The sequence below is a fragment of the Cryptomeria japonica genome, chromosome 9 (genome assembly GCF_030272615.1).
Source record: "Cryptomeria japonica chromosome 9, Sugi_1.0, whole genome shotgun sequence".
NCBI classification, from domain to species: Eukaryota; Viridiplantae; Streptophyta; class Pinopsida; order Cupressales; family Cupressaceae; genus Cryptomeria; species Cryptomeria japonica.
The window spans coordinates 163385363-163529541 of NC_081413.1; the positions used below are offsets into that span (position 1 = coordinate 163385363).

At 36.1% G+C, this 144179-nt stretch overlaps 1 protein-coding gene across 4 annotated transcripts; it reads right to left on the bottom strand.

Annotated features, from left to right (window-relative positions):
• Nucleotides 1-30668: 30668 nt before the first annotated feature.
• Nucleotides 30669-111001, bottom strand: LOC131037811 (chromatin remodeling protein EBS). 4 transcript variants are annotated; one of them, XR_009104300.2, is made up of 6 exons: nucleotides 110392-111001; nucleotides 109955-110297; nucleotides 109755-109823; nucleotides 53895-54030; nucleotides 31221-31336; nucleotides 30669-31034 (listed from the first exon to the last, which is right to left on the bottom strand). XR_009104300.2 is itself a non-coding variant. In XM_057970030.2 (5 exons), exons 1-5 carry the CDS (start codon nucleotides 110489-110491, stop codon nucleotides 31295-31297), a joined length of 690 nt encoding a protein of 229 aa, XP_057826013.2. In that variant the 5' UTR covers nucleotides 110492-111001; the 3' UTR covers nucleotides 30669-31294. The 4 variants fall into 4 exon arrangements, 2 of the variants coding, with proteins under 2 accessions (XP_057826013.2, XP_057825993.1); XR_009104299.2 differs by lacking the exons at nucleotides 109755-109823; nucleotides 109955-110297; nucleotides 110392-111001 and adding exons at nucleotides 60107-60175; nucleotides 60282-60624; nucleotides 60705-61454; XM_057970030.2 differs by having other exon boundaries at nucleotides 30669-31336.
• Nucleotides 111002-144179: the final 33178 nt, after the last annotated feature.

A 144179-nucleotide genomic window follows, 5' to 3' on the forward strand; every position in this document is an offset into this window, starting at 1 on the left:
TTTGGTCAATTTGGAGAAATGATCATCGTGCGAGTATTTTTCAATAGTTGTTTGGTAACTTCTTGGATGAGTATGTACAATGTGTTGACATGTTTTGTGTTTGATTTTTTTGATGTTTTCTAATGTTTTGGATTTTGTGAGATATTTTTGAATGTTTTTGCTATTTTGATTATTGTTTTGAATGTTTTTGGATTTTGTGAGATAGTTTTGAATGAAGAACCCAATGAATCATAAGAATAATGTATAATCCACTTCCATCAAACTAGATTAAGGGCATTGCCCCCAATTTAGGCATGACTATGAAAAAGCGGGATGCAAGATGCATGGAGTACTTTCTTAATTGTAGATAAATAATGAGTCTTGGTTTTAGACAGATGGATGAATGGATGTAGTGGATGTGATCACAACAAGTCTAAAAGACAATGGAGCCATAGTCGTTACGAGTGGCACCTATTTGCTAGGTTTTCACCATCGTTCTTACCCAAGGTGCCACCAGAGTGGTTGTTCACCGTTTGGATGCATGATTTTTCTTTACTATTTTGATGTTTTTGTATTTTCTCAAGTCATTTATCTGGATGTTTTTGGTATTTTTGCTAGTATAGCTTATGTATAAAACCGTTTGAGGTGCATGTTGTTGATCGGATCTGTTAGCAGTTTTCCTTCTGAAGTAGCCAACTGATATGCCCCGGACCCAAATACAGCAGTGATAACATATGGACCAACCAATTTGATTCAAACTTTCCTTGATGTTCTTGGTTGGGTTGGTTACGAGGATTTTCTCGAAGAACAAGATCACCTACCTCGAATGTACGAGGTCTAACTCGATGATTATAGCTTTTGCTCATGCATTGTTGATAGGCTTTGAGGTGATTGTATGCAGCTTGTCGTTTCTCATCAAGTAGCTCCAAGTCTTGGAGATGGGATACTCTGTATGCTTCATCATCGATGAGATTGTGCAAGGAAACCCGTAGTGATGGTATCTCAACCTCAATAGGTAAAATAGCTTCTACACCATAGACCAATGAGTAGGGAGTTGCACCTATAGGGGTTCGAATGCTAGTTCGATATGCCCATAGTGTTGGATTCAATTGAACGTGCCAATCACGACCGACATCATTGACTATCTTCTTTAGGATCCTCAATATGTTCTTATTTGATGCTTCAGCCTGACCATTGCCTTGTGGGTAATAGGGAGTGGAAAAGCTATATTGGATGTGAAATTTCTCACAGAGTTCACAAACATCCTGATTTTTGAAAGGAAGACCGTTATCTGTGATGATGGACATGGGTACACCATACCGGCAGATGATGTAATTAAGGATGAATGAGGCTTTGCAAAATACCCAAAGGTTAGACTGGAACCTGTAGTCGTATAACACACAAAAATACACAAGAAATAGTTAGTGTTATTCAACCAAGAACTAATCTAAGCAGGCATATCAAAAGAGATACTAAGATCATGCTAACATATTTAACAAATGACACAAATGTAAGAAGACATCTCCAAATGCCTCTTAACATGTTCTTAGCTCCTTCTCCTATGTTCCTCTCCTCTCCAAGTTCCCAAATAGTGTAGCTCTCAGCAGCTTTTTGCACTATGGATGCTTATGGAGATTCAAGATTGTAAATGATCTCAAGCTTATGCTATGCAAGTGTAAAACAAACTAATAAAACATATTATGAAAAAGAACTAAGATTTATTTTGGTCCAAGATGACAATATATGAGTGATTTATGTTAAATGCTCTCTAAAATTCACTATAGATTAAATGCATACAAGTTTTCAAGATTATGATTACGAATGCTAAATGCTTGAGGATTTGAAAATGAGGAATGTGAGCTCTATTTATAGGTAAAATGGAGCAATGGATGGTTGAGATTAAGTAATCTCAACAAGGATCAGGATTAAATGATTTGAGATCCATGTGAGGGCTTTCAACCCAATCCCTGGTTGACAAGTGTTAATGTGAGATAGGTTGAGAGGAGAGGGAATAAGCATTAAATGCTTGACATGACCTGGGAGTTAACTTGGGGGTTAGGGTCAAGGTTAGTTGAATGAATAAATTCTTTATTCAAAGAATAAAGCTTTTATCCAATGGATAAACTTTTGTGTAAAGGCAAAAGGGATAACCATGGTCAAAGCAATAAATGCTTGAGGAGACACATGAGTGTAAGTTGAAATAACCATAAATGGTTATGTAAGAGCCATTAATGGTCATGTAAGAGCCATTAGTGGTTTTGGAAGACTTTGGAGGTTAAATTGTTGAAAACACAAAGCATTAAATGCTTTTCAAAGACTTTGAAGTCTTTGAGAAGTGACTCCAAGTTGCTTAGGAATGTGAGAATAATTAGGGAATGGATTAAGCTAATTAGGAAGGGGTTAGAAGAATCTAGAAGGGGATTAGATTTGCAAGTGGGTTTGGTGGGTGAGGGAAAATAAGATTTTATTAAAGTAAAAATTCATTTATTTCAATAAATGTGTGCAAGTTACATTTGTAGGAAAATGCAAGTGGGGGGGGGAATAAATTATTTAAATAAATGTTTTATTTAATTTACTTAAAAGAGGAATAGGGGATTAAATGAAATAAATATGATTTATTCATTTAATTGATTGTGATTTTGGTTGAATGAATTAATTAAAATAAATTGAATAATTTATTTAATTAATAGGAGAATGTTTGAAGATGAATTAATTAAATATTAATTTAATTAACTGATGGCTAGTGGATTTTTAATTAAATAAATACGAAATATTCATTTAATTAAAATGGACAGATTTATGTGACTACAATACAAAATGGGTATTTAGAAATAAACTGAATGAAGATGGAGTAGTGGTCAGAAATAAAGCTAGACTAGTATGTAAAGGATATGCACAAGAAGAAGGTGAAGACTATGGTGAGACATTTGCACCATTTGCAAGATTGGAAGGAATAAGGACTCTACTTGCATTTGCAGCATACAGAGGATTCAAAATATATCAAATGGATGTTAAGTAGGCATTTCTAAATAGAATATTGGAAGAGGGAGTCTACATTGAACATCTAGATGGTTATGCTTTAATTGTAGAAAAGGACATGGTGTGCAAATTACATTAGGCATTATATGGATTGAAGCAAGCACCTAGAGCATGGTATGAAAGATTGCACTCTCACTTGGTGAAGATAGGTTTTCAAAGAACCAGTGAAGACAATAACATATATCTCAAGACAGAAGGAGACAAGATATTGGTAAGTGAGGTATTTATGGATGATATCATTTTTGGAGGAAATGATGATATGTGTCATGACTTTGCTAATGAAATGAAGAATGAGTTTGAGATGTCACTAGTAGGTGAGATAAAAAATTTCATAGGTTTGCAAATCCAATAGATGAAGGAAGGTATTTTCATCACACAGTCCAAGTATGTGAAAGAAGTGTTGAAGACTTTTGGAATGGGAGACTGTAAACCAATTGGAACACCAATGGTTACAGGTTGTAAATTTTCTAAGGAAGATGATTCTGCATTAGTGGATGAAAAAGAGTACAGGTCAATGATAGATAAAATACATTATGTTGTCCACAATAGACCGGACATTGCTCATGCAGAAGGATTGGTTGCTAGATTTCAGAAAAGTCCGAAGGAGACACACATGGTTGCAACCAAAAGAATTTTCAGATATCTGAAAGGCACAATTGATTATGGATTATGGTATCCATATACAAGATACTTTGATTTAAAAGTATATACAGATGCAGATTGGGCAGGCAATGTTGATGACAGGAAGAGTACAACCGAAGGAGAATATTTTCTTGGAGGCAAACTAGTGTCTTGGAGCAGCAAGAAACAAAGTTGTATCTCTCAATCTACAGCAAAAGTTGAATATGTTGCAACTTATATAAATTGTACCCAAGCAATCTGGATGAAACACATTTTAGAAGGTTTCAAGTTGAAGATATCAGAACTGGTAAGGATTTTCTATGATAACACCTATGCGATTAACATTTCTAAGAACTCGGTGTTGCATGCTAGGACAAAGCATATTGAGCTGAAGTATCATTTCCTAAGAGAGAAAGTGCAAAGTAAAGATGTGTCACTGGAGCATGTATCTACTAAAGAACAGCTAGCAAATATCTTTACTAAACCTCTACCTAAGGCTACATTTGAGTATCTTAGAGGTAAGTTAGGGGTTGTACCCCTACATGAAATAAATTAAGCAGGTGGGGAAGCCATCAATCCTGAAACCTATTGAAAATCTTGAAGCAGGATTGATGAAGAGTGGAGCTACTCCACAAGGGGAGCAGCTAGTTGCAGATCGGTGAAGCATGGAATGGTTAACCTTCAATTTGGCATTGTTGTCAAAGGGGGAGAAGAACTGCATATGATTGATAGCCAGTTAATAGCTAGAGACATGGAGATACAGTTGAAGGAGAGTATATGGGAAAAATGTAAACCAGGATTCATATACCTATGTATATGTTTTACTCTATATCATCACAATCAAAGGGTATTGATATTTGTATTTCCATCAATGCCAAAGGGGGAGATTGTTGGCATTGCATGAAGATTGCATTGATGAAGTATAGTGTTGTCATTTATGTCAATAGTAACCGGTAATGAAGTTGTATTGCAACCGGTAATGATGTTGCAAAGCAACCGGTAGTAAAGCAGTGAAGGCAACCAGTATTGGTATTGTTATTGAAGCAGAGTGATCAACCAGTAACCCTAACCAGTTGATAAGAAGAACCCTAACCGATGGATCTTGGATAATCGAATGTGATGATCTATAACCGAATGATGATCGGAGATGAAGATGCCATGTAAGCATGATGTGTGTGATGACTTTCAAAGTGGATTTGGTGCGTGAAGATAACCATTTATCTTGGGAATGAGCAAATGCATAGCATGAAGTGAAAATGTGTGATGAGCTACAGGATCCAATGTACGGTGATCCAGGAGCAATTGATGTTGTCTAGAACAATGTGTAGTTCATTTCTATGTAATCCAACGGTTATGATTGAACTGATATGTTTGTAATATCTATGAGATTTGTAGGTTTTGTGATGTGTTACCGACCTATTGTATTTGCTTATAAGGTTGATGATTTTTTTCAATATTGAGTTGACAAATATGGTTAAGTGTGGTAGTGTGATTGTTGTCGAACCAGAAGGAGTGTTTGCAGAATGTTGTGAAGGCAGATAGGAGCGATAAAGGATCTGATTAAGCAAGGAAGTGTTATTTACAGATCAGCAAAGAACCTATTGTTCTCTAACCATTACAACAATTAAATCCCTTAACTAGGTTAGCAGGCTTGGTGTTTTTGAAATCCTCTAACCAGGTGATCCATTAGCTTGGATTTGAAATCCTCTATTGAGGTTACCTCTAACAGGGTATTGTAGTTAATCCTTGAACTGGGTGGTCCTTAACTAGATCAATTCTTAATAGGACATTATTGTATAAGATTCTAACAAGGCTTGGCTCCTAATAGGGGGAACTTCAGAAGAGTTCAAAATACTTGTGGGTATTCATCCCCATCGTGGTTTTTCCCATTTGGGTTTCCACGTGAAAAAACATTGTGTCAAATGGTGAATGATTTTGTGGATGTGTTTTTATATGGTTGATATGAATAACTGGTAAAGCTACTTAGATATGTTTAGATAACCGAAAGTGATCTAAAATGAGCTACTACTAATATTAGTGAAGTGGTTTAATGTTTTGGTTAAATGGTATTTAGTTTCAAATCTATTGCATTGTATCATTGATGTTTTCATCAACTGGTAAAGTTTGACACTACAGTTGCAGTTTTTGATAGTGTCTAAACCGGTTAAGTTTAGTGATTGGATTCTGCGTTGGAATTAAGTTTGGTGAAAGTTTAGTTTATTTTTTATCTACTAATTCACCCCCCCCCCCCTCTCAGTAGTTGATCGGATCCTTATAGTTTCATCATATTATCAATTTGTAGTGTCTTAAGGACCTTGTTTAGGTTCCTCATGTTTTGACCCCTCTTCCTATTTTGTCGAACAACTCTATGTTAGTTATGTTTCCTCTAGGAGGGGATTGCCCTTTTCTCGGTCTTATTGTAGCTTCCTCCTCTTTTATGGTTGTTCCTCCCATGGAGGGTCTCCCCTTATCTCATCTTGTAATGGGAGCTTAGATGATTCTATTGATTAGATTGTTGTCCATAGAAGCTCGGGAAAATTCCTTCTACTTCTTTCCACACTCTCCTTCTTATTGATTGTGAGAAACTCTTGATATAGGGTCGATACCCTTGTTTCCCATTGTTTCTCACTCCGATAAAAAACATAGCTAGTTTTTTTTTTGGTTTCTCAATTTCATTGCTTGTAAGAGTCGTCCCTCTTTGCCGCTATGGCTATTTTTCCTACCTCTATGATTTTTAGAGTAACAAGGTTGGGCCCTTCCCAATTTTATCTAATCAAAACACGAAAATATAAGATTGATTATCATATCAAAAAAATACACAATTTTTTTTAAAAAAAAGATGCACTAAAGAAAATATTATATGTCAAGAAAAATAATCTATTTTGGATAAAAGATTAAGACAAAACCTCATTTTATGAAAACGTTTATGTTTTCAATGCAAGAAAAATTAAAATTTTATTTTAAATATATATATATTACTAAAATTGGAGAAAATAAGTTCATGCACTAAACTTTTAAGTGAAAAAAACACAAAAAAAAAATTAAAGGAAACAAATTACTTTATAAAAATCGATGTATTATTTAACTTCATTTTTCAATATCTTATTAGTTAATGTTTATATATATATATATATATATATATATATATATATATATTGTCATAAATTTGTGACCCCTGCAATTTTAACCACATTTGGGGTTCGCACCTTGGTGACAACATCTCCTTCCTTAATCGGGACCTATTTTTGCATTTCTAACCCTTCTCCTTTTCTCCTTTATGTCTTCTGGCTGCTTTGTATCTTGTATGGGGCCCAAAATAGGGTAGGACAGAGGAGTGGCACCCTTGTCCCCCCTAGGATAAGGGTGTGGTGCCCCTGTCCCCCTAGGATAGTGGCGTGGCATCCATGTCCACACCTCCTAGGGTGGTCCTATTTGCAGGTTGCCCAATCTCATATGCACTTCTTGTCTTTGGGATTTTTTATTTTACTTTGTTGGCCTTCAGTGGTTAAAAGTTAATCCTTGAGGCATGTATAAAAGAGAATTCAATATCCTCATTCAAGGGGGACGAAGGACAAGAAGACAATGGATGGATAGCGCATAGATAGATAGAGAGCATAAGGAGAAGATACAAGATTTCAAGGTCATCATCAAGCATTCAAGTCTCTAGGGATCCACTTTTTCCTATTAAGTGGATGGTGTGAGTTCTATTACTTGATGTTATTCCTTGTATAGAATTGTTGGTTATTGGCTTAAGGATTCTCTCTTATACAAGAAGTGTTAATCCTTGACTACAACCTCTTTTACACTTGGTTATGTACATCTATGATAAATCCAACCATCCCTCTAGGGGCTAAACATGAGTCGTCCCTCATCAAGAATCCCTTTCACCTAGAAATAAGAAGAAGGATTCCATTCTTGTTCTTTCCTTTTCTTGTTCTAGAAGATGTTATATTTGTCTAAGACAACACCTCTTGGGGGTAGATGTATTTTTTAACAAATATCTCTTCTTCTCCAAGGATCACCTTTACACTTACAACAAGATATCTCTTTTCAACTATCTTATCCTTGCTTGAATAGTATTCCCTCTCTTGCTTGGATTTATAACATTGTTGCATGGTGGATATCTTCTTTGTGATGAAGGTAGGTATCCTTGTTCTTCTTTCCTTAAGATATCAACATTAAACTATGTTGACATTTTAAGGGAGGGGCACCCACACTACTCCTTTGTACTATACTTCTCTCATGCATTGAACAGTGGGGCATTCTTGGAACCAGAGGGAAACCTCTTAGAGCAAGATGTCGTCACTTTTTGTACAGTGGGTCATTCTTTGAACCAGAGCACGGTCTCTTAGAGCGAGATGTCTTCACTTCTTCTTGTCTTGTACAGTGAGACATTCTTGGAACCAGAGGGAAACCTCTTAGATCAAGATGTCATCACTTTTCTCTTGTACAGTGGGTCATTCTCAGAACCAGAGCACGGTCTCTTAGAGCAAGATGACGCCACTTTTCTCTTATGCGGGGTGATTATTCTCAAAACCAGAGCATGGTCTTTTAGAGCGAGATATCACACCTTTCTTGACATTGGTATTATACATTCTATATAGGTTGTAGCATACTCGGCCATAGACTCCTATGAGGTGCTTCGAACTTCACTTGCACACACGCGCATGAGGTTGAGTGAAACTAACAGAGTTCTCACTCTCTCTCTTTACATTGATCACCTATGCAAGCTCTAGGGGTGAGATTTTCCATGTCCTTCTCTCAATGGATCACCTATTTTTAGGGGCGAGACGTCCATGGTTTCTTTCTTCTTCGCCTTTCTTCTAATGGATCACCAAAGTGCGTATTCATGTTCTCTCTCTTCTTCCTCTCATGAACTCATAGTTTTACTATTGATAGTTCACGAATGATGTCAGCTTTTCTCTTTTATGTGATCGCTCGTGTTTATGTGACGACATTGGTCTTTGTGTCTAGATTAGTTGTTGAGACATCTGAGCTCGAGATCTCTTCGGCTAATTAGTTTGTTGTTTTGTGTCTTGTTCCTGTTGTGTGTCTTTTTGTGCTTTGTCTTTGTTTTGTGTGTCTTGTGTCTTTTTGTTTTGTGTGCTCTTGCATATGTTGGCGTGAGTTAAGACCCTAAGATTGGGGGCTTTTTGCTCCTCAATTTTAGTGTTGTCTTATACTCCTTGTGGTTTTGCTTTGCATCTCTCATCTTCATCTCTCTTTTCTTCTACTTTACCGGCAGTAGTGGCATAAGCCATACTCCCGCTAAAGTGGGGGCTAAATGTAGTGTCATAAAATTGCAACCCCTGCAATTTTAAACACATTTGGGGTCCTTACCTTGGCGACATCATCTCCTTCCTTAACCGAGACCTATTTCTGCATTTCTAACCCTTCTCCTTTTCTCCTTTGTCTTTTGGTTGCTCTGTATCCTAGCTGGAGCCCAAAATAGGATAGGACAGGGGCGTGGCGCCCTTGTCCCCCCTAGGACAGTGACGTGGCGCCCCTGTCCCCCTAGGACAGTGGCGTGGCGCCCCTGTCCCCACCTCCTAGGGTGGTCCTATTTGCGGGTTGCCTGATCTCCTATACACTTCTTGTCTTTGGGGTTTGTTATTCTACTTTGTCGGCCTTCGGTGGTTGAAAGTTAATCCTTGAGGCATGTATAAAAGAGAATTCAATATCCTCATTCAAGGAGGACGGAGGACAAGAAGACAACGGATGGATAAAGCATAGATAGATAGAGAGCATAAGGAGAAGATACAAGATTTCAAGGTCATCATCAAGCATTCAAGTCTTCTTCATTCATCCATTGGAGCAACATTACAACATTCATTTGCAATCATGTGTGTGTGTTAGGGTTTTGTCATGTTATATGCCATTTCATACAACATTTGTGATTACATTCAAGAAGCAAAGAAATCATCATCAACAAGTTGCAAATCTACAAAGTATACATCTCCATTGTTTGCATTCAAGCATTTGCAATTACTTTCTTTCTAGGTTGATTCCTCAACTAGGGTTTGACTAAGGCAAACCCCTATCAACAACCCCTATTTCTTCCCTTTTCTGTGTGTAGGTTGCAGGTGCGCAGCTGTAATTGCAGGTTTGGGCTTCATTTGTAGAGACGAAAGAACCCTTTTCATTTCGCGGATTTTGTGGCAGACCATGTACATTCTCGTCATAGTCCTAATGAATTTTCTCCAAATTTGCAAGGCAGATCCGCATAAGTTTAATTAGCTCAGATCCAAAGTTACAGCGCAATCCTGAACTGGTAACACTTCATTTCACTCATTTCCTCTCTCTTGTCCACATAGTCAACAAGTCAACTTTCTCATTTACAAAAGAGGGTAAATCACACATCAACCACTTGCAATCCACTTAGTATTCAGATCATTGTCTCTCTTGGATTTGGATCTAGTGGATTCAACCCCTCTTTTGAATGTAAAGTTCTTCCCAAGTGAAAATCATCCTAGTTGGCTTCCTTTCTCTCTCTTAGGTGGGGAGTCACTAAGATCCAATTTTCCACTTTACAATATATATATATTCAAATAGCACTTTTATTTTTCTAAAAAACTACAAACATAAAAATCTTTAAAAATATACATTTCATTAGTTTGCATCATTTCAAAATTCAAATCATATATGTCACTTTCTAATGATTTAAGTTAAATGGTTGGATCATTGTTGATCAATTTTTTATAAAAGTGTGACACAACTTTATACTTTTACCTAATTCTAAATAGATATATAAATTAATTAGTATTTGAAAATTTTACTTTAACATTTTATAAGTTGAGATAGTAAATAGTTTATTGAAAGCAATTTTTCTAAATGATAAGGATGGATTAGGTTTATTTAATTCTAGTTCAATGGGCTTGTACTATAAATTATTAAATTGTCATTTAAAATGATTCTCTAGTATTAGATTAGGTCTTATAACAATTCAACATATTCATTTTTTCTTTTATTTAAGTTGAAATTGTGATGCACTATCTACGTTGGTTGTATTGCATGGAAACAGTCTAGGTTGACTATACAAAGTGTAATCAATGTCAATGCATGGAATCAACCTTTAGTACATAAAAACAACTTAAATTTGTAATTTGGAAACTTACTCGCATTCCTTTCTGATATCTCAATTTGCAATGATTAATTGTTTAACACATTTGGGGAACTTGTTATATGAAAGGGTCATGTTTTAAGCGATTTTTTTCAACATCTTCAAAAAAGTGATTCAAGACATAAATATGTATATGTTGATTTGGTAGCAAATGCTTAGATGTCCTTGAAAAATCATGCAAATGTGTGTAAAAAGTAGATGGATAATTCCTTGCTTTGATGATGTTAAAATGAATTAGGGTTTCTCATTTTGTATAATGCCTTCAAATAAAATGTGAATGCTTTGTGCATTGCTAGGTAATAGTTAATTAGATAGGTACAAGTTGACTTAATTTTACTCACGAATCTTTAAAAGGAGGGTAATGATTTTATGTCACAAAATCAAGTCAAGTTTAATTTCATGTCATAGAATCTAACCAAATACATAGATAAATAAATGAATTAATATATACAAAATAAATCAAACTAGATTTAAAGAATATACCAACTTATAATACAGTATAACAATTAATTTCAAATTCAAAATTGATTTTAAAAAAATATAAGGAGCCTCTTTATAATTAAATGGAAATGGCTATCCAATCTTTAGAATGCACCAAATATCTATTATAATGTATTTACAATATATAAAGGATAATGATGTTTTAGTGCAATCTAGAAACTGGATAGGTGTTTTCTAATTAGACTACCATACTTGGATAGCATGGCTCATTTCTCCAACTTCTTTTTATAGGAAAAAATTATTAAATATTTAATTATATTTTAGTCACCTATATTTAGTTCCTTATTTAATGGTCATTTGTCTTATTTTTCATGTTATGAGAACGAGTCGATGGGATTCTTTAAAGTTTGGCAAATTTTTTAATAAAAATTCATGGCCTTCTTTCTGGAATATTTTCCAAATTTTTTTTATTGTTTTTTTATTAAAAAACGAATTTGCTTTTTTGAAGGCTTTTTGAGGGTTTTGAGGGTTTTTGGTTCGTGGGTGAATTTCTTTGTGTCGGGCAGCAGTTCATGTTTTTTTTAGGGTTCTGGAAATTTTTGGGCCTGCAACCTGGAGGTTTTTTTTGCAGATTGAAAATTTTCCTAAGGTTTCTGCAATTTTTTAATAGGGTTTTGACCCTTCAGTTCAAGTCAAAATTTTATTCTGGTTGCCGATTCTTGGTGAGTTTTTGGAGACCTCAATTGGGTCATCATCATATTTTTCTAGGTGCATCGTTTTCCATTCCTCGATTTTTGAGTCGCCAGATCTGCATTTTGATTTCAGATTCTTGATGGATTTTTCGAGAGCTTTTCTGGGTTGGTCTCATATTTTTCTAGGTGCCTCATTTTTCATGCTTCGAATTTTGTGCCAGCGAATTTGCCTTGGAATTCAAAAACAGTCGACGATTTCTGCTAATTTTGTGGATGTCGGGAATTTTGGTGTCTTTTGGGTGCCATTTATGTTGTACACCCGACCTAGGGTTTTTGCCCCTATTTTTTTGCGTCAATATTTTTCCGGTTTTTTAACAAAAAAATCAAAGGTATTTTTTAATTTTTTGCAAAAAAAAAAATTCTAATTATTTTTAGGAAAAATTTCAAGTTTTAAGTTTGTAGAAAATTTTAATTTATGGGTTTCTTCCAAACCTCAAAATTTGCACCTTGGAATTTGTGCCAAAATTCTCCTCCAGGGTTTCAAATTTTTTGTGCAACTGCTTCTATTCTGATTTTTTAATCAGATTCTTTTGTCTCATGCTTTCACTAGGTTGACCTCGTTCAACCTCCATTTTTCGTGATGGCATCTTTGACCAACATCATGTTGGAACACAGTCAAAAGTTCAACAACTGCCACAACACCTGGAAACAGTGCATGTTGACGATATCTGAATATCGTGACCTTTATCAGATTGATTTAGGCCAGACCTCGTCTTACAGGTCCCAGGGTTTTCATGATTTTTTCCAGAAAAATTGTCTGTCGATTTTCTGATTTTTTCCACAAAAAATCATGGGAGGGTTTTCACGATTTTTTCCTCAAAAACTGTTCGCAGGGATTATAATTTTCCCTTAAAAATTATCTCATCTGTAATCCGCGATATTCGTATAAGATTTTAATTATTTGAGTTTTACCGGTTTTTTCCACAAAAACGATGATTTATAACCTTAGATTTCTTGGTTTTTCGATTTTCTCCTCAAAATCGTAAATTCTCTTTTCGAGGGTTCCTATTTCGGGGTTTGACGGTTTTTTCCTCAAAATCGTGTTTTGTTGCAGTTAGTTTGGGTCGCACCTACGAGGGAGAACATCTGCAACCGTGGTATCTTGCACTCAGTTTTGGAGTTGGTACTCTTCTGCAAAAGGGTTTGCCGATTTTTCCTCAAAATCATGGTTTCAGGTTTTAGTTTGGTTACCCAACGTCAAGTTGGATGGATTCTGGTATTCTTGGTCATTAACACTTTTCAGATCCAAGGAGGGTCTCCACCACAACAATGTTCTTTTCATTTGTGATCAAAAGACCTGCAGTGTCTTATGTAGGGTAGTTAGTAGATAGAATGACCATTAAGGGAGGGTATTAGAATATATAATTATATTTTAGTCACTTATATTTAATTCCTTGTTTAATGGTCATTTATCTTATTTTTCAGAAATTATATTAGAAAAAAGTTTGTTAAGATATAATTGTTCATTTGTTTATCTATTTAAGAACACAATGAAAGAATAAGAACTAGAGTTACTATTCATGTTTGTAGTCGGGCAAAAGCAGCACATTTCTTTCACACTGAGACTGAGAATGGGCTTAGAAATAGTAAGGAATCTACCTTGAAACCCATGAGAGTTATCTGTTTAATGACTACTCTGTGAAAATAATGAGGGAGAATTTTATGACTTTCCCTATGCTTTTCACAGTATCATCTCAGGCAATACATTGATTTTACTATCTGCATTCCTCAAATCAGTACAGTAATGTGCTTTGAAATCTCATAAAGGTAAGGAATACAAATAAGTAGACCCAAAATCACACTGTAGTCTCAGAACTATATACTCCACGTTGCATTTTTTGTGATATTGATTATCCTAAGTAGAGTTATTACGCTATGACGTTCTCATACTGATAAACCCAGTCAGTCAGTCATGGTTGGCTAGAGAGATTAAGTAGGTTGGTAGTACTATGGAAAACACACGGGAAAGATAATAATACCATTACTATCAGTGTGCTGCTATTAGTTTACAGTTTAACCTGAAATTGATAGATAAACTTTTACAAGTAATTTTCTGATAAGAACCTGAATACATTATTTCCAACAGCTACAGGTACCTTAACCAGTTTAGGAGCCCTTGCACATTATGGTTAAGGTAGATGTTTTTCAAACACTGAGACAAGGCAGTCCAACCAGAAGAAACCGGCTTAGCGAGTGGTGTAATTTTCAAGTATCTCTAATTCAAACTCTAATAAAGGAAAAAGAAAATTTATCTTCTACAAATTCAAAAGTTTAATTTTTTTTGTTTATATTAAATGCATTATTTGTTTGTACAAACGAGACAAATAAATGGCATGTTGGTAGGACCCCATTGTCTATAAAGCGGTTAACAAATGTTGGAGGGATGGAAGAATTGAATAACGTTAATAGTGATGTTTTTCAATCATACACCTCGCTCTTCCAATTTAAAAGTATAGTGTAGGGAAATATAGCATTCTAGATTAAGTAATAGTTGGTATAAATAATATAAATATAATAAAGAGGGTTAGGATCTGTTTAATTTTATGTACATTTGTAACTGACAGTTAGAGAGATTTTAATTTATGTTGTATTTGATTATTGAAATTAGAATCTTAAAATTAGATTTTTTATTTATTAAAGTATGATGTATTAAGAATTTGAATGTACTTGAAGAAAACTGCATTCATAGTTTAAATTCTTGATGGTTAATGGCTACACAAATCTACTCCTTATTAATGATTTTTTTGTTATTTGCTCACCTTGTATTGGATTCTATTTGAAACAAAAGTAGTTTTGAAAAGTACCTTAGGGGTTTGTTGGGTTCGAAGGGAGAATTTAAAACCTTATTCATAAAACTTCAAATTCTTTGTAAATGCACAACGATTAAAAGCACACCATACATTAATTCAATTGCATAAATGATGATGCAAGAGTGCAAATAATGCTTTGTGATAATGTGTTTCAATAATACATATGATATAACCAATTGACCCTTCCCCGCCACTTTGTGCCTTACCGCTCGTACACCCCCACACATATTACTTGCATTAAACAGTTTCCACCCACCCCACCCCTACCCCTATCCTTCCTCCCCCCCTACTTATCCCCTTCTCTTTGACAATGGGCAATATTAAGTATATGATCAAGAACGCTATGCCCTCTTGAGCAAACCAAAATATACCTCGCCTGTGATCGGTGCCTTTCCTAAGTTGTCCTTTCCTAATCTGGTTGTTTCCTTCCCACACCCTTATTATAGTTGTCATTTCGAGTTGCTTTCGAAGATGGTCGGCCTTAAATGGCTGGCATGTTACATATAGAACCTAGAATCTAGTCTAACCCTATAGTTAGTTCCCACCCACTGCCATGGCATCAACCTGCTAGAATAAGGCATGTTACATATAGAATCTGGAGAAGATTGAAAGCATTATTGGCCTATTATACTTATTGCCTTCCATTGGCCCCTATCTTTCTCCCACCCACCTCTGCAAGGGAATTCTAGTTGTATGGTTCTAACAGGAAACTAAGTATTGTCTTTAATTACAAGATTCATGATACTCTACTCAAAATATTTGGCACATAAATTGATAAATAGCAATTGATAGGTAACTGATTAGTCCACCCTATTGAATCACAACCATTTGGGGTTCAAGGTTTGTCTTTTCTCTCAAGAAATGATGTTGTGATCCTTTGGTGTCTTCCAATTGGGTTGATACAACTTTTGTTTGATCTTCTTCTATTCCTATGACCTCATCAGACAACTTTGGGAGGTCTTGTGATGTTGTTAAGAAGGTTATTCAGATGACCTTGTTGAGGGACTTTGAGAGGCCTTGTATGCTACTAAGTTGATGGAGTTTTAGTCTCCATTGAAAAAAAATTATCCACTTCACATGTTTCTCCCTTGAATATGGTGGTGAGGGAGGACAACATCCCTTCTCCCAAATCTATTGATTTGGATGAAGATGTTTCTTGGACAACCGTCCAAACAAGGGGAGGTCTTCAAAACTTGTTTTACCTTTAATAATAAAAAAATTCCTATAAAGGGTTAGATCTAAGAAAGTAGGAAAAGATGTTTGAATAAAGGGAATGCGGTTGTAGGTAGAATTTTGTCCAAGGGACAAATTCACTTCCACCATCTAATTTATGTTGTACAAATACTTGTGATAAGAATTAAACCACTTGGAGATCAAGCAGACCAATGGAATAGGCTTGTACTTGATGTCAACATATGCATAAAATAATTCATGTTGAACATTAGAACAATATATTATGACAAAGGCCAAAAGTAAGTGTAAAATGAGAGGTGTGAGGTGTGTACAATTGTCCACTACATTTCGACCCAAAATTGACACATGTGAAATGCTTGAATTGTGCATGCTAAAGTAATGGTCACTCAATAATGTAATGAGTAAACAAAATCATGGATAGGTGATACAATGATTCGTCATGTTTTTTCTAAGTTTTGTTAGGGCAACATCTATCAACTTACATGCACAAATCATTAATAGAACCTAAAATAAAAATATGTATTAACATAAAATCATATTCTTCATCAATTTGTATATTAATGAGCATAAAATTTATTTGTGTGAAAAGGCAACAAAATTTGAGGTTTGGCACTAGAAATGTTGTCATGAGGAAGTGAATGAGTTGGCATGCATGAAACCATAAAAATAGCACCAAGAATAAAAAAGTTGTCACATGGTGTATAGGGTTGTCAAGGAGTTGTAATCAATGTAGCTCTCTTAATCTATACAAGCATGAGACCAAAAAGGAGGACATGGTGCATAGGTTTGTATAGGAGTAAAACTGAGGTGGCCCCTTCAATCTATGCAAACATGAGGTGAAAATAGAAATATAATGTGTTCAGTTGTCGAGAATTTGAAATTGTTGTGAAATCCTCAATCTACACAATCATTAAATCATGTAGGAGTTGAAAATGAGTTCACAACTCATAAGGTTGTCAAGGAGTTTGAAGTAGTGTGGCTCCCTACTATATGCATTTATGAACTCATGTAAATTGAAATTGGGTAAAGGCTACAATATAGCCCCCTCAAAGAGAGTGCATGTGAGAGGATAACATATAGTTGCCACGTGTGGCATGTTGGCACTAATGTGTAAATAAAATGATAATAGTGAGAAATATAATGCGATGGGACAAAAACTCCCCTATTTTCTCTTGTCGACGAGGATAAGTGTAAAGAGAAATTCAAAGTAGCCATGTGCAAAGTATCAACATAGAAAAGCAATATGATAAATGGTGTGGAATGTGTGCATTAAGCATATGATAAAAATGGTGTGAGATGTGATCATGATATGATAAAAATGGTGTGAGATGTGATCATGAGATAGCCATGTAATGTGTCATATAAGGTATTTTCATACAAAAATAGCATAATAAGTGTGCATTAAATATACCATTGTGAAATAATCATGTTGACAAGTGTTTAAAAAGAATGTGTCCAATGTTACCTCTAGTTTGAGGACAAATGTGAGTAAAATTGAGATAACTTCATGCCAAGAAGAATCATGTAATTGCAATAAGATAAACATGTCATTTATAAAATGAGCTTGTAAAAATGACATATACATGGAGGCTAAGATAAAACCATGTTGTTGAAGTATGTAGCGGCGGGAGATAAATTCCTTGAGAGGTCGATGTTCATTAAGAATCGTCGCCCACTTTAAATAATGTTTATTTAATTATTAAGAGGACGTGTCTCTTAAGGTTGACTCAAGGAGGAGTCACCTCTATTAAAGAGACGTCTCTCTTCACATTTGAATAGTCCGCCTTGCCTCTATTGGAGGTTGACTATTCAAGAAGAGGTACGATCCACATATTTATACATAAGGTTGGCTCATTCACTTGGATCGAATACACACATTCAGTTCAATACAAGACAAGTAGGTCAATACATAGGCAGATTGAATATATAGTTGAACTACATTATCCAGAAATGTAGTGCTTGGAGGAGACGATAGCAGTATACCGTCTATGGTTGGGAAGGCAACATTGATCTATGTCATTGCCTGTGGTTAAACAATCTCACCCTTCAACATGGTATCAGAGCAAGTTCCAATCCTGGCTTATACAACAATCGAATGGAAGTGTTGATACTCAAAATCGCCATGCTTATACCATTGGAGGTTTCAGTGTTGATTTGCGGTGGTATTGATGAGAATCGCCACCCTGATATTCGCCTTCACTGTTTGTATCAATATCGCCTCCTTCAAATAAAATTCAATCAAAGGTAGGCATATTCAGCTACGTATCACCAAATACCATAAGAGGATTAAATCGCAGAAGTGAGAGGAATATCGGTCTTAAATTTGATCAAATGAAATGATCAATTGGAGTTTACAGTCACTTAAGAAGGTCGATACCTCATCATGGGTGCATAGCAATTTTCGTTAAATGCATTGCACTTGATACCGTCTGCACAATATTATTCAATGTGGTATCGTTGAATGGGAAGTTCAAGAGGGTGATACCTATATGAACCGCCACCAAATGTACTAAAGTATTTCAGACAGGATAAAGTCGAGTTAGGCCGATCTTTCGAGAGTGTCGTAAGTTCACATGATTGGGCTCTTGCAAAAAGTCTAATTCCTTTAGCAGACACCCAGAGGTTGAATGATGCTTTGTGTATCACTTTGGATTCTATCTAGTTTTTATGTACCCAGCAGGAGCTTGTAGGTGTAACAACGTTGATCGAAAATATTATCAGAAGTGGGGCTCATGACTTTACTTGTACAGCTCTTAGAACATCATTCCTTGCTTCCTATGTTTCAGCTTGTCGGAGTCGTACGATGAGCTTGGCAAACAGAGTCACCCTCATGGCCCAAAGGTTGGGAGAGCGCCTTCAGGAGTGCAATGGTGATGAGGTACTGAAGGCTGAGGTTGCTACAAAGCTACAAAGATTTACTGAATGGGCTCTCAAGTGCATTGGTTTCCGTTCTCGTGGTCAAGGGAGTGCTGACAGAGTAACACACAGTTCAGCCATTGAGATCCAACTACAACTATCAACTTTTAAAACATTTTTGGATCTTGGAGGAGTTTCTTTTTTCGTCTAGATGAATTCGCCAATGAATGTGGCTATCACTATTTACAGGCTTGCAGCCATGGGACTGAGTTGGTGGTTGGAGACATCTCTTGAAGATGAAGAACCCTTACAGATTGTCATTACAATCCGTTTCTTCGGAGAGGAGGAAATAGCATTCAATGGGAGTCTGACAAACCAATAGAGGCAACTTTGGACGAGGTCAAGAGGTTGATACTAGTACTTGAAGCCCTTACGGAGAGGGAGGCTTAGCATTGGTGATTTCTTGAGATGTACTTTAATGCATTTTTCTCTGTGAGAGAGAACTTTGAGGTGCAAGCCCTTGTTAATGCATTCTTCTCTGTGAGAGAGAAGTTTGAGGTGCAAGCCCTTGTTAATGCATTCTTCTCTACGAGAGGGAAGTTTGAAGTGAAAGCCCTTGTTCCATCCTCTGGGAGTAGGCATGGTGGATGTCATGTTGAGATTCCATGACAACATCACATTGAGAGACTCCATGACAACATCACGTTGAGAGACTTCATGATGAATTCCTTATACTTGTGTCTATCCACCCTCTGGGAGTAGTCATGGTGGACGTCATGTTGAGAGACTCCATGATGACATCACGTTGAGTGATTTTGTGATGAGCACTTGTGCACTTGTTTTCTTCCACTCATGGGAGTAGCTATGATGGACATCATGTTGAGTGACTCAATGATGATATCTCATTGAGAGACTCCGTGATAAACCTTTTTTTTTTTACTAATGGATGTAGCCATTGTGAATGTCATGTTGAGAGACTCCATGACATGAGTATCTGAGAAGATATCTCCCTAGCTAAGAGGGAGTGTTGAAGTATGTAGCGGCGGGAGATATATTCCTTGAGAGACCAATGCTCATTAAAAATCGCCACCCACTTTAAATAATGTTTATTTAATTATTAAGAGGACGTATTTCTTAAGGCTGACTCAAGGAGGAGTCACCTCTATTAAAGAGACATCTCTCTTCACATTTGAATAGTCGCCGACCGACTATTCAAGAAGGGGTATGATCAACATATTTATATATAAGGCTGGCTCATTCACTTGGATTGAATACACACATTCACTTCAATACAAGACAAGCAAGTCGATACATAGGCAGATTGAATATACAATTAATCTACATTGGCCAGAAATGTAGTGCTCGGGAGAGACAATAGCAATATATCGTCTATGGTTGGGAAGGCTTCAATGATCTATGTCATTGCCTGTGGTTAAATGAGCTCACCCTTAAACACATCTAAGTACCATTAGAAAGATGTCACTAGTAGTGATATCAATATGTAATAGAAATGAAAAATACAAAACATGTAGAGTTTAAGCATATGAAGCATGGAGTAATTATAATGGTCTCTGAAGGGAGGCTTAGAAGATAATGTCTAGATGCCCCCAAGTGGGGTAGGCAAGCAAGGTGGTTTGTGAAAATGGCAATTTCCACATTAAGTGTCAAAGAGACAAAAAACTTGTACTAGCATAGATATATTAAATGCTTGTCTAAAATATTTCAAAATATATCAATCTCAAGGCAACTATATTATTAAGTTTTTATATTGATGTATATACAATGGGTATAATAAGTGTTTGATGTGTAGTTGACTATCAAATTTATATTAAGGGTTTTGTTATTTGTTCTCTCCATTAAAACTCCCCCTTGCGACCATTTATAATGAAGGTGATATAAGATACGTACAAACAACAAGGTGCAAGAAAGGGGCCAAATAATATCATCAATCAAGGGGTAAGAGTAGCACAATTGTGGCTCAATCAAAAAGGCCAAACATGTTGTGCAAAAAGAAAGAGATGATCAATGAGGAGAACAATGGCAACACAAGGAAAAGTCAATCATAAAATCACAAAGTAAAGGAAAAATATTTTCTTGTTAGCATGAATAAAGGTCCATTACAAACATTTCATTATTTTGTGCAATCTCGATTCCATAGAGAAAATGCAAAGAAAAGAAAAATACTTAAAAGGAGGTCATGCAACAAAATAATTATGCGTCATCTACATACTATATATAAACATTAAGGTGAAGAAATAAGAAATAAAAATGAAAACATGTGGAAAATATCATATAAATGAAAGTTGATCAACCCATGTAATGAGTATATCCATCACAATCCAAAAGGTCATCATATTGAGGTGACTGTGCATCATTTGCATACTAGCTATGAACATTAAGGTGAAGAAAGAAAAAAGAAAAGGAAAACATGTGAAAAATATCATATAAATGAAATTCCATCAAATAATATAATGAGTATATCCATCATCATTCAATAGGTCATCATATTCCCTTTATTCACCACAAAATCTACAAAACCAACCACTTGATAACTATTCTTGTAATGGGCTTGAATTATAATGTAAGGTTGGCCCCTTGGTAAATGAAAAACAATTTTGAATTTTGATGTTAGCAGTCATGCTTGTTTTTGTTGTGTTTCTTTTATTACCACATTATGTGCCTCGTCTTGCATTTCAACTGTGGCTTTCCATTGGATTTCTAGTTCCTTGATTATCGCATTAGTAAATTTGGGTATAACTATATATCCTTCTTTTGTTTGCGTCATTTTGATGTTATTTTTAAATATATTCATGTTTGTTAAATCCAAGGTCTTATTTTGTTCCAACTATTCTATTTATCTTGTCGATCTTTTATTGTTTGTGTCATTTCGATGTTATTTTTAAATATATTCATGTTTGTTAAATCCAAGGTCTTATTTTGTTCCAACTATTATACTTATCTTGTCGATCTTTTAAGCATTTGAACACATCGTAAAGAACAACATTTCTCTCATGTAGCAGCTCCTTTGGCTTAGGCATAAATGTGTCAATGGTAAAACTAGCATGCTTCAAGAAGAGGTCATATGCATTCACTGATAATATGTCAACTTTCATCATTGATATATTTTACACTGTATGATGGAAGGATTACTTGATGCTATTCTATCCATGATTGACCAAGAATGATGATAAACCCTACAAAAGTTGGAAGTGTGAACAAGCATGGGTTCTTCATTCAATTATTGGTTTCAAGATGAGACAATCTATAGTGTCTTGCACAATGCTAATAGAGTATTTTAAAGCCACTCTAGAATGTGCATACTTTTCTTATTCCAAATGATGGCTAAACAAATCTCTCTAATTAAAAGATTAAAATAGCATCCTAAATCAACCATAATTCCTTTAATGTGTTGATATGATGCCTCCTTTAACCTATAGTTTTACCAATGGTTTCATAATTAGAAATTTTGTCGTGAAAAAGCATAATGGATTTGGAATAAAGATCATTAAATCAATTGTTAATTACTCCTATAAATGCATAATAAGATGTTAAAGATGTATTATTGAAATCCCTTGTCTCTTTCTCTTCAACAATAGGGCAACGACTATTCTCCATACAAAACACCCGCTCAAAAACACAAATTTGTATAACATGATTGTTTTTCAGCAAATTTTTACCATTTTTACAACATTGAGAAGCAAATTAAGAGGATCAAACTAGTAGAAATTGCATAACAATCCATTGTGATTTGCAGATTTTGTGTTTTTGATCAAGTGTTGTTTTGTATGGAGAATAGATGGCTCCCAACAATAGTACCCACATGATTGTATTGTGGAAAGGGAATTGTTATCCCTTCATTTATCCCTTCCACATATATCACATTATTATCAACCACCTCTTGCATTTTATTCTTCAAAAGAATACAACATTGTGTAGCATGACCATTAACTACAATATTAAAAGAAAAAAAACATTACAATAAAACCTTTACAGTCTTAAGCGTGTACTCTACTAGATTGTTAAGTTATCATGTTTCCTCTTACAAAATTTTAGGATATCAAAACTAGGGGATTGTGAAGCCTTGTTATTTTTTGATACATTTGAGGTTTGATAGTGATGGCATATAAAGGTACTTGCCCATTATTGACATGATTTATATTGGACCTAACAACTTGCTTATAAGGTGAAACTCCACTACCCTTTTTGAAAGAATGTCAATTAATATTTTGAAGGATAAGATAAAGGAGATGAAGTGTTTATATTGGGCCTAACAACTTGCTTATAAGGTGAAACTTTGCTACCCTTTTTGAAAGAATGTCAATTAATATTTTGAAAGATAAGATAAAGGAGGTGAAGTGTTTGATGAGGCATATATTCAAATGTTAGTCTCTAATAATGTTAGAACATAATCCCAAATGCTTACACACAAATTGGAGAATATAGCATAAAGATTGAAAAGAATTAACTTTGATTGCAAGGAGCAAGTTATTAATGAATAAACATCGTGTCCCATCATCTTGACAATTGACAATGCACCTTAGAGAGAAAGGATTGAAATTCTAAAACAAAGTCATTAACCCTTGCATTATTTTGTTGCTTGCATTGAACCAAATATGAAAAAGTAAATTTTAAACCAATGCTCACTTAAAAATAATGGACAAAAGAATCGACTAGTTCAAAAAAAACGATGGATTAGACCATGTGACTATTATAATGTTTTAATGTACACAAGAATAATTTGGCCAGCAATCCATGATTTCAAATTAAGTCCAAACAAGTGGCATTCTATTACAATATTTAATTATATTTTAGTCACCTATATTTAGTTCCTTGTTTAATGGTCATTTAACTTTTTAGTTAATTAGCTTTTAAGCTTTATTTAGCTTTTTCTTTTTAGTTAATTAGATTTTAAGCTTTATTTAGCGTCTAACTTTTTAGTAGTTCACTTTAAATGACTTGTTCTTAATTTAGAATGTTGTCTTGTAATCTCTATATATACGCTTGTATATTGTTGAATAGATTATCCGATTATTGAATCATTCATTCAATTTATTTTTCATGGTATCAGAGCAGGTCGATGAGATTCTTTAAAGTTTGGCAAAAATTTTAATAAAAATTTATGGCCTTCTTTCTGGAATATTTTCTAGATTTTTTTTACTCTTTTTTTATTAAAAAAAAAACGATTTTGCTTTTTTGAAGGCTTTTTGAGGGTTTCGAGGGTTTCTGGTTTGTGAGCGAATTTCTTTGTGCTACACAACAATTCATGTTTTTTTTTTAGAGTTCTAGAGATTTTCAGGTTTCCAGCTTGGAGGTTTTTTTTTGCAGATTGAAAATTTTCCTAGGGTTTCTGCAATTTTCGACTAGAGTTTTAACCCTTCAATTCGAGTCAAAATTTTATTCTGGTTACAAATTCTTGGGTGGGTTTTTCGAGACCTCAACTAGGTCGTCATCAGATTTTTTTTGGGTGCATCGGTTTTTGTGCCTCGATTTTTGAGCCATCAGATCTGCATTAAGATTTCAGATTCTTGGTGGGTTTTCTGAGAGCTTTTTTGGGTTGGTCTCAGATTTTTCTGGGTGCCTCATTTTTTGTGCCTCGAATTTTGTGTCAACGAATTTGCCTTGGAATTTAAAAACAGTCAACGATTTCTGCTAATTCTGTGGATGTCGGGAATTTTGGTGTCTTCTAAGCGTCGTTTATGTTGAACATCCAACCTTGGGGTATTTTTTTATTTTCTGCAAATTATTTTTTATTTTTTTTTTTATTTTCAAGAAAAATTTCAAGTTTTAAGTTTGCAAAAAATTTCAATTTTTGGGTTTCTTCCAAACCTCGAAATTTGCACCTTCGAATTCTCCTCTAGGGTTTCAGTTTTTTCAGTAGCTACTTCTATTCTGAATTTTTTTTTTAAATCAGATTCTTCTGTCTCTTGCTTCCAGTCGATTGACCTCGTTTGACCTCGATTTCTGTGATGGCATCTTTGACCAACATCCTGTTGGAACACGGTCAGAAGTTTAGTAGCCTCAACTACAACACATGGAAACAGTGCATGTTCACGATATCTGAATACCATTACCTTTATCAGATTGATTTAGGCCAGACCTCGTCTTACAGGTCCCAAGGTTTTCACGATTTTTTCCTGAAAATTTGTCTGTCGGTTTTCTGATTTTTTCCACAAAAAATCATGGGAGGGTTTTCACATTTTTTTTCTTCAAAAATTGTTCGCAGGGTTTAGAATTTTTTCCTTAAAAATTATTATCTATCATCTACAAAAAGCTTGCGTGGGTTTTCTGATTTTTCACCATTAAAAACCATGGGAGGGTTTTGGTTGATTTTTTCCTCAAAAATCAAGGTTTTACTATGTGATGTCTGATATTTTACCACATGATGTTGTCTGGTGTTTTTCCACGTGATGTCTGATGTTTTACCGCATGATATTTGGTGTCTTATCACGTGATGTTTTGGGTCTTGCCATGCGAAGTTTCAGGGTTTTGTTTGATTTTTTCCTCAACAATCGATTTAGGGTTTTTTACCATTTTTTCCACAAAAATAATAATTTGTATCTTCAATTTTGGAGGTTTTGCCGATTTTCCTCAAAATCATAGTTTTGGGTTTCAGTTTGGTTACCCAATGTCAAGTTGGATGGATTTTGACATTCTTGGTCATTAACACTTTTCAGATCCAAGGAGGGTCTCCACTATAGCAGAGTGTTCTTTTCATTTGTGATCAAAAGACCTGCAGTGTCTTTTGTAGGGTAGTTAGTAGATTGAATGACCATTAAGGGAAAGTATTAGAATATTTAATTATATTTTAATCACATATATTGAGTTCCTTGTTTAATGGTCATTTAGCTTTTTAGTTAATTAGCTTTTAAGCTTTATTTAGCATTTAGCATTTAGCTTTTTCTTTTTAGTTAATTAGATTTTAAGCTTTATTTAGCGTTTAGCTTTTTAGTAGTTCACTTTAAACAACTTGTTCTTAATTTAGAACATTGTCTTGTAATCTTTATATATACGCTTGTATATTGTTGAATAGATTATCAAATTATTTTTCATGGTATCAATGCGGATCGATGGGATTCTTTAAAGTTTAGCGAATCTTTTAATTAAAATTCATGGCCTTCTTTCTGGAATATTTTCCAGATTTTTTTTATTGCTTTTTTATACAAAAACGATTTTGCTTTTTTGAGGGTTTCGAGGGTTTCTTGTTCGTGGGTGAATTTATTTGTGTTGGGCAGCAATTCATGTTTTTTTTAGGGTTCTGCAGATTTTCGGGCCTGCACCTGGAGGTTTTTTTTTTGCAAATTGAAAATTTTCCTAGGGTTTTTGCAATTTTCGACTAGGGTTTTGATCGTTCATTTCAAGTCGAAATTGTATTTTGGTTGCAAATTCTTGGGTGGGTTTTTCGAGACCTCAACTGGGTCATCGTTAGATTTTTCTAGGTGCATTGTTTTCTGTCCCTCGATTTTTGAGTCGTCAAATCTGCATTCTGATTTCAGATTCATGGTGGGTTTTTCGAAAGTTTTTTTGGGTTGGTCTCAAATTTTTTTGGGTGCCTCGTTTTCCATGCCTCAAATTTTGTGCCAGCGAATTTACCTTGGAATTTTAAAACAATCAGTGATTTCTATTAATTTTGTGGACATCGGGAATTTTGGTGTCTTCTAGGCGCCTTTTATGTTTGTACATCCGACCTAGCGTTTCTGCCCCTATTTTTTTTGTGTTTCATCAATATTTTTCTATTAATTTAACAAAAAAAAATCGGAGTTATATTTTTATTTTTTGCAAATTATTTTTATTTTCTGATTAATTTTTCAAGAAAAAAATCAGGTTTTAAGTTTGCAGAAAATTTCAATTTATGGGTTTCTTCCAAACCTCGAAATTCGTGCCAAAAATCTCCTCCAGGGTTTCAGATTTTTTGTGCAACTGCTTCTATTCTGATTTTTGAATCAGATTCTTCTGTCTTATGCTTTCACTAAGTTGACCTCATTCAACTTCCATTTTTGTGATGGCATCTTTGACCAACAACATGTTGGAACATAGTCAAAAGTTCAACAACTGCCACAACACCTGGAAACAGTGCATGTTCACGATATCTTAATATCGTTACCTTTATCAGATTGATTTAGGCCAGACCTCGTCTTACAGGTCCCAAGGTTTTCACGATTTTTTCCTGAAAATTTGTCTGTCAGTTTTTTGATTTTTTCCACAAAAAAATCATTGGAAGGTTTTCACGATTTTTTCCTCAAAAATTGTTCGCAAGGTTTATAATTTTCCCTTAAAAATTATCTCATCTGTAATCCGTGATATTCGCATAAATTCGCGTAAAATTTTAGTTATCTGAGTTTTAGCATTTTTTTCCACAAAAACGATGATTTGTAACCTCAGATTTCTTGGTTTTTTAAATTTTTCTCCTCAAAATCGTAAATTCTCTTTTCGAGGGTTCCTATTTCAAGGTTTGACGGTTTTTCCCTCAAAAATCGTGCTTTGTTGCAGTTAGTTTGGGTCGCATCTGCCAGGGCAAACATCTGCAATCGTGGTATCTTGTAGTCAGTTTTGGAGTTGGTACTCTTCTGCAAAAAGGTTTGCTGATTTTTCCTCAAAATCATGGTTTCAGCTTTCAATTTGGTTACCCAACGTCAGGTTGGATGGATTCTAACATTCTTGGTCATTAACACTTTTCAAATCCAGGAAGGGTCTCCACCGTAGCAGAGTGTTATTTTCATTTGTGATCAAAAGACCTACAGTGTCTTTTATAGGGTAGTTAGTGGATAGAATGACCATCAAAGGAAGGTATTAGAATATTTAATTATATTTTAGTCACCTACATTTACTTCCTTGTTTAATAGTCATTTAGCTTTTTAGTTAATTAGCTTTTAAGCTTTATTTAGCATTTAGCATTTTCTTTTTAGTTAATTAACTTTTAAGCTTAATTTAGCTTTCACGCTTAATTTAGCGTTTAGCTCTTTAATCTTTTACTTTAACGTTATGTTCTAATTATAGAACATCATCTTGTAACCTCTATATATATGTGTGTATATCGTTCAATGTAATTATCCGATTATTGAATCATTCATTAAATTTATTTTTCATGGTATAAAGGTAACGATATTCAAATATCATGAACATGCATTGTTTCCAGGGGTTGTGGTAGTTGTTGAACTTTTAACCGTGTTCCAACATGACGTTGGTCAAAGATGGCATCACAAAAATGGAGGTTGAACGAGGTCAACCTAGCGAAAGCATGAGACAGAAGCAACGATCCAATGTGATTCATTGGGTCACACTTACCATCATATAATTGAAACCTTGGGGCCACAAAGCCCACAAGAAACAAAGTGCAAAGATGCAAAATATTGGAATTTAAGTTAGTTCACAAGTCAAATCTTGCTTACAGCTCAAAGGAAGAGTATTGAACCTAAGTTGAGTTGTTTCATCAAGCTTTACTCGGAAGGTTGGGAAATGGTGATGTAATGAGTATATGTGTCAATAGATGGTGTGTACAATTGGAATAGAACAATGGAGGAAGAGATGATAGGATCTGGTTTAGAAAAGGTTGTAAAGAAATAATGAGTGTTTGATATATAAAGCAGGGATAACAAGGGTGTGAAATGAATGAGTTGGGAATGACATTGGCGAGGGAGCATTGGAAGTGAGACATTGGATGGGGGAAATTGGTGACTGAAGCTGGAAAGGGAGATTGGGGGAAGAAGCTTGGAAGTTTGAGTGGAGTATGGTAGCCTTGGGAGCATTATATCCTTTGACAATTTGCCCAATATGTTTTAGCACTTCCAAAGAATAAGATTTTGTTAAAGTAAACCATGAATTGCATCTAATAAGGTTCGAGGATAGAATAATTGTCAAGTTCACAATTGTCCTCTCAAAGTTGCAACTTGTTTGTGATGTTTGATTTCTTTTGATTTTTAATATTTAAAAGATGAGCATTGCGGTCAAATGGCTCCTCATCATTGAGGTATAAGGATGTATTTAGAGTATCAACAATAGTTGTCTCAAATCCATACATAGCAATCGATGGGTTGAATCAGGGGAAAAACAACTGGACAAATAATATCTAGGAATGTGATTTCAGCATAAAACCCTAATATATGGCTATCAAATTAGGAAAAATAATAATTAAAGCACACAAAGTTTCCAATCTATGAAGATGGAAAAATCAGAAAATTCATGTATCTAAAGTCACAAAAATGGGAAGCTTAACCTTATAAGAAAGCCCTAGAGGAGATTCAAATGTCTTCGTTTTACTAAAATTTAGGGAAATAAGACACCATACACTAATTTACCGTCTAATTAATGATATAACAATCAATGAGCAATCAAACATAAATTAAGAGTCAGTTGAGACCAATATATGTAATTGTAGTAAGAGTGTGCTTAGCTTTGTCAATTTGTCAATGAGGAGGATTCTATTGTATGTTGTGTTCGACAATCAGATTTGCACTTCCAAAATCCGAACCTGCAAAATAAGTTTGAGCCTAATTTGGACAAATTCACACCCACGGTTTAGTTCTTGGATATTTAATTTCCCTATGGATCTGTCCTTTGTTGATATGAGTTTTGATGCCCACTACGTATATCTAAAACAAAACAGGTGCTAATAGGCACGTTGGAAATTTGTCGTGTTCAAAAGGGGAGTTATCAACTTCTTCGATAACAAGTCAAACACCTTTGATGATGTCCAAAGATCAAAGCCTCATCATACATGAATCCAGGTACCTAGAGGGCTGTCTAGTATCTATAAGCATTAATGTTGTGATGTAACAATGACAATAATGCTATATGATAATGCTTTCATATTATGACCTTATCTATTGATGGATTGAGCTAATCATCTAAGCCTTTGTCTTTATATATAAAATCATAAATTTCAAGCTGAAGTATTTGGCACATAAGATTGATACGTAATGTTAAAAATATGTGATAGTGTCGGCTCAGAAAGGCAGGGAAAAATGTTAGAATAAGAGGATAGGGTTATAAGTGTAGTTTTGTCCAAGGAATAGTGGACAGATCCATACTTGTGATCTAGTCCAATTTATAGAAATGTGCATGATGAGAATTAGTCCAAATCATTTGAAGATAAAATATACTAATGAATAATAAACTTTCAAGCTTTTATCAATTTATATCCAAAATTGAATAAATTAAACATTAACGAGAATCTAATTACCAAGAGTGCATTTTTGGATTCGATTGTGTGTAAGATTTTTGCATCAACATTTCGGATCACTCTGATCCATCATCAGGATGAAGAGTGATGCAAAAATCTTACACAATCAAATCCAGAAATGCACTCTTGATAATTATACGATGGATTGTGGAAATCTCTTCGAACAGAAAATCTAATTTCAAAATATATGTTTAAGGGCTAAAGTGACTGTATAACAAGTGTAATGAGTGTGGTATACATTTTATCCTCTCATCATTGAAATGATGATTATCTTTAGTCATAGCAACGAGCAATGTGAGTTCATGTAATGCTCAGCATTCTATCAAGAGAAATAGGAAAACACGATCTGAAATTCAGAGTGGAATTAAATTAGAGAAGTTGGACAAATTATGCGTGTTAAAAAATATTAGAATCAAGCAAAGGGTAAATTTGCATTGATTTTCAAAAAATAAATATATAAATTATACTATGATACACATGCTCCGTCCATTAGGAAAAATAACTCTTGAATTCACTCTATATCCGAAGCATCTGATCTATATCCTATTATCCTGTTCATTTCCTTTTTCTTGCATATCGCATGCAGCTAGTTGGTGCAAGTTTTATATCATACTAAAAGGCTTGGGTTAGTTGGGTGAAGATTACCATATTGATCAAAACAAGATTATCTACCATTGCCATGGAAACCTGGAAAACTAATACTTTTTTCCTTTCCCACAATTATTTACATGTTCTCTGTCTGACATCAATAAGATGGGCCATTCCACAAAAGATAAAGCAGGAAAGAGAATCCAACTCAACCATAGACTAAGATGTGCACAAAATAAGATCAGGCAGAATTTTCCAAGCAATGTTAAAGTTACAGTATGTGCCTTCACGATGTTCAAATTTAGTGTTCTCAACTGTAGAATGTTCATACTATAAAATCCCAAATGGATGGGAATGCAATCTGCTCCACCATATTTTCAACACAATCTCAATGTTCAGTTGGAGTCTTCTGAATATGGTGATTGACACAGATTGGCCGTCAGCAAAAATCTACGTATCTGATGGCAAATGGCCATCTTAATAAATTAGTTCATGTTTATAGTAAACAAGAAGAAATAATTACTAGAAGTACAATTGTTCCCAAGGTGCACAAGGTAAGGACTTTGTTTTCTTAGCACGTTGTCCATATAGGTAAAAACCCAACTAGATTTTGAAACGATCCAACTTTAGAAATTTGATTGTACCTAAACAAGGTGTGGAAGCTTGACAATTTCCAGTCCAGAGTCCCTTGATTTCTAATGAGCCTCCTGTTAAATAATCACTTGCTACGTTGCAATCTTCGCCGCTTTGGCTCAGGTTCCTAGCATGAAAAATATTATGTTAATAAACAGGTGTTCAGTAATATTGCAGAAAAAACAGGCAAGGTAAGTAATTAGTTGCAATTTCCTCAATCGCTTTCATACACAAATGTCCCAAATATAGATTATTAATAAACAAGTGAAATATTCAAACAAAATGTCGTAGATAACCTTCTGAAAAATTATTCTTACAACTCTAGTCAGATAGGCCCCAATCTTGCCTTTATCTTGTCCTATTAGGAGGATAGTCATAAAAATATTGTGGAGAATACTCATCCCAGAAACTGCAAGATCACATCTCAGAAATGTCAACTCAATTCTGAATGTAAAACTATAGCCCCAGCCGCCCCATGCTGTTACTGATCCTCGAGCACCCATAGCTTAACCAGTTCAACCATTCAAAATTTATGCCCTTAAGAACCATATCTTCTCAAACCATAATTTTTAGACTATATTGTTGAACAACCTTACAATTGTACTGTTCCTATTATAAAAAAAAGTCTCATATATATGAGCTGAACAACTACAAATTCTAGATATCTTCTTTTTGTGGGGAATTTTAACATTGTTCATAAAGTCAGGTTTCGATGACCAATTTCCAGAGTGAAAATTCTACAAAACTATGACCTAAAGATTAAAAGTTCAGAAAATTACCAACAAAATTTTTAAATTCCTTTTCTTCTTGTCGCCAAGAGATTTTATTTCCATTATACCGGTACACTTAGGTTGAGGAAATTTACAACATGCAGATGGAGATAAAAGGGCCCGCCACCATGATAAGGCAATAACAGCAAAGAACATAACTGGGCCAAAAGGCCCTAGGATTTGTCCTCTTTGGATTTTCCTATTTCCTCAAAGTTAAAACTTAAAACCTATTCATAAAACTATAACTTCAACATTTTCTGCATCTTTACTGATGTAAAACTGTATAAAAAAAAAAATTTTTACTCGATCATGCTACTCAAGCATTCTGAAAAAGATGCTAATGTGATTGCTTCTATTAAAATTTCTAGGCATATTGGAGAGGAGAATGCTGGTAGGTCATCTGGGAAGTTTTTGAATCTCTTGCTGTATTGTGGCCTTCAGGTGACAAACAGTGGGGATATATCAAAAGGATTCTCTGCAATTGAACCTGGAGGGCATTCCTCCAAACAAATTGGAATTGGGAAGGGAAAGTTGGTAGTACACTAGTTTTGATATTGCCGCTGCAAACTACTTTGTCAGCTAAAACTGCAATCTCTTTAAGATCGCAAGGCATAGCTACCTTGTAATTAATTGCTATTCGTGATTGAAAGCATGCCGTCAGTGTAATCTCCATGAATTGTGTTGGTGGCTGCACTTAAGAACTCATCCCAGTACATGGAGCTACACAATAAATTTTTCTCCTAACCTTTGTAGTTTTGGCACTGTATCAAAAATTATTCATATGAAATTGTTATTAGCATCCCATCCAACAAGGATGACTCAAAAGGGTCTGTATTGATCATCATCATAGATGGACTACCCGCCAAGTACTCACCGAGTCAAACGTCCAGCAAATTTTCCAGTCATTTACTCACTAAGTTTTTGGCACAAACACCCCGAATTTTTGGCAAGCTTTTACCAAAAAATCGGCAAGTCCATGTTAAAAACTCAACAGCAGCTGGAAAAAAACACCACGCATCAAAAAAAAGCCCATAAAAATAAAAAAGGCCTCTATTTTTTGCTCTACAAGGCAAGAAAACCCTCCCCAATAGTAAGCACAGTATTTACAGCATTTTTTCCATTGAGGAGAGAAGATTGAAAGGGATTCCTTGGCGGATTTTTTTTTCTATAAACATTTTGGCTGCAAAATGTTGCATGTAAGTTAAAAAAATTAATCCTATACTAAAACTAAGTAGTTTTTTTCCATCTAAATTCCAAAAAAAAAGATTCATCACCATTTTTTGTCACTTTTTTCTTATTTTTTCACTTTTTTTTGCATACCCAACTTATTTTTTTATTTTAATCTTTTTTTATTTTGAAAAAAATGTTAAAGAATCTTTAAGTTGGATTAATTTTTAACTGATTTATATTGATTTATATTGATTTAAACTAATCTTAGGCTGACTTCTAGTGATTTATGTATAATTTAGGTTTTTTTTTTGTATTTAAAAATTAATATGTTGTGCTTTCACTTTGTAGGTTTTCTTTTGTATTAGAAAATCAAATAAAGAAGCTTCTGCACCAGGTTTAGCCTCAAGTTCTGCCCAATCAATGCCACCACCGTTTATAGGCACTCATCCTGTAGCAGCTAGAGACCTTGCTTGGAAATATGCCTATCAAGGACCAAATCCTAGGACAATTTTTTGCATTAGATGCACAAGATTATTTCATGGAGGCATAAATCACCTCAAATTGCCATCTTGCAGGCGTTACCCATCATTATGCCAAGTCTTGTCCCAACACCACCAAAGAGATGAAAAACAAGATGAATGCCCTACTTTCAGCCACAAAAGAAAAAAAATTGCAGAAGGAGAGGACAAGGGCAGCCATACCAGCATCCATAGCTGGTGGCCATTGTGTTCAAGTCCATCCAGAATCAAATGAAGATATGGCATGTCAAAGCATAGTGGGCTCTCTTTGTGTTCCAGCATCCAAGGCAAATCCACCTCCACTTTATCTACTTCAAGTAGAATGCCAACAGCAGAGTCTACACCTACACCTACACGCATGCCACATAGTTTTTTTGTGCCCAAAAACACACCTAGAGCACAACCATCATTGGAAGCTATTGAATGGAACATGGAATTGCATGAACATGCAGATATGACATGTTGATTTTTGCTACTTCAACAATGATCCTCTCAATGTGGTGAGCAGTCCTTATTGGGAGAATTTGGTTACTGCATTGACAATTGCAAGAAAAGGCTACAAGGGACCTTCTCGCAAAGACTTGAGTGGGAGGTTAATTATTCTGAATTTTACGCTAAAATTATGTTCTTTAATTTATAGTAATTTATGTTAAATTTAGGCTATTTTTTGTTTTAAAATTAAAATTGTGTACTTTCACTTCGTACTTGTAGATTGCTCATGAATGCAACTGAAAGGGCAAGGCTAGTAGTGGAAGAACAAAAGAAGGAAAGGAAAAAATATGGCTGCACTATTCTTTTAGATGGGTGGATGAATGGAAAAAAACTGCACCATTATTAAATTTTGTATAGCTTCAAAAGGTGAGGTTATTTTTTTGAAATTGGTGGGTGCCTACAACAAACTCAAAAATGCAATCATAACTAATAATGCAGCAAAATGTGGTGGCTAGGAGATTACTCCAAGATAAACATAGAACACTTTTTTGGTCATCTTGTGCAGCACATTGCCTTGACCTCTTTTGGAGGACACTGGCAAACATGATTGGGTGACACCAGTCGTAAATGATGCAATGACCATCACAAAATTTATATGCAATCAACCTTGGGTTCTTAATTTGATGATAGATCACACCCAAGGGAAAGAGTTGGTAAGAGCAGGTGTATCAAGGTTTGAAACAGTTTTCCTAACATTGCAAAGCATTATTGATTCATTGACTACTTTGGAAGTCAAGCATGACTAGACTCATCTTATTCAAAGAAGCCTGAATGAGAGAGGACTGCAAGCAGAGTCTTTGACAACTTTTTTGCACAAAGAGCTACACAGATTATGAAGGTAACTTTAAAATTTTGAATTTGAATTCAAATAGAATTTTTATTTTTTTATTAAGTCTTTCATTATTAATTTGTAATTTTAATCTTTCTGTATTTGTAAATTGTAGGTGTCAAAGCCCTTGGTTAGAGATCTTTGATTGGTAGATAGGGATCAAAATCAAATGGGGTATGTCTATGAGACCATTAGTAGGATCAAAGAGTCCATAAAAAATTATTACAAGGGTGGTAGCCTCAAATTTGATCCCATACGAGACAATACTGATAGATGGTGAAACAATCAACTCCACCAACCCATCCATGTAGCAGGGTACTTCTTCAACCCCTATTTTTTCTATTCAAATACCTTCTCAAATCCGAATGGAGAGGTTATGGAGGGCCTCACGACATGCATTTAGAGGATAACACCCCAAGTTGAGGTGAGAGACCTCATTGTCCAAGAATTGGAAGTTAAAAGCAAGGGGTAGGCTCTTTTCTTCAGAGCTAGCTATTCGAGGAAGAACCACTCAAGCACCAAGTATAAAATTTGTAGTCTTTTAACATGCATCTTACAAGTTACAATTTTCAGATTTACAACTATTAATAATTTGATAAAATATGTTTTGATTTCTAACTCTTCAATATTTTTTTTTTGTAGTCTTGGTAAACAAATTGGGGTGCAAATACCCCAAATCTCCGAAGATTAGCCCTCTGCATTTTGTGCCAACTTTGTAGTACATCTAACTATGAGCGCAACTGGAGCTTGTTTCATACCATCCACATAAAGAAGAGGAACAAATTACCTCAAAAACACCTCAATGACCTTGTCTTTGTGCAATACAACCTTCAATTGGATACAACAAGGGTAGAGGAAAAATCAGATACCATTGATTTGGATGAGATAGACCCTTACAACAATTGCACAAGGCAAGATGAAGAACCTCCATTGTTTACTAAAGATGAGATTCTTGATTTCGAGAGGCATGCATTGGAGGAGGTGGGTGCAGCAAGAGATGTAGGATTTGATGACATTGATGAGACTAAGGAGTCACTGCCATTGGCATCTACTACCAAGATGGAGGTCAAGCCACTACCTTTCATGCCAAGCAAGGAGCCACAGCAGACCGCAACAACTAGACCCTCTAGTTCTAACTCTCCCATAATTTCAATAGATCAAGAAAGAGGAATATGTAAAATGTTATATTTACTTTTACTTTTACTATTTTCATTTCATCAGCTATCTATTGTATCAGGCTATCAACCATCAAGATTTTGCATGAGGATGTGATTTTGTACTCAATTTGCTTTCAAAACAGTCAAATTTATTAGAAAACACTTTTGAACTCATTTATGGACTCATCGGATACATCTTGTCATTGAATTTTGCAACAAAAAAAAAAGTGTTTCTAATGAAATTTAAGCAATTTTTTTAAGTTGCCGAGTCCAAGTTTTCCAGCTATGATCATCATCAGAGGCATAACCATATGGACAACCATTGTACTAGTAAGACTACTGTACTTGGGGGTAACAATGGCATAGGCATAAATGCCACTGTTGGGAATGATATCTTTGGAAATTTGACAAGTGGTAGGTGCATCGTAGGAGCAGATGGAAGACCTAATGCTGCATGAAGGAAATTTTGCATGGATTTCGTTTTGTTTTCTGATGATCCATAGTCCAAGTTGAAACCCAACAAACAACTCTCTAGATGAGGATCTAAATGAAGATTTGTGTGTAGAAGCTTTGTGAGATGTAGTGTAAAGAGAGAGATATAACTGAAACAATAAACGTATTTTATTTATCTATTCGTTTTGTACTTGGCATAATCTTCAGAAAGATGTGTGACGACTATCTTGCAATGCTATCTACCTATCTATCTAGAGATCTTCTACCTAATAATTTATGTTCCAAATATATATAGATTCCATGTTGTGAAGGTTGAGTCATTATGGAAGTTGAACCATTCCTGGAAGTGGAACCATTCCCATATGACTCGTCATCTACAAATGGTTGTGGTGTGGCCAATAGTCACACAATGTGTTGGCACAAGACCTAGCATGACACAAGCCTTTGTAGTGCTCCCTAAATTACTGTAACAACTACATTGTTTGATGTTTGAAATGTGACACTTGGAACAACACGGTGACAAGCAATATGAGTTAGACTTTGAAGTTTGCCTTGGAGGTGTATTGAACCCTACTGAAATGGTGGTATAAAGTGACACAAACCATAGAAGGTTCAGCAAAAGTATGGTTTTCATAGAGCCCAATCTTGTGGAGTGTCCTCCACCATTCCCAAAGTATGTGCAGCATCTACTAGAGATGATCCTTATGTTATTGCAAGCATCTAGAAGGCGCTCTATTATACCATTAACCAGAGTAGTGTTACCACACGTACCACAAGCCTGAGAATGGTCTTGGAGTTGCCACAAGAACCATTGTTGGTAGATCCTCCAAGATTAATCACCCCTACTTGTGAAGTAATAGTCCCAATTGTGTTGAGTCTAGGAAGCAAGTGCAAAGCATTGACTTCTAGTTGTTGCTCAATGAGCTATTTGGCTTGTGTTGTGAGACCTAAACTTTTGGACAACTCTGTAGATCAGCATAGGTTAGTTCTATATAAACATGGTTTCCAAAATCTGATTTGTTTTTTCCACTATGGATCATGTGTGTAGCTTTCTGCAAAAAGTTGAATATGCATAGTTGTATGGCAGAATCTTTGGATTCAATGCAGCATGTGTTGAATATATAATTACTTCAACAATCTAGTATCTATTCCTGCTCACCATACAACTTTGTTGTGAGGATTGGCATTGTAATACATTTGTAATTATGATACAAGGAGTACATTACCAAACTTTATTGGCACCAAATTATAAGCTAAATCCTCTAGAAAATATGTATAGCATGTGAAAAGCGACATTAGAGAGTAAGATGTGTATCTCAAGTGTTGCAAGCATTGAGACATCCCAATAAGTAGGAAATCAAATGAGGCACAGTTAGCAAATTAAATCACTTAATGATTGCAACAAAAATAAAGTTTCTCATGCTACCACCATTGATCAAAAAGTCCAATGGCTACCCTTGCACCCACATCTAGTAATGCAATAGTCACTCCGCTTCAACTTCTAAGGGTGTTGCTTGTGTGATACTGACTAGGATGTTCGGATATGTGTCAATGATTCCATCTAATTTGTTGACATCATCATTCTCTATTAGGCCCACATTAGAAAAAAAAAATAGCATGGCCTTACATTGACCTACTATTGCTTTTGTGTATGTTGCACCATTCACCTATCTTAAGACAATTTGTTCTTGTTTCAAGGCGGTGTTTTCTTTGGTGTTGTGGTTGTTTCCAACCTTGCCATTCTGCTTGAACTCCTCAATGGTTTCTGCATAGCAATAGTCTTCTCCCATTGTCTTGGCTATAACTCACTTTAGTCTAGACTAAATGGATGATCATACACCACTACAATACTTGAGGACTTAATGTTGTTCTCTCTTATGAACCTAACCTTGCATAGAATTCATCGAAGGCATTAATGTAGATTTGGACTATCTAGGCATGTCCTTGCCACAATTGTGACCACTAGATATAGTGATCATCATTGTAGCAGTCATCCTTGAAGGCTTCCAAGATTGATACCAAGTTTGCTCAAATTTTTCACCAATCTAATCTTCCTCCCAAAGCATATAGCCTTGCCACCACTTCTTCATGGGTGAAGAGACTTTCAAAAGTGCAATTGTGATATTCCCTTCATTACAAAAGTCATTCATGTAAAAATATGACTCTAAATTATCTAACCAACTATTTACTGCATCCACATTAAAATCTTCATCAAACAAGGGAATTTCTAGGTTTACTTGAAACCTAGCAGGGATTTGGCCACCAAAAGCTTTACCAAATGATGAAGCTGATGGAACTACTTAATCAAGGACCTCTACAAGCCAACTAAACAAAAAGGCATGTTGTTCTCAAAGAGCCTTTGAAGTCTCATCTTTGATCAACATGTGGACTGAATACTACTCTACAATCTAAATGCATTCAAAACAACTTGGAATGTAATCTGATAGATCTCGTGGATAAATGTTGTCAATCAAAATTCTTGAATCTCATTCAGTAGGACATGAAAGATGAATCACTTTAATACCACTAATTCAAGACCCATGTTAAAACCCAATGGAAACTCTCTATATGAGGATCTAGATGAAGCTATGTGCATATGTAGAAGCTTAATGAGATAGAGTAGTGTAGAGAAAGAGAAAATTGAAAGAATAAATGTGTTTTACGTGTCTATTCAGTTGATACATTGCATACTCTTGAGAAAGGTTAATGACTGCTATCTTCTAATACTATTTGCCTATCTATCTCAATCTTCTATCTGCTAATCAATTTTAGAAATATCTATAGATTATGTGTTATGCAAGCAGAGAGTCATTATGGAAATTGAGTCATTCCTATGGAAGTGGAACCATTTCAATGTGTGACACATCATCTCTTATCAATTGCAATGTACCTTGTATTAGCATGATGTGTTGGTGAATGACTTGGCATAACATGAGCCTCAACAATGCCACTTGAATTATTACAATGAGTACATCGTTTGATGTTTTAAGCATGGTGACAAGCAATGTGAATTAGGCTTTATGGTTTGGCCTGGACATGTACTAGACCTACCAAAGTTGTAGTAAACTACACAAGGTTTGACAAAAATATGATTGCCACAAAGCTTGATCTTGTGTAAAGTGGCTTGTCCCATTGTCAAAGTACATGCAGCATCTGTTGGAGACAGATTGATGATCCTTATTTTATGCAAGCATCTCACAAGGGTTCTTGTGTATTGTAGACCATAGTAGTATTACCACAAGAACCAAAAATCATAAGAATCATCTTCATGTTACTGCAAGAAGCATTTTTGGTAGATCTACCTAGACCATATGACATGTCTTACAAGGCCAAGTGTCCTTATTGTCTAAACAGGATTTCTATCCTCAGTACCAAACTTTCTATTGTGGTCCTCTGCATCACTTTTGCTATGATATGTGGCCCTTGGGATCCGTAACTGAGCAACCAGACTTTAGCAGTACAATAGGATTCTTCCGTTGAATAATATTACTCCTACGTTACTGGCCATAGTTTCAAACTAGTTTTCCATACTCATGTATTAAACAAAATCCCAAACGATCTACCTGTTGTGACCTTTTTCACACATCGCCCCATTGCAAATGGGGACCCTCTCTTTTCCTGCTTTCTAGGGTTTTTGTTAGTGTCTTGTGGCCTTCCGCTTCATTTTTTGCCAAGCCTTGCTCAGTTTTGAACAGTTCAAGTCTTAGAGATTGAAAGCTAGTTTTTGCAAGCCAAGTGATACTAGAGTCCGGATGCCGTCAAAGTGCCTAGAAAGGCCAAAGGACGAAGATCGCAATTGATTTGGACGAATTTGAACAACCTTCTATTTTTAAAAAGTTTGCTTTTCGCTTTTTCCTATTTTTTAGGAAGTTTTGTTTTTGGCATTTTCAGCCCGATCCCCAGTATGGCTATTTTTAAAAAGTTTTTCCAATTTTTTTGGGATGCCTGTTTTTTGCTTTTTCGGGATGCGAACCTAGGGCTTACACTTGCACCACTAACCAGCTTTGACTGGAACTCGAAAATTCCAAGTTTTGACCTAAAAAAGCTAAATCCCTAGATTTTAGGCTTTTTGCTTTTTCGGGATGCAAACCTAGGGTTTACACTTGCACCACTGACCAACTTCGACCGGAACTCGAAAATTCTAAGTTTTGACCTAAAAAGCTAAATCCCTAGATTTTAGGCTTTTTGCTTTTTCAAGATGTGAACCTAGGGTTTATACTTGCACCACTGACCTGCTTCGACCGCGATCCAAAATTTTCAAGTTTTGACCCATAAAGCTAAGTTCCTATGTTTTAGGGGGTCATGGCACATTCAAAGGATAATCAGCTCAAAAAATCATCTCAGCCTGGAATGTCATCCTCAAAATGTCTTGAAAATTGGTTGTCTGGAATGTCATCCTGATCCTGAAATTTGACTAAGTCTGGAAAATTGAAGAATCCTCCAAAAACTAGATTCTGCATTATAACTCCTGGAGGTCTGAAACCACTCTCAAACATCCTGACAATATATATGAAATATAACTTAAAGTATAAGAAAATACCTCTTATACTTAATGTTATATTTCATATATAGTCCGCCCTCTTGAGAGCCTCAAAAAGTCTGCCTTGAAGAGAGAGCTCTAAACTACGCCCCATGATGGAGAGGTGCTCAAAGTCCGCCATGTTGAGAGGGAACACCAAAGTCCGCCCAAGGAGAACACCTTCCAAAACTCCGCCCATGGTGTTGGTCATCCAAAACTTCGCCCAAGGTGTTGCTGAGTGAATGGTCTTGAAACTCTGCCCTATCCTAGCACCTTGGTGGCCAACCCTCCAAAGTCCACCATAGGTTAGGAAGACTAAGGGGAGGGAAGTCTAAACTCCGCCATATCTTTGGTGCCACCTCTAAAGTCTGCCCTACCCTAGCAAAATGATGGAGAGGTCTAGAAGTCCGCCCATGAGGAGAATCCTTAGAAGTCCGCCCTACCCTAGCACCAAGCTAGAGGACTCACCAAAATCCACTCTAGGAAAAGGTAACACCAAAGTCCGCCCTATGACTTATGGAGTGGGGAAAGAAAGTGTGGAAGCCTCATCAAAAGTCCGCCTTAGAAGGAAGGCATGTGAAGTTGAAGACCCTCTAAACTCCGCCTTGAAGAGCAAAGGTCTAGAAGTCCGCCCATGTTGGAGATGTCTAGAAGTCCGCCCATGTTGGAGATGCCTTAGAAGTCCGCCTAGGGGGTGTGTTCCAAAGTCCGCCCTATGCCTTAGCCAAAAATTCGCCTTAATTGAGCTTTGCTCAAAGTCTGCCCTCCATGTTGAAGGGACCCTTCAAAACTCTGCCCAAGGAAGTAGATGCTAAGTATGATGATGAAGAGCCTTATGAAAACTCCGCCCTAGGCCTTCAAATGTTGAAGAGGTAACACCAAAGTCCGCCTTGGTGGAGGTAGCATCAAAACTCCGCCCTATCCAAAAGGATGATGGAAAGCTTCTAGGAGTCCGCCATGCTGGTTGAAGACCAGCAAAAGTCTGCCATGTCTTGGGAAGATGCCCTCAAACTCCGCCTTGACTTAACCATGACTAAGCTAGAGGAATGTCCAAAGTCCGCTATGCTTGAAGGAGAAGTCTTCAAACTTCGCCCAAGATGCTAAGTATGACGTTGAAGAGCCTTCTCAAACTCTGCCATGCCTTGGAGAGGTAAGGAAAGTCCGCCCAAGTTTGAGGAAGATGAAGATAAGCCTCCAAAAGTCCACCTACACATAAAAGTCAAACAAAATCAACGAAAATACAAGTGATGTCATGAAAATCCTTCAAGATTTCGAACTTAAATCCAAAATAGAAAGTTTTCAAAAGGAGAATATTGGAAGATTGATAAGGATTTCGAACTTAAATCCAAAATGGAAAGTTTTTTTAAAGAGAATATTGGAAGATTAATAAATATTTCGAACTTATAGCCAAATTGGAAACTTTTGGAAGATATTTTCTTCGAATTTGGAAACATGACAACACTTTCCAAAAGAATGAAGTTAAAATTGGAAACATGATTTGGAAGATTTTAAGGGTTTCTGATTGAGGATTTAACTTTATTTACAAATACTTCATTGTAAACTTCATTTCTACACCAAGAAGTTCAAAAATATTAAGGAGAGCATAGTAAAATACTTTCAGTTTAGAGTTCATCTGGAGAAAGTTTTGGATATTGCTGAAAGTTGGATAAACTTTTTTTGACAAAAGTTTCAAGATTTTTGGAGAAAGACAACCAGTATAAGGAAGAATTATTGAATCTCTCTTGAATTTTTGAGTTGGATTGTGATCACAGTTATCTTGAAGGTTGGAGAATTTACATGTGAAAATCCCATTCTCATGGCTAAGTATGAAAATGAAGTGAAATTTTCCAAACACTTAGCCGCTCGCAACCTCGATTTTCTTTAATCCAAGATAGATTAATAACTTATTTTCCTTTGGTTTTACAGGTCAGGGTATCGAGAAGGAGGACATGATCACAGCAAATGCCTGAACAGCTTGATCCCATCATTTCATATTTGCAAGGGGTTATCTAGAGCTTTTACCCTACTCCCACGCAACATAAATTGGCAACTGAAGGCAGGATCATCACAAAAAACACAAATGGAGTTTCGAGCCAAATTCAGAATTGAAGACGGGACCATGAGCAAGGTTCATCCGAGTATAGAGAGGGCCAAAATTTGGCTAAGTATGAGAAAAACTTCACGAGGGGATTTCTTCTCCAAATTCGAGGCACTTGAAAGAATCTCAAGGCATCAAGAAAGAAAAGTTCTCAAACTCGGTGAAAATATGGAAAAGTTAGATAAACTTCCAACTTCTTGAAGGATTTCATCGCCTGAAGGAATTAAAAAAGACAAGCTCCCAAGTAGAATCAAATGGCGACAAGAAGGAATCAAATTTCCATACTTAGACGATTTCTTGACACAAATTGGAGAATTCAAGAAAGACATCCAACACATTGAGGTGGCGCCTCGTCATTTTCCAACCAATCAGATCGCTCCAAGTTAGCATGTCCAGGTTCGATGAACCTGACTTATCCAGAAGCTTCTAGAAGGGCACACTTCACAATGCAACAACCTTCTATTTTCATTGATGGTTCATATTTAGCAAGAAGGACAAGTGTCCCAAATGTAATTTTCTCATTGGTCGGGGGTAGTTAGTTTTAGGAAACCCTAATTAGGGTTTGTAGCTTTCAATCTGGGCCCTTGATCATTGTTTGATCTCAGTCGTTCATTTATTTTTTGAAAAACTATATAAGGCTACCTCCTCTCATTTGGAGGGTGTGAGGTTTTTGATGTATTGTTGCTTAAGGTCATTTCCAGATAATATATTGCATGTGCGCTGCTTTGTAATCTCTATTATTTGAATGATTTGCATGGTTTCAATTGCCTCAACACTTAGTTAGAATTAATTTAGATTTGCTTTCATTGTTGTTAATTTGAATGAAGGATTTGATAAGGGTCAATTGATGGTGTATCTCCGCTCATACTTTTGGTAAATGGATGATTTCCATTCTACCGTGCAAAGTTAGTTTGAGCCCATCCCCTGTGCATCCCAACATCTCGATCATAAGCACAACCCATTGAAGATTGCACCGGCCTTGTGTAGTTGTCCCTAGTGTGGCGAAGCAAGGTTTGGTTTCTTGAGAGCACCCAGTTGATACCGTCTCCAAAATTCGTAGGATTAGATTAGCCTTCTCAAACCCTATCCCTTTTTCCCTTTCTTTTGAAAGCTTAAATCCCAAAAAATTCCCAAAAAAAGAAGAGCCTAAAATTGCTAAATCCATCTAAGTCCAGCAGTTCAAGATACTCGTTAAACATAAGTCCCCCTTTAAATTTCAGCATACACTACCCAAGAGGCTATTCCACTAAAGTCGCTTGTTCGCACATATAGACCTTGGAATCAGTAGTGATTTTTCAGGAGAGGATAGAATACCTTCGGGTATCCTATTCTAATGTTTGGTAGATGATAAAACAGACACCAACACTACCCTTTGGGAACTTGATACCAAGGTTAGCAACAAATACTGCTTCCTAATTAATGCTTCATTTTTGCAAGCTTCAATTTAAATTTACAAAATACTGTAATAGTCTTCTGCCTTAATCATAGACATTTCCCAGCTGCCAACATAAGTAACCTGGTGAGACATATTTATTAGTTTGAACATAATGAGTCTTCCTCGCAGTCTGTCCAAAATAGGAGGCAGGCTTGAAACATCATATGTGCAGTCTGTCTAAAGTCCCACCTTCTTGTTTATGGCAATCCCAAAAATAATAGCATAGTTCAGTAACCCTTTCTTTAGAATTAAGAATTATTTGACCCACTCCACTTCCTCCTTGATTTCATTTGGGTAAACCAACAATTTTTACTTGAAAAATGTGTTAAGCTTGTGTTCCCCAATTGACTAAGGAAATCAATACAAATGAAGGCGTCCAATGCACAAGTGACATGCTAAAACCAACTTTCAACAATTGCTATGAACTTCCTTGAAAGGCAGTTTTGTTGAAAGTAGTTATAAGTTAATATCTTTCATTTGATTTAGACTTTAAAATTTCTCTAACTAAAATACCCAATTTACAGGAGGAATCATTACATTCAATGCAGTGATGTGATATTAGATTGATATGGCTGATTTGACCATTTCTACATCAACTCTAGCAGATTGTCTGAGTTGATGACTAGAAGATCCATCCAATTAAAAATTTGAGATGATTGTATATGCTGCAAAAATTCTTAAAACGAGCACAAAGGTCATATCCAACCCATTTTCTGCAGAGATTCCTTTGTCAAAGCTGTGTCTTGCAGAGCAAGCCATTGGAACCTTCCCTGGCGGTTTAGATGTCAAAATTTTATGCTGGAACTTACCTTTAACCGACTGACTTTTTTCAGCTACAATATTTCTTAAGAACTTTCTTTGCAATTTAATTTCCTCTTACTTGACTACCAACATGATATCTCAATATCAGAAGAATAATAAAATATTTGCTGTTAAAAATCCGGTAAGTCGTATCCTTTCAAAATGCAGATGGGGAACAAATATGTTGTAGAATAGCTACATGTTCCATTCCCTTCATTTATAACTACCCTGGGAGAAGAATACAACTGACTTTTTCATGTTGTTCTGGACTGTTCCATATCCATGAACCTGAATAATTTCCTGAACGGGATATCACAGAAGATAAACAGTTAAGGCATTTGTTGTCATGAACCTTCCATGAACTCAACTTTCTGCCCATTTCTTACTTCATGAATAGGTCTATCTTGTAAATTATTCTGCCCTGCTTAATCAGGGCTCTAGATGATGGTCCTTAAAGCACTAAAATGCCTGAAAATTCTGACTTGCTGCATGTACATGTCTCATACAACAATTTTAGAAAGAAACAGAAATAGAACAATTATGATACAATCTCCAAGCAGCTTCACTGCAATTTTTTGGTTGCAATCCCCAACTTGGTTTCCAAGCAACAGCCTTTTAAGCCCTATTGGTGTTCTGTGGACTTCAGGAAAGCCTTTGGTTCTGTAACAAAACATCTTTTGTTTGTAAAACCTTTTGATGCCCTGGCTTATGTTTTACCTGTTGATATCAGTAGGGAATGGAGGAAATATATTCAGGTTTGGATTTCATTCTGTCCTAACCTTATGTTGCCAAAAGGAGACACATCGGAAAACCTACAGACTCAAAACAAGCTTGCCACCAATCTAAGGTCAAGGCCTGCATGAGGAGTAATGGATCACCTATACTCATACTTGAAAGAATTTTTCTAAAGAAATGATTAGGAGAGGTCATTGACCGAATAGATCAAATATCAAAGAGAGTGGAATTGGCATGGTACCTGAAATTTTTTTATGTGTATTTATCAATTACTCAGAAATCAATTACCCATTAAGTTTCTCAGCTATATAAGTTCAGACCTTTCCTGCAAACATACCAAGTAAAACAACCTTTACCAGACTTTATATGGATAAAGCTATAGGTATGAAAAGTTTTTAAACCGACTTCCAAACAGTTATATTGAAGCCACTAGACAAGCCCTCCTCTCCTTGGACGATTTACTGAAATCTGTTCCTTATATGGATGCAGCTTTCTGATCACATAACCAGCAAGAAAAGTCCTGCAGAATTTTCCTTTCAATTTTAGGAAAGAAGGATACAGATGAGCACAATTAAAAAGTCTAAATTGAAGTTTTCAAACTGATCAGTTCACAGAAATTTAAGCAAGACCACCCATTATCTCCTCAATCAACTTAATGAAATCTGTTACTAGGCCAAGTGGATGTCGCTGATTTAGACATAAACAGGTACACATCCTAAAGATATTTTATTTCATTTCACCATGACGAAAGATGTACATGGGCACAACTAAAATGTCTAGATTGAAATTGTGTGACTGAAGTTCGGCCTACAGACCCCACAACTGTGAATAAGTAAGTCAGAAGAAAATATCTAATGATTTTTAACATAAATACAATCCCTTGCATCTTCTTGTAGCACTCATGCACCCCAGTTTTCTGTCCCTAAAAATAGGTCCTTGATAAGGCCCTGCAAGGAACCAAGCTTGTTCACATGCCCATACCTTAACAGTTCCAGCAAAAAAATTGCATTGTGGAAAGGATGGTTACTGTTCTACTGGTAAATCAAAAGACAAGTCTACACAAACCAAGCCTACACAAATTGGTTGTTCTGAATTTGGAAGTCACGCAGACTATTTTTTATCAATTTCTGTTTAAGAAGAGACATTGACATTGTCACTGGCTTAAACCCCATAAATCTTGGTTTGGTAAGAACCTTGACAAATCAGCAAACTTTGATTAATTGGAACAATTTCCATTTGTTGGTCATCTGTGATTCTGTAGTAATGTAGGAATGTGAGATGTGGAGAGGCTCTTTTCGAACAGATCTGAATGGCAGAGGAGGGTCAACAAAACAATCCAGAATGTCCTCTTAAATATTCAGGTTGTCTATAGATTCTGCATTAGAAAGAAGCTGAAATGGTTTAGCAATGCCTTGGATTCTTTGAGTTTCTAGTGAAGCCCTTGCCTGTTGAAAGAGAAAACACATTAGACACAAATGTCATGTATGCATATCCCCGGGAGAGCCCCCTTGCTTGGACAAAGATGGTTAGGGAATGTGCCTGGGGTGCTGGATTTTGTTGTGGTCTACTGATAATAGCGTTTTTTGGAGTTTGGCCTGAGTCCTGATTGAGACACTGAGTATGATTCATCATAGTCAAGTGCCCATATGAATGGAAAAAGACAACAGTTAAATATGATGTCATTGTAAACAAATTGTTGATCCTGTTTACAGCATACAAGCTCCAGAAAAGTCTCTAGAAGAGTGCCTAGTCCATATTCACACATGATGAATGTCCAAGGACACTCATTAGGATTGGCTTTAGGTGAGTGCCCACGCAAATGGAAAAACAAAATAGTGAATATGATGTTATTGTCACCAAATTGTTGTTGTCATTTAAAAACTGGAAGCTCAAGAAAAATGTCTACAAGACGTTTTTAAATATCAACATTCATACCTATTTTTGCATAGTAAAAAACTATAGGCTCTAGAATGATTTCTAGGGTGGCAAAAAATCCATCTACTGAGTTCCTTTTATTTCTGAACTGTTCCTCTACCTTATATTCACTTGGTAAGAAAGGTAGTACAGCCCGCATAGAGATAATAGTCATCAATAATTCAATAGTATTGAATTTAATGGAAGTAGAGGAGATTTCACAAGCACCAATTTATGAGTTTTGATAGAGAAAAAAAACAATGGAAGTGTCTATAGACTGTTTACTTCTCATTTTAATAAATTACATTAAGAGCAGTGTTCCTTCCTGACGCTTGTTGGGTTTGAAATTTTTTTCTAAATCAACTGAAAGGAACACCAGACGGGCAGAAAATCTGCCTGCATTTCCTTTTTTCCCTAATTTATGGATGCTCCAAGGATGCCCCCTCTACATGAGAGACATCTCATGGGAATGCATCCCATTGGAAAAGCCCAAAGGGCTGCTGGGCCATCCCCGACATCCCCCTAATGTCCCAGAGACATCCTAATGATGGCCATAGGTTCATTTTTTTTCTCAGATTATTCGCAAAAACCCTAAACTATTGTGTGGCCCTCCCAAGGTCTTCTAGCACATAAAATACATTATTTTGCAATAGCCCACTATCTTTTCATTTTTTCTATTTGCATTTGCATTTTCTTTATTCTTTACAAACAAGAAGAGAGTTCAATAAATTAAAAGTTGAAGTGAAGCGAAGGAAAACAAAGCACAAGAAGAAAGAAGGGGAAAAGGAGGAAGAATGTATGTAACCCATCCGTCTGTTTTCATCATAAAGTTTGTCTTTCAGTTTTGCTTCTTCAGACCTTCTAATTTATTTTTTAACTTGTTCAACTTTGCAAACCTGCTATTTAGAATTTTTTTTCATATTTTGGCATACAGAGACTAGTTTTTTTGCATGCACAATCTGCTGTTTTTCTTTGGGCTGAGATGTATTTGAAACTATCAAAATAAAAGTCTGTTGTTTTTTCATATTCATATTGATATTTGTGTTGTATTCATTTCCAAAGTCAAGATGGATTCATGTAATGTCAATAATGATCACAATTTGGGCAATGAAATCAATAAGGAATTGGCTGAGAGCAGCCAAACCCCTACCACAAGCACAAATAGCTCAATTGGAAGTGTGCTGCAATCAGATTGCTCTTTAGAGTTGTTGGCGCAATATGCCAAGGCCCGTTTAACAAGAAAAATCCTTTGTGCCAATATGCAACAATGCCTGCCGCAAACATAATAAGCTAATTTAGGGGGAAGTTGGCATTGGAAACAAAACATTTTCCCAAAGGGCTAGCAAGGCAAAATTATGAAAATTAATGCACAGTTTTTATATAACCCTAGTAAAAAGGTTGGGCCTTGTTTGAAACCCAAACTAGAGAAGAGGAATGAGACGATCAAATTATTTCTACGGGACATCAGTACACCAACAGTCTCTTGTACACAACAAGGTTTGAGACTGTTAGGTAGACCACCTTCATTTCCATCATTTGAGGTGAGTGTAGTGGAATCAAGGGGCTTATAGTTTCATGATCTTTCATCGTCACCAAACCAATCAACATATGTTCAATGTGCAAGCAAGGGAGGTTACAAATGAGGATATTTCCCATTTTAGATACTTGGTAAAGGCATTCATTTCAATGTTGTTTGATCTCCTATATAGAAGGATTTACTGATCAATTAGGCAAAGCTGGTCCTAGTTGTGTGTCATAGCAAGACTAAATTGAAAACCAGGCTCTTGGAAAAGAAAAGGTATCTTAAGGATAATCTGTTGATGGAGGAGAGGATGGCCAAATGGATAACACATGGATGGGTGGATAGATATTAGACACCATCCAGTCATCAACATTATAGTGTCAAGCATTGATGAACCTTATTTCTTATGAGCAATTAATTGCTCAAGAAAATGCAAAGATGATGTTCTTGAGAGAAGCCATTGAGGTTAGTTATCAATATTTAGTTAAGTGATTACTAATGCAACATATGTTTGCAAGGTAGCAAGTAGATTGATTCAACCTACATATAATCACATCTATTGGGCCCTTCGTGTGCATCCATGAAATATTCACTCAAAGACATTGCAAAGATAGATTGGGTGAAACAACTAATGATGGAATGGATACAAGGGAGTTCCAAATGTTCATTTGCAACCACCACGCCTTATCAGCATCTTTTCAAACCTTTGCAAAGAAAGAATTCCTCAAACCAATTACAACTTATTTGATTCATCTTTCATTCTATTGGAGAGGATGATAGAACCACAGCAGCTTATGATTGTGACACAAAATCAAACTCAGTGGAAGCAGTCAAAGATTGAGCAAGGGAGTGAAGAAGATATGATTAATGATATTTTTTGGTCAGACATGAAATGTCATCTTTTATACAACTTGTTTTCAATGTCATCAAATGTGAGAATTCTGATAATCCTAGTTTTGTCAGATATACACATGCATTAGTAGCATGCTTGGCCAAATGAAGGTCACACCATTCATGAGAGGAACCCAACCCATTGGTTGTATAATGAGGACATTAACCCATCATTGAAAGGTGGGAGGATTTAAACAACTCCCAACACATGGTTGCATGTGCTTTGAATCCAAATGGTATGTCAAAATGCTTGTAAATTATTCCCATTAGCAACCACACGGTGAGGAATGGACTCAGGAAGGTCTTCAAAACACTGCATACTCTAGAGGAAGATAAACTAATTAGAGTTGAGTGGATTAAGTTTACAAAACTAGAAAGCTAGAAGACTTTGGCAAGGATTGGGAGGTACACTTTAGCACGGGCCAAGATAGTTGATGGACATTCTATGGGCCTCCAAGGCCACCGCATACACTTGCCATTCATTTTCTGTCATAGTTTCTATTCCCTCTATTGCTATGAGGAACAAGCACACATAGTTTTATCCGCTCTCTAAATAAAAACTAATTTACATCTGCAAGAGAAGAAAAGCTTGTTGCAATGCAAAGTGCATTTCATCTAATTGATCACAAGGCACCTATTTATAGGCAAGGCCCAAAAATATGGTAGGATGTAGAGCTCGGGGATCTACAAAAAGTTGATGACAACCAATATGAACAAATGGGATTGGATAATAAAATTCCTTCCAGTTGTTCCAATGTCGAGGCATTTCCTAAATATGCAATTGAAAATTATGAGGACTCTAATTTTTTAGCTTCTTGCTCAAACAAAAACAGCTATGGATGTCTTTTTTGGCAATTTAGGTTTGTCATTTTGATGCTTGTCACTAGTAGACTCTAGTGTGAACTTTCAACTCATTGTATTCATTGATATTCAAATTAATACCTTTTGTAATTTTATTGTTTCAATGGTGAGTTATGAGCATGTCCCATCAAACTAAATTGTACAATATTGTACCTTTTGAGTTAGTATCAATGGTTTCCATGAAAACCTTTCCATTCAGTTTGCCACTTCCTGGGAGAATCATAGGGTTAGAATTGGGGGTATTTCCTTTGAGGTCAACACAGATGTCATAGCCAAGGCTACAAGTCTTCCCAATAAGGGGAGGAATTGGAAGAAGCAGAGCCGTGTTGCAAACAACAACAGCCGTGTTCAAGGAAGAAGAAAATCTGGTGAAGCTACATGGTGGATTTGACCATGAGGAGCTCCCTTCTCCTTGGAACTAGGTATGCTTAATGATCATGAAATTTTTCACTCTCAAAGGAAAATTTAAGGTCTATTATTTTTACCACTTCCCCTTACTAAACCAATTCCACCATAATGCTTTAAATTGCTTTCACTACATTTTGCTTAACTCACTTGATAATTCCACAGGGAAGCCCTCAAAGTTGCTAAAAACTCTAATAAGAATCATGTTCTGCTTCATCAAGGCCTCATCTTTAGGCTTTACTAGTTTCACATTGCCCTTTGTCCTTCCAAGCCCATTATGGTCATGGACACCCCTATGCACTCTGAATCCCCACATCCTGTGACCATTTTGGACTCTACTAGCAAAAGTAAAAAGAAACGCCTTAGAATTCCTTACAAAAACCCCCTACTCTACTCCGCCAAATTCAAGGCCGGCTACCCCTAAGGTGTCTAAAACCACTCCTACTACTTCTAGCCTTGTCATTGCTAGTCTATATGAGCTAAAACACCTTACTACTCCCTTGAGCTCTAATAAAAAATGCAAAACTATCCCCCCCCTCGGCCAACAAGGCTAAACTCCAAGCTTAGCCTTGCATTGAGGAAATCGACAATGAGGGAGATAAAAAGGGTGCAAGAAACACTAATTGTCGCAGGTCTGATAGACTAAAGAGCAAGTCCATGAAGAAAGGGAAGGAGGCCACGCATGCGTATGAGGATGATCCTAAGAAGGTGGAGGAGACGGAGGACGAGGAGGATGTGAACTACTCAGAGAAGACGGCCGATACCCACTCGAAGAGTACCTCGGAGCCCTTGGACCTAATGGAAGCTGCCCACTTGCCAAAGGATGAGCTCCTAGCTGAGAAGACCTGCCCTACCAAGGCGATGATACCTATGAAAAATGCAATGCTACTGCTGTGGACCTGGAGGCTTGGAAGGTGAAGGTGGTGGACTTGGAGAAAAAACAAGTGCATTTTTCCAGGTTTAGCTCCAAAGTCATGCATAGCTCAGCTACTGCTCTATGCCTGTTGTAGAAGGTGGTCTTGGGAAAAGATGCTGAAGATGAAGGCAATTACAAAGATCTTTTCAAATACCTTATTAAGATTGGGGCAAACTGTTTGCCTAACCACCTTGGGGCTGCTCTTTTTATTAGTTTTAGTTTACGTATTTTATACATGGATACTATTATGAACTCGTTTTACCATAAGGCTTAAATATGTTTTTGATAGTTTTTGGTTGGACTTTTGGATGCTATTAATGGCTTGTTAATGGATTGTTAATGCTGCCTTTGGGCTGTTTGTAAATAGAGAGAGCAACCTTCTTTTGCTGCTTTAGTTATCAAAAACATTATACTTTGCATAGATCTCTTTTATAAATTGAAGTTTAAAGCTTAATAGGGTTTTCTTTTAATTTATCCACTAGTTGAGCCACACAATGTTATGGAAATGTTCAAGTCCCAATAAAATGGAGTCAGATTGATGATGGAAAAGATCCCATTAACAAAAGTACCCTTAAAGTCAGTCGTGTTTAAGAGGTGATATTTCGAGATTTTGTGGACTTCGTCAAACTTCCAATCATATTCTAAACATCATCATTGACAAAGAGGTGTGTATGGTTAAGTTTATCCGCTTTTTTCCAGCATCACAATTTCTTTAATCTGTTCATTATCTCTTCTTTCCCATAAGTCACATATCAGTGAAGGTGAAGGATGAGCCACTCAAGATTAAATGCAGGTTTCTCGACATTTTTCAATTACTTTCTACAGAATACATAACCATTGCTTTGTAGCCTTACACTCACCTCTTCGTGTGAAGAACTTTCAGTTACCTAAATTTATTTTCCAGTAAAATACTTCAACACAACAAAGGTTATCTAGATTCTTGACACAATTCCTTAATAAACAGCATGAAACTCTTTCTCACAAATTATAAGAGAATCACTAAATATCTAGCCTTTTATCTAAGGACTATTGCAAAACTTTGTGCAAAACATACTGACATTGCTAAACCAACATGCTAACTATTAAGCATAGTGCCATCCAGTCAAACAAAAATAAAATTTGACAAAAGTAATAGTTTAATGAAAATTTGTTACCCTACATAATAACTTGATGCCAAAAATACACAGAAGAGATACCACCTTTTGCTCGATACGGTGTAAATCTTTCACAGAATTAAGTGGCTTCTTGTCACCATCCTCTCTACAATCTGAGCAAAAGAAATGATCCATCTTTTTAACTTGTTCTGCAGTTAGATTCATACATGGAGGATGGAACCTGCAAGTACACAGGCAAAGTCACAAAACAAATTTCAAGAAAGAAAAAATAAGAGCTTCCAGTAACTTAGCCAGCACAATTAGTAATGACAGACACTTAAACGGAGAATTTATTTTGAAAAACAAGAAATGCTAAACATATCAAAAATTTCTGCAGTAACTCATTTTGAGTATTTGAAATACACACGCACGTAGCTATTAGATGCAGTAAAACCCAGTATTGAACAGGATGATGCTATTAAGTTTGATGGACACACTCATAAAACTATCAGATGCAGTGAAACTCAGTGTGAACAAGATTGTACGACTTAGTTTGATGGGACACACTCATAACTATCGGATGGAGAGAAACCCAATGTTGAACAAGGTGATACAATTTAGTGTGATGATCTATTGGGTCTTAGAGAATCCTCCTACAAGAACTATACAAGCATTCATGGAAGAGATGCAGATCCAAAAGAAAACTGAACATGTTTTAGTCCAACAGTCAATAGTTACCCCAGGAAATTATTTAATCACTATATTTTCAATTTTGTTAAGGGTATTCATTTTACGCAAACCGATGGAGGCAAACGTAAGGTGAAGGGTATCTCCAGTGCTAATTATGAAAGCCCGGTGAACTAAAACCCATATTTCATGACAATATACTAAAAGTTTCAAACTTGCAACAAAAAATTTAATCATAAAAGTTGAATAAAGAATATTATATGGAAGGTTACCCCACTTCAACTTAAAGAATATTTAAAAGAACAAAAATTCAAAAAACACCAAATGCCCTCAGTACTAGGAGTCAAATTAAATGTTAGCAGATGAGGAGAGCCAATATTTCAATGGTGCAGCTATAATAGCTATAGTGAAAAACCTCCATTGCTATACTTAGAATAAATGACAAATAGATTCCATCTACATCTAGTTAAGGAGGTCTCCTTATTGCATATCAAATTAGTTTCAATTTCTGATATTGTATCAGAGGCCTCTGAAAATTTTGGATTGTGTAGGTTATATGTGAACAATATAGGCATCGGGAGTTGCAGAAGGTTCTTTAATCATGTCAGACAGTTTACTGAGCAACAGTTTCCTGCTGGTATTTGCATGTAGAGCTTTTGGTGTATGCGTAGTAGGCTGCATGGGTGTGCAATAGCAGAAGGATTTGTTACACTCGAGGAGTGGAGTGGGCTGCTAAGCAGACTTCCGTAGCAGCAAATGTGCTTTAAAAATAAATAAAAATCTACCAGCGCTGTGCTAGTTGGGGTGTGATGCACCAGCATTTCAGTGGCAACATGGCCATTAAAAAGGCATAAATAATGTCATGATCTTCATAAAACGCATAAAGAAGGTTTTATGTTCCTGAACATGAAGAGCGTTTGAAGACAGCAATAAATCTTTAGAAAAAGAGGATGTTCAAAGTCCCTTTGGTTTACATGTTTACTGTTAGACATTTTTTTAGCACACCAGAGTGAGTTTACTTGATGTGACTTCTTTATATTTGTATTTTGAAGTATAAAAGATATTAAGTCAAGGTTAATTTTATGATAAAAAAATGAATATCATTATTTTGTGGTGTATTTGTGGAGTTTAATTTACAAGCTTCAGATTTGTGTTAGGCTATTTATTGGCTTGGTTTTTTTATATTTTTTCTTTGAAAGTTGTTAATATTTAATTATGACTTTATATGAGCATCATATGGTGTCAGAAAAAATCAAATGGAACAAACTATGCAACCTGGAAAGCAGAGAAAATATTAATTTTATTAATGGAAAAATTATTGAACCTTGCAACACAAGAGAGACCGAATGATTCTGATTAACTTGTTAAATAGGAACCTAAGGATGTGAATATCCATGCAACTATTTTATGACAAACTGACGTTGGAACCAGGCCATATGTTCAAAGTCTTAAAAATAAAAATAAAATTTGGGAGTATTAATAGAAAATATATGAAAGGACAAGCAAAACAAGAATCATGGATCTCAAAAGATAATTGACTCATCTAAAAGGAGATAAAATGCATGATCACATTGTCAAATCAATGAGTGATATAACATAGTATATAGAGGCAGGCTACTAATAGATACACTCAACAAAATGGAGTGACTAGAAAAAAATAGAACTTTGGTTCAAATGGTTGGGTTTATGATTCACTCAATAGAACTTTGGTGGAAATGGCTGGGCGTATAATTCAATCAAAGAGTTTGCAATTATTTGTTTGGAAAATAGTAGTAACACACAAGCACATATTATAAAAAGATCTCCTACAATATGCCTAGATAATCACTTCTAAGGAAGTATGGAGTGCAAGGAAAGGTGATGTTAAATACTTTTAACATGTTTGAATGTGAAGCCTATGACCATGTAGCAAATGACGTCAGAATTAGGTAGTTCAATGGAAAAGATATCAAATGCATTTTTGTTGGGTGCAATGATAAAAAGAAAGGATATAGTTTATAAAATCCACTTGATATGCATGAGTTCATTAGCTGTGAAATTTAATGAATGGATTCAAGAAAACAATTCTTGTCCTCACCAAATTTCCATTGATGCTATAAAACACATTTGAGAGTCCAAGGGATAATCCTAGAGATGATGAAGAAAGTCCTCCAAAAAAATTGAAAAGCCTTGAAGAAACTTATCTTAATTATGGATTAATGACCAATGTTCTGAAGTCCAATAATCCTCAAACATATGAGGAATCTCAAGGACACCCATAATAGAAAGATGCAATCTAGGATGAGTACAACTCCTCAATTAAGAGCCAAACTTGGGAAATGATAGAGTTGCCTAAAGAAAAAAAAGTTGCTAGCAACAATTGAGTCTACAAGACTAATTTTCAGTCTGATGGGAGTATCGAAAAAACATAAGGGAAAGCTAGTAGCTAAGGGTCATTGAATTTGGTAAAACAAAATATTTCTAATTGCTAAAATCAATAGAATTGGAAGTCTTAGCAATTGTAGCGCACTATATCTGTAAAAGTTGTCAAATGGATATTAAATATATTTTTATTAATGGTGAGATTCTAAAGGAAATCTACATGAACAAGCAAAAACATTTATGAAAAGAATACAAAATCACATGGTGTGCAAGTTAAAAGATTATTTTATGGACTAAAGCAAGCTCCAATGGCAAGTATACAAAAATTGCTAAGTTACCGGTTTGGGTTCGGATTCAAGTACGGATTCGCGGGTTCAGCAATTTTTTTTTTCTTGGCTATGGGTACGGGTTCGTCCGTACATATATACATATATTAATTATAAATTTATATATATACACATATATTATATATATTTTCAATATATACAATCCATACAAAAATAATTTTTTATTGTTTTTTGACCCATGGGCCCCGTTTTTGGGAACCCACGGGCCTGGGTTCACCCGGGTCCTCCTGGATTCACCCGGGTCCTCCTGGGTTCGACCTGGGTTCCACCCGGGTCCTTCCCAGGTGGTCGAGTTCCCTGTGGCTCGTGCGTCGCAGGACCCACAGGGAACCCGGCCACCTGGGAAGGACCCAGGTCGAACCCGGGCCGGACCAGGACTGGGCACGAACCAAGACCCGAACCCAAGCCAAAACCACAAGAACCGGTAACTTAGAAAAATTCATGATTAACTTAAAATTTGAGGGTTTTGAAAATAGCGTTCATGATCCTAATTTATATGTATAAGATTCAAAGGTGGAGGAGTTATAATTATTACACTTATACGAATGACATACTATCACAAGAGAAAATGAGCAATATCATTCACATAAACTTAAAGAACATGTTTGAAATGATATATTTAGGTTTTTTTCATTACTTTCTTGATTTTTAGATATTGCCAAAATAAGATGGCATTTTTCTACCACAAACTAAGTATTCTAAAGACTTGTTGGTCAAATTCAAGATGGAGGACCCTACAAGTTTCACAACTCCAATATCCACAAGAACAAAATTGACCAGAAACATGGATGGTGGTGATGCTTATATATTTGACTCATAGAGAACCAAATATCTCTTATGCAATCAAAATTGTCAATAGACTTACGATTTCTCTCAAGGTTCCAAATAAAAAAGTTGCAAAGACGATATTGATGCATATTCATGGTACGTTGTATATGGGCACCAGCTATTCATCTTTTGAAATTTGGCATTTAGTGGATATTCTGATGTATAATGGACAGGTTATGTAGATGACAAGAAATACACTGCCGGATATGTTTTTTCATTTGATTCAAAGAAAAAAATTTTGGCAACAAGAAGCAGAAAACTATTGTGTTCTCCACCACAAGGGCAAAATATAGCTACTAATAAAGCAGCCAAAGAGATCAAATGGTTGGCATTTAATCTCTCTCAGTTACAGCAGCCTCTTACGGGGACTACTTTATTCTATTGTAACAATCAGAGAACCAGTCAGCTTGTTAAAAATCTAATGTTCATCATTATATCAGACAACTTATGCAACAATAGGTGCTTCAACTTGAATAATATAAGATTAAAGCTCAACTGACAGATATCTTCACTAAGATCTTAAATGAGGCCATGCTTATTTATCTTAGAGGTATTTTAGATTTCAGCGAGCTCATATCAACTTTTTAAGGCTGTCATTAAAGAGATCGTTGTGAATGTCAATCACCATGTACTTGGAAAGCCTCCGTTACTTTAATTGGAGCACGTGGACAATCTGCATCTGTATAAGAAAATACAATATTGTAAATCTAACCTAATTCCATTTTCTTATTCATCAATCACCCAACTTAACGGCATCCAAGAAAATCCGAAAAACTAGAGATTTCAACATAAAGGAAAACTTTAACAGACCCTAAAGGCAAAAAAGATAGCTTAAAAAAGTAATTTTGCACGATACTCGCACTCACAGGTTTAGTAACACTAATTTTACTTTAACTTCAAACAGTATCATCTATTTGCCTTAAATCAGTTGATGATTTAACTACATTTAATTGCATATTACTAGCAATTCTTAGTTTGAAGGATAATAAAAGGAAAATTTATATTTCTTTTCAATACAGATAGGTGAGGCAATATCAATACAGTAAAATAGCCTGTGTTTAGTAGTAACTGCCACAGTTAGAGACGACTCTACAATTCAGTCGGAGCAGTGAAGAATTTCAAAATTGCCCAAACCTTGACCTATGAGCATTGTATACCCAAGTTCTTATATCAAGACGGTAGCTATATATACTACCATTTAGATGTTGAACTTGTTCAAATGAATTCCCTTAAAAGCATATTTACTTGGAAAAGAGAAAATAGTTTGATTTATATGGTGAACATGAAATTTAAAAATATTTTATTACTACTGATGACCGTATAACAGCAAGGCATATTTTCTCTAAACTGAAATGTAAAATCGCTGAAAGTACACTTGTTTTTATCTTATTTGGAACAAGTTGACACAGACTGTGAAACGAGAATATTTATTGAAAGAAATACAGCTGGACTATAATTGACCTATTAAGCCATTATTACTAACTGCCTTCAGAATTTCAAGCATAAAAATAATAGCAAACTAAAGCAGCTATCGCAAAGCCAGACGCATACGATAAAGCTAATTGATAACTGCATGTGAGAGGATGGTATGTTAGGTGTCAGTTGTACAAAAGTTTCCACAGTTGTAGAATGATTAAAAACCTCCATACTGAAAACAGTCAGCAATGACTAACAGCTTATAAACTTCACTTCATGAACAAACGTACTTAAAATACATTTTATGTCAAAAGACTTAAAAATATGCTGTGTGAAATGCTTGAGAAACTTGACAGCTAAACAAGAGATTCTGCCATTAACACACTAATAGCGTGACGTTGTTTGGCTACTTGTGCTCCCCTGGAGGATTTTCGAAGTACACGTTATGCAGCATATTTACGAAAGTTCGCACCGTAACAGTGTCAGACGAACGTCGCAGCTACCAATGGTTTTCTAAGCATAGTGAACACGGTAAATGCACGCGAAAACTGTGTCCAGTACTAACGCCGAACATATGGAAACAGACACTTGACGCTTTAACTGGTCTTCGATATGGAGTTTTATCAAGAGGAATAAAAATTAGGCAACAAAATATCAGCATTTACAAAAAGAACTGACCAATCCTTGCATTCTTCGCACTGTGCCATCAAGACATCCGGGTTATATGGCAATTCGCATTTACAGTATCTGCACCAAAAGAATAGCCGCTCCGCATAAGATAATCACAAAGAAAGGACGAGGGTCAAGATCGAATTCAAGTAAAATATATATAGAGGAAACGTTAGCAACTCACACCGCCACCCTATCCGGCATAAACCCTCCGGTCGCAGCTTTGTATTCGAAGCGACAGAAATAATCTTGGGCGCCCACGCTATCAAGCTTGATGTAGCTTTTAAAGGTATGTACAGTACATTTGCCCTCAATTGTATCGGCGCTCTGCTCGTCGAAATGATCGGAGAGAAAAACCTCCTTGGAGCCGTGAAACTGCCTTCGCCCTCCGATCGATTCCTCCGGGCGATAATACCACCGCACGCGTACGATGGCATGCTTCCGGCTATCTGATTCGATCTTTTCCACCTTCGCAATATATGGCGGCTTCCCGGGTTCTGGCGCTCGCATAATCACACAGTCTCCGGCTTCAAAGCCAAGGTAAAACTAAATACATGAGATCTGGTGTTCAAAGCGAACGAGCAGAAGATGCAAATTATTTACATACCTTTGACGACGCTGTTGGTGCCCTTGATCGTGTACGAATCCAAAACTTTTCTACTTGGCTTGGACTTCTTCATCCCGGCGCCGGATCGACCACTAGACATCCCGCAGTGAAAAATAGAAGCTTTTAGGGTTCCAACTGCAAACTATATTCGTCTCCTGCCTATAACAGAAATACACATAACTACGTGTCCGTCTCCTCCATCGTTGAGAGCTGGGCTAGTCTACGAATATCTGTCTGCGACGTTTGTATTTAATTATTCTACGGGCCGCCCGGAACGAGGCGACCGACAGACTATTTCAACCGTAAACTACCGCTAGATCACCACTTCGAAACTCGCTGCGAAAAGAGACGCCAAGCATTTATCGTTCCTCTATTTTCATTTTCTTCTCTCGATCAAGCCCTAAACGGAATGAACAAGCCCTCCGCGGATCGATCCGTCGCCAATGAAAAGATGAGCAAAGGATTTTTTTCAGCGGCAGCAGACGGAGAAACACGGCACGTGAAGAAGGGTAAGGAAAACTGCGTTGCTAAAGTACGGCGATTAACGGAGATAGAGATAGAGGTGAACAGCGAACGAATGAATGGATGGCTGACTGGCACGATGACGAGAAGATTTCTGAGCGATTACGATAAAAGGTAAGAGAAGGCCGGACTTGCCCACATTTTCTATGTTATCGTTTTCAATCGCTAGTTTCCACTCCCCAACTCTAAAGTCAAATCTCTATTCGTTCTTAATCACTCGATCTGACATTGGTAAATCGCCTCAACCTTCACATTAAACCGCCTTTAATATATTTTTAAAGCCCTGATTCTCCACTATCGCACCGAATATTACGACCCACCATCCATCCTTTCGATAGACACGTGGCAATTTCTGATAATGAAAGTTACACTACACATGTTTGAGCCTCTGGGCATGTCAGGTGTACTTAGTGTGAATCCAGCTGTGTGAGTTTATTATGAAACACTAAGTACAAAATTAAAATGAATTTTATAAACGATAACACAATTCCCTTAAAAATGTAGGAGTAAAATTAAAATTTAGAATCTTAAAGATTGAATACTGTTAAAAAAATCGATGTTCAGTGGTCGTGTCCTACAGAGTTTTTTACGGGTAAAATCTGCAGCAGAAGTAAGTGTTTCCAGTCTAAAAAGTTAGCAGGATGTCAGTAACTAAAATATAGATTACCTGTATATGTTTAATGAATTAAAAAATGAAGCATTTATGAAAATATTTATGAAAATATAGATTTAGAATAAATGTTATTTAGGATATGAAATTTTTAGTTGATAATATAATTTTGATATTATTTCTGAAATTGATTATACAAGTTTTTTTCTTCATCAAAATTTTGGATAATAATCTATGATCCCTCATCAAGATGGAATAGTTAAAAAAGAGAAATGGTAGATCATAAAATATAATCTAAAAATTTGATTAAAAAATTTAAATAAACAAAGCTCAAAATGTTATCTAAAAAATTATTATAATGATTATAAAAATAATTGCTTTCCAAAATGTATTCAAAAGAAAAATTAAAATTATCAATTTTTTTCAGTTCAATGCTAGAAACTGAATATCCATCCTCTTAAATCAAATTAATTCACAGCGTACTATATTTTAAATTCTAATTTTAATTTAGGAAACCTGCAACTGTATATTTTTTACTGGAACATTGCTATTATTGGACATGTAAACGTAAACAGCTTTAAGACAACTTTACTTCCAACTATGAAAATTACAGCAAAAATCAAGAATTCTCCAATTTACACCACCACCTTTGGTGCCTGATTGTTCAACTAAGACAACGACAATGTCGAGGAGCACCAGCAAAAGCCTTTTCTCTGTGGACGATTCACTAGACTTAATACTCTTCACAACCAATTCTAAAAATATTTTCTTGTAAATGTTTACGATGGATCTGCACCGTGCCATAATTACCATAGTGGAATGTCTATGAGACAAAAATCCCTCACGTCTTTCTGTTGCCACTCAATATATTATCATACCTGTCAAAACTAATATTTCAATACAATTTCAGCCTTTATAGATATAAAAAGATGGACACAGCTCGGAATATCCTCTACCTACCAACTTGTATGAGTAATTCTCGCTATTGATATTATTGTTTTCTTATTATAGAAATGCATCTGGATTTTATTTTATTTTATTTTTATTGCATTACATCTGGGTTTTATAACATTATTTGTTTTCCTGTAATGTATATTGAAGAGGAACGGTCAAATACTATAATTTAGCTCAGAGATTACTAATATGATAAAGACAAAAAACAACTAAGAAAGATTTATTAAAAAATCTATAGTTGTATCATGAGCAGCAGCTAGAGGTAAACAATTTTCGATCTATTGAGAAAACACTGGTAATAATAATAACAAAAGAGAGTAAATCACAAGAGGCCTTCACTTAATCAACCAACAAATACATATTAAGCACTTTCTGTGTCCTTAGAATGGAAATTATTGATGAACTTTCACAAAGTTTCTTTGACTTATAATGGATTCTATAAATCCTACGTTTTGAATTGTTCTTGGTTTTGTAATGGTCATTTTCAATTAATTAGTATTTATGGTTTTTATTGTTCCACGATCCGACTGCCAGCAGCGGCTATACTGTAAGCTGTGAGTTTCAACTTAATTTTAATAATAGTTTTTATGTATAAAAAATAAAATTTATCAATTCATTTGTACAGATAATAGAATAAATATGTCTAGATATATCTTATAATAGAAGAGAATCATGTGTAAAATAAATGTTTTTCTAAAATACTAAACATCAAGAAAAAAAATCCATTAAACTCTTACATGCAAAAAGCTGTGAATCTAGCTGGAGACATTTATGCTTATAATTATTTAAGTGTATATTTAAATAAAAATGAAATTATAATTCAAAAATATTAGTATTACCTAGATCATTTCAATTTATTATTTTACTACTCTTTATAATAATTATCAGATCTTTCAATTGTTTAATGAAAAAAGTATTAGTTTAAGATTACAATCATAATTTTAATTATATTATAAATATCAAATCTTAATATATAGGTAATAATAATTACTCATGACTAAAACTTACTAACCAAATAAACAAAATATATTTTTTTCTTCTTATTAAATATAATTTAATTAAAGTTGTTGCAAATTATTTGATAGAAATTAGAAAATTAAAAATTAAAGTAAAGGAATTTGGTTGACTTTGACTTGGATAGATGAAAAGAAGAATCACAAAATCTAAACTAGAGCATTGTTAGAATTTGGCAAAAATCAAACACATGGGTATAGAAATAAACATAATCAAATCTATGCACACAATCAAACTTTGACTTATGGAAATGACCATATGACCTATACATGTTTTGTAGATACAAACAAAAATTTGGTTTGATATTTCAACCTACAAAAAAGTTTTGGGATGAAAACAAACACCTTTGGGAGATTACTAAGCAATAATCTTCTTGTTATCACAAGCTGGGTTACATTTGATTTATCAATTTTAGAAAGAGTTGGCAAAAATCAAGAAACAATGCAAGTGATGTTTACATGACCATGACAGCATTAAGTATAACTTGCAATTTTATGTAAATGGAATATAATGCAATGAATATTAGAATAACCTCTAGTGCAAGGTCTAAGATTTCACCATGTGTCTTGATGCAAGTATTTGTGAAAAAATGAATAACAACTAATTAATGATGCTTTGTGACAGATAGATCAATGGAGTTGTCCTAATGATGAAGGATCTTGGATGTTTTTTGGATTATGGATGATTTTAATTTTGAACATTGAAACGATCGAATTCAAACTGCAAACATAGCCTTGATCATTTCTATATACACAAATTCTACCTAAGAATGAGAATTGATAAATTAAGAGCTAGGAAATGTTAGACAAGGGGTCAAATTTTGTTTTTGAAATTCAATTTGACATTTTGGATAAAGGGGAAATTAATGAAAATCATACACTAGGACCAAAAACTTAGGACACCCAAAGGACATAAAATGAATGGTAATAAGTGTATATAGTGAATGGCAAAATGCATGGTACGTGTGCTTTTTACCATTACAAAAAATAAGATTTTTAAATTTTATTTCAAAATTAATCATTCCTTTTATTTACAACTCAAATAGAAATTAGAAAGCTTATATTGTCAAGCATATATGTCTTTCTAATAGGTAATGTAAATTGAAAGGTTCAATCTTAATTAGAGTCATAAATACAATAATTAGCTTACATGGGGTATATTCAAGTGTAAATCCATCTTATCCTAATCCCTTTTATCATTGATCCCTAAAGTCGCATTCCTAATTTTCAAGTTCACCATGCAACACCCTAGACCAAATCTACGTGTGCAATTTTCACCTAAGTTAGCTTTGCAATCACAAATTAGACCTATTCCTTTTTAAAAGTAAGTATTCAAATTTAGTTGTGATCAATCATTTCACTACTCATTATGAGCTAACTTGGCACATATTTAATTAACCTACAAACTTGTTTATTGTATTTAAAGACGTCTCCTCGGTCATTTGAAATCATCTATGAGTTATAAAAAGGAGCACACTGGGGTTTGATTTATACTAGACATATAAAAGCATAACAACAAAATTATTAGAGCAAGTGTGTCATCATATGCACGTTCCACACTTGTTGTTTTGGAAGTCTATCCATCTAGGAGTTCTATCGAAAACTTGACCCTTATGATTTGGTACACATCATCTAACATCAAAGATTGACGTGAGCAAGTTTAACAATCTATGAAATGACACATAATATTTTTAAGTTGATTAAGAGCACTTCTCTCTAGAAAATTAGAGACATCCACAATCACAGGTCCAATCTCAGATGGTACACCTGTGGATTTTCAAGACAATGACAAAGAATAAAAATTCAAAGTATTTTAAAATGGATCTCTAGCATCTACGCATACACTCTTACATCAAAATCAAAGCTAGCTACCCACAAATTTTATTTTATTTAATTCTCGTTTTAATTTACACACTTACTTTATACCCATGACAATGATTGACCCCAACTCTAATTAATCTAGGTTGATTGTTTCTATTGTGTTTTTATGATTAGCCTATATTTATACAAAAGAGATTTTATTCTCATATGTTTTTGTGCGCCTAACATTCCTATAGGACCTAGGGTTTTTGCGTTAGGTTTTCTTTTCCTTCTATTAGGATTTTTAACTTAAACTTTCTTATTTCATATCAAATTTGAGTAGGGTTTTGATCCACCCATGTTTATGTTTTATTATCATAACTCAATTAGGCTTTGGACCTATAAAGGAGCACTATATACATATTTGATCCAATATGTCCATCATAAGTTTACCCACATGGAACCACATAGATCATGTTCTCTTGTTGATTTACTTGCATATATTTTTAATTTTGACATGTTCCCATGTTTTGTTGCTTCTAATCCTATTCTTAATTCACTCAAAGACCCTTTATGTTTTAGATGAGGATGTGTTTTCTATAGAGGTGTCATTTTCTCATATAACTTTATGCTTTCCTCTTCTTCGTAGAATTGGTTAGCACTTATCCTTTTCTTATAGGCACATTCATCTCACTCATTCATAAATCCCATCTCTTACTAATTCCCCTTTGGATAGTGCTAATGATACACATATGATATTTATGTAGTAATATTACATCCCCTTTATATGAATTTTGAGGACTTATGATACCACTCTTTCTATATTTATATGATATATGATACTATGGTATAATGTGAGGATATAATGAGCACGAGATATTAATGAATCTTATATTTTTTTGTTTAATAAGTTTTAAAAGTGCAATAATCTCAATTGTAGTAATAGTAGATGAAATAGAAATTGGAGCTAAAAAATGTCTCAAGATATCTCATGTGTCTTACATAATTGTTTGAAATCTTAAAGGGATATTTTAGTAGGGTGTCATATGTTGATCAAGTACATCATAACCATTAGTTATTTTTTGATATCTGCGTGTAATAGTGGGATAATCCCTAGACAAAGATGTCTTAATGTAAAAGGTAAAGACATGAGGGTGAAGAAATCATATATAAATAATAAGATAATTCTAACATAAATGCTTTCCACATTTATAGTAAATACTTAAGATGTTAATAGAGTCAATCCTACTAAATTATAAAAATTTGAAGTTACCATCAAAGCATTTAGTAATAGAGTTTGAGAATCTCTTGGTTTTCATACTTTGACCATCACTTTGGGGCTTGTAGCAATTAATACTATAATTCATATGATGTATGTTGCTTCATTATTTCAAAGTTCTTTTAATTCGTTCATGGATTCATGCCATGGATGTTGTACCCTCTAAACTTTGCTAAAATTTGAAGTCAAAATAATTAAAGGTATATGATTATGACTAATGATGATTGATTCTATGATATAAATTTAATTATCCCTTCTTTATATATGGATCCTAATACATATGATAGATTGCATTTGCCTCTTCATGTGCTCAATATTCAAAATGCAAGTGTTGTGACTCATAAACCTAAGATTAGTATTCATTCTAATTGTCACTCAAATTAACCAAGCAACATGATGAAGAATTATCCATCTTGCAAAATTTTGGGTATAACAACAATTAAAGCAACATCTTCAAACCTATCTAATGTGTTGGCTCTCAAACATGTATTCTAACAAATCCTAAAGATTCAATCTGAAACTTGAGGCCACATATTATGTCAACAAAGGTAATGGTAAGACTTATTATTAGAAAATGACATGGATGGACCAATGCACATGAGAGTGTGTAATCTCTCCTTCACTTCGATCTCAACAAGACCCAAAAGGATGTTCTTAGAGGTTTCATTAACAAGCCAACTAAAGCATAATAATAAAACAATACAAAAAGATTCATCAACTACACCTAATATATGATGGGCACTAAAATTTTGTCACTACATCGCTTGCACATTAGTTGCTCGTAAGACCTCTTCTTAAGTTAATATAGCATTCTTATAAATGTACCCAAAGATAATGAATATGTGTGCTCTTATAGATGGATTTCCTTTTGTCACAAGGGCTTCACTTAATGAAACTGGGTTATATCACGTGTGTTCATGGCATACTAAAGAATCCCCCTATTTTCAAAAAATATTGCCCTAAACTCCTTTTTTGTCACCCCATCCCAATACACAACTTGAATTAAAAGCTCCCCTATTATCACCAAATATTGTACTTTTTTCATAGGCCAAATTAAAAACCCCCTTTTCATCGATAGGTAATATATTGTACCCTCATTTTTGGGATATTAAACCCCCCAATATGAATGCATGTGATATAATATTGCCTAGCCAGTGAAGCCTCCATCCCTTTTGTTGTGGGTGGAAATATGGGTGTTCACAAGTTTAGCTATGTAAACAAGGAACCAACCCACTTGCAATTACTATTACATGAAGGGGGAGTGAAATCAATAGAGGCAACCCCAAATTATTTTAAAAAGGTTGAACGTTGATTTAATTCCACTCCCTCGTTGATTGAGTTGAAAATGAACTATAAAAAGATGTTATTTGAATGTAACCTCTAAGGTTGGAGATATGAAATAGACCAGAATTAACATGTTCAAGTAGTCTCATATCAAAAATGAAAGCACAATATATAGATCTGGAGATAGGAAGAAGAAATGAACTTGTGTCTGAAATCTAGACTCGAAAATGTTGGACAATGTCACTTGGGGTGACCTTGTCGAGGAGCTCAGATGCAAACAACATATGTCATTTCAGAATTAGGATGTTGTTCTGAGTGTTTCGCTGAAGTTTTTCCCAGAAAAGAGTTAGAAAATGTCGCTTGGGGATGACCTTGTCCTCCAAATTTTGCCTTTATAAAAGTTGAATCTATGTATCTCTATATGCTCTTCCCAAATTTGTAATTGTCGTCTCTAGATCGTGTCACCTACACATACAAAGGAGGGAAATGGTGTTGTTGATAAGGGTTTGCCTAGGTAAAACCCCAAGTGTGGAATTAACCCTATTATTGAATTAAAATTGAAAGGAAAGCTCTAAAGTAAGATGTTGAATTTTATACCTCGAGCTTGTTGAAGTTGATAATGGTTGATGATGCAACGCTCTTTAAATATGGTCACAAGTGTTGGTACAACATGACATCACATGACATGAAAATACATAAATGAATCAATCATAAACACATGCTTGCATGAAGATTGTTGTAACATGTTGCTCCACAATGCTTAGATCTAAAGAACGCTTGAAGTATCTAGTGCAATGAAATGTCGCCTTGATGTTTGATGGATGTGAGTGGATGATAACAAATGTGGATGGATGAAAATGAATGGAAACAATGCTCTTATATAGGGTTCTCAAGGTATTAAATCGTAAATTAGGCCGACCTCCAACAATCATATTAAGGCATTGTGATCAAGAACCAATTTGTGGGAACTAGGCACCAATATATTCAAAATTGGTCCCAATTTTAGGAACAAGGACACCCTAAGTGCCCTTGTCTAGGACAAGGGCGCCCATGGGGGCTTCACTGGCTAGGCAATATTATATCACGTGCTTTCACATTGGGGGGTTTAATATCCCAAAAATGAGGGTGCAATATATTGCCTATTGGCGAAAATGGGGGGGGGGGCGGGGGGAGGGTTTATTTTGGCTAAAAAAAATACAATATTTGGTGAAAATAAAGGGGGCTTTTAATTCGGCCTGTGTATTCTGAGGTGCTAACAAAATAGGAGTTTAGGGCAATATTTTTTTTAAATAGGGGTATTCTTTAGTATGCCATGAACGCACGTGCTATAACCCAAGCTTACTAAGTGAAACCCTTGTGAGGGCACCCCAAATACCTTTGTGCACCTAAAATAGGGTGAATAAGTTATGGTAACGTGCACTTAGTTCAGGGGAAAGGTTTGGATCACTATGCAGACATGTGACATCAGTTTTGTAATATAAAGGCCATAAATAAGCTTGGATAAGAGCCAAGACAAAACACACTAAGGCAAGTGCACAAAAGTAGTATAAAATTTTATAGGGTTACAATCTTCAACGCTACACCTTTAAGCCAATTATACACATGTAATAGAATGCTACCATACTAATAAGCACTTCCAATGGTTTGCAAATTTTAGCTTGCATGTAATGTGACATAAATTACATTAATGAAACATATGAACATGATGGATCCTAGTCTTAACTTAGACTAATGAGGGCAAAGGGTATTTAAGGTAAAAGTACAAACTTAAGTCACACATTTATTAAGGAATCAACCAACACAATTTAAAAAAATAACTTTAACTGGATAAAAGTGCTCTTTATGTTTTGAATTTCAAAATAATGTAAACTAATGAAATGCATATCTTTTAATAAAGTTTATGCTTGTAATTTTTAAAATTTTAAAGAAATTAGTTCGATATGTTTTTATTATTTTAAAAGAAGAATTTGAAATGCCGAAAATTTTGAAAAAATGTGAGGGCAAGTTAACACTGCCAAAAAAAAATATTTTCTTATTTATTTAGTCTCAAATAAATAACTTCAATATCTAATGCATGAAAAAAATTGAATATATTTCTCATAATAATGTGTTAAATTCAAACTCAATAGAATTCCATAGTTTTCATACAATATCAACTTTTGTCTCCTTTTTTTTTCAAAAAATATATACCCTTCTAGATAGGATTCCTCCTATAGTGCACCATATATAATTTTCCAAAAATTTGATTGTTTTAATATTTTTTAAATTTCTAATCAACCTCATCTTTCATTTTAAAAACCTACTCACAATATTTGAAAAAAAATCAATGAATTGTAGACTTTGAGCTCTGCAAAAGGGTATTTTTAAATTTGCAAGAAAGTTGCCCTAGTTGGAGAAATTGAGTTAAAATTTTGATTTTTTTTTCTGAATTTACCCCAAAAGAGGGGTTTACCTGCCACATGGGTGGCCAAAAACAATTTTGATTGAAAGAGTTTCAACCTAAACACTTTCAATCAAGACCCTTTCCCCAAAACTTAACATGCAAATTATATTGTAATTCAAAATTTCAAAATAAAAATTTTAAGTTTTACAATTTTGGGCAAAACTCTAGTGCTTTGCACATGCCACATGCCACATGGTTTCGAGAAAAATCTTTTTACCCAAAACCATTTTGATCAAAACTATTTCACTAGAAATTGTTTAGTTGGTTGACAATGTGACACAATTTTGTGCTTTTATCTATTATGAAGAAAATATATTTTATAATTCACCATTCAAGACCAATTGCTAGTCTTATGGGTAATAGAATCATAGCCTACAATGAGAAAAAGAGCATACATGCAAATCACACCTAGAACTCTAAAGACTTATATACACAAATCAATGATAAACTTTATACAACCAGCCATTATTAGGAGTCTATCTCAAAGCTACAATAATCCATATGAAATGAAAGGATAACCATTACAAATAATTACAATGCTTTAAAATATCGACAAACATACATCTAGTTCTCATTATGCTCATACCATCAAATGTCAAAAAAGAAAACACAAATCTAAGTTCAAAGATTTACTTGAACCATTACAATTTTTCATGGAGACATTTAATCAAATACAATGCAAACATTTATTTTGCCAATACATTTTCTATGACTTGCAATCACTTGTAAGGCTTAGCCCCTAGTCCCAATCACCCTAATGGATGTAAAATACAGCAGATAATGCAAACACCATCAACAAACATCATCATAAACATGCAACCACCAATCCTACTGCTCTACTCCTCCCATGCAACTCTATCAACCTCCTCGCTCAGATCCACCACACACAAGGTGACACCACCAATATTTCCATTAGAATAGTGCTTAGATCCCCTTCTTCATTACCAAAGGAGCAATTTTTTTAAAGCCATAATTTTTTTGCCAAAGTATCAATTTGTTAACTTCTTATAAACATTCAAAAACTAGTTTCGAGCACTTCATGATGGTTCAAGTTTTTTTTCTAAGTTTTGTTGCAAGTGTTTAATATTACTAATTATATTTTAGATCACCATTAGGCTTCTAAGCTCATAGCATTCTCTCAAATTCTTCAATTTTTGAAATTGAATAAGCGTACGAAAGGCATTGACAAGATATTATCAACTATCCATGCACTTTTTCATATTCATCCACAAGTATCTCTTATTCAATTTGTCACTTATATGTTTGACTTGATTACTTAGATATTTTGGCACATGAAAAAAAAAAAAATGAGTCTTGGCCAAATGAAATCATGTCATATGATTACTTTGTTCCCATGTTGATTATGACACTATGTGTTACTTCATACTTTGATTGTCCACACACACTTTGGACCAAAATTTGGGAGATGTATGAAGACCATTACATGTCACTATTTCCAAATGATCTTATCATGGATTACCTCATGGCCCTTGATGATATAGATCTTATACACAAGTTTGATGGTGTAGATCATATACCCTTAGATGATGATACGCCAAAGAAGCTTAAATGCATTAAAAGCATTAAATGTAAAGATGATAGGAATAATTCTCCTCCTATCAAGATCACATTTCCCTCTCATATTACTCATAATGAGAATAGCATTTCTACATCCATGACTCCTGAACATTCAATGCAATAGGACATTTGTCATTTTTTATAATTTTCGTCTATTAGATATTTCGTCCTTCTTTGTGAGGTCTTGCATTTTTTACTTGTAGTCATTGGAGGACATCCATTTCCTCTTTAATGACAATTATGGCCCAACTATTATCTCTTCAACTTTACCTTTGGAGATTGTTCTTTATGAATCTTCACAAGATTTTGGATTGGTTACACCTATTTACATTGTGATATTTTTTATTTCAATATGTGAACAATTCCATTTTCAAAGGTACATATCACGAGACTTCTTCCCTTAATTATTTTGCTTATAGCATTGCATATGTTCTTTGCAAATGGAGGAATGTTATTTGTAAGCGTGAGATTAGTTTTTCCCTTGAGTATTTATTAATTGCACAAGGGCTACTTCTTTATGGGGCAAAAATATAGTCTCAGTCTTTCTCTCTTGCGATAAGTTATTGATTATATATTTCTAAAGAATGTAGTACTTGTGGTTCATATTTAGCCCTTCTTCTGTCACTTCCTTCATGCTTTTTTATATTTTGGAGAGGGTTTTTTCCTACAAGTTTTAATCATTTACTATATTTGTGAGAGATGTTTTGCACATGGATGTTGCAAGGTTGATTAGAATGAGCTACCTATGTGTTGTCACTGATGTCAACACGCTTTGATTGTTATTAGTGACTGGTTGGTATAAGTGATGTTGAGTTTTTTGTGGAGTTGTGTTGAGAGATTTATTCTAAATATGTTCTATGTTGTATATCTATTCATGCAGTTTTGATATGTTGTTAAGCTATGTTTAGAGATGTTATAAGTTACCCTCCTCATTTTCCTGAGGCATTTTTGTTCTCACGTTATTTAAAATAAGGAGTGTTTATTTATTATAGGCTTATGTAATTCTCGATTTTTGTCTTGTTAAATTTTTTCTTGAACTGAACCTCTCAGTTGAGCCTCATCTAAGTTCAAGGTTCAAGTTCAAGCGGAGTATGTGGTGTCGCAGCTTTTTTTTTAAAAAAGAGTTAAAGGTTGTGACTATTGTCATTGAACTTGAACTATTGAACCTTTTCGAGACATTCAAGGTTCAAGTTCAAAGTTAAGAAAGTCGAGTCTTGTCTGAGTCCTGTCCTTGTAACACGTAAGCTGCAACATTTTGGTGTCTTTGTCTTGGTTTGTCCTTGTTTTGTTCTTTTGAACTTTAACTTTTCAACTACTTCTAGGAGTGTTCAAAGAACAAAGTTCAAGGATTGTTAGCTTTGGACATAAAAGTGGCGGACAAAAGTGGTGAAGCATCAACATGGAGAGAATATTCTGGATTTAAAAGGTGAACCTCTAGGGAATGAGTCGCGATGAAGAGCCGTACTTGAGAATAATTATTTCAGGGAAGGATATGTAGGGAAAAGACTTGTAATTAATGAATTGTTAGAATTAAGTCTTTTTGGAGTAATTTGGCACGGATAAGCATGCAGTTACAATCATATCAAATCGTGTGACCGATTTTTAAGCCTGTTCTCAAGATGTGCTTTATTTTTTGTAATTAATGAATTGTTAGAATTAAGTCTTTTTGGAGTAATTTGGCACGGGTAAGTAAGGGATTTGCACAGGCGATATTTTTTGTTCTTGTCTCTTTGGATTTCGAGTTTTGCGTGAAAGGTGAGTTCAAAATCTTCTTCTCATCCCTGTGATTTCTTAAATTGGAAGCTTTGCTTGGAATTTTAGTTGGTTCAGTTTGTCTCCCTTGCTGTGTTTTCTTTCTATTGGTAAATTAAAAATGAGACCTAAATTGCCCAAGATAGACCAAAAATCTTGGTTAGTTTGTACCTTGCCTAAGTTAGGGGACAGTTTTCTGTCATCAGTAGACCTAAACGAATTCCATGAAAGGACATGGAATCCCACTGGTTCTCCCTTAATGCAGAGGATTATGGATAGTCGGTTAGTGGAAGCGGCAACTTTCCCTCTAGCGGTGTCATGTCCTCAGTTGGTTCTAGAATGCATGAATAGATATGACCATGTATAGAGATGTGTAAGAGGCGCAAATGGTGAGGTTCTACTTAGGGTTAGTCAGGAGGTTGTTGTTGTCGTTATGAAAATACCTGAGAAGGAGCAATATGAGGATTGGACAGTGTGTAAGTCACAAGGACTTTTCTCAGAAAAGAAATCATTCTATAGGAATGACAATGCCAGAAACTGGTTGTTAAAGTTTCGAAGAGGAGGTTCTCGACTGCCAAGTCCATTGACTCGAGAACATCCAATCAAAGAAGTCAGGGACATAGTCATTATGTTACATAGAGTGAGGGGGAACCAAATTGCCTTTTATTGGGAAGATTGGATGTACTTCTTCATACAGGTCATTTTTGGTGAGAAAAGATATATTGATTGGGCAGAGTTGATTGCAGATAAGCTGCATGAAGGTTTGAGTTGCTTCGGTAACAAAAATTTCTATGCCATCATATCTTCTGTATTGCTTGGCATGTATTAGGTTGTGGCCTAGTTTGTATCATGAAGCCTGGGTGCATAACATGAAAATATTTGAATATCACCCACATCTACAGTAGTAAAGGTCCTGTGAAAATTATCGTACATTGCATGACATATTCCTAAGCAGAATGGTGTACGAACTGAAGGGAAACATTCATAAAAGTTTGTCGAATGAAGCTATGCAATTTATTAGTACTTATGGTGGCTTCTTCATACAGTTTCCCAAGTTTACTTACCTAAGGGTGAGGGGTTTTGAAGGAGAACCGTGCAAGTTGCCTAGATATGCATTTGATAGGCAGATTTTAATGAAGATATGCAAGCAGCTGGCCCATATTGATACAAAGTACAGAGCTAGACATCAGTCAGGTGTCTCATTTCCAATTGAATTAACTTATTTTATTTGTAGTAGTGTCTTTGATGCCTTGAATTTGGAACTACAATTTAAGAAATTAAATTTTCAATTATATGGTCCACGAGCAAATTTTGATGCCAGGGGGATTCGTCACCGCCCATCTAGCATTGAGAAAGGACTTTATCCATGTGCCAAATATACAATATTTTTGGGCTGATTGTTGCGATGAGTTTGAAGTTAGGAAGAGGACACATCAAAGGTTCACCCTACAATAGGTCATGGCCTTTGAGTTGAAAATGAATATTGCCAATGTTAAAGATGATGAAAGTGAATTGATGGATCCTCAGTTTGTGGATGATAGGCAGAAGGGAGTCATTCCAGAGGTGAAATGGGAAAAAGATGAGGAGGACCAGATTCAAAAAAGGACATTCCTAGTTATTAGAAGAACTGAAAGATGGCTAAGAGAGAGAAGAATGGGAAAGGGCTCTAAGAAAGGTTCAACCGTGTCCTCTAAAGTCCCATTGGCTAACCTTCGTGTTACATCTTGTGTTGCAGGATCATCCAAAACACAAGCTAAAGTTAATCAGAGTGTTAGGCCGGTGGAAATGAAAAAGGAACCAGTTCCTACCAGGATCACCAGGGCCAGAACTAGAAGCGGAACTAAGAAATCTCCAATGTATTCAGTGGTAGTTGATTTGGAAGCCTCTCCTGATATGGACGATCCTTCAACTCATCCTGGCTTGGAGGTGCTAAATGTTGATGATGCAAACGACGCTCAACAAGTGGATAATTTGGCAAACACTATTACCACATTGGTAGTTGTACTGTCCTAAAATTGCGACACTTGCAATTTCGACTGCATTTCGGTCTTCACGATGGCGATGCAACACGCAACCTGAATGGAGACCCTGAAACTTGCTCACGACACTGAAAACTGCATTTTTCAAGCACCTTGGCCTGAACCTCCTTGCACCCTGCTGTCCCGGGAGGTGGGACCAGAGCGCCCAGCGCCCTAGTCCTTCAGGACCATGGCGCCCAGCGCCCTGGTCCCTGGGTCCTATTTTGGGCCTGGTCTCCTAAGGGGTCTCGGGTCTTTTTGTTTGCAATTTGGAAATTAACTTTCCTGGTCGGCCTAAGGTCGGGAAAATCAGTCTATCAGCCCTAATTGACAAGTATATAAACTACATTTTTCTCTCTCATTTGGGATGAAGGGGATATGTATGCAAGCGTGGAAACTATACTCAAGCATTCAAGCATTCAAGCATTCAAGCATTCAAGCATTCCTTCAAGCAATTGATCATTTCAAGTCTCCATTCAAGGCTAAGTGTTGCATTCAAGACAAGGATTCAACCATTGAAGAGGAGATCATATACTACATGTTACATACAACATACAACATACAACATCTATACCTTCGCACATAAGGATACAAACATCCTTAGAACAAGGTATTAGTACTTGTTTTACAGTCATTTACATTTATAGCACTTGCTCATTTCTTGGTTAATTCCAAAACCGGGGTTTGACCTAAAGGCAAACCCCTAATCCCTAACCCCCCAATCGTCTTCGCTTTTCTATGTGTAGGTTGCAGGTACCCGGCTGAAATTGAAGATCTGGAATCCTTGTGCAGAGACGAACAGATCCCCCTTCGTTTCGCGGATTTTTCGGAGGACCGTGGCGCCGGGCGCCATCATCTCGACAACTTTTGCTCAAATTTGCAGGACAGCGCCGTATCGACATTTTACTGCTAATTCCAGGTCCGCAGCTTCATACTGTATTCCTATCTCAGTTTATAAGCGAATCTTTATCACTTTCTATGCATGCTTAGCTTAATTCTCCTATCAACATTCTTTACGAAAGAGGGTAGCCTTGCTGTCTTAACCCTTGAAACACATTTAGCATCCAATCTTGCATTGCGTGGGATTGGATCTTGTGGGTTTCAACCCCTCTTTTGAATGTAAAGTCTCTCCCCTAAGTGAAAACCATCGAATCCTAGCGAACCTCCCTTCTCTCTCCTCGGAGTTGGAAGAGGGGAGAACAACTAGGGTTCGATCGCGATTTTCCGCTTTACATTTTGGTGAACCCAACGTGAACATCCTTTCTGATTTTTCATGCTTAGCTCTGAAAAAATTGATTACATTTTCATGTTTGATCTTTTGCAAAATTTTAGAGGTGATTGCATAAAAACCCTAAATTTTCTTTTTAGTAATTGAACCTGCGAAATGTCTAAATGTTAATGCCTGTTTCAGATCTGCCCTTCTATTACAAATTTTCAATTCATATTTGTGCTTTAATTCTGAAAATTAAGTGGTTAAATGTCAAAACCCTAATTTTTGAAACCCTCTTGATTCAACCTTTGTCCGACAATTTCACTGATCAAAACATCTCCAAATCAGCTGTAACTTTGGATTCCGCAATAAAATCACAATATCTTTCATCCCTGAAAATTTGCAAAAAAGTTGCGAGGACCGTGGCGCCGAGCGCCATCGTCCCCGACATTTTTTCCGAAATTTCGGGAGCGAGATCTTACTATGTTTTTCTGCTAAAATTCAGAATTTTGGCTGATTTTATCAATTATAACACCTTCAAAAGTACAGTCAAAGTTGGTCTTGTGATTGCTTGGATTAAGGCTTCTAAACATTTAAAAATCATTGAAATTGAAATTTTGTGTCAAATTTGTGTTCTTACTGTCCTAAATCTGAAAAGTGTGTTATCATTCATTAAAAATTTCAGTGCTTTATTCAAATTCTTGCAATTTGTGACTTTTGAAATTAAGTGCTTAATTACAACAACTTTGATTTCCGCTTTCAAAATTGAATTTTGCGTGAAATTGAGTCAATTTTCAAATTTCAAAATTTGCATTGCTCTTGACATTCCCTCTAAAATCATAAAATTCAAAATTTCAGTTTCCCTCTCTTTTTCAAAATTCAAATTTTGCATTTTTCGACAATCTTGGTAGGGTTCAATTTCGAGATTGCAACTTTAATTTGGCCTATCTACAGATCGTAAAATCACTCAATTTTTTCAGATTAGCTCTAAAATCATCATACCTTTCATCCCTGCAAATTTCGAAAAAAGTTGCAAGGACCGTGTTGCACTCCGGGCGCCACGGTCCCGGGCATTTTTTCCGAAATTTCGGGAGACTGTTGTGATTGCATTTAACAGCTTAAATCCAGAAGATTGGCTAATTTTACTGAAAATTGCTACCTCTAAATTCAAAATCTTCTCTCTCTTTCTAGTGCATGAGTTTTACAACAATAAGCCCTACTTACGCTATTCCCGTTAGACGAAGCCGTAGAATTAAGTCTTTCCAAGGTTTAACTACTGAGGAGATGGAACCTAATTTGAATAGCCTTTTTAACGAGGACATGGGTAATTCCTCTAATCCTCCTAATGATGAAGAAGCTCTCCATGAGGTTTCTGAAGAACAACTTTCGAAATTGGATAACCAATTTGACGATTTTCGACAATGGATGTCTCAAGAATACCCTGATAGTCAAGCTCTTCCTTTAATTGAGGGTCTAAAACGTATGCTTCAAAGTGATAAGAATGGGATTGATATTTTGCGTGGTATTGCACACATTGTGGATTCGAATGTGATGCCTATGAAGAGTTGTGCTAAAAATTTAGGTTATACACAACCTCCTACTCAAGTCAATCATTCTATTCCTTTGACAACTCCTATTGCTAGTATACCTACCTTTACATCAAACATCATGGCTACTTCTATACAAGACATTCCTCCCATGATTACTAGTCATGGGGGCAACCCTTCTTCTTCAATTAACCCTCTTCCTTCATTCAATCCGACTTCTTCATTCATTCCTTCAATGAGTGTCCCTATTATATCTCCACAAATGAACATGACGCAAGGGGGCAATTCATTTAACCATTCCATCCCTCCTTGTAGTATTCCTCCTGTCCAATCATCTCCTATGACTAATTATCATAGAGTCCCACCACCTTACTCTTTACCTTCTTTCAATAACATAACACCTCCATCTCAATCTAACACATCTAATATGAACTCTTCGACCGAAGCGACCATTAACAATCTTGCACAAACTGTCTCTTCTTTACAGCAACAAATTGCCTCTATGAATCAATCTAAGTTTAGTGTGCCCACATTTGATGTTGCGAGCCCACTTTCTCTTGACATTGTTCGAGCTATCCCTCCTAAACATGTTGAAATCCCGCATTTGGAACTTTATAATGGTAAAGGAGATCCTCTAACACATGTTAAGACTTTTCAAACAATATGTACCGATTTTGCTTATGACCAAAGGTTGCTTGCAAAACTATTCACTAGAACATTAAGAGACAAAGCCCTACAATGGTATTGCTCGTTGCCTTCCTATTCTATTACTTCTTTCGAACAACTTGCAAATGCTTTCATTCAACAATTTCAAAACAATATAAGTCCTAAAGTTACTTTCATTGATTTAATGCATTGTAAACAAGGTGTTAAAGAAAAAGTGATTGATTTCATTGGTAGATATAAGTATTTGTATGCTCAAATTTATTTTCCAGTACCTGACAATGATATTCAAAGAATCTTTATTTCTAATTTACAAAAGGATATTCGAGACAAACTTTTGTTTTCTGAGTTTACTTCTTTCCAACAGTTGTGCGCCACTCTTCACAATTATCAACTGACTGTGAGTCAAATGGAACAATCACATCCTATGGCTCCGAGTGATAAGGGTGATAGCAGTCAACAACCATTTGGGAAGTTTAAACCGAATAGAGATTCCATCAAATTCAATGAAAACATCATCAACAACAATGTGAATGCAGCATCAGGTGTGCCTCCTATTTCTAAATTTTTCAAGAAAGAAAGAAAGTATACTCCTTTGAATGAATCATTGCATAGTATTATGAATAAGTTATTGGAACAAAATGTGCTTACTCTTCCTCCTATAAGACAAATTGATCCTGCAAAGATTACTTCACCTTATTTTGATAACAAAGCTTTTTGTCAATTTCACCGTCAGCCTGGGCATGATACTGAAAAATGTTTTTCTTTAAAGGGTAAAATTCAAGATTTAATTGATAATAATACTATCTCTGTTTCTGGAGTGAATGATAAAGGCAACACATCTGTAGCTCCTCCTAACCAAAATCTTCAGATTTTTACTGATCCATTACCTTCTCATACCTCTAATGCAATTGAGACTAATGATTCCTCTCTTTCATCTGATGGTCTTGTGTCTATGACTCCGAATGTGATTAACTTTGTAGAGCAGCAAGAAATCCCTAAAGAACCTTCCATCACATTTGATTCCAGTGAAACCATTAGGGCACCTGATGGTCCTTTATACATAGTTGCAAAAGTTAAGAATACACCTTGCCGTGGAGTGCTTATTGATCCTTCGTGCATGATTAATGTTATTACTGAAGAATTTCTTTTTACTTTGCAATTGAATCAAGTGATATATGACAAAACAGATGTGATTGTGAAACTATTTGATGCATTTTCTTCTCCTGCAATTGGTTCTATTACATTGCCTATTGAGGTCCATAACAAATCTCTTGATGTGAACTTTGCTATTATTCCATCTTCCGAACAATTTCGTGTGAAGCTTGGCTATCCTTGGCTGTCTTCCATGAAAGCTATCACTTCTCCTATTCATAAGTGTTTGAAATTTCCCCATAATGGTGAAGTTGTTACTGTCAATCATAGTCTCTTTAAACCAGCTGAAAGAACTTCTAGCGTTCCTCTTGATTACTTTTGGCCTAAACAATTCCAATCTCTTCCTCCGCGAAGTGATCATCTTTTCAAATCTTATCAAAAGTGGAAAACAGATATGATCCTATCTCTAAGTGAACCTAGAGCACCTAAACTTGATATTCCTATCATTCTTGAGAAGGAAGTTCTTTCGTTGAAAGATAAAACTAATGTCTTTCCTCAAGAAGATTCTCAACCCATCCCTATGGATGTGACTATGTCTATACCTAATAAACTTCCTAAGAGTAGACCTATACCTCCTCGTCATGATGGACTTGGTCTTCTCCCTAAACCAAAAATTCCTCCTTTATATGGAGCAGTTCCTCCTCCTTCTTTTTATAGAGAGAAGAGACCTTCTTCTTCTCCTATTATCCAGCCTAAGAGACCACAACCTAAACACCCAAGTGCTAAGGATGAGAACATTCCTCCTCCTCAATCTTCTCAACTTCCTACTAAGACTAGATGAAATCGTTCTGCACGTGAACGCCGACGAAAGCGTCGTCTTAGAGCTCAGGCAGCTACTTCTCAAACTTTGCAATCTCCAAAAACACCTTCAACAAGCATTATTCCATTTTCTCCTCAGCCGGAAATTGAGCCGAAATCTCCTAAACATAAGATGCATGATGGTCTTGATCCGGTGCGAGTTAAAGATCCTATTTTTATAAATCTTGATGATGATATAGATGAAATTGTTATTCATGATGAAAATGTTACTCTTCTTGCTTCTGATAGTGAATATGAACTTGTTGATGTTGATAACCATTTATCTAATGAATTTTCTAAAGCACTTATCCTAGCTCCTAGACAAGAACAATGTGGCTCGGAACATGAACATAGCCCTTGTTTGGATCTTGTGATAGCTCCATCTGCTGTGTTGGATGTTCCTCCTCTAGCATGTTCCCTGCCTTCCCGAAACATTGATCAGCAAGATCGGGGGGTAGATGACATGCTAGACTAGTTACATTAGCATAGCAGATTCTCTCCTCCTCTCTTTTGTTACTTCTTCTATATGTTATTCTCATTCTTCTATTTGTTGTCCTTGGTGTTGTCTACTTGAGGACGATGCAAAGCATTGAGATCTCTCGGTCTCTCTCATGTTGACTCAAAAGACACATGTGCTCCCTTCTTCTAGGTGACCTTCCTTGATTGGGGAATGAAGAACAATTATGCATACGTACATATGATATATATACATGAATTATCATACAGCATACTGACCCCGAGGAAAGCGAAGTCACCTCGTGCTTTATGTTTTGTGTCTATTATCCCTGGGTTTATCTCACACTTGGGGGCTAAATCCTTGCGATAACGTGCTCCTTTCCTTTCTCATTTCTTATGTGTATCACTACGTTAAAACAATCACCCCCGGTGAGGCGTGTGCGATCGCTTTAACGTAGGGGGGCATACATCCCATTCATATCTTTTCAAGATACTTGAAAATTTCTTGGCAAATTTAGCCTTGCCTTGAAAATTTTTGATATCTTTCTTGCATGACTCATAGTGAGGGAGCCTTACTACTGACAGTCATGGTTCTCCCTCGTGATCTTCCCTTTTACTTTGTCAATCGAAGTCGTAAGATCCTTAGTCCACTGGGGGCTTGGTGTATCTTGCCTCCTTGACGTGGTGAAAGTCTTTCAATGTTGTTTCCTTTTACTTTACCGGAAGTATGAGCATACATACTCCCGCTAAAGTGGGGGCTAAATGTAGCGTCCTAAAATTGCGACACTTGCAATTTCGACTGCATTTCGGTCTTCACGATGGCGATGCAACACGCAACCTGAATGGAGACCCTGAAACTTGCTCACGACACTGAAAACTGCATTTTTCAAGCACCTTGGCCTGAACCTCCTTGCACCCTGCTGTCCCGGGAGGTGGGACCAAAGCGCCCAGCGCCCTGGTCCCTGGGTCCTATTTTGGGCCCGGTCTCCTAAGGGGTCTCGGGTCTTTTTGTTTGCAATTTGGAAATTAACTTTCCTGGTCGGCCTAAGGTCGGGAAAATCAGTCTATCAGCCCTAATTGACAAGTATATAAACTACATTTTTCTCTCTCATTTGGGATGAAGGGGATATGTATGCAAGCGTGGAAACTATACTCAAGCATTCAAGCATTCAAGCATTCAAGCATTCCTTCAAGCAATTGATCATTTCAAGTCTCCATTCAAGGCTAAGTGTTGCATTCAAGACAAGGATTCAACCATTGAAGAGGAGATCATATACTACATGTTACATACAACATACAACATACAACATCTATACCTTCACACATAAGGATACAAACATCCTTAGAACAAGGTATTAGTACTTGTTTTACAGTCATTTACATTTACAGCACTTGCTCATTTCTTGGTTAATTCCAAAACCGGGGTTTGACCTAAAGGCAAACCCCTAATCCCTAACCCCCAATCGTCTTCGCTTTTCTGTGTGTAGGTTGCAGGTACGCGGCTGAAATTGAAGATCTGGAATCCTTGTGCAGAGACGAACAGATCCCCCTTCGTTTCGCGGATTTTTCGGAGGACCGTGGCACCGGGCGCCATCGTCCCAACAACTTTTGCTCAAATTTGCAGGACAGCGCCGTATCGACATTTTACTGCTAATTCCAGGTCCGCAGCTTCATACTATATTCCTATCTCAGTTTATAAGCGAATCTTTATCACTTTCTATGCATGCTTAGCTTAATTCTCCTATCAACATTCTTTACGAAAGAGGGTAGCCTTGCTGTCTTAACCCTTGAAACACATTTAGCATCCAATCTTGCATTGCGTGGGATTGGATCTTGTGGGTTTCAACCCCTCTTTTGAATGTAAAGTCTCTCCCCTAAGTGAAAACCATCAAATCCTAGCGAACCTCCCTTCTCTCTCCTCGGAGTTGGAAGAGGGGAGAACAACTAGGGTTCGATCGCGATTTTCCGCTTTACAGTAGTAAGGAGTGAAAAAGAAAGTGCAGCTGGCTCTGATGAAACTTCTATGTGCACTGAGCCTCTATGGTTAGAAAATACCCTGAATAGTAAGAAAAGGAATGCAGTTCTAGTTTCGGTCCCACTGGAAGATATGGTGAGCAAGTGCTTGGGGAAATCTCTCAAAGTGATGAAGCTGAAAACTATTTCAAAGATTGTTTTTGATGTCAACAGTGGGAATTGGACTGTAGAGATAGCATGCCCATTAACAGATGAGAAAACAGAGGACCTTATAGCCCGACATCTTTTTGTTGAAAAGGTGAATATTGGTACTACTTCTCGGGCCACAAATATTCTTCATCTTGAAGCTTCGATGAAAAAGATAATAACCAGGACCTAGAAGGATGAAAAAGACGAAAAGGAACTGAAAGAAGCCTTAAAACAAATGGTGGAATACATTGACGCAATCCATGGACCAGATCCCTAGCCACTGTCTACACAACCGGTACTCTTCGATCCTAAATCCCCTAGCAATCAGAAGTTGCTTGCAGAAGTACAAAGGAAAAAAAGGTGCATGAGGTGTTCCTTGAATGGTTGGATACGATCAGGAAAGAGGGAAATGAACACATTGGGCACTAAAGTAAGGTGTATGATGATGGTTTCTAAAGTTATCTGAGAGATGGGAAAGGAAAACACAACCTCAAAGAACAAAGAAGCCAAATGTGCCTGAACAGTAGCTCACATGGAAGAAGTTCAAAGGCATGGCGTAATGAACTTCCTTGCAGAAAAGCCTTTATAGGGATTTGATGACTATGTTCAATACATCTACAAAAAGAACATTGAATGGAGAAATTCAGTAATAAAACAGGGCTATGAAGAATTCGTTAAACTTGGGCGAGAATTGTCTGAATTGGTACAAAACATGCTTAATAATCTGAAATGCATTGGAATAAAATATATGAAGTAGGATGGACAAATTGTTGACACTGCTGACGCTATACGCAAATCTTTTGAAGTGCAAATTGATATGGTTAGGAGTGCAACGGTGGTCACCAAGAAAGATTTCTCCATCGTTGCTAAAATTGAATCCTTACTGTTTTTATGCATAGATCATTTGAACAATCATGTGGATAAACTAAAACAGGTGCGCTGTGATAAGAAGGTTTGGCAATAGTGGATTTTACACGTAGGCATTTCGAATGAACCTGTCATCCAGCAATTCACGGAGGCATTCACGAACTAGAAGAAGGATCAAACTGGTCGCGTGTTGCCATGAATTGGATAATTGTTTTCGTGTTTTCTTTACTTTCTGTTGTGTTTAGACAAGAAACGGTTTTATAAGTTAGTTTTCAAAACAAATTGTTTAACTTACCCTCAGGCAGAGGTGGTGTAACTTTGTGGTTACCGAGTGGTTAGGGTGAGAAGTTTAGCTATATATATTTCTAGCAAAAGACTTAAAAAAGGTCCGAGAAATTTTGAATTAGATTAGCAGAATTTGTTTTAGATATTATGGATTTTCAATGAAAGCATTTTATCAATGAATAAAATTAGACATTTTCAGCAACTTTCAAATCTGTGTATTTGAATGCAGAAAGAAGAATCTATGTTGGGATATATTTGTTTGTGTACAATCTGTTGCTTCTTTGATTATTCCACTTTTCATATGTCTGGGATGAATTTGATAAGTAATCCTTTCGTTAACCTAGTGTGGATGTTCTGATTCCCCTTGTCATGTGAGACACAAGAGAAACTCAATCAAAATCCATGATTTTATTGTTTCTTTAAATAAAATTCTGAGAATTGAAGTTATTTTGATTGTAAATCTGTGGGTTTACATGTAGAATATTTATCTTTCTCGCATTCATGTGGTGTTGACTAATGAATATGAAATGTTTTTTCTCGCTTTCTGGTTAAAAGTGAAGTTAATATTTGTGTATGTTTAAAAATTCATTGAACATCATACGGGAAGTTGCACCCTTATGTAAAGGGTAAAGTATTCATTGGATTACCCATTTGTTGGTTCCATTTGTTTGTCACAGCTAAGGGCATACATGAGTCATTTATCATAAAATTAAGAAAGGCTAAATCTATTAACCAACATATTTTTGGCGACTCTACTGGGGAGTTGGATAAGAAGACTGGAGGCTGAATCATAAGATAAATAAGGTTGTCTATTTGAAGTGAGTACCGCATTATAAACAGGCTGGAGTCAAGAAGATGTACGAGGTCTCAAAGGCATGAAGGGGTGATTGATTATGTTTTTCAGGAACTTGAAGACTCCAATTTCTTAACCTCCTTTACACCTAGAAGAAGAGCCAAGAGTAGACCTCCAGCTCCCTCTTCTGTATCCCCTGTATCTCCTACCTGTCAAGCCCTAACATTACATGGTGTTGCTTTCCGTAGTGTAATCAAGCCTATACCTTTAAATATCATTCTACCCATGGCTGTCAAAAATCCCTGTGGCCCTATTGTAGGACCACTTGCACTTGGTGCCAATCTTAATCCTTTGCCCAAAGGAGAAAGAGATCATATGCCTAAATTCAATGGTGATGGAAAGGTCTCAACAGGCGAGCATTTGAATGCATTTAATGTTGCTTGTGGTGTTCTAGCTGTTCAGCATGAAGATGTGGCTGTGAGATTGTTTGTACAAACATTAACTGAGGTGGCAACAAATTGGTTTTATCATTTACCAAATGGTGCAATTACTAATTGGCAAGATCTTAAAACTAGGTTTGAGGCTACGTTCAAATTAGCCGAAGATGAACATTCTCTTCTAGCCCAATTAGCCCAGTTAAAGAAAGAAATTCTTGAGTCCATGAGAGATTTTTTGGCTAAGTTTGATAAATTTGTTCATAAGCCAACAAACCAAAGGCCTTCTAATGATAATCTGAAATGCTTTTTCATTAATTATGTGCCCTTTGAGATTGGTTTCCTGATCCGTAGGAAAAGAGTAGCAGCTCTAGTTGATGTGAAAACATTGGCAGTAGAATTAGAGGATGATTTGATCATTGCAGGAAAGTGGAAGAGGGAAGTTCAAATTTCCACGACACAAGCATCAACTTCATCTGATCTTGTGATTCAGCAACTAATGAGTGACATGATAACCTTGAAGAGGCAACTACCCAAAAGGAATACTTCTTATCCGTAGCCTTACTAGGATATTTCAAGGAAGGTCCCTAATCAGTCAACAGGAGCCGAAAGTAGAGTTTTACAATTGCCCCCTACGCAACAAAGACTAGCAATTGAGGCACCCCCATCTAAAGCCAACATGTGTATCTTTCATCTTACTGATGATCATGATGGAAATTCTTGCCCGGAAATGGTACGTTATGCTCAATTAGTTGGTTCAAAGAAGACACTGTTGGAGTCAAGTGAAGAAGAATCCCCCAGGCAGCTTGGCAACTCTGGAATCCACTTCCTAGAGTATGAATTTGATTCAAAAAGAGGAAGTGATATTTTGGTTACCTTGGAGGATCCTTCTTGTGTTGTACTGACCAGAAATCAATAGAATGTCAAACCTCAAGGTGCTCCTTCATCTTTTGTTGTGAACCCCAAAGGTAAGGAGATCATTTCTCGGTTTCATAATAATGATTTCAGACCTCAAGAACCTCAGTTATTGAAGTTTGTAGAGACTGAGGGTTTGTTTGATAGTGTTGAATTTTGTAAATCCTCTCGGATTCAAATTACGTCAACTGAATACCTTAAATTAAACCCAAAAGAACTTGATAGGTTGGTTAAGTTTGTGAAAGGAAATAATGCATATGTGCAAGCCGATATGATACAGCAATCAGCTAATGCTACTTTGTCCTCCCAATGAGATGTGTCAACTTGTCTTGCTACTCAAGAAGTCTCCCCTGAAATAGTTTCCCATCGAGTTGATGACATGTTGTCTGTCCTTGAGTCAAAACCTGAGTCTTTTTATATATCCATGTTCATAAATGGTCATAAACTGAATAATTGTATTATAGACTCTGGTGCCTCAAATAACATCATGTCATTTGTTGTAGCCAAGGCCTTGGGATTGTCCTTAACAAAAACCTTTGGTAGATGTTACTCCATGGACTCTAAACAAATACCCTTGTTAGGACAGATTAAAGATGCTCAAGTGGTCCTTGTTGCTCATCCTGATAAAAGAGTTAGGTTAACTATTTTGATAGTTGATATTCCTGCAAGTTATGGCATGTTACGGAGTCGTACATTTTGTAGAGACCTAGGAGGTGAGATTAAAATGAACTGGTCTCAGGCCATTATTCCCATAGGGAAATAGCAAGTTATTTTACAACCAGAGGCCAAATCTAAGTTCATTGTTTCTCCTTCTGATGATCCAAAGGCACAAATATTATACCATGAATGTGAATTTGGGAATTATATGATCTTATCTGATAATGAAGTTGTAGGAAATTTGTCTCAGCCTAAGGCACTTGAGGAGCTATGGATAATGGAGTTCGATAGAAGTTGTTCAGCATATGGTGCTGGAGCCGGAGTAGTTCTTATTCCTCCTTTTGGCAAACATATTCCTTTCTCCTTCAAGTTGGAGTTAAATACAAATAATACTGCTGAGTATGAGGCCCTATTATTGGGAATAGCTGAAGCAAAGAAATTGGGAGTGAAACTGTTATGGGTAAAAGGAGATGTTGAGTTGATTGTAAAACAAGTAAGAGGGCTATTCACTGTAAAGAGTGAAAGATTAAAGCACTACAGGAACAGGGTATGGGATGAAATTGAAGGTTTTGATGCTTTTTCTATTGAAGCCATCCCATGTGAATTTAATTCTAAAGTTGATTCTTTTGTAGTGTTGGCTTCTCTCTTGATTCCTCATCCTGAATTCACAATAGATACTTATCGAGTGGAGTTGATATATAGGCCTAGTGTCCCTGATAACTCAGAATTTTGGCAGGTCCTTGAAAATGATAAGCACATTAAAAACTTTCTACATTGTGCTGAAATGTTCATGATTACATTCTTTGAAGGATCTGAAACTAAATGTAAGAAATTCTCCCCAGATCCAGGAGAAGAACCAGGAGATTAAATTATCCAATTGAAAGGAAATAAAATTCCTAGAGGGTTAGTGTCTTTAGAACACCTTTTTGACCGTCAAGATGCTTTCATCAAGAGGAAGGATGAACGATTACCAGCAACTCATGATTTAAGTGATTATGAGAGGATTAATATTGGTGATGACAAGGATCCTAAATTCGTCAATTTGGAAAAGTGTTGTACCCCTGAAGAGAAGAGAAGATTCGTTAATATGTTAATGGAATACAAAGATGTGTTTGTCTGGTGCTATGATGATTTGAAAATTTTCAGAGATGGGTAGTTTCAACACCATATTCCTATGAAACCAAGAACAAGTTCATTCAAGGAGAAATTGAGAAATTTTAATCGCAATGTTGCAGAGGCCATCTTTAAGGAGGTGGATAAAATGTTAAAGGCAAAAATTATATATCCTATTCATCATTCCACCTAGATAGCTAATATAGTTCTAGTTCGTAAAAAGAATGGGGAAATAAGGATTTGTGTGGATTTTACAAATTCAAATCAAGCTAGTCTGAAGTTAATTATCTGTTGCCTGCTATGGATCATATTTTGCAAACAGTCTCGGGTTCTGAGATGATGTCGATGGTAGACAAGTTCTTAGGCTATAATCAAATTAGTGTCTCAGAAAAGGATTAGCATAAAACAACTTTTATAACTCCTTGGGGTACCTTTGCATATAACAGGATGTTGTTTGGTCTGATAAATGTTGGAGCAACCTTCCAGAGGGCTATGGACTTGTCTTTTGATCACTTGAAAGATAAAATAATTATTGTGTACCTTGATGATTTAACTGTTTTCTTGAAAAGGAGAAAGCCTCATTTGAGAGATTTAAGGAAAGTTTTGCAGAGGTGCAGAGAGCATGGAGTGTCTTTGAATCCGAAGAAGTCAGTGTTTGGTATTACTAAAGGTAAACTGCTTGGTCACTTCATTGCCATAGAAGGCGTCAAGGTAGATCCGGAGAGGGTGAAGGCAATCCAGCAACTAAGTTTACCATCAAATAGAAATGGAGTTAGATCCTTCTTTGGTCAGGTGAATTTTTTGAGAATGTTTGTCCCTGATTTTGTAGAGATTACCTAATACATAGTGAATTTGATGAGTGAAAAACAGGTGTTCAGATGGAATAACGAAGGGAAAAAAGCATTTGAGACAATAAAAGAAGCTATGGCGCAGGCTCCTGTGCTCATCAATCCAAATTTTAAGAAGGATTTCATCATCTACTGTTATGCCTCTCAACATACTATGTTAGGAATTTTATTGCAAAAAAATTAGGAAAATGAACAAGTGCTAATTGCCTTCATGACTGTACCACTCAAGAGACATGAACTGAAATATTCATTGATGGAGAAGCAAGCATTTATAGTGGTAAAAGTTGTTAAACATTTCAAGTATTACATTCTTCATTCTCACACAGTAGTGTATGTGCCACATTTGGTTGTTAAAAGTGTTTTGACACAGCAAGATATTGGAATGAATAGCAAAGCTACATGGGTATCAAAAATACATGAGTTCAATCTGGATATTAAACCAACTAAACTGGTGAAGGGACAGGGCTTATGTAAATTGATTGCAAAGAGTAAGAATGAAGTGCATGAAGAGTTACCTCTAGTTCCGTTTGTGGGTCTTCAAGATTCTTGGTTTGCAAATGTTGCATTTTACTTAACCTATGGAGAATGTCCTGAGCATTTATCACCTAAGGAGAAACGCAATTTGAGATTGAAAGCTGCTAAGTATGTCATCTTTGGTGATGTTTTGTACAAGAAGGGATTGGACGACACTTTCTTACGTTGTGTGGATAAAGAACATCAGGAGGCTCTTCTAAAAACATTTCACAATGAAGCTTGCGACAGACATTTTTATTCGACGGTAACTGCTTCTAAAATTTTGAGAAATTGTTACTATTGGCCAGGCATGTTCAAAGATGCTTACACCTGAGTAGCAAATTGTGAAAAATGTAAGTTGTTCACAGGAAAGCCACAGCTTGTGGCATTACCCCTTAGACCTGTTGTTATTGATGGACCATTTAAGCAGTGGGGGTTGGATTTCATAGGTCCACTGTCACCCGTTTCAAGTGTTGGACATACACATATACTTACTGCAACATATTATTTTACCAAATGGGTGGAAGTTGTCCCTGTACGAAAGACTACATCTGAAGTGGTTTGTGATTTCTTAAAAGAAAACATTCTGGTTCGCTTTGGAGTTCCTCAGAAGATAGTGACTGATAAAGCTATGAATTTTTCCTCTACAGAAATCTCTATGTTTTGTTATGATCATGGAATTTCTCTTGCTCACTCATCAGATTACTATATGCAAGGCAATGGTCAAGCGGAGTCCAACAATAAGAATTTTATAAACATTATGAAAAAGTTGGTAAGTGAGAATTCAAAGGACTGGCACAAGAAGTTGTATGAGGCTCTCTAGGCGGATAGGACGTCTCCTAAAAGGGCAATAGGGATGTCTCCTTTTGAATTGGTGTATGGTGTGGGTGTATAGTTATCTTTGCCTCTAGAACTGGTAGCTTCAAAATTACAAATAGTTGTTGAGGATGCATATTTTCAAGATTCCTTAGAGAAAAGAATCATGCATTTGATGAAGATAGAAGAGGAAAGGGATAAACTCGTTGATCAGATCACTGAACATCAGCTACGCGTCAAGAAATTTTTTGACAAAAGAGCCAGACCTAGAAAATTTATGCAGGGAGATCAGGTCTTACTTTGGGATAGAAGAAGAGAACCTAAATGGGCACATGGTAAATTTGAATCAATGTAGAAAGGTTTGTTTTTTATTCATGAGGCTAAAGGGCCTAGTTATTTCAAGCTTGCCTATATTGATCATACCTTTCTTCCCCTGTCTTATAATGGAAAGGATGTTAAGCTTTAAAAGTTGTAAGCAGAAGTCCCCTGTGTGTTTTGTAGGTTAGTTTTGTTTTCTTTTTGGTTGTGTTGGTTTTGATGTGTTCGTTTTGTTGGTCTCAGTCTTATTTTCCGTCTTTTGTGCGAAACCAGAGATTCAGAATTCCTCCCTAGTCCTTTACAGTCCTGGTCCCCAGTCAAAGCCGATGTTACCATCCTCATTTTCCTTAGGCATTTTTGTTCTCACATTATTTAAAATAAGGAGTGTTTATTTAGTCTGGGCTTATGTAATTCTCAGTTTTTGTCTTGTTAATTTTTTTCTTGAACTGAACCTCTTAGTTGAACTCATCTAACTTCAAGGTTCAAGTTCAAGTGGAGTATGTTGTGTCGTAGCTTTGTTCTTTAAAGAGTTAAAGGTCTTTGTAAATATTGCCATTGAACTTGAACTATTGAACCTTTTCAAGAAGTTCAAGGTTCAAGTTCAAAGTTGAGAAAGACGAGTCTTGTTCGAGTCTTGTCCCTGTAACACGTAAGCCACGACATTTTGGTGTCTTTGTCTTGGTTTGTCCTTTTTATGTTATTTTGAAATTGAACTTTTCAACTACTTTTCAGAGTGTTCAAAGTTCAAAGTTCAAGGATTGTTACCTTTGGACATAAAACTAGCGGACAAAAGTGGCAGAGCATTAGCATGGACGGAACATTTTGGATTTAAAAGGTGAACCTCGAGGGAATGAGTCGCAATGAAGAGCGGTACTTGAGAATAATTATTTAAGGGAAAGATATGGAGGGAAAAGACTTGTAATTAATGAATTGTCAGAATTAAGTATTTTCGGAGTAATTAGGCACGGATAAGCATGCAGTTACAATCATATAAAATCGTGTGACTGATTTTTAAGCCTGTTCTCAAGATGTGCTTTATTTTTAAAAACAAAATACTTGCCTTCTTCATTTGCCTAATTTGGTAAGTAAGGGATTTGCACAAGCGATATTTTATGTTCTTGTCTATTTGGATTTTGAGTTTTGCATGAAAGGTGAGTTCAAAATCTTCTTCTCGTCCCTGTGATTTCTTAAATTGGAAGCTTTGCTTGCTATTTCAGTTGGTTCAGTTCGTGTCCCTTGCTATGTTTTCTGTATATTGGCAAATTCAAAATGAGACCTAAATTGCCCAAGATAGACCAAAAGTCTTGGTTAGTTTGTACCTTGCCTAAGTCAGGAGACACTTTTCTAGCATCAATGGACCTAGATGAATTTCATGAAAGGGCACTGAATCCCATTGGTTCTCCCTTAATGCAGAGGATTCTAGATAGTGGCTTTGAAGCGGCAATGTTCCCTCCAGTAGTGTCATGTTGTCCCGAGCTGGTTCTAGAATGCTCGAATAGATATGACCCTGTTCAGAGATGTGTAAGAGGCGCAGATGGTGATGTTCTGCTTAGGGTTAGTCGGGAGGTTGTTATTGTCGTTATGAAAACACCTAAGAAGAAGCAATATGAGGATTGGACTGTGTGTAAATCACAAGGACTTTTCTCAGAAAAGAAATCATTCTACAGGAATGTCATTGCCAGAAACTGGTTGTTAAACTTTCAAAGAGGAGGTTCTCGACTGCCAAGTCAATTGACCTGGGAACATCTAATCAAAGAAGTCAGGGACATAGTCATTCTATCACATAGAGTGAGGGGGAACCAAATTGCCTTTTATTGGGAAGATTGGATGTACTTCTTTATACAGGTCATTTTTTATGAGAAAAGATATATTGATTCGGCACAATTGATTGCAGATAGGCTACATGAAGGTTTGAGTTGCTTCGGTAACAAAAATTTCTATATGTCATGATATCTTCTGTGTTGCTTGGCATGTATTAGGTCGTGGTCTAGTTTGTATCATGAAGCCTGGGTGGATAACATGAAAATATTTGAATATCACCAACATCTACAACAACAAAGGTCTTGTAAAAATTATCGGAAATTGCATGACATATTCCAAGGCAGAATGGTGTACGAATTGAAGGGAAACATTCATAAAAGGTTGTCAGATGAAGCTATGTAATTGATTGGTACTTATGGCAGCTACTTCATACAGTTTCCCAAGTTTACTTACCTAAGGGTAGGGGGTTTTGAAGGAGAACCGTACAAGCTGCCTAGATATGCATTTGACAGGCAAATTTTAATATAGATATGCAGGCAGCTAGCCTATATTGATACAAAGTACAGAGCTAGACATCAATCAAGTGTCTCATTTCCAATTGAATTAACTTATTTTATTTGTAGTAGTGTCTCTGATGCCTTGAATTTGTAATTAGAATTTAAGAAAATAAATTTTCAATTATATGGTCCACAAGCAAATTTTGATGCCAAGGGATTTGTCGTCGCCCATCTGACACTAAGAAATGATTTTATCCATATGCCAAATATACATGATTTTTGGGCTAATTGTTGCGATGACTTTGAAGTTAGGAAGATGGTGCAGGAGCACCCTTCAAAGGGCTCCCACCATTTGCTTTTGATTGTGTTCTTGCTTCTTTAAGAAGCCATTGTATATAAAATAAGAGCCATGTGCTCATTGGTTCTAGTTAGGGTCCTAGTGGAGGTCCTAGGGTCATAAGTCAAAGTTGAGTTTTTCTTGAAAATAGAGGGCATGTGTGCCTTTGTGGTGTTTAGGGTCCTTCTTAGCATGGAGGTGTCCTTAGGATAGCCCAATGTGGGCCTAGGAGTCAAGAAAAGCAACATTGAGAAAGTTGCTCAAAAGTTGCAAAAGTTGCATGACAACTTTTCAAAGTTGTCAAGCAACTTTTCCACCTAGTGGTCAAAATCTTTAGTGTAGCATGGACAACCCTAATATGGGCACAGAGACCGAGGAAAGGGTAGTATATGTAGTTGCAAACCCTAAGATAATGGGTTGGATGTCAGTTGTTGTACGGCCCAAGCAAAGTGACTTGACTGTGACTGCAATTTTTAGTTACCAGTCGGCACAAATGGAGTAAGACAAGATCATTAATGGATTGATTCTCGAGCAAAACTGTGTTGTGTGTCTTGTATGGTGTATTTACTTCCACTGTGAGCATTTAGAATAGGTTCTGTTTTGCAGGTTGTGTGTGTTTGTAAATATTTGTAAACTTGCTTCTCACTATCCAGTTTTGGACTGGTTTGTGTTAATGGGTTCATAACTCCATTCCCCATTGTGGAATCACCATGAAACCATGGGGAATGAGAGTGCAGACCCTGTACAATACTTCAAAGCAAGCAGGGCCCTTGAAGATGCAGGGAGGCCTTCTAAAGACCCACTCCTAGGTGAGACTGGACAGTGCCTAGCTAGGAAGGGTTAAGTTGCAGAGGTCTTGGAGAGCAAGGAAGGATAGAGGAGGAGGCACCCTTTGGAGGAGTTGTAGAGGGGTGAGTGGAGTACCATTGGTGAGAAGGAGGAGCTTCCACTAATCCAGACAAGGTGGCAAGAACATCAAACCTACACTCTGACCCTGCCAGGCCTAAAAACCCTCTTTAAAACCCTTAAAAACTTTAAAATCCACCTAGGGCAGTGTACGGACACTTGGAGGCCCAAAACCAGAAAAATCCTTGAGCCCTTGCCAAATGAATAGCAGGTCTTTTGGGAAGTTTCACAAGCATGTGCATCGTTTGCAAGAGGGAGCCCTAAAAGTCCGGATAGGAGGCCTAATTGGTCACAATCCTTGTAGCCCTATTTTGTAGGTAAAAGACAAAATAGTGAAATCGGTAAGGAGTTAGAAGTTGAAAACCTCTTGGGGGCACATGAATGCATGGATAACCATGTCCAAGACCTATCCTATCCTTGCTAGGACCTAAGAAGGTGTGGAACAAGCCAAACCCTTATTAGCCTAAGCAAGGGTTCTTTGAGTCTCATGAGTAGGTGAGACCTTAGGAGAGAAAACTCAATTGTTCGTGGGTGGATTGGGCAAGGTCAGGGGATTCCACAAGTAGAGGAAGTCCTAGAGACCCTAGGGTGTGGTTAGAACACTTGGTGATCCAAGGAAAGGATCCAAGAGCATAGACTAGGCTAGTCTATCCCAAACCCCATCCCATCAGATTGGTATCAGAGCAAGTTAAAGATTTGGTGGACCGTGTATGTCTGTGTACTCTGGTGAATCAGTAGGGGAAAGCACAATGGTCACTAATGCAGAGCTGGCTAGGGAGGTAGAAGAGCAAAAGGAGAAGAATAGACTCCTTGAAGAAGCTATGAGTGAGATAAGGGACAAACTGCAAGAAGTGGTGGATCAGAGGACACAAGGACCTTGGGGGGAAGACACCAAGGATAAAGGCAAGAAAACTATAGACATAGATGACATTATACCTGAACCAGATCCCTTGTTCAATGAACAACCTTTTGTAAAGGCTATTAAGGCTTTGAACACCAAAGCTTTTGAAGGATTGCCACATTTCAGTGGGAGGATGAACATTGATACTGTCATGGAATGGATTGAGGGTATGGAGAACCACTTTGAGAGTGAGGGAGTGACAGAAGCTCAAAAGGTTAAGGTTGCCAAATCAAGACTAAGGGGAGCAGCCTTGACATGGTGGAAGTATCTGCAAGAAGAGAGAGTTAGCATGGGGAAGCTACCTATTGCCAATTGGAAGGCCATGGTGAGTAAGATCAAGGAGAACTACTTACCAGAGGATTATGAAGTCCAACTTCATAAGAAGAGACAGGGATTGAAGCAAAAAAACCTTGATGTGACCTCCTACACTGAAGAATTTCAAAAGCTTTGTCTTAGATCCAAAGTCCAAGAAGATGAATCCATCAAGGTGGCTAGGTATCTAAGCGGCCTAAAGTGGAACATTCAAGAGGAAATAAGCTTAGGGACTCCTACCATTGTCCAAAAATGTCATCAGCTTGCTGCCAAGGTGGAAGAGAGGAACAAAAGGAAAGGAGACTCTCATAACAGGGGTAGAGGCAGAGGTAGAGAACAAATGAATCACCGAGGTGGTTACCAAAGCAAGGCAAATGAGCAAAGGAACCAAGGGGAAGCCAAGTTGACTGAGCATAGCAGTGAAGCCAATCTCAGAGGGGGCCATTCTAGAGGAAGAGGTGCATAAGGTGGTCCAAGTAGGGGTAGAGGTACCGGTAGGGGTAACTCCTACTTTGCAACTATGAAATGTTACAATTGTGGTCAATTGGGACACTCGGCCTATAGATGCCCTGACAAGCCTACATCATCAAACAATGGAAAGAGGGTTGCTTATGCACATGAAGACTCTTCAAGCAGCAAGACACCTGAGGTGGACCATATTGAATCAGAGATTGGAGAAAATCTGATGTTCAATAGGGTCTTGATAAGACAGCCAGTTAAGAATGAACCTAAGCATAGGAGAGCATTGTTTAGGGTGAGATGCAAGATCCTTGGTAAAGTTTGCAAGGTGATAGTTGATTCAGGGTCAACTGATAACATAATATCAGAGGAGGCAACCAAGAAGTTGAAACTCACAAGGATACCCCACACTAACCCTTACAAGGTGACATGGTTGAATCAAGAGCAGAGTGTGCTAGTCAATGAATAGACTTGGGTAGAGTTTTCTATTGGAGGATACAAGGATAAGATCCTTTGTGATGTGTTACCCATGGATGCCTGTCACCTATTACTAGGTAGACCCTGGCAATTTGATAGGAAGGTGATCTATGATGGAGAGGAGAACTCCATTTCCTTCAAGAAGGATAGCAAGACCTTTAAGATTCAGTCTTTGACAGAGAATGAAGAGGGAACCTCAAGAACACCTAGCGTCTTATTGGCTACTGGTAAAGAGTTCTTACACTTGCTACATGAGGAGGAAACAATGAGGTGTGCCATCTTTGTGAAGCCAAATGAGGAGGAAGACAAGTTGCAAGCAGAGGTACCCAAGGAGGTGAAGCAAATATTGCAAGAGTATAAGGACATAGTGAGTGATGGAGCACCTACAACCCTCCCACCAAGAAGGTCTATAAGCCATCAACTAGACTTTGTTCCCGATGCATCCCTACCTAACAAAGCTGCATATAAGCTCACACCTGACCAAAACAAGGAGGTGGCAAGGCAAGTGCAGGAGTTATTGGAACAAGGACTGATCAAGAAGAGCATCAGCCCATGTGCAGTCCCGGTAGTGCTAGCATCAAAGAAGGGAGGCAAGTGGAGACTTTGCACTGATTCAAGGGCAATCTACAGGATCACCATAAGGTATAGGTTTCCTATTCCTAGAATAGAGGATTTGATGGACTGTCTAGGGGGTGCTATGTATTTTACCAAATTGGACCTTAAAAGTGGTTATCACCGAATTAGAATTAAGGAGGGTTATGAGTGGAAGACTGCTTTCAAGACCACAGAAGGGTTGTATGAATGGCTTGTGATGCCATTTGGACTCACCAATGCCCCAAGCACCTTCATGAGGTTGATGAATGAGGTGTTAAAAGAATTCACAAGCAAGTTTGTGGTGGTGTACCTAGATGACATTCTCATCTATAGCAGAACCAAAGAGGAGCACCTTGAGCATTTGAGGTTAGTCTTAGAGAGGTTGCATGAAGAAAAGTTATCAATCAATCTAGAGAAGTGTGACTTCTTGAAGCAAGAGCTGGTCTACTTAGGATTTGTGATGTCTAAGGGAACCTTGAAGATGGATCCAAGCAAAGTGGAGGCAATCTTGAATTGGCCTGCCCCTAGAACAGGGACTGAAGTTGGGAGTTTCCATGGTTTAGCTCAATTCTATAGAAAGTTTGTGAGGAACTTCAGTGGCATATGTGCACCAGTCCTTGACACCATAAAAAGAGGCCTTAAAACTAAGTTCAAATGGACTGAGCAGGCTGATAAAGCATTCCAATTATTGAAGCAAGAAGTAGCCACAAAACCTATCCTACTCCTACCTACTTTTGACAAGCTATTCACATTGGAGTGTGATGTAAGTGGAATTGCAGTAGGGGGTGTATTGAGTCAAGAGGAAAGACCTATGGAATTTTTCAGTGAGAAGCTCAATGAAGAAAAGAAGAAGTACTCAGCCTATGACCTAGAGTTGTATGCATTAGTTCAGTCTCTCAAAAAGTGTAGACATTACCTACTCCCTAAGGAATTTGTGGTGTTCACAGACAACCAGGCTTTGAGTTACATTAACACTCAAGAGAAGCTTAGCAATAGACATTTGAAATGGATGGAATACCTCCAATCCTTCACCTTCACCATCAAGCATAAAAAGGGGCAACTCAACAAGGTGGCAGATGGTGGAATTTGATAGACATAAGAATCATCCTTGACAGTGGAGACTTTCAAAAATATACAAACCTGATACAAATGGCATATTGGATTGAGGCCCAAACATGGAGGAAACAAGAAAAGGACAAAAATATTGAACCATTAGAAAGCTTGCAGGAACAAATGAAAAAATTAATTCTACAACAAGAGACCAGGTAATCTAAACCACAAAGAATATGGTTCATGTAGTACAAAAGAGAGGGGCATATCTAGAATGACTATCATAAAGAAAGGGCAAAAAAGTCACTTGTGGCCGCCAGCTTAGTTAAGCAAAATACAATGTATTGCGCATATTGTCAATATTGGGACCTACACCTCACTAAAGATTGTCTAAAACATAGACCTCCAATATGAGGTAGAGGAATTGAATGTTGTTCAAACCAGAGTTGTAGTCAGGAAGACAAGGACGATGTTGGCTATTAGATACCTGCATGGTAGGATAACCGAAACGTATATGCAAGACAAAGCAATCAAGGTTATCAAGATGACGAAGAAGAGGCCAAGGTAACAGAAGAAGAAACAATGTCACATGTTTCAATTGTGGGAAGATAGGACATTACACTGCAGAATGTCGGGGTCAGAAAAGGCTTAATTGCACTTTTTGTGAAGGCCAAGACCACATGATGTTCAACTCCAAAAAATCCAAGAAATTCTATAAGAATGTAGAGAAACCTTCCCAAAGTGATGAACTGCGAGATAGTGGTCAAGTGTTGGAATGGATGATGCAAAAACTAAATTGGGTGGCCCTTAGCCAAACAACCTCTTATCCATGTTCAATGGGTAGCCAATCCTAAAGAAAAGCGTAGTATTCTCAAGCATCTAGAAGGCTATGGCATCAATCATTATATGCGAGATTTAGAAAGAGAGAAAGAGGAGTTTTCTCTAAGGGGGGAGATCAACTAATAGCGTCATTAGTTACTTGATTTGGTCATCAAAGAAGTTGTCAACAACACAACCTCAAACCAAAGTCTCAAGAAGAGTTCATTCTAACCATGGGACAAACAACTCAAATAGTGGTGGTTTGGTCTCTCTATCCCCCATGGGTTAATTCCTCAACCAATCTAAGATAGTGTGAAGTGGAGAAAAGTAAATTTTGATGGGGTTTCCAGAGGAAATTCGAGGCCCTCAAGAGTTGGGTGCATTCTAAGAGATCAACAAGGCTACACCTTAGCAATGGAGGCTCGGAAGCTAACAGAAGGGACAAACAACGAAGCTAAGCTACAAGCGGCTTGGTCGGGGTCAATCTACGCACACATTTGGTCTTTAAGCGACTGCACCTAGAGGGAGATTCGCTAAGCACTATCGTTGTCACTCAACATTGAGACATTTCCAATTAGAAACTTAAGAAGCTCCTCCCACAAACATGCGAAAGCATTGACCATTTGGAAGATTTGAAATTGACATATGCATCTTCTAACAAGACAATACAAAGGCAGACAAGTTGTCCAAGGTGGCAAATGTAATCCAAGGTGGTGAATGTAATGATTGTCAATCACGACAAGATAGATTTGGTGGATTTAGATCCACTTCCAGCTACAGTTGTGGGGAGTGATGGGACTTGGGAGGACAAAGGCATTAATACATAGTCAAGCAAAATTAATGCACAAAGTGATCATGGCAACAAAGGGACTTTATCATGTTGTATTGCCAAAAGATTAGCATTGTGAAATATGGAGTCTACCATAAGTCTCAACTCCAAAGAGAGGTAGATGGAGTTCAAATGCAAAGTAACAGACCATCGTTTGAGAGAGATCTTTAATGTTACGAAGGTGGAGACGTTAGAAGTTGTAAAGGTAATTTTTGGTGTTGAATATTTGTCCTCCACCTACCGTTAGTGAGTAAATAGTGAAATCTCCTAGTTGTTTATGACATGGTTGCTCTAGGCAAGGGAGGAGAAAGTGGTAGTAAAGTGGTTGATGCAAAAATTGGTAAAGGTAAGGTGGCAGGAGGAGATGATGAGATACTTGGACATTGCAGTCGTGAGTTTTGGGCTACACCTAACCAAAGGTGTGCGGCCCCAACTCACTCTACACTAAAATGGACAATGGGTTTCATTCTTGATTTGAGGTATGAGATAGAACATGGATGCGTGTAGGATAGAGGTCTCCGGGCACATCACCCTACTGATGGAGATTGCGGGCACTATTGGACCTGTGGGACAACCCTCGATGCTTGATCTCCCCCAAGTGCTTAGCGAGACTACAGAACCAATGATGATGGAAGACAAAGAGGTGAAACAATAGGAAAAAGTCTACTCAAATAAAGAACCATTCTTTTCTTTTTTTTTTAAATCTCTTAAAAATTGCCTCAAGATTTCATTCAAATTAGGCTTGGGAATCCAAAACCTACCTTTTTCTATGCAAATCACAAGCTAAGATCTATTCAGACTTTCCTCAACTTCACCTTTGATGTTGTACAGCCTGAGTTGGCCTAGTTGTGGAGAACTTGTGCTCTTGCAAGAGAGGTCACAAGTTCAAATCCCACAAGGGGGTAAGGTATGTACGCCTCGTTTGTAGTGCAGTTAGGTACCTCTCGCAATGAGTATGAGGTAGTCCCATAGGGCTCTAACCCATCTATAGACCCATGCATAGATGGTTGGCATCATGGACTATAAAAGACCCTTTCCTTTCCTTTCCTTTCCTTTTTTAACCTAGCTTTGACAAAACAAAAAGAATGTATCCAAAAACATCTTGAGAGTCTAAAATAAAATGTATGTATCATTATAATTTTAATAGTTAACTATTACTAATTTTCTATACATAATGTCTAAATTCCTAATAGATATAAATATTGAAAATGTTCATAAATTTCAAGTCATTGGTTCTTTCAAATCCAAAAGATGCATCACTCTAGGCTTCATTGGCCACAAATTTTTAAATTGAATTTCAAATTTTTTTATTGAAGTTGACCAAATTTTTTATTTTTTTTATCGGTAACAGGTACTACAATTTCAGCTGCTCTGCAACGTTCCACTAACTTAAGACAATATGGGGTCTCGCCCCTACAATATAGTTGCTTTTGACTGGAGCTTGGAACCAATGGGGTCTCATGCAGCATATCGATCCTTCATATCCATAATACTCCTTATATCTCCCTTCTCCTTATCTCTCCACAATACTCCTTATATCTCCCTTCTTCTTATCTCTCCAGATGCCTTATATCTCTCGCTCCTTATCTCTCCACACTCCACCTTATCACTCCATATCAACTACTTATCCCTCCACTTGAACACCTTATCACTCCAGCTAGGAGCGGGTTCACACAAGTCGTGGTAGGGGCATCCACACAACTGCACCGAGGAAGTAATGCAATGGACGACAACCATCCAACAATCACGGGTCAAGTTAGCTTGGAAGTCATCACCGAAGTCACCAGCGAACATACAGGGGCATTAACGCCTTTAGCAGGAGAAGCACCAATCGCAAGGAGAGGAGGCAGTATGGCGGTCCAAGCACACACCAAGGCATGAACAGGGGGACACCAGCGCGAGGGATATCACTCAGGCAAAGATTCAAACCAACAACCCACTGTCAACAGTGGGATGCAACTTGTCGTTGCACTGCGGGGTTAACCCCTACCAAAAAATGTTTTAATGTTTATAAAAACTTGCAATAAAATTCACAAATAATTGTTATTTACAAAAAATCATAAAAATATGCACCATGTCCATGCTCATCTATTCATTACTTACATCCAAATATTTAAAAAATATGTTTTTTTTTGCAAATACTTAGGTTGATCAAAATACGATTGAATTTTTATTTTCAAAAATTTAAAACTATTTTACTAAAATATCCAAATTCAACATACATTTAATAACAATCCATCAAGTACATTTGATTTCTTATAACTTTTATTACTATTTTTTAAGATTGTGTAGATAACACATTCAATATTTCTCACAATATTATTTAGGCCTACTTTTTAATATTTTCACAACTTTATAAATATTGGTTAGGCCATCATAAGGGAGAGGACCAAGTAGTTGTGCGCCCTAACTTCGAGCTTCTCAAAATCCTACATGGAAGTTTCAAATCACTCCCAATTTTTTACAACTTACTTGGTGAGTCTCTTGCTTAGAACTACGGTTTTAGGGCCACATCATCAAGTATGGTGCCATTTCAGCATGCTTTTTTGCCAAGGTGTCCAAAACAACCCAAAAAATAAGTGAGACCAATAGGCATGTAAAAGAGGCCTCTATACTTGTGCAGTTGATGTGGCATCACATGATTGGTTGCTTTTTACAACTAATGGTACATTTCGTAGCAATAACAATTTTAAAGTCACAACTATTGGTACAATGTATTGTAATTATTAATATATAAACACACAAAATTGATATTTTATGTTTGAAACAATAATTTTTATTTGTACTATTATTGGAGCAAAAAGTATCAACAACCCTCACAACAATTCATACATGCTCAACTACTGGTGCTCTTCCCCTAATCTCACACTTACCAATTTAATCATCTTTTATTCATGCTTATGATTTTTAAATTAAGTCAATTAAAAAAACACATCTAATAAACAATTTTTATATTTAAAATTAAATATGATATACAAGAACTTGCTGAAAAATAATATTGAAAATAACAAACTTAAAATTTAAATTATAAAAAAGACTAAATACTAAATAAAAATCTATAAAAAAAATAAAAAAAAATTAAATCATATAACTTTTATTGAAAATAATAAAATATTAAATTCATCATAATAAAATTAAATACCAACAAATAATCATAACCATCATCAAGGAAATAAGAACCAAGTGCTAAGATAATACGTGGATAATACTTACCAAAATCCCTCAAAATTTCATACAAAGAATAGTAAAAAGGCGGATTCAACGAAGTTAATCAAGATTCTAACAAGTTTAATCCTAAGTACTTTTGATAGTCCATGTTTTTCATAATTGTAAATGTCCAATTCCTTTATATTAATTTTTGGATCCTTTAAACATACACCATCAATCTATCTAACCTAGGCACAATCTTTATATTGACTTATTCTTTCTACAATTTATCCTATATTTTCCTGACCCGAAACTCAAGCTAATACATGTCCTCAAGAATGGCAATGTCTACCCAACCCCTACGATGCACCGACATGCCGGCATGCAGTTATATATATATATGTAACATGTAATGTATGGGTAACATGTATTGTATGCATAAGATGTGGTAGACGTTGCCATGCAGTTATATGTATGTGTAACATGTAATGTATGTATAACACATATTGTAATGCATAAGATGTCGGTGCATCAGAGGGGTTGGGTAGACGTTGCCCTCAAGAATAGCCAACGTGTTCTTTGTACTTTAAGAAAATCGTTTACCTTTTGTTTATACAGTGATCATATGTGTGTTTTTTTTTTAAATTAATATTTAGGTGGATTGATTATTGCACGTAGCTTTCAAAATGCAATCAATTGGACCTTCTCCCAAATCGAACTTAGTAGTTGCACACTTCATATGGATTTGTTAATATTCCAATAAGAGCCTTTCTTAAAATCTGATTCTCTACATTCCATTAGTCTCATTCAAGTGAGCACATTCATTAAAAAGTCATTTAAGTTGTGACTCATTCATCAACCTTTGAACTAAAGAGTGGATGATCATCCATCGACTATCTACTCTTTGGCATTACTTTTAAAAGAACACTTTCCTTAACCTAGTCTGGAATATCTACCAAGAGCCTTCTTAAACATTGGTAAAACCTTTGTCTCATAATTCTTAAAAAAGTTACATGTACAGGTACAAGTAAGTTGAAACAATAAATAAAACATATCATTATAATATGAGATCAAATCAATTGTAATCAATTTTAGAATATTTTATCTAAATTAATGTAAAAATATTTTTAATTGCAGTTTATTTAAAGTGATTATTTTAACATTTGTTATAATTTTATATGTTTTTATCATATCTCAAATTAATATCATTTAATATTTATTAATTGTATACAATTACTTTTATATATTTTGTAAACATTTTAGATTTATATCAAAGATGAAGTTTATAATCTTACCCAATTTTCATGCAATAATAATTTTATGTATCAATTAATATACAAAAAACTTAGATATGTATTATATACTTAACTAATGCAAATAGTTAAAAATCTTACATTTTATTCTTACATAATATTACGACAAGCATATAATAACAATAGTTGGTAGGTGAAAGATAAATAATACACCACATTTTATTTAATATTGTAGAGGGTAAAAGTATAAACCTTGTAGATTTTTTGATTTGTTTTCCGACATTTCTCATAGATATAGTTAATGTATGGTCTTAACATTTAATTTGTCTATATTAGAGTAATAGTTGACACTAATCCTAAACTTTCACTCTTATATTCTAAAATACATCACTTGAGATTAGCACTGGCTCATTTCTTGTTTCTATAAACTAGGTTACAACAACAATTATATTCTTCAATTTTGAAATTCCAAATGTCTCAATTAATGTATTATAGGAATTATATTTAAGGGCATCATACTAGATCATTTATTTCATCACAAATCAACAATTAGTAGAATCTTCCATTCATATTTACTTGCAATAGTATTAGTCTTGTCTCAATCTCAATCTACTCAATGACATCAACATATTACATTATTTGTTATCTCTATTTCAATTTTATCAAATCAACCAAAGGGTATGACTATTATCAAAGAAGTCAATAGGATTTCCCTATGTCTATAAAAGACTCCTAAAGACACTTTTCACCACCACCAATTCTTAAATGCAAATAAAAACATGTGAAAACAATTTCTACAAGTCTCAAAAATAAATTCAATAGTAGATAATTGCACTAGAAAAAAGTATTCATAAACCAGATCATGAACTCATTATAACCCTAAACACTAGAAATATTGATCATCTTTGTATCAAAACTCCTAATCACAAATCTAAAACTAATTTCTGATTCTAAAACAATATTACAACTAATTAAAAGAAATCAAATAAATTCTATTTTATCTCGATTCACCATTCTTATCTTATGTATCCAACATATTAAATATATATTTAAATGACAAAACCAGTTCTAAATTTACAATTATTCTCAACTCCCTTAAAGAAATCTAAGATTGAATTCATCTAACCTTTTACATGAGAGGCAATTAGTCGTACCCAAACTAGCCTTTTCCTTGATAAGATATTTTGAAGATTTTGGCATGGTTGAAAAAGAGTTTCTAACATCAGGGAAGGTCTTAAATGTCGAGCAAATTGCTTCTAAATGATGATCATTGATTATAGGCTGCCGAAAATTGTCGATAGTCTCGCGAATCTTTGGTAAGCACGCTACTTCAACGCTCTGGATTGACCACACAAAGGGAAGCTCAAACAAGCGTTGTGTAACACAAACCAAAGTTCAATTAATTAAGTCAGCGTGGTAGTGGCCACTTAAGCGAATAAATCGGAATCTTATTGTCATATTCGTAACGTATCAGAACTGAACCGCAACAGTCATTTAACGCTTTGGCTGGTCTCAGAGATCTGTTTGCGTGTTTATCGCGGTGTTGTCTTCCAAAAGTAGAACATTCAAAATAAATTGGGTAAGAAAGAAAAATTACCAGCCAATCCTTGTGAGATTGGCATGGTGCCGTCAGGGTTGTAGGAGATTTCGCGACCTCAAACCTCCACAGATCAACTCTCTGGAAAACTATAAGCGAAAAAAAAAAAAGTAGATCTGGCCGATTTACATGGCTACCGTGTCATGAGTTAAACCTCGGTTTATTTGAAGTGACGGAAAGAGTGTTGGGAGCCTTTGCTATCGAGTTCCGATTTCCTTCTCTTTACCTTTGGATAGCTAATACTCACGCACGCGTAATCTCGCATATTGTGCTTGCAAATCTGCCACAATTTTTTCCACTCATACGTCCACACAGTAGGTATATACGGCACCGTCAATCGCATCGCCTCATGGTCTTCAGCCTCCACTCCAGCTACGAGACAAACGTAAAAATAAATATACGCCCACGCGTGCTGGACCGCCGTCGAAATGCACAAGAAGAAAATACGAATTCTTTTTACTTTGGCTAGATGACGGTCCCCCCACTTTTTGGTCGAGTAGAATCCAGTTGGTCCCCTAAAAATTCAAGACCTCTAGCGGTTTTTAAAAAAAATCATCCCCCAGCAGTTTCGAACTCGACACAGAGTTATAGCTGCTGGATATTCAGCTGCTTATATAAGAATATTTGGGTACGCCATTTACGTATACAATTGGGAACCCCTCCATCGAAACGTGTATCTTAAACACTTTAATGTATGTCTGTTTGCGAAACTGAGGCGAGAGAACCGACAGCCTTAGAAGTAAGCCGTGCCAAGATCAAAGTTGGAAACTCGCAACAGAGATAAAAAACAAAACAGCGAGCAAGGACTGGATCGACGCAAGCAAACTCCCAGCGTATTCATCAATGGCCGATGGGATTAAAAACAGGAGTCTTACCAAGGACAGAATGACATAAAGTAGTCAGGCGGGCAGCCTGTAATGGCAAGGAAAGGTTTTTTAAAAGTACGGTAATGACGGAATACCTCACCTATAGTGAGAGAGGATGTACCAATCGATGCAGAGCTGCCAGAAAGATGACGAATTTTTCAGGCTAGAAGTACCACAATTGTCAATTTTTTCTTTTTAAGAATTTCCATAGCTAGAACGGCCTTTTTTAAATAAAAAGCAACCTATGTTTAACCCCCCTTTCGTGACCATTTGACGAGATGTCACCATCATCCTAACCCATCCTGTTTGGTGAATTGACACGTGGCAAAATATGCTGCAAAGTTCTGTCAATTAAGAACTTAATTACACCCATGGTAGAGTTGCATTACCCAATTAAATTATTATCTCAGCAAATCAATGTTACTTTAAGCATGAGCTGCCGTTGCTTATAACCATGCAAAATATAATAGTATCTCAGCAAATCAATGTTACTTTTAGCATGAGCTACAGTTGCTTCTAACCATGCAAAATATAATAAGAGATTTGGACAGAAATTAATCCGACATTTGCATCTAATCGTTGGACATATTTACTTAGGGAATGATAGGATCGGTGGTGCATGAAGGAGCGCCTGTGTCCTATCGTCCGTTTGATCGTCACAAAAGTAGAATTGCAGAGAAACTGTCTTTCATTTCAAAACAGAAAGCTTAAGATGGAAGATGGCTACTGAATGTTTCTAAATTTAATTGTGCAATATAAAAAATATTATACAATTAAATTTTTAAAAATATTCATTATTAATCTTATGAACAGTTAATAGAATAAGAAGTGTTTCTTTAATTGCCTAATATTTGATTTATTTAAATTTCTATTATATTATTAATAAAACAAAAAATGTTTCTTTAATCTGTAAGTTATATTTTTCCAATTAACTAAATAAAAATCAATTCAATATTAATTAAATTTAATTAGTTTCACATACACAGTAGAGTTGATTAGATCATTGCAGTCGAAATTCACAGATTACAAAGTTAGTTTTTTGTCAACAAATTCGCCAGGTTTGTGCCCCCCCCAAAAATATCAACTGTTAACATGCAATAATGTATATAGAGTATCAGTCAATTAAACTTGTATGTAATGTCTCTTCATCCAACAGCTCAGAAAGTATAACGTGTTCGGACTTTTTTGGATTTTATGGAATTCGGATTGAAGAATATAATCATAAAAAAAAATTGATCAAACCCATCTAACTGAAATCAAAATGACATCTAGCCTAAGGTAGTCAAAAAGAAAATAATTTAAAAAGAACCACACAGGATGAATTTGTGTCATTTGAAAACATCAATTTACTCGTACATATAATTCGCCAACCAAACAACACAGCGAAATGTCTCTAACAGCCCACTTGAAAATTTGATAGATGCCTAATTCAACTAATAGTATAGCAGCATCAAAAACGTAGAAAAAATAACAGTATGGGAGGAAATACAATATAAAAAGATTAAAAGTTGACTAATTTTTAAAAATTAATTGCTATCTTTTCAACAGCTTATCCACATAATTATTACATAAATTTGTCTGGGTTAAATAGGTTTAGACTCTATATTTTTTAAAAATATCAAGAAATTGTGTAGATTTGTTATTCACAAGTATCTTTTACGGTAAAATCTACGTGATAAATGGAGCCAACCAAGTACTACCACCTCTGTGGAAATTACGTAGCAGTTATATAAACGCGGGAAATCATTCCAAATTGTATGGAAGCAAGCGTAAAAAGCAAATGCTTGATAAGGCATGATTTTTTCAAAAGGAAATTACAAGAGAAACAAAATCCTATGATTAAAATTTCTACCTTAACAGAGAAACAATGGGGGCAACTTGGTACAAATCTTGGGCAGACAGGAGAGAAGCTGACATGAAAATGCTGGATAAAAATACTTTTTAACTACTTACGACCTAATAATAGATGCCTCGACATAGTCGTATGGTTGGTATTCATTTTCCTTAAACAAGAAGGGTTAATCACACCAGGCGATAATCACAGTCTACTCCTGGCAAAGACTTTAGTTGCTTGGCATGGATGAAACTTTTGATCAAGTTGGTTAGCTTTTAACATCATTACAGTTGGATTATCTGGCGAAAGTTTTCAACATCAGGCATGTAGAATGCATTTTCGTTAAAAAGTAAGGCGTGTTGCGCACGTCGCAGATGAGGATCGATAGTGGTCATTAGTTTTCTTAATTCAAGCAAGTTAAATAAAGGCGAATACGCCGAAAGCGTATTGTCATATTCCTAATATATAAAGGAAACAAGAACGGCCAGTTCCGTCACTTCCATTACTATTTCCGTATTTATCGTGAAATATGATTCCGTCAAAGTAGAAACTGTTGAAAAATTAAAATACCGGTAAAACAAAGCTTTAGTGAGGTAAAAATACCAACCAATCCTTGCATGACTCGCACTGCGCCATCAAAACATCCGGATTGTACGGCATTTCGCACTTACAGTATCTGCAGCAAACGGAAAAACGTTCTGTTAACCACAACGGAGGTCGAGGGATCGAACCGCTGGAAGTAGAAACCAAAATATATACATGTAAAATTAATAAACGAAAATATCGTAGCAGATCTGAAAAACTTACACAGCCACCCTATCAGGCGTGAAACCACCAGTTGCGGCTTTATATTCAAAGCGACAGAAATAATCTTCGGATCCTACACTATCGAGCTTGGTGTAGGACTTAAAGCTATGCACAGTGCATTTTCCCTCAATTGTATCGGCGCTCTGCTCATCAAAATGATCGGAGAAAAAAACCTCCTTGGAACCGTGGAACTGCCTTCGCCCTCCGATCGATTCCTCCGGCCGGTAATACCACCGCACCCGTACCCTAGCATGGTTGCGGTTGTCTGACTCGATCTTTTCAATCTTTGCTATATACGGCGGCTTCCCGGGCTCTTGTGCTCGCATCACCACGCAATCACCGGCTACAAAGCAAAGGTAAAAATAAAGAAATCAATACATCCAGATGCAAAGGTCCAGCGATCGAAAAGCGGAGACGAAATGCTCTATTATCCTTACCCTTGACGATTTTGTTCGTTCCCTTAATCGTGTAAGAATCCAAAAATTTTCTCGTCGGTTTAGACTTCTTCATTCCCGCAGCGGATTGCACACGAGACATTCAGGAATATAGAGACTAAAGCTTCTAGACTTCGAACCAGTAGATATTCACCTGTGCGTGTAAAAACACTTACATATGGATTCCCTTTCTACCGCAAGCCGTTGAGCCATCGAAACCCTAGTAAAGCAAATACCTATAAAAAGAAATCGAAGAATATCTGTCTGCGAGGATTCTGTCTTTATATTGTACGGGCTCCAAGAAAGGCAGACTTTATCAACACTAAGACATCATGAGTTCGAGACTGGCAGTGGAAAAAGAAAAATATTTTCTCTTCACCTTGTTTTCTCTCACCAAATCCGTGCGAGTCTCAAAATCGACCCCAACGGATTCGATCCCTGGCCGATGGGAAACACCGAAACAATTCCTTTCAGCGGCACCAGACGGAGAAAGTTTGGAATGTGAAGAAAGGAAAACAATCTTCAAAAGTACGACAATTGACGGAGTAGTAAACGGTAGAGGCAGACAGCAAATGCAGCAGGACAGAAAGCCAAAAAAGGCAAATAAGGAGGAGGACGATAAGTTTTAATGTGAAAACTAATAATAATGTTAGAAAAGGGCGGGAGTCGCCAAAATCTTCTTTTTAATGATTTCAATCACCATCCTCTTCATTTTTAAATTAAATCATCTTTTATGTTAAACCGTCTTTTTGTGTATAAATTCATAACCTGATTCTGCGCTATGCAATAGCATGTTATGATCCACCATAAATTTGGAGGACACGTGTCAAGGTCCTTTGGTCTTGATTATTTTGATTAGAGATAATTAAGTTTGACACATGCGGTGGATGAAAACACTCCGCATTTTTCAACTTGGTCAAAAGTGAAAAATCTTGTAATCGGACGGAGGAAAATAATGAGGCACTCTCCCTTACCATTCAAGTAGCCATCACCATTGATTTTTCATTACTGTGAAGTTGACAATATTGATGACCCCTATTGAACTTTGAAACTCGAGAACACCTTATGTGACTTTGTTTGATTTTCAGGATATTATTAAAAAATCATTTCATATTTTTTAAATAAATAGGTGATGATGATGTTGATTAAGAAGGTTGATTTCTAAAGCTTTTAGTTTAAATTTAAAAGAATAAAATATATAAATGTCATTAATTGAGTGATAGTTTAAATATGAAAAGTTATATAATTAAATGTGGGAAATTAAATAATTATTTGAAAAGATATTGGAACAAAAAAAAATTGTGTAGTTTGTATTAAAAATGTATTCGTCAATATTTTGGTTTTTGTATTTTGTTAAATAATCTATAAATTTAACTATTATCTTTTATTTGGGTTCAAATTTGCATGAACAAATTATATATTTATGTGTGCAAAACTAAACTTGCTTGCAAATTTGTTTTTGGCAAAATGAAGACTCTCAAGATCTATGATTGCCTTGATTTCTTATGTCTACTTTATGTAAAGGCGGGTGGGCTTTCATACTCATCTTTCAAGATTCTATTGAATTATGAGGGATCATGTTCTCCTTGGTTAGACTCTTAGTAAATTGACTTTAAAACTCTATGTGAATGTTCGAAGATAGTAAGTGTGTAAAGGAGCCAGGATGTTGTGTTTGAATAATTTTTTGATAAATGCTACTAAAATATTTTATAAATCTTATATTGATAAAACCCTATCGTGCCCCTAGATGTTCTCCAACATCCTTTCAAAGTATTGAACAAGTGGATTTAAATACAATTCAACTAAGCACACAATGTTGAATTTTGCAACACAAGCCTACAAGATCAAACAACAAAAAATAATACCTTCCACAAACAAGAGTAGCAAGAAAAATATGCCATATTCCTCAAAAGAAAAGATTACAAGATGAAATTGCAATGCATAATGATGTGCTTATATAGAGAGCACAAGGATGACCTAAACTGAATTTAGGAGTGTATACACCTAAAAATGGTCTAAAGATAGTTAATTAAATACGCAGTTATTTGATTAATTCCCCTTCCCAATTAATTGAATTCACAAGCAATTTAATTAATTTCTCTATTCATCTACTAGTAAATAAATCTACATGATTTATTTATATAGTTCATTTCATGTCCCCTTTGATTAATTAATTCTAAATTAATTAATGTCTCCCCCATATAAATCAATTCTTATAATCCCTAATTAAGATTAACAAACTCAATTTTGTTAAGATTAATTACCATTTTCCAATTATTTGAATTTCTAAATTCAAATGAGCACATGGCTCCTAATTTTTAACCACCTAACCTAACCATCCCCTAACCTAATCCATTCCACCTAATCCTGGGTCTAACTAACCCTATCCTATCTTGCACATTCTAACCTCCTTATCCTAACCTCCCATGGTGTGGATATTCCCTCCTTGAGACACATGGCACTTTTGCCACATGTCTCCTCCCATGGACACTTGCCCTCTCATGAGCAAGGGTCCTTGACACTTGTCACCATAGAGATGACAAGTGTCCCTTCCTCCATCTTCTTCTCCAACTTCCTCAATCTTGGCCCTTGATATATTCAAATCAGATATGGACCGTCGATTCCTGCCACCTCAGCTTTGGCCTTGGAATTCCTATAAATATCCCCCATTTTGGAGCAATAAGGATCCCTTGCATTCATAGCTTTAGCATCATTACTATAGGCAATTTGCATTTCAATTATCTAGTAATTAGCTTTTGGATTAATCATAGCATGTTAATCTAGGTTCTTAAATCATGCATTTCGTATCATCTCCATAGTCAATCATGATCAAGTAGCTACTCAACTCTTGAGTTGCCACTTTGGAGGTCATTGCTCCACTGAGAGCCCATCAATCCAACACCTTCAAGGTCCTCAAGAATAGAGGAAAATGGGACATTTCAAAGAAGGCTTATGGTTTGCATTTCTAATATAGTTTTTAATTAAGTTTTTCAATTACATTTTATTGTCTCATTATATGTGTATGCCTCCTATATACCACATTTTTAGCATCACATTAATTGGCGCCCATCGTGGGGCTTAGCCCCTTTGATCTTTAACAAGTTTTCTTGCAGGAAATTTCATTGACAGGTTGATTAGCTCTTTCAGAGTGCAGATTAGCTCTCTTGGGCTCCCGAAACACGTTCTTAGCTTCTTTTGTAGTGTTCTGACACCTCAAATGGCATTTTTGGGAGACTTCTCAACTCTGTTTTCATATTTTTCTATACTTTAACGCTTTCAGTTTGTACTTTAGCATTTTTGGTATGTATTGTGGCATTTTTGGCACATTTGTCAACATTTTTTGTCTATTTGATAGCATTTCTGGTTTGCAGAGTAGCGTTTCTAGTGTGCAGAGTAGCGTTTTGGGTCTATTTGGTAGCGTTCTTGGAACATATGATGGCGTTCTTGGTCAATTTGATGGCATTTTCAATTTTTTATTGATTTTGCAAATATTGTATGTTGTGTTCCTCATTTCTGCTTTTGGACTATCACTTTCCCAAACCTAATTTGCAGATTGTTGGTTTTGCAAGTACTTATTTCGCTGTGAAAGACCGTAGTCATAAACTATTTCGTCGTCAAAGAATGCAATATAAACTACTAACTTTGTTTGCAGCCATGGGATTTTGCACTTATTTTTTATAAATTAGGCACATAGACTAATTACAATGGAAATGAACAAACATGTTTTATGTGTTTTGATGATAGGGGAGTATTCTCTCACCTTTCTTAGGTGATCAAAAAGCCAGACTCATCCTTTGCTTCAATAGTGCATATCTTTAGTGGCCCTGCCCTCTCGAGGAGCTAATAACTCTAAGCCACTAAGGTCGGTGAGAGGGGAATGACCCAAGTGGGAACGGCTAACGCCAAGTACTCCAAACCACTATAAAATAAACGTGATTTGATGAAAATCAAGTCAATGTCAGTGCTTGGGAATAGCTCTCCTTCGTACCTTCGGGTATATCAAACCTTGGTTTTCAAGGCTAGGAGACCTCTTAATTGATTTTATACCCCGATGCGCTGAACGGATCCCTTACTAGTTCCAATTAAATTAGAAGCTACCCGGTTTACCTCCGAACATTATTAAATTCTTAGTGCATGGAGGGCGAAGAATCTCTCCTTAAGATACTCACCATATGTCCCTCTTGAGTGTATGTGTGAACTCTCCTTTTGAGACCTTATTGCTAGGCTCATAATGGGAGTCCACTAGCTCTCACAAAGGAAAAAACACAGGCGCCCTTTAGGGGGTGACAAGGCTGTGTGAGCTGACAAGGTACCAAGTTGTGGGCTAAGAACTAATAATGAAGCCAATCTCCTTAGGATAGACTGATTGATGTATTTTCAATTGTTCAAAACCAGTGAAAAATTGGGCTTTCTTTAAAGCTTCTTGAACATACACTTTATGTGTCCTTTGGGACAAAAATACAATCTGATTTCTGTGTTTGTAAGTCAAGTCAAGATCTCATCCATTGAAACACAACAAACATTGAAAACTCAAACTTCAAATTATCAAATGCACAAGTTTCACAACAGATTAGCTCTTTCAGTCCAAACAATCGCATTCACAGTCCAAACATTAGCTCTTTTGGTCCAAACATTAGCTTTGTCAATCCAAACAGTCGCATTCATAGTCCAAACATTAGCTCTTTTGGTCCAAATATTAGCTCTTTCAATCCAAACAGTCGCATCTACAGTCCAAACAGTCGCATTTTCAGTCCAAACGTCAACTCTCTTGGTGTGAATGTTAACTTTCTCATATTTCAACATTAACTCTCCAAGGTTGAGCACATTAGAGTTCCTGGTCTAAACAATAGAGTTCTTGGTCTAAACAGCAAAGTTCTTAGTCTAAACAATAGCTCTCTTGGTCTAAAGGTCAGCTCCCTTGGTCTAATCAACAACTCTTGTGAGTTGCATGCTAGCCCCTCTGTTAAGCTTAAGAGTTTGACTGAACATTTTGCAAAAGAGTTTGAAACTCTTCAACATATATCAAACTGGCAATTGATACAGATATCCAATGCAGCTAGGAAAGTCACCTGTGACAATATGATCATATCAGAGAAGGTCAAGATGACAAAGCAACTTACAAAGATTGAGGAGGCTCTTAACTAGTGCAGTTGTATATATAGGTCTTGTAATAACACCTACAAACTTATTGCTAACCTGGAAGTGAAAACAAAAGCGACAAAGGCCCTATTGGAACATCTGGTTAATAATTTTGATGGTACTAAGTCATTGACCAGTGCCATTGATGGTCAAATTTTGGTTACAAAGTCTGAGATATTAGCCTTTGAGAAAGATATGGATAGATTAATCCGGTGAGCTAGGCAATTGAGAGGATTGGTAAGTCCCCAGTTGAACACTTTATTACTTCATAAGTGGGAAAGTCTAGAATTGATGAATAAACCCACACCGACAGATCTAACAGAAGAAAAACTACATGCATACATTATTAATGGGTTTGTATCTATTTTGGGAACTTTGAAAACTGGTTATGATACTTAGGATTTTTTAAGGGTGCTTACATGGATATATTCAAGTACATCTAGATCCGGTAAACACATTTTGATTTCATTTTTTCATTCTTTTTCCTCACCTTTCATTGATGTCAAAGGGGGAGTGGGTTGTGAAAAATGTTGAGGGACATAAGAAGTAATGTATAGCTCAGGGGGAGCAGGGTCAGTTTTGGTTATTAGTTTTTTGGAGGAACCGATAAAGCACTTCAACGATTCATTTTTCACATGAGTGTTGCCATCAATGCCAAAGGGGGAGATTGTTGGTAATTGACACCCATCCAGTTTAGTTGTGTTCTCATTGATGGCAACACATATCATTTTACATTGGACACTTAATCGATACTCACTGATATTCATGATTCGACAACCGACATTCAAGAAAACCGACAAACTAGGAACTTGTATATGAGGTTGACATAGAAGATTGATCTGGCAAGTCTACATAGTAGCAATCAATAGCATCAGTCATGAAGTTTAATGAATTTACTTTTGTCTAGGCCGACATGTAAATAAATTATAATATAATTGTAAGCCGACATAAGGCATTTATGTTTATCTTTGGGAAGGGTATTTAAGTTAGTTCGGTTAAGATATTTTATATATGATATTGAGAGATATACATATGATGTGAGATATAGTGATGTAATATTGTGCGAACAATATTGATCGACTATATGTGAATATAATATTTTATAGTCGGTCTTGGCTATTGGTTTAAAGGTTTGGGAGGCAAAGAAAGTTACCAATAAAGAAGGACACAATGGAAACCTTCTGCATATGATTACAACATTATTCGCACACAGATCATCCAAACCTTCTGCATATGATTACAACATCATTCGCACACAGATCATCCCATAATCTTTTCCTATCAACCCATGATCCACAAAGAGATCTTACATCATAATTATAACAACCTGGGACCAAAACAATTAGGTCGACTACCTAAAAGATAATACAATAAGTTTGAAACATAAAATCACAATCCAATGATCAACCAAGTTGGCTTAGGCCCAAAACAATGTAAATCAATGATTAAATCCTTCCGACAACACATCAGGAACATCCTCCAACACGCTACAGAAACCGATCCACAACCTAGATAACACCAGACCCAAAATAGGTCGCCATAAACCAAATCCAACACCACTAATGAACTGGAACATGAACATGATAACCAACCACATCCTAAAAGCCATCTAGAATTCGTACCAACACCACTTATCACGTGCATCAAAAGATCTTCAACAAAGCTATGCCAGTAAAACCCTTATCGGTGACCAAAAGGCTTACTAGAACAAATGATAGCTCCAGACTCATCAAATCTTGAACCAATTGATCGTGATACACATCTGAATAGCATGAATGACAGATCCAAACCAATTCCACAAATCAAAGCATACCAGATCGTACCGGATCAATATCATAATCAACCACTCTACTGGAACCAACTGGAAACTGGTAAACAACCAAAACAACCGGTGTTGCCATCAATGACAAAACATCAATGCAACACATAATCAATTTCTCCAAATTGCCAACAATCTCCCCCTTTGGCATTGACGACAACACTAGATGTGAAAAACATCCAAGTGCCAAGAAATGCCAAACAAGTCTCCCCCAATGGAAGACAACCAACAATTTCCCACAAAATGATATAGCAATGAAGTTCTAAACTAAACTCTTCCTTTGACTGATATTCTATTAAGCTATGTTTTTCACATATATATCTCCCCCTTTGACATCAATGCTATAAATCTGACATAAAGTGTGTATGCTAAAATTCATCATTAATTCAACTAGAAATAGAGGGAAATCACAAATCCCTATCTAATCAAAGAATTATAAACAAAACCAATGAAATGATACAATCAAACAATAGGAATGTAAAATATTCAATAAAATCTTCCTATTTTATGACTGCATGTACATTCCATTGTTCCTCTCCTCTTTGTGGTATGATGGCTCTCAGATATCATGCTGGCAACCTGTAAATGACACAAAGATTCTAAGTTCGTGATTGTTGAAAATGGAGATTGAATGCTCAATTTATAGCTTATTGGATGAGATTGATTGAGAGGTGAAACAAATTGATCAAGAGGTGGTTCTCAGGTGAGCTCTCACATGTTGATTAATAGTTGAATTGTTGATTTGGAGGTCGAACATAATTGATTGAATAGATAAAATGAGTTAACTGGTTGAGAAAAAAGTTGATTGAAAGATGAAAAAGAATGATTGGAGGATAATTGATTGATGACAAAGAAAGCTTTATTTAGAAAAATCTAACTTGAAGATAGAAAATGAATGATTGGAGAGAATTAAAGAAACTGAAATAGTTAACTAATTGAAAGTTTTTTGAGAGCTTTTTGTAAAAAAGCAAAGTGGAAGATAGAAATAGGAATTGGAAAGATAATGATGTAATTAATTAATTTAACATGTTCTTGCACTTTGACTTTGATTTTCAATTTAATCTTTGCATGAGATTTAATTCAAATATTGAATTTATTTTAATTTAATTTGTTATCTGAATATATTTAGAACTTGATTTTGATTTTCAATTCAATTTTTGAAATCATGCACATGTATTTGAAATTAGAAGAAATAGAAGAATTAGAAATTTGAATGATTTAATGAAATTAGAAGAATTAGAGGAAATAAAGGAAATTACAATTTGGGGATTTGGAAATAGAATTAGAAGAATTAATTAGTTAATTAAATTTAAAGAAACTATTTAATTATTTAGGAACTTTTAAAGAAACTATTTAATTATTTAGAAACTGAATTTATTAAATAATAAAGATTATTTAAACTAAAGGAATTAAAATCATAATTAATTGAATAGTTTAATTAATATTTTTATATTAAAAATAGGTAGATCAAATTCAAAAACATCCAACGATAGTATCAAAAAAGAGGCCCAGCCTCACCACGAATTCAGAGTATCATGTAAACAGACTAAAGAAGAAGCTAAAGGACATCTAGTGTAAGACATCATAATGGGTATCAACCCAAGCAGTCCAACCAAGAGGACCCTCCATCCAAACTATGATGTTACGCTCCCGGATTTGCGTAAGCATGAATATCTCATTTTTCCTTGAATTAATATTCTTCCTGATCTCTTGGTTCAGCCTTTTGCAAGTTTGTTCAAACATTTGAAGGTCATTGAAGTTCCTCCTCCACTCGTGACCATGCTTCAGCTCATAGATGAAAATAGTGGCGTGCCCATCTTTCAAGAATCTCCTCAGCTTGTCTTTCTCCATCATCATTGTTGTGTGGACCTGTAGAAAGATTTTGAAAAAAGTGAGTTTTTGAAAAAACTCAGTAAGAACTCTAGGGTTGCTTTGATACCTTTCCTTGTTCCTGCACTTCCAAATCTGCCAAAGGATGTTAAGAGACAACATATTCCAAAATAAATTAGCATCCTTTTTAAGCCCATCAATATGACCATTAACAATTTCCAGAGTGTTCACATTTAAAGGATAAAAAATACCAAACATATTCCATATTTCTTTAGCAAAGATGCAATCAAAGAGGATATGTCTACCCATTTCAGGAAGCCTACAGAGACTGCATATGTCAGTAGTGTGACCATCTTGTCTAATAGGGAGTCTGTTAAGCATAATCAGCCACCTAAAACATCTGATTTTAGGCTCAATAGGGCCTTTCCAGAGAATATCAAAATACTTTTTCCAAGACACAGCATCAAGAGAAGAGTACCAAACAGTATTGATATGATTAATAATATTTTCATTATGATCAATGATTTTATAGATATTCTTGGCTTTGAGATTAACCATGATAACCCCATCTGGCCATTTGCACTTTAAGTATCTATGAGAGTCCACATGACAGTTAGAGGGCAGGTCCTTAGTAGCCTTGACAATCATATTATAAGTCTTCTTTTGGGAGTTCGGAATATTGAATCTGTTCCTGAGCTCATCCCAATTGATGAGTTTATCATTTTCAAAAAGATCAGCAAGCTGGGAGATCCCCAGTTTAGCCCACAACCTAGCAGAGCATCCTTGGGAAAGGGCCAGAGGTTTACCAGCCCGGCGCAAGTTCCACCAAATGGATCTTTCACCATATAGATGCTTAACATCATGGAAATCCTTATTGGTGATAAAATTCCTGACATGGTCCCAGGTTCTCCAGATGGATCTAAAAATAGCAGAGCCTTGGACATTGACTGGGAAGTTGCCAACAATTAAATCACAAAATGGGAGATTCCTCCAAGATCTAGCTTTTTTAGGAAAGCCTCTTACAATATTATGCCTAACCAGCACCTTCCATGGATCGTTCCCATCCATAGAATGAAAGATCCATTTGGCGGATAAAACAATACCTTGAGTTTTAAGGTCTTTAAGCCCCAGCCCCCCAAGGAGTTTGTCAGTATGACACTAGTCCCATTTGACCACATGCCATTTTCTATTGCCTTTACCATCAGACCAGAGGAAGCTCCTAATGGCCTTTTGAATTTCCAAAATTTGGTAGTTACTGAATATCCAAGCAGAGGAGTAGTATATGCTATATGAAGACAACATTTTTTGACAAACCTGAATTCTGCTAGCAAGAGATAAAGATCTGTTATGCCACTTATTCAGCTTCTTATCAATTTTTTCCTTAATCCAAGACCACATGTCTTTGAGGGAAGGCTCAACAGAGAAGGGGATACCTAAATACTTAACAATCTTATGAGGTCCACCCCATTGGAAGTTATACTAATTGAACCAAATAGGAGGTTGCTCTTCCCACCCCAGGCAGATGGATTTGGATTGGGAAATACGAGCACCAGAGATAGAGCAGAACAAAGTAAGTTTGGTTTGCAAGGCTGCAAATTTATTGTTGGAAAGCTCAAAAAATAAGGTAGTATCATCAACAAACTGACAATTTATAAGCTCATCATTGTTAGGGAGATAAAGACCTCTAACATCAGGGGAAAGCGTATTGTCCCTGAGGATATAGTAAAGGGCTTCTGAAGCTATGACAAACAGAGCAGGGGCAAGGGGACATCCTTGTCTAATAGACCTACCAAGGGGAAAGGGATTGGAGAGGGAACCATTGACCTCCACCTGGGCAGAGGCATCATTAAGTAAAACCCAAACCGAGTTATAGAAGAAGGCCGAGAAACCAAATGCTTCAAGCATCATAACGATAAAGTTCCATTCAACCCTATCATAGGCTTTTTCAAAATCTAGGAGTAACATCACAGAGTTCTGATGAGAACACTTCGCCCAATCCATGGCTTTCCAGCTAGTAATTAAGTTTTCCAAAATATATCTTCCTTTGATAAAACCATTCTGGGTAGCACAAACAAACTTAGGAAGGATATGAGCAAGTCTGAGGACTAGGATCTTGGCCAAAATTTTATAGGAGACATTGAGGAGGGTGATAGGCCTCCAATTTTTTATAAGAGCTTTGTCCCCATCTTTGGGAAGAAGTTTAATGATGCCACTGTTAATCTCAGGGCCAAGGGAACCATTAGGAATGGCCTCCACATAAATGTCATGTAAATCCTTACAGATCCAACTGATATTGGCCTTATAAAATTCAAAAGGGAGCCCATCAGGGCCGGGGGCCTTATCATTATTGAGAGAGTTGATAGCTTTTTCAACCTCATCCAAAGAGATGTCCTTAGATAAGATAGTAATATCATCATTATTCAGCATATTGGGGATAAGAGGTTTACACTTATTCCTAAGAACAACAACCTCCATAGATTCTTCAGAGGTGAAGAGATTCCTATAGTAATTGGCAAAGGCTTGGTTAATGATAATAGGATCCGAGATATCCTGGTTGTCAATAAGGAGTCTATTAATAGACTCCTTGGTTTGTTTTTGTTTTAAAAGGTTAAAAAAGAATTTGGAACCACGGTCTCCGTTCTAGATCCAATGAGCGCGAGATCTGATTTTAGCACCACAGATTCTAAATTATTGATGCTTCCTCAGGGCATCCTTAGCAGATATCACCTGGGAGACAAGGTCAATATTGGAGGAATCATTCTAGACATTGCTCTCAACCTCTTGGAGATCAGAGGAAAGATGTTTTTCAACGAATCTGTAATCCTTAGCATTCTTTTGACCAATGGTTTTGAGGAGACATTGCCAAGCTGGGAGATTGACCTTCCATCTGTTAGTCATGGAGAAGTTAGGGAAATTGACCTGATTGATATTGCGAATAATTTGGATAACAGCAAGGATATCTTCATCAAGAAGGAGACTGGTATTCAAAATGAACTTGGGATTAGTTGTCCTAGGGTGAACAGTGGCGAAATTGAGGCTGATACAGGTAAAAATGGGATGATGATCAGAGAGAGTGGTGGCCGTAACAAGGACAATGTTATTCTGGTTGTCAGGAAGGAAGGAGAAAACATTCTTGTTGCCATAGAAATGGTCAAGTCTGGAATAGATTCGAGAGTGGCCCTGTTGGAAGTTGCACCAAGTGTGCCAAATCCCAGGGTTAGAGGCCTTATTGCTAGCTAAAGGGTCAAACAGAGTCTTAGAATTAATTAACTTGTTCCAATGAATCTTTTCATTATCTTTCCAAATGAAGGGATTACCTCCAGATTTATCTTGATGGAACTCAACCATATTAAAATCTTCGCCGACCAGCCAGGGGATATCAGGGAGGGTAGTCATCCATTTCCAAAGATTAGCCCTCTCCTTAGAGTCATTGGGGGCATAGACAGAGCAAATGCCAAAGATATTATTATTATGATTAATGATAATCCAGGCAACTCTCTAGCAGGGAGAGGTGCCATTGGCAGTAATATAGTTCCCCCATTTGGGGCTGGTGAGGAGAGAAATTCCACCTCTGCCTCTATTGTGATTAGTGAAAAACTTGATCGCATTATTCCATATAATGTTAAGTTTGGTTTCAAGCATGAAACCGATGGCTTTAACTTCTTGCAACATAAGAAAATCCATAAAATTAAAAGAACTAAGAAAATGCTTAATAACAAATTTCCTATCCGGGGATTCAAGACCCCTCACATTCCAAGATAAACAATTCATGAGCAAACATTAGAGGGAGTAGGGCACACAACACCAACTTCATCAGCTGAGGGTAAAGACTTAGTAGAACTAGCCCCCATTTTCTTACCAGAGGTTTTATTCTTAGATCCTAGAGGTCTTCCCCTGTGTTTTGAAGCAAGGGTGTCAGATTTAGGATCATCTTCATTTTCGGATTGGGAATCCACTTCCATCGAAGGCATACCGGGGAGATTGTTAATAGCATGGATGATTTCAATAGAACAATCATCACTTAGTTCCTTAAAAACTTTTTGCCGGAACTTCCGAGATGCTCCTAGAGAGATATTTAGGTCAGAATTGTTGGAACAAATAGTAGGGGAGCAAGGAGGGTTGTCGCTGCTAAATTCAACCACAGGAGGGATAACAAGAGGAGTTTGGGGAAGGAGATTTCCCGAGGAGGCAGGATTCGAAGTTTTAGGATGATTAATGTTATTACCCTTGCGCCTTCTTTTTTTGTTGACGGTTTGGAAGCCATCGTCAGTGTTTGCTTCATCAACAGCCATGTCTGAAAAAGGGAAAGAGATTTGAGCGATACGGGAAACAGGAGAGGCTGAGTCAAGAGTAGGAGGAGGTTTGGAGGCAGTTTCCTCTTGAGTGTTTTTGTTAACCGAAGGAGGCAGATTAGGGTTAGCGGGTTGAGGGAATTTAGCAGGGTTCTGATTCTTTTAATAATGGGGCAATTCTTTCTAAGGTGGCCCTCTTTCCGACATAAGAAACAAGCATTTAGACCTCCCAATATTTCAATAGGGCACACAAAAGTTTCTTCCATGATGTTAACAAAGATGTCAGCAGGGATTTCCTTCCCTAGTTGCAAAGAAATAAGGACTCTGGCGTCCATATGCGGTACCAGCCTAACAGTATCATCCATTCAGATGGTTTTGCCCAACGGTTCAAGCAATTAAGGCAAGAATCACCATAAAAAGGGGGGGACATTTTTAACCATTATCTATCTAGGGGCCGAAAGGGCAAGAACTTCTTCGTGCACAGCCTCAGGAGTCCAAGCCAAAGCATGGAAAGAAGTGGATCCAACGGTCCAATATTTCTTTTTAAGGACTTCAACTTGAGATTCATGATTAACAAAGAATATCACAAATAAACCCTTTTTGATTTGCCGACAAAAAGAAATGTGAAAGCCCATTTTGAGATTCCAAAAATTATGAAACTAGTCGTCAAGAAATTTCCGAGGAGGACACTTATCAAGTTCAACAGCAGAAAAGAAAATCGCAGTATTCTTTAACCTATTCTTCTCCTTAATAATCTCAGTAAGCATTTCAGGATTAGGAGTGATGGAGAAAGGGGCCAAAGGAGCCGTAGAGCACTTACCGGGAACGGCGGCATCACGGGCACTGGCACCTGCAAGGTTAAACTTGGCTTTCTCATCGACAACACTAGTTGTATTGGCCACTGCTTCAGAAAATGTTTTGGGTAGGGTTAGGGGTATTAATAGAGATGCCATTAATGTCAGTGTCCTTCGGCACAGTGGGAGAGGAGTTAGGGGGTATGGGCTTTGTCGAACGGTAGAGCAAGGGAGATTGAGAACCAAGTAAATCAACCATATTAATGGAAGGGTTGGAGAGGACTACACCTAGACTGACATTGCGATCAGGGACCTCTAGCTCTCTCTCGTCGCTCTATTCAAACCTGTCGGGGATCACCACCTTAAAGCAGCCTACGCTTTACTCCAAATTCGCAGAGTTTGCCCTCGCTATCTTAAAAATAAAAAAAAATAAAAAAAAGGGTTGATGATTAATTGATTAGATATAGAAATTGAAAATGAATTTATTTAAATTAAAGGATAAAAAATCACAATTAATTAAATAATAAATAATTTATTAATATTTTAGAAAATAGTTGAATGATTAAACAATGATAGAGATGAAATTGAAAATTAATTTATTTAAATAATAAAGATTATTTAAATAGAGGAATTAATCATAATTAATTAAATAATAAATATTTAATTAACATTAGAAAATGGTTAGATGATTAAATGATGATAGAATTGAAGTTGGAATAATTAATTATAGAAGAAATATGAAACTTAGAAGAATACAATTAACCAGCTTAATTAAATAATTAATGAATTATTTAATTAATTAGACGAATAATTAGTACATGATCAATGAGACAATTTTATGTATCTACATTTTCCCCTCTTTGAGACAATGTCAAAACGATGTTGTTTCAAAGAAAATGAAAAAATGTCATGCCCGACGTTGTATAGTGTAAATATGCCCCCTCGAAAAAAGCGGTCGAAAAATTCAAAAATTGGGACCATATTTTTTATATCATTATAGTGAGAAATCATGTGAAGTTTCGTGCAATTTCGAGATCGTTTGAGTAGCCTACAAGTTCATTGAAGTTCAAGGGGACCATGAGTGTCGGAGTTAAAAAACCCTAATTTTGAGCTATAAATAGTAATTTTGCATCCCTGCGAGTATTTGATCATCATGGCTGGCTATAGGGCATGAGTGCACTTGTCCGAGTGAGTACATTCTTATCAAAGACCTCCGGGGACTGGCGACACGGTATGTTTCCAAATTTTTGCTTAATTTTTTGCATGTTGTTGTCATTTTTTCCAAATTTTCTCTAGAACCCTAATTTTTAATCATCACGCACATGCCTTTCGATTTTATGCATACGCTTTAAGTGTCACACAAATGCCTTAAGTGTATCGCAATAGTGTAAGTGCCACGCATAAGTTCTTAGTGTTATGCATTCCTTTGTCTGTTTACGCATTAGCTTTAATTGTTACACATCAGCTTTAGTTGTTACACAAAAGCTTAAATGTATTGCATAAGTGTTTAATGTTACACATAAGTGTTAAACATTACACATTCATTGTAAATTGAAGTTTTTTGTGATGTGTTTGATCAAATTTTTATCGCGTCATCCAATATCTGACATTTTCAATATTTTTTCCGTGCAGGAGAATATTGGAGTGTTATACTATCGACAGAGTAGACCTAGTGGTCTTGATCTTCGAGCCGATTTACTGGATGAGGAGATTGCGCATATTCGACATCTGAGATTATATCATGTTTTACATTTGCTAGAGATTACGACCAATAGGGCCTTGATTACCGTGTTAGTGGAGTGATGGCATTCCAAGATATGAACTTCCATCTTCCTACTGGTGAGGCATCTATTACCTTAGAGGATGTTTGGCGTATACTGCATATTCCCATCCATGGTGCGAGAGTTGTATATGATCACAACGATGGCGTCACTGGACTGTGTGCCCTTTTTTAGTGTGAGGAGCAGGATTTACAGATCAGTGGTCATTATGATATCCCTTGGGCTCGCTTGGACTATGATGATATTACTATAGTATTGTGCAATATCATAGGTGGTTTGTTGATTCTTGACAAACGAGGCCATGGCTTTCCAGTTGGATGGGGTAGAGTGCTGCATGATATGATTGTTCATCGTTGAGTATATGATTGGGGTCTGTGTCTATTAGCCATGGTTTATTATCAGATGCACAACATTGTGTGACATTGCTCCAAACTTGGGCTTGGGAGCACATTTCTATCTCGAGGCTAGTTATTCATGTTGACTTGCAGCCTGAGGAGCCATATGCATACAGATATGCACCTGGGATTAGACATAGGGGTTCAGGTAACACCTTGTATTAGAGACATCAACTTGATATCTTGCAGCATTTCATTTGGAGACCTTATTTAGATTGCCCTAGTTGGGCAGATGATGCTCAACACTTGCCAATCTATAGACAACAAAGATATCTTATTGGGAGGATTGTTGAGATGCAAAGGGTCATTGAGATTTACCTTCTAGGATGGGTACTTAGATAGTTTGGAGAGGTACACGTGACACCTATTGTTATAGCTTACTTTGCTCATGTTTCTCGTGAGGTTTCTGATTGGGGTGTGTGAATACAACCACATGTGGCTGCTGCCAAGTTAGATTCTCTTCAGGCATTACAATGGTGTTGGAGTGCAGGTACAACAGATCTAGGGACTACACTCGAGTATGATGCATGGTGGGCTAGACATAGGCCTATTCCACTGATTGATCTGATTGTTCCAATCATAGCTCAGTAGATAAGACATCCTAGACAATGGTTGAGGATTGACATGGGGGAGAGTAGGGGAGATGATAAAGGAGAGGAGGGTAGAGGGGGAAAGGAGGACCAAGGAGGAGATGAGGGGGAAGAGGAGGAGGATATAGACATTAGTGGAGACACTGAGTCTATGAGTAGCAATGATGACGATGATTCCTCAGAGTCATTGAGCAGTGCAGATGGGGATGATGATGACATGTTGGAGTTAGAGGATGTTCTTGCTCTAGAGGGGGGAGGAAATGGAGGATAGGGTGTTGATGGAGATGATGATGATCTACAGATTCTTAGAGCACGGATTCAAAGTCTAGAGGATGAGGTGCCATACTTAGGCAGCAATGAGATGCTAAGCGGGAGGTATTCCACAGAGACTACGATGCATTAGAGACTGAGAGGGATTGTCTCCAGAGGGAGAGAAATGATGCAATTAGATGGATGGAGATGGTTCAGGCCACTTATGATCATTTTTTTTCTCCAGGTACCGATGCACGCAGACAGTCTGATAGACTCTACTATGTTGCATAGGAGGCCTTTTATTACCGACATTTCTACCATGATGTTGTACCTGAGGAATAAAGAGCTCTAAGCTTCAGTGAGGTTAGAGGCCATTCTAGTTCTAGTAGGACTTCTACCAGTAGTGGTGGTGTTATGGGTCCACCTCAGCATCCTAGGACAGGATCTAGCAGGCATGATCCACCTAGAGATAGAGGCAGTGTGGGTTGAGACATTGAGATCATGTTATCTGAGCCTTTGGGTCTGTTTTATGATTATTGTATTCTGACACATTACCATTTTTGAGTTATATATATAATATGCAATTTTCATGGTGATCTATTATGCTTTGTTTTCCATGTATTTTGTATGATGCTATGTGTTATGTGATGCATGCCTATATGATTTATAAATGTTTTTTTATGAATGCAATGATTTCTATTTGATTTGTGATGTCATGATTAGTTTAATGCAATCTTATATGATACTCAAATGAATGCAATTAACACTATATGAATGCAATTTAAAACTATATGGATGCAATTTACACTATATGGATGAAACTTAAAACTATATGGGTACAACTTTGTTTTTGTATGATAATGCCAGAATATTATTTTAACTCAGATGTACCTTAAAGAAATGTTAGTAAGATGAAAGAAAGAAGAGATTGATGAAAAAATAATGTTAAATGATAGAAAAAGAGATGAGAAATCAACAAACTATCAATAAGCAGATGAGATGAAAATGAGAATGATTGATTCACAAACTTATGTCATTATTTATTGTGCAATATATATTCATCACCGAGCCTTATTATGGAACAATGGAACTTAACACATCAGGGTATAAGTAACCAAGATGTAAAGATATCTCATTAAAGAAACAAAAACGTAGCAGACAAGGAGTGAAACCCTCCATTCTAGGAAATACACTAGGGGTCGAGGTATGTGTGGCATTCACAAGCTGAATGCTCCTATCATAGACACCCACTAGAGAAATTTCCTTAGAACTTCATTGGTTCACACCACAAACAACAAACAAAGAAAAATATAATGCCCATCATGGCTCCTCTAGTCACTTGGGGACATCCTTGGGTAGCATAGGAACACAATCTGTCGCCAAATGATAAAATATAAAGATTGACCTGGACAAAATCCAACAACTATACCGACCTTGTGCCTTCATTCTCAGTTGCTTGATGTGATAGTTGATAATGTCTGATCTCAGAAAGTTGCAGACCCTGTTTAAGATTGACCTGTCTGATTTCGAGTGTATCCTCTTCTGTTTAAGATAAGATAATGATCACTTGATATGGATATGATATGATTGATAAGATAGTTTGATCAGTTGAGTGTAGATGTTTGACTGGATAGTCGTATCCCTTATTAACTTTGTGTGAAGCATTTGCTAGATATCTGCTAGGGTGTTTGATTCTTGCGAGACAATTTATTGCAAGTTTTTTGATTGATTGATATTTGAATGTTTTTGGATTTTGTGGATTGATATTTGAATGTTTTTGGTTGATTTTTTTAGGATCGTATATGGATGTTTTTGATTGATTTTCTGCTTTGGATTTGATGAAACGTGACTTATCATCAATTGATAAAGATAAGACTAACTTACACAAAATCTAGCAGTCATATTGATCTATGTCATTGTTTTGATCATTTGATGATTGATAGGAATGTCTGGTTTGAGAGAGTGAATACCCCGCGTATGACCAATCTATCTGGTTTCGAGTGTACCTTTCCCTGTATAAGACATGTTGATGTTTGATAGAGTTTGATCAATAAATTGATTAACAAGATATGTGATCAGTTTGATTGTAGACTTTGAGAGTTTGTATGTTGTTGATTTCATTTGATGGACGGTCTATGCTTTCTTGCATTGTTTTTTCATTTTTTTGATTTTTCGATTTTTAAGGCTTTTTTCAGGAAATTTTATGGTTTTTTTTTGGATTTTTTTTTTCCAAAATGTTTTTGGTATTGATTTTTTTGTTTTTGAATGCTTTTGAATTTTATGTTTATCAGTGTTTTTTGGATTTTTTCAAGACCTTTTCTGTTTTTTTAGGATTTTTTCAGGACTTTTTAGGATTTTTAGGATTTTGTGTTTTCCCAATGTTTTGGGTATTTTTTCAAGACATTATTTGATTTTTTAGGATTTTTTTCAGTGATGCCCCTAGTATGTAGACCTATATGATGTGATCATTCACAAAATGTATGTGAAGACAATGAATTTTTGACATGACCTATGTTAATGCAATATGCATGATGAATATGCATTTCCTATTCGAACAAGGATGATTGTGTTTGTTTATGATTTTGTAATACACCAATTAAATTGGAGGTACAAAACAATTCATAGATAAGCGATCAATTGATCCTTAAGGTCCCTTGAAATATCCAAATTAAAACACTTAGTGACTAGGATTTACAAATGGAGATGCAAAAAACTTCCCCATTGGTTCTTGAAACTTTGATCTTCTTTTTCCCATGTGTGTGCAAATGAGTTAATTTATGCTCTTGTATTCACTAAAGATCCTTAGCATCCTATATGACTAGCTACATGGATTATTCTAACTTCAAAAGCATCTCGAATAGAGCCTCACTACCAGCAAGCTTTTAGAGCTCCGATGAGGTTATAGACTGTAATTTCTTAAATATTGCTCCATTACTAGTAGACGTTCATAGCCCCGATGGAGTTACTTGCATGTTCCCATAGTCAAGCTTTTTGTCGCACTTGTATGCGTAATATTTCAGTTATATATCATTTCTTTTGCCTTGAGATGAATATTTGGCATAACACTTTTTCTTTTTTGTTGTCTTGCCTTGACTTGTAAGTAATGAAACCTACTTGGATGTGACAATTACAATGGTGCTAAAGTAGAATTTTTGGTTTTTCACTAGTCATATGATCAACTAGGTGTCTACAATGAATTAGAGATTTTGTTAATGTGTTTGAGATATAGCAATTGATAGATTTTGGGTTAACAAGTCTCAAATAGTGAAATCACTACCCAACCATAAGTAAAGCATCGTCATGGGGTAATGTTGAAAATGTATGATCTTAGGACCGCAAAGATTTCATGTCCAAATATCTAAGAAATGAGACGACCCTTGTTTCTCTTGAATGCAAATAGATGATAAACTTGGATAGTTGCCTTGTTTTGTTGACGCTGCTATATGTCAATGCAGAAACTTTGTTAATGCGATTCATTTGAAAAAGGAACTATATGTGTTGTAGTGCTTTGAATAAAATGAGATGCAATACGGAAAGTAAAACCTAAACTAACTCAACCCTTAGCTATAGTATCGTTTAAGGCGCATGTTGTTCAGAGGGTCAAGGAGTTTTGTGTAGGTAGTTTATTGGTCTTTGTTTGAAGAGCCAAATAAATATGTCTTTTCCAATAGGATATAAGGACTCAACTAAGTGTACATGTTCAACATCTCCAATGTTGATTTTATTAGTTTTTGGATTTTGTGGATCATCGAAGGGAAATCCAGCTTTGGCACCCATGAATTCAGCTATAGCCTTATAATTTTTAAAGAAATCCAACAATGGTAGGTCCTCTTGCCCCCAGTCTATCAAGTGTGGGTGTATGAGGCAAATAGATTCTAGTTCTGAAGTTATGACATGAGCAGGTTCTATGCCTATTTCTATTGATGCACTTGAAGAGGATGATAAAGTCAACTGGGTGTTGATCTCATTTGTTGGTGTTATGTTTGTTTTTGTCACTACTTTGGCATTTGATGATGGCACGCATATAATTATTGACAAGTTTCTCTTTGTAGGATGATCAGGATTGGTGATTTCATTGATAAGGGGTTCATGAACAACTTGTGTAGAGGGATTGGGATCATGAGGGAGACTAGGCAAAATGGTAAGTTCATTTGAGAGGGAATCTTGTGAGGAACATGGAGGATTATGACATAAAGATGAAGGGATGGAGGGATCTTGATCAGGATCTAGAGAAATAATGGGATCTTGCTTAGGACATGAAGGTGAAGGAATACTTTGATCTTGACTTGGAAAGGGATTATTATGAATGGGATAGAAAAGAGCGAGGGGATCATCATAAGATTCTTGGTTGGTGGGATCTTGATAAAAAATTGGGTAGGATGGAAGGGTTTTTTCTTGATCTTTATTTGTTTTAGGACTCATTTCTTCTGATTTTGGATCATCCTCTTGACACGGGGAAGGAGTTTGGATATGCATTGGATATTCTTGTAATGTTTCAACATTTTGGCTTGATGAGAAAGGATTTTGAATGAGACTTTTTGAAGTGGGTTTTCTTGGAAATGGAAAATATGATGGCATTGGATCTTGAATTTATAAAGCATGGAAAGGAATACTATCATGACTTGGATTAGATTGGATTTGTATAATGGATAGCCCTTGGGAGGTTGAGTTATTGGATAGAGATTATGTGGGCTGCTCTTGTGTGACTTCAGGGTATGTGTAAATGGTGGAAGATATGGAGGCTACTTGAGGCGCAAAGTCTTGATGGGAAGAGTTGCTACTAAACATGGGTATATGACCTTGTTGCATGATAGGTGACACATTGACCATGTTCAATTGATGTCAAAAGGGTGACATGTTTGTAAATGATGGTATGATGAAAGAACAAGGATTTGATCAACTACTGAGAGAGGGGGGGTGAATCAGTAGATAGAAAAATTGATAATAACTTCACCAATCTCAAAACCAATCTCTCAAAGTAAACTTAGAACTATCAATGCAATATCACTATCAAGATTAAGCTTGTCAAGACAAACCGGTTGAATGTTACAACAAATAATAGTAAACAACTTGAAACTTCACAAACATCCAAATACTTTTACAAACATAAGTAAAACCTTCATTTCATATTGTTGCCAATTATCATGACTTATCAAAGTGGATTAAGTAGTTAAGAAAATCAACCATAGAAAACATAACCACAAAAAAATTCACCACTTGACACAATATTTTGACGTGGAAACCCAAATGGGAAAAACCATGGTGAGATGAGATTCACAAGATAACTATCTAAACTCTTCTAAAGTTCGCCTTGTTAGGAGCCAAGCTTGTTAAAGCTTTACAAAAAGTCTTGTTAAGAATAGATCTTGTTAGGGGCCACCCGATTAAGGGATTGACTATAATACCTTGTTAGAAGCAATACCTTGTGAGGAGTAACCTCGATAGAGGATTTGAAATCCAAGCTAATGGATCACCTTGTTAGAGGATTTGAATAAAACCAAGCTTGTTAGAGCTTACCCAGTTAGGGGATTTTACTTATGTAATTGTTAGAAAACAACAAGAGTTTTCTTATCTATTTGAATAGCACTTCACTTATTTGTTCAGATCCTTTTCATACTCCTATCTGCCTTTACTCAAACTGCAGATACATCATCCAGTTAAACAACCACACACTCAACTAAAACTTTACCAACTCTGAAACTAAACAACTCATCGACCTTATAAACAAATCAATTAGATTGGTAACACACAAAAAACCTAATTCTCTCATAGAGATTACAAACAAGTTGGTTCAAGTATGACCATTGGATTACATAACAGTCTCTACACACCATTCAAGAAAGCCTCGACCACTCCTTGATCACCACTTCATCAAACTCAGTAACTCATAATGCGCTTTGCATTACATGCAATATACTTGCTCATTCCCTAGACAAAAACCGTTACCTCAATGCACCAAAATCACTTTGAAACTCTCTTCATACAATATGCATATGTGTCATAATCATTACCACTCATCATCAGATCATAAACCAATATAACCAATTCACCAAACTTAATCGGTCAGGGTTTATCAAAAAAACAAGCAGGGTTTACCAGTTCAACTCTCCAATACTTAGCAATACCTGTTCACTCCACAAACTTACCTATCGGTTACAGTTCCCTTTCACTAGCTCTTCCTACTGGTTACAAAACAACATTACAACAATATCATTACCGGTTAATTGATATCAATGACAACATAACATATCATTAATGCAATCTTCATGCAAATGCCAATACTAAATACACTTGAATTTGTTTGGGACACCCTTGGTGGTGTATTTGAAGCCATAGGAGGATATTCATAGACATGTGATGTGACTAAAGGCAAAATTGATTGTGTGATTGTGTGTGACTTTGGTAGTGGTTGACTTGTTTGCACAATTTGTGGTGCTCAGAGTTGTGTCATTTGTTGTATTGGTTGTTGGACTTGCATTGTTGGATGTGTTTGTTGTTGATATTGGTTTATCATGTTTATTTGTGTGAGAATAGATGGTATGTTTGATTTCATAATAAGAGCTCGCACATAAACTTGCTCTAGGTTTGTAATGGGATCTCTAAATTTTTTAAATAGTTTGAACATCTAGGATCTAATCTCTTCACATTTTTTAATGTTTTGTTCCAAGATATTTATTTCTCGAGCTAGTTTCTCTTCAAGTGATGGAGAAATAGGTATGACACTTGTTTGTTCCTGATAAGTTTTATGCACATTTTGCCATGAAAGTTGGAAGTTTGATAAGGGTAATGTTGTCTCCTAGAAGTTTGAGAGCTTGTTTCAACCATTGCACTATATGCCATTTTTTTGGATTTTTGAAGTTTAGGGATGAAATACAATGCAACTAAGGGATGAAAGTGCAACCCTATTTTTTTTTGGATTTTGAGAATTTTGAAAATGGACAAATGCAACCTATGTTTTTTTTTTTTTTTGACAATTTGGATCAAGGAATGACAAGATGAAATCCTAAAGAATCACTAGTACATTCCGAGCTAATTTCTAATGACCGATTGTTGGATTTGCGACTAATTTTCGTTGGAGTACCGACAAAAGTAGCCGTCAAAAACTCATCGTTCAATTGTTCGACAATGCCCTGACCGTCGAAAATATGAAAATCCCACGGACTCTACCTACGGTGGGCATGATCGCTCTTCTGGTCAAAAAAGTCATCGGACATGCAACATCCCCATCGGATGCTTTAGTAGATTTCGTCGCAAAGCCGATGACAATTTGGAACTTTGCACCGACGGTGATGCTGTTTGTCTAATGCTTGTGTTGTTGGTCCATTCGGAGGCATCGACGACCATCCGACTACGAAGTTCAATCGCACGTACAATATCCTCATCAGATATTTGTGTGGTTTGAGTCGAAAGTGCGACGAATCCAGAACATTTCACCAAAGAGAACATTGTATGTCCGTCGATTTCATCGTTGGTGGAAAGCTTGGTATTTGTCATAATTCCAACAATGATAATATTTTTATTAATTTTTTTTTATTATTATCCAGTCATTGATATGTACAACGAATGATATTCTATCCCCACCACCTACCAGTAGGGGGCATAGGTTTGAGGCTAATATGAGGTGTATGGTTTCAGGCTAATATGATCAGGCGCACCATGGTTGAGATGGTCCAACTCCCTAGTCTCACTCTATGACTAAGCTCATGCCATATCTAAATGAAAGACACCTCAAATACATCGTCGGTGGAAAGCTGTAAAATGCCATTTTCATACATAAGCAAGACATACACAATTGGGCACAATCACCAAGAGAACGGTAAAAAGTGTGTTTGAGATCACTGTCCTAATTGTGGTGTGGTCACGAATAAGGAAAGGTTAAAAAATTTACGGTGATCTCTTCATGACCACACCACAATTAGGACAATGATCTCAAACACACTTTTTACCGTTCTCTTGGTGATTGTGCCCAATTGTGTATGTCTTGCTTATGTATGAAAATGGCATTTTGTAGCTTTCCACCGATGATGTATTTGAGATGTCTTTCATTTAGATATGGCATGAGGTTAGTCCTAGAGTGAGAATAGGGAGTTGGACCACCTCAACCATGGTGCGCCTGCATATGTATATAGTTTTGTGTATTCATTAAAGATTTTCATTTAATTTTGAGCATTTTCATTAGCAAATCAGGGGTGCACTTTACATTCTTGTTTTTATCCAATTCACTTACTTTAGCTCTGTTTCTTTCTTCAGATTTGGGGTCTAGAGATCCTCCCTACGTAGAGATTGTTGGTTTTGTCTCCCCTACTTTAGCTGGAGAGTTTCTTGCCATCTCTGGTAGTTTGCCCTCAGAATTCAGCTTCTCTATTGGCTGAATTGTTATTTTCCCTACCTTCTTCTCCAAGTGCTCCTCCTCTTGTTTCCAAGATTTTTCCTTTGCCTTCTACTCAATGGCCCTTGGTTGTGCCTTCATGCCATCTTAATGTCTTCATTGGGTTCCTATTTCCATTAAATGATGCCTTCTCTATGTTATGAAATATCCATCTTGGATCTTGCAACATCAAATTCTGGCATGGTTGATGTTGATGTGAGTGATTGGACAATTGTTTTTTATCACATTTTTTCTTTGAGTAAGAAGATACTTCTCAAGCAGTTTGGTGTTGTCAAAAGATAAATAAGTTGTCAAGAAAGGTGAAGGCTAAAAAGAATATTTAGATTAATGTTTCTGACTGTGTTGGTTATTGTTGATGTGGTTTTTCATTGATTTTCTTCAGTTATTCTTCACCAATAGCCTATTTATAACAACTTTATCTATTTGGAAGTGGGTCCTCTCTAGAACCTACAACCAATCTATCAAAAGAAAATACATATTGGAACATGCCATCACAAAAACATGTCATTTTTATATGTAAAACTAGAATGTTCAGGTTTTCTTGAAAACAATCAAATTGAAATTCTCATCTTGGTCTTACAAGTATTAGGGTTCTTACCTAGCAGGATGCTCCTCACAAGGACGATTGTATTTTGTCCAGACTGGCTCACCCTGGAAAAGCCTCAAGATCTGTGATAAAAGTCAAAGAAACAATAATAATATCCTCTAGTTCATATAAGAAATGATTTATAGTGAGTGTCCTTGAGATAAAAGAGCATTTACATTAATGTAGTTGTTTGTGTCGAGGGTAAATTGATGATAGATTCCTCTTGGGAGGACAATCATATCCCCCTTCTTAACCCATCTTCGTATCCATCGATCCTCTTTATCCCTTACATCAAAGGAGCCTATAACAAAAGAAACATAAAACTCAAGCGTCAGTATATGTCATTGACAACTCCTGTTTTATGAATTCTTTCAAATTTGTCTTTGCTAGAGTGAGCTTGCTAATAGGCTATTGCTATATACTAAGAATTAAATTGCTGAAATTCCATGACTTCGACCATAAAGACACATAGACTGGGTTCAAGTAATGTATATGAGAATTAAAGGACAATGGAAACTTTTCCATTGTCTGTAATAGATAGCAAGAAGGAAAGACTATTATCTATGTAACATCTATTTGACAATTTTGGATTCATAACTTTACGTATAAACATATACAACCATGGTATATTGCAAAATGATATAAAAAATCCATTTCATGTAATCAATAATTTTGTCCAAAGGGGAGGATGCTAATCATGTCACCCTAATTATTCACAAACATGTATTGAAGGAATGCTGACAATAAATATGATAAAATAAAGCTTGGTTTAGAGGATATAGCTAATTCACCCCTCAATTTAAAGAAATATCAGGTAAAATTTAGTACTTCTTTTAAGTTGATCACATTATGATGTAGCACATTAATCAATACTACAACACTGCCATTGGAAAAAGGTAGCAATCTATCAAAAAGAAATAGTGATAAATGATAGGGATATAAACTGTGCTGAAATGGTTTTATAATATTTAGCTCTTTTAATATGAATCCAACTTTTATTTAGCAAAAAAATATATTGATGAGTAAAATGGTTAAAAAAATAGAGTTTTTTCTGTATATTGAACATGGAAGTTTCAATGATGGTGTTTTGAGATGGATAATTGGAATCCCACTATTTTCCCTAGATTGTTTTAACCAAAATTTTGCACATGATTCCATTTTAGTTTGTACTTCATGGTTCACAGGTTATTAGGATTAATGGTTATGTTTCCATGGTGTTTGGATCCAAGCAAAACAAGTTCAATGAATCAATAAATGTAGTTTACTCAATACAAAATGTTTGTATATAGATATGGTATACGACATACATGGTGCATGGCAGATCACAAGTTCATTGATGATTGATTGACAAGAAATGACAGATCTACTAACAAGTTTTTTCATGTTCTTAATGGTCCACAAGTTTACTGTTTGCAAATTATGTTTCATAGTCATAGGTTGATGGATCACATAGATCATTAATTATAGATTATTTCAAGTTGCTCATGGTTTATTGTCACCTAGTTTCTTACCTAATTTTGCATTGTTTTCTACTTTATTTCCTACCATTCATCTGCACTTGAGTCATTCCTGTGTTGCTTCAGATATGTTGTTCATGATTTATCCTCAGCTTCCATGGTTAGTACCGATTTTGCATTTGACTCAACATAATTCCTAGTTGTGTATTGTACTTCACACATCACACAAAAAGGGTTATTTTAGGAATTTGGATATGATATAGTATTTTACAGTCCTAATATCTAGGTCATTAAACTTTCACATATTGATGTATCACAGTTAGTTATTTTATAATTCAATGTGTGCTTAATGTACCTAGTTTATGGAGTGATTACATGTTTGTTTGATTGGAGAAAATTAACCAGTCCAATTTGTAGGCTAGGGTTGTTATATTGTTGGTAATAGGGTTTGGTACATACATTGAATTAGAAACATCTTTTATTGATTAATATAGATTATAAAGATATTATTTTATGAATTCTGGTGTCTTATTTAAAAAATCATACCAAGGAGTATGTATTGGAGCCAGTGTTCCACAAGGACATTTCCTCCCCCAAAACTATTTGTTTTTGAAATGGGGACACCTTCAGAATACAGGGACTTGGATGGGACGTCCCCCTGCTGCCCCAGTGCAATCTAATGCCATCATCTTTGAGACATCTCTAAGACATCCTTGAGATGTTTGAGGGACTGCCAAGATCCTCCTAACCATCCCAACAGCCCATAAGTGATTTAAAAAAAATCAAAACTTTTTTTCAAACTCCATGCCCAAGGTCAAATCGTCACAACCTATGGGCCCCACCCAAACCACACCAAATTTATAAAACTGCCTCCTATTTTTGTTTCAACTCACAAAAACAAAGAGCAAGAAGCTAACAACTGTGAATGTGAGAGTGAGAGTTGTAGGTGCTAGGTGAAAAAGTGAGAATGCAGAGCAAGAGGGTTGAGGAGAAGTAAGAAGAGAAGTGATGCCAAGTTGCCAATTTGTAATGGTCTACCCCTATTTTGAAACCAACTTCTTTTGCACCTTTTCAACTATGCTTCTTGACAAACAGTTTACTTGAATGCTCTACTGCTAATTTTCAGTTTGTCTTTCTTGACTTTGTGAATGCAATGTTTGTTTGTTGATACTTTTGAGATGGCATTTTGGCAAACAACGTGCATGCACTGAAAGGGTTTCAATTTGGAATTGATAGTGCAAATATCATTATAATAATCAAGATTTGTATTCATTGAAATGATTTTAATCAACTAAAGAGCAATATTCATGACTTACAAGTAATTAAAAAACTTACAAGGATGAGGCATATTCATGACTTACAAGTAGTAAAAAAACTTACAAGGATGAGGCATATTCATAACTTTTGCAGTCCCACCTTGGATATCAACACTAGAAGCAAATCATATTGTTCATGTACAAACAAGACAATATGGGAGTTCATTATACCCAACAACTTGTGGTGTTGTTGTTCGTGTTGGCTCTGTTGGACCTTGCAATTAAGATTCAATATACATTATTCAATAAGATTAACTATGCAACATAATGAAATATTGAAAAGTGTGTTATCTTGTTGAGCTTCGCTTGGTTTTGAGAATAGTTTAATATTATCTACTTAACAGGGCCAACCACGTGAAGGTGGAAGCTCATTTGGCCCCTCCCCCCCCTAACATCACTCTAAATTCCCCGTTAACATCTTATAACATTCATTCATTCTTTCTACCATTAATAAAATATAGCATTCATTCATTAATATCACATAACGTTCATTAACACATAACATTGATTAACATTAATCAACACACAACATTCATCAATATTAATTAACACATATCATCCATAATGATTAATTAGCACATAATTACATTCACTAACACATAAAAATTAGTCATTATCAAATAAGTTAGATTACAATCATTTCTTTTTTTGTTTTTTCTTTGAAGCTATGAAAAGACTAAGTGGAACATTGGCTTGTTCATCATTTCCCCCCTCTGCAGATGTTTCGCCAACTGCTCATGATCTCGATGTATGCCTAGTCCTATACTGAGGACAAGGACACTAAAGCGAAGGGGGGTCCTCTGCAATAACAAAGAAATGGGTTAAATTCAAAAAAATAAAATATTATTGTTACAAGTATTTCATTAATTTAGAGAACATAATTGTTGTGCTCTTTACCTAATGGGGCCACATCATTTTGTGTAGCCTCAACCTCAACATGCTGAATACCCTCTAGATCATCTAGAGTTGAAATACTAAAGGTTACATTAATGCTGAACACCAATTGTAATTATATTTGTTTAAAGCAATAACAATGGTCCTCTTTACTTGAGTGGGGAACATCACGTTCCTGATGTTGTGTACCTAGATCATGCTCCACTTGCTCACCACCAACTACATGCTCTAAAATATTAACAAAAAAGTTTACATTAATTACTACTGTAATTACAAATTAAGATGTTTAATTATATTAATAGCTAAATAAATAAATTTGAATAGAAAATGAATACCTCCTCTACTGGGATGCACATCTGGACCTTCATGTGTAGGTGGTGTTTCACGATTAGTAGGTTGCATTCCAATGACATGCACATTGTTATCATTGCTTGCTTATTTAAAACAAATATAGTCACTTTATGTTGGAACTGAACATCAATTAGATTATTGGTAAAGTATTCAATTTGAAACAATTTTCATTTAGCATATTTACCTATGTGATGGATGCACTCGAATGTTGTGTATGCCCACTCAATTCTCGTAGCCGATCAACCACGACTGAATAGCCTTGCTGGTAGGCAATTCTTTTGTCATCTTTTGTGGGCACTCTATTGAATTCAGATCCTTGCATTTTTGCTTGGTACTGTGAATGTTGCTTGCATTGTTTGATAAAAAAAAATGTTTGCAATTGATTAATATTTTGATGCAATATTTCGTTTACATGAGATACTTACAATTCATGCAACAAGTTTCATGTAACCACCAGAGCTGAGTTTGTGTTGCCCATTGTTTTCTTGCCTTGCCTTCATTGCCTTTGACATTTCACTTAGTTTATAAATTTTTTGAAATATGTTAGATTATATAATTATAAAGAGTAATTAATTAGTACATAATTACATTCTTAATAGTATCTCATACCTTCTTCTGGCGTCTAGTGGTGTATTTCCTTTTTCCCTTTCAATTCTCTCCTTGGCATCCAAAATCATGTCCTTCCACTCCCTCTCTGGAATCATGGGGGGATGCTCGTACTTTAGGTTCCTCTCTAAATGGGTCCTATATTGGTCCCTCACATACTTTAGATATGTGCCATCTTTTTCAAGGAGCTTGGTTTTGTCAAAGGTGTCATTTCCAAACCACTCAACCATTTGGTTTGTCAATTCATCTTTTAACCTTTTTTCTTGGTCATTCCACCTTTTAAAGAAAAAACAAACCTATTAGATTCGGAAATGAACTGAAGCTACATTTATTACACTTCAGGAAATGGATCAAAGGAAAACTATTCTAGCAATGGTATGAAATCAAAATAGTGGATTAGGGTTAGTTCACATATGATGTACCACCTTTTATGTATGGTGGGCCCAAATATCTACAATGCAATGTCACTAAGATGTTTATAGAAAATATCATTGCTTGCAAAAAATTCATGGGATCATTAGTCCAAAACAAGTGATCATAAAGTAAATTACAATTAGAGTATATATAATAATAATTTTAAAGTACTTGGAACATTTTGTATCTTTAAGGGAATCATTTCTTCGTCGCTCACCACCAATGTGGCCTGCAACGTTCCCGTACTAGCAATACGAGAAGATCCAGGAAATGATGGTATGTTATCAACAGTAGTCGCCTCTGGCACATTCTCATGTGCATCTCCTCCTACAAAAAATGAATCCACTATGAAATGGCATTAGAATTCAAGAAAGAATGCTTGAAGGGAAATAAACACATGACAAAAGATAGAGCAAAAGAGGGATCTACCAATAGTGGGTGGGCCAATATGACGTGTAGTAGAGGATGCCTGCATGCTACATGTTGCCAATATTGCAGTCAGCAATACAGGTGAGGGTAACCTCTTATGAGACGGCGGTGACATTTGCAGAGTAACATTGATAGCACCTAAAGAATAATACATTAAATATATCAAACATTAAATATATGAAAAGTGCAAGAATTGTAAACAAGGATGAACCTTTATTTTGAAAATTGACAGTATCAAGTATGATGTGTTTTGGGTACTCAGAGTGATAAGCCAAACAAGTGATAATATAAGAAAATCATCATCACCTGAAGATCCTGCAACACCCTGATCATGGGAATGACTTTCATGAGGGCGGATAAATTGCTGTAAAAATAATACGTACATATTTTAGTTAATGACATAAAAGAGAATAAAATATAAACCATTATTGAACTTTTCTTATAATTAAAGCTTTCATTACTGCTTACTTGCAAGTTTTCTATTGTCTGAAGCAATAATTCCACCCTCTCTTGTATCTCATCAGTAATAGGATGCACGACTACCAAAGCAACAATCTATTTTCTAATTTTTATAAGAGGCATTTTAAAGAATTTCATAAGGTGTGTGGAATCTTCAGGGTCATCATCGCTTAACCCTAATGATTCCACATCCCTAGAAATGTGCTCAGGCACTGCAACTCCCTTTCCCTTTCCCCGAACATCCCTCTGTATCAAGAATATCATTAACAATTACAAAATTAGTATAAATCACTAAAAAAAAGAACATAATAATGTAATAGTTTGCTTCTATCTATTTTGTACAATTACAATGAGGTTTACCTGCTTGGTAGAAGTGTTGCAAGCTACATCCCTGTTTGCAATATGTGATGGATCCATGTCGGCCTTTGACAAAGAAAAATTATAAAAAACATTAGCAAAATTAAACCAATAGACTTAGCAAAAAAACTTCATAATAAAATGGTATATTGGATTCATTAGTTGGAGGTTGGTTAATTTAAATGATATATAGTACGTACCACCCCCATGATATTAACTTTGTTTGTATCTATACGATTCAAACTGTAATTGATTAGAAGGTCTTCGCCTGCAGTTATTGATTTTATCCCACATACAAATACACGATTTCCCTCGCATGCCTCAAATATGCAATTGGGTTGTTTATTAGTTGACCCAAGTTGCATACTATTTATAAAACCTGCAATATTCCCTGTTGCTTTTGGCTGACAATCAATGTATATAGCCACTCATTTACTTTGATCATTATCTTTCTGTTGTATATAATTTGCTGACAGTGCATACCTACGCATACTTTTTTTATATTTAACAATCTGCATCCAATTATTGTAATTGTAACAAGGTCCAACAAACTCCATCAATTCAACAACTCTATTGTAATAGACCTTTATGTCGTCCATGGAAAATAAGCCTAAACCATGTAACGATGAAGGTGCTATGCGATATATCTTATCGTTAACTTAAAAATTGGTGTTTATTGGAGGAAGTTCCTTGGGCATCCATTGTTTCTATAGATGTCTATACCTCAGTGGCACCTCAATGTCGCCTTTGGTCTCATCATCATAAGAACATGACCCCCCTTGAGCAAGGAAAAATTTCATATGTTTATTGAATTTTCTTCTAATCTTTTGACCTCTTGTTGATCTCCCTATTGTAGACCTACTACATATGTCACTTTCATTTTCTATTCCTACATTTTCCTCACTCGACGAAGACAGATCTGACAAATACCTATTTGGGGGTACCTGCACTCCATGAAATGAGAGAGTTAATTGGTAATGAGAGAGAAATTTTGCAAATGAGGGTAATGTTGATGAAGAAGTCAACCCTAAAGTTGATTTTGGGATTAAAATTGGAATAAGTCCAACTGGGGCCTCAAGTGTTGATAACTGTATTAGATTTACTGCTAATGTTGAGGTTTGAAAAACTGAGGAAGTTTGTTTTCCAAGTAATTTGAAAAAAATAAACTGTTTCTATAGGGTGTATTGACTAGTTATACCTGTCCATCCATGAGACTGTGCAGGATCCTCGTCAAAGGGGTTCAAGGTCCTATACAATGTAATTCAATTATCTTATGTTAGCTAAAAATTACATAGTACACAACATGAACAACATGAACTCTATAGACAAAAGAGTATTAAATAATAAAAAGATGTTGTCATCAAAATCATTGTAAATTTTTTAATTCCTTACCTTTACTTTATGTAGACTATGTAGGATCCTCAACTAAATGATTGATGATGTCTGTAGTCAATTACCTGTTCCCACCAAGGGTGACAACATCACATAGGGACTATACCTGAAATCAACACCATCAATTGAACATCATAAGCATTACTACATTTGTAAGTTGATAAACAATAAAAAAATAGGTATCATAAGCATCAGAAGCATCACATGATGTGCCATCATATATGTAATTGAGCATCACAATTAGCATCA

Coding starts and splice junctions, on each gene's coding strand:
- LOC131037811 (XM_057970030.2), bottom strand. CDS start 110,491: ATGTCTCGTGTGCAATCCGCTGCGGGAATGAAGAAGTCTAAACCGACG. Junction 110,298..110,391: donor AACGAACAAAATCGTCAAGG/GTAAGGATAATA, acceptor TTTGCTTTGTAG/CCGGTGATTGCGTGGTGATG. Junction 54,031..109,754: donor TGCGAGTCATGCAAGGATTG/GTTGGTATTTTT, acceptor GTGTACTTGCAG/GTTCCATCCTCCATGTATGA.